Here is a 117467-nt window from a genome sequence, read left to right on the forward strand (position 1 = left end):
GGAATTGCGTTTCAAAAACAATTTCAGTTAACATCGAGTCCGGGCAGCTGTGGGTTTCTACGTACAATATGAATATGAAACGGGTGTGTACCCATTCTAAAGTTAGATTAATGTACAATTTTACCCGACGGTGCAAAAGAGAACATTTCTATTTGTAACACTTTTTTACTAACGCGTTTTCTTGACTATCTTTTTTTTTTGCTTGTTTGTTTATCTGTTTGATACATGCAATCGCTTTTACACTAACTTCCCGAATTTTAAATATAGGTTAGAACTAGATAACAACGCAACATTGACTTGCTTTCTTGGAACTTTATTTATTTGGAAAATCACTATTCTTTTGTATTGTGATTTTCCAAATAAATAAAGTTTGGTATTAGAACTAGGTACCTACCTAATGGGGTAATGATTTTTACAATATAATTCCCTTTACCGTGGAAACCATTTCATTCATTAATGATGATGTTTTAAAAGGTTTTAACGTGTTACCCCTGTACTCAGAGTCGCTAATCGTTATTTAAGATTAAGTTAAAACGAGACAGATTTATGTGAGAGATATAGCTCTGTCTGTCAATCTTAAGTAACGATTAAGCGACTCTGAGTACGGCGGTTAGTCTCCAACACCCATCGCGCTTTTTTACGCATAATTTAAGCCTTGATCAAAACTTCCTAAGAGACCACATGGCTCAAACAATTTAGAAAATGTAATTTTCCAATTAGAGTCAATAGAGGATCGAACCCGTAACCTGCTTTCAGTCTTTTCAAGGCACATCACGTACTGCTCTGCAAGAGAGGTTCATTTCTATCCTAAGAAAGATTAATGTACGTTTTGAAATATCACCATTTCCTTTTAGATGCGTCATAAAGTGGGGAATCTTAGTACTGAGAGAATTTTTTATTTCTCTATTTCCAAGATATAGCGGCGGCGGCCCGTGTGATGAGCTTTGCCGTTTGAAAGAGTGCGAATGCTCAAGAGAAACTTACAAAAAACATACGAGTAGATACAACGTTATAAATGTTTGAACGATGTAAAGAAGCCGCTAGTTTTTAACGTCAAATAAGTAGCTATTTTACGTTACGTAAAATTACTTTTCGACCCTCGACCTCCCGACGAATAGAAGCTCAACATCTTAACCACTAGGCTAACACCGCTCAAAATAATAATGGTCAGATAAGACTAATGTTATTTTGTTGCTGGAAATAGCTTCTGAAAATTTTCCTCAAAATAATTTCGGCGTAGGCGAGAGGTTTTTGATGAGGATTAATTTAGACCTTTCGCGAGATCAGCGGACTAAATTAAATTCGAACTGGGTCGCCTCGAGTGGAAATTTCTATCGGAAAAAATTAAATCAAAACCTTGACAGGTTTTTACAAGCTTTCACCACGTAAAACCCTTAAAGAAACCGGCCAAGTGCGAGTCAGGCTCGCGCAATGAGGGTTCCGTACTACAGTCTTATTTTTTCGACATTTTGCACGATAATTCAAAAACTATGATGCATAAAAATAAATAAAAATCTGTTTTAGAATGTACAGGTGAAGACCTTTCATATGATACTCCACTTGATATAGTCACTCACTTCGAAAGTTGAAAATACTAATTATTAGATTATGACCACAATTTAATTTTTTTTTGTGTGATCTAACCCTAAATTCACGGTTTTCAGATTTTTCCCCAAATGTCAGCTATAAGATGTACTTACCTGCCAAATTTCATGATTCTAGGTCCACGGGAAGTACCCTGTAGTCGAATGAAGTCGTTTACATCAGCTTGTTACTAATATTCCCCTTCCCCCTCCCCTTGTACTGACAGTGCGAATATCCGACCGACCGCGAAAAAAGACGCAAGGTGCGTGATCGGAAAAACAGGATTTATTTTCATAACGAGGTCAATATTATGTTATGTAAAATTTAAGAATTTAAGACTCTGAAATTAAGAATCGACCCTAAGAGTTGCAGTCCTTGACTGGTTAGTTAGGCTCTAAATACTTAAATCTTAAAGTAATCTATCTTCTATCTATATACATAAAAGGAAAAGGTGACTGACTGACTGACTGACTGACTGAATGACTGACTGACTGATCTATCAACGCACAGCTCAAACTACTGGACGGATCGGGCTGAAATTTGGCATGCAGATAGCTATTATGACTTAGGCATCCGCTAAGAATGGATTTTTGAAAATTCAACTCCTAAGGGGGTTAAATAGGGTTTTGAAATTTTGTAGTCCACGCGGACGAAGTCGCGAGCATAAGCTAGTAATATAATATAAAGAAATACTTACTTACCTACTTATAAAAGGCAAAACTGTACGTTCGCAGTTGCTTTTCAATCGCCTTACTCTATCAATGCATTGGTATTTCAGCTTCCCAAGTCCCAACTACTAACACAAATTTTCATTTAAAAATATGTCAAAGAAAGATCCCTATAGGTGGATATTTTAATCAATCGTGACCACACCGCCTTATCGATTGGAATCAAATGGAAGCAACTCGATTTGCGAGTTTTGTTTTAGAAGAGCCTTGTGGCAGATATGAAGGTTTCTTAGTTCATTTGTATTCTTAGGATTATTATATTTATTTTAGTTTTAATTTAATATTTTTAGTTTTAATTTAGATTTACGTTTATTTTATAGAATTGTTAATTATTAGAATACCTATTGGATTCAAGATAAATAAACTATTTTATTCTTAGGATGTTTTTGCACTACTTATTGCTTACAGAAATTAATTTTAACAAATTTAATATTGTTTTCCAAAAGCGATTTGTTTGCGTTTGTACTTGGGTTGTTAAGCTGGCTTTACGAAGTGTAATATAATGACTTAAATGTGATCGAATCAGAAATAAGGCGATCCATAAGAACCGAGTCCATAAGAATCAGAGTAACCGACATAACTCAACAGGTTGCGAAGCTGAAGTGGCAAAAGGCAGGAGCATAGTTCGAAAAAACCAATAGAAGTTGGGATCCTAAGGTTTTTGAATTGTGACGTTGCATCCGAAAACGCAGCGTAGGAAAAGGAAGTCAAAAGAGTCGCTGAGATCCGCTGTACCTATTCAGGAGGCCCAAGACCGTAGTCTCCACCAAGCCAAACCACGAAATTACATGATAGCAAGCAAGACGTTATAAATTGAATGAAGCCGCATACATCTGCGGGATGTTCTGATTTAACGTTTGTTGGACACCGACGTAACGGCTTCGACGTGATTTTAAATGTAAGTAGGTACTCGTACCTATTTTAAGCAGTAATTCAAAGTCTAAGTCACTTCAAATCATTTATTCAAATAAAGTACCAATGTATACTTTTTAATTGTAAATTGTTAGATTTATAAGATACTTAATGATGTCGTGAACTGAATTAATTACGTAAACTTAAAACTAAAGCTACGAGGATTCCAAAATGCCCGTATTAAGGTACCTCAGCAGGAGTGAATAGGCAATTCTAGGCAAGCGTACAACAGACCACTAGGTGGACGGACGACATCAAGCGAGTCGCAGTGAGCCGCTGGATTTAGGCAGCGCAAGACCGTGGCGTGTGGAAGTCCCTACAAAGGACCTATGTTCATCTATGTATATAATATATCGGTTGACCATGATGATGTTTATTTTAGTGTTCGTACAAAATTAAAAAAGTAAATATTTTATGGTTTCATCTAGACTGCGCGAGAGATTCTTATGATGAAAACTAGAATAAAACACGTTCAGTACTTTTTAAAATTATTATAGACTTACCTACTTAAATACTACCTACCTAGTGATTTCAATTCGAGTACCGATAGTTATTTAAAATATATGCATCGGTGTGCTGTGTGCATCCAATTTTGCCGGTAGACTGTAAAAGGATCTGGGGGAAGCTAGAAAATGGCTGAAAAAAATCGTTAGCAGAATGTGGGAGACAGGAAATTCTCCGAACTCAGGCGTTTGATTAACGCTGCATCTTTTGTGTTCTGGAGAATAAAAATGTGTAGGTACGTAAGTTAAATAGGTAAGAAGTATTTTCTTGGATGTAATTTTCTTTTGTTCGTTTAAAAATACTGTAGTCGCTTCCTTTGAGTTGGCTATTTTGTAAAAATGCAAGTGTTCCGTTTCCAAATGTAAAAAACTGGAAATACCTCGGTGTCTGTTTGTCTTTTGTCTGACACAGCCCTTTTATTCAGAAACTAAGTATTACAGTACAGTTAAAATTTAGAATAGTTATAAGTATGAAGATACGTACTGTCTAAAGTCACAATATAAAATAATGTGGGTAGGTATACTGTTTTGAACATTGACATAAAAACATGTTGAAAACCCTGTTTTCTGTTACCTAATGTATATCGTCGTATAAATTGTTGAAGAGGAACTTGTTTGAAATTTTAATTAAATCTTGAAATATTATGTTAAAGAATTTACCCGTTTTTCTGCAGTGCGAACGAAAATTCAGCAAAACAAGTTACGAGATTTGTCACATACTATATTTTCCCGCAATACCACTTAAAAATATAACTGACGGTGGTGTGTGTGATATGATAAAAATACCTATACAGTGCGACAAGGCTAACTTGGCGCGTGGCGAAAATCGGAACTAACGTTGCCGTCAAGTGTCCCCTTTGTACTTGTTTGAATATTCTAGCCTTTGTTCTCCAACAGCGCCCCCCTGTCAATGTCATTCAAGTGCCAAGAGAGCCTTTTCGCACTGTAATTACATGTATGCCGTGTCCGTAATTTGTGAATATCTGAGTAAATAATAAATAAATAAATAAATAAATTCTTTATTAAGGCAACAGAGACCCATATTTTGTTAGTATAGACAATGTGCAGGTAAACTGTTAGAGTCCCCGCAGACCACAAACTTTTTATCGGCCGATAGTTTGGTCGGTTTCTACATCAGTATGAAGATGTACTTAATCGTTATAATTTGAGCACTTACATACATCTTCATACTGATTAAGAAACCGACCAAACTATCGGCCGATAAAAAGTTTGTGGTCTGCGGGGACTCTTAGTTTATTAGTTTTCATTTGTTTTGTTTGAGTCAATATGGTATACCCACTAAAGGCTTCTTGCTAAAGCCTTCGAAGAGGTTTCAAGAGTCACAGGTCCACGGAACGAGGATGGGTATTGATTAAAACATTTCCAGCCGTACGCCCGAGTGCTGCAGAGTGTCGCTTCACACGTTCCTCGTTAAAAACCAAGGATGCTTGCCCCGGCGCGGCGTGCGCTCAACACGTTTATATTGAAGTGCTTTCATGGTAATGACTTTATTATGCACGGGATACTTATTAAGTAATTCACTACTCATATTATACATGCGAAAGTGTGTTTGTTTTTGTTGGTTTGTCCTTCAAAAGTCTCGTTCTCGTTGTGACTATAGTGTCCAAAGTATCGACCTTCATGTAAGTAGGTATATACCTACTTAAAAAAACTTTTATCAAATCGATTAGACGTCAGCGAATGAAGTTTGAAGCTGAATAACTTTGAAAAGCTCCATCAATATCAAACTCTGGAGAGGTTGTTCACGTTTCAGCGCATTCAATTTAACTTTTATTTATACGAAACAAAACTCTTCTATATATAATTTTCATAAAGTTTATCTATTAAATTTAATTATTTATGAACACGCTACCCCTGCATTAAAATACATCAGAAAACATTAATGATTATGATGTTAATATAATCCACGGAGAAACGATAATATAGGGCTCTCTTTGTTACGTTATGTACTCGTACGAGTAGTACGGAAAACATAGGCTCGTTTGTGATTGGTTGGTCACTCAAAATGGTTAACGCCAGTCGCCAACTGACTTTTTGTCTTTGACAATTAGCAACATGGTATTACGTAACAGAGATAGCCCTATAGTAACTAGCCTCCGTGGATTAATTCCACGGGAATTCCTTCCGAGTTACAAGCTGTGTGCCAAACATCAAAATCATCACTATCAAAGAATGACGACCTCCCTGCCGCAGTGGTAAGCGCTGTGGTCTTATTAGTGGGAGGTCTCGGGTTCGATTCCCAGCAAGGGTTTGGAATTGTATAATTTCTAAATTTCTGATCTGGTCAAGTGGGAGGCTACCATTCTACCGGCAAAGCCGTACCGCCAAGTGATTTAGCGTTCCGGTACGATGCCGTGTAGAAACCAAAGGAGTGTGGGCTTAATACAAACTGATATACCCCTTCCAGGTTAGCCCGCTTCCATCTTAGACGGCATCATCACTTACCACCAGGTGAGATTGCAGTCAAGGGCTAACTTGTACCTGAATAAAAAAATATGAGAAGGGCGGAGAACCATGATTGGTGGTGCGCTCTTGAAAAGGCCCATGTCTAGCAGTGGGTACATTAGGCTGATGGATTGGATAAGATTGAAAGGTCGAACATTTTCATGACCAAGACCATAATATGAACATATTATTATAGGTACAAATATCTCGTATCACGCAAATTAATTTTGCTGAAAGGATTTGACAATAATCTACGGTTCTATTATTATGTAAATTCGAGACAAGGATCGTCGCCGTCAAAGGCTCTGTAGCGAAAATAACTCATCCCTCTAACAACCCTGTTGGCTTGTGTTGTCTAATACAAACCCGGGTGCCAATTGGCTCGTAGTAGCTACCTATCGGTGTATCAAAGCCTTTGAGCTTCACGGACATTGAGGAAGGTTTGAGAATAGGTAATTTTTTTCGGTGAAGGAAAACATCGTGAAGAAACCTGCATGCCTGAGAGTTCTCCATAATGTTCTCAAAGGTGTGTGAAGTCTACCAATCCGCACTTGGCCAGCGTGGTAGACTATGGCCAAAACCCTTCTCACTCTGAGAGGAGACCCGTGCTCTGTAGTGAGCCGGCGATGGGTTGATCATGATGATGATGATGATGCATTTTTTTCGCAACGTAGGGTCCTAATCACTAGAGGCGGTAGACCGTGGATATAGCCGTGATAGCCTAGTGGTTAAGACGTCCGCCTCCTATTCAGGAGGTCGGAGGTTCAATCCTCTAACTTTACGGAATTGTGTGTTGTAGTGTGTAAAGATTTTTGTGAAAATCGGTCCTGTACCTTATCTTTCCCCGAGATCTGGCTCTTTAATAGTCAAAAAAAAACATCTTAAATAACCTTTAATAAGAATTAAAAATTATTTCATTACTTTTATTTTTAAACTAGCTTAGGCTCGTGACGTCATCCGCGTGCTCTACACAAATTTCAAACCCTATTTTACCTCCTTATAGGGGTTGAATTTTCAAAAGTTTTTTCTTAGCGGATGTTTACGTCATATTTAGACGACCTCCCTGGCGCAGTGGTAAGCGCTGTGGTCTTATTAGTGGGAGGTCCCGGGTTCGATTCCTGGCAGGGATTTGGAATTTTATAATTTCTAAATTTCTGGTCTGGTCTGGTGGGAGGCCTCGGCCGTGGCTAGTTACCACCCTACTGGCAAAGCCGTGCCGCCAAGCGATTTAGCATTCCGGTACGATGCCGTGTAGAAACCAAAGGTGTATGGGTTTAATGAAAATTGTCATACTCCTTCCAGGTTAGCCCGCTCCCACCTAAGACTGCATCGTCACTTACCATCAGGTGAGATTGCAGTCAAGGGCTAACTTGTATCTGAATAAATAAAAAATATATATATTAACTAACTGCATGCCAAATTTCAGCCCGATCCATGCGGTAGTTTGCGCTGTGCGTTGATAGATCAGTCAGTCAGTTAGTCAGCTTTTCCTTTTATATATTTAAGTATACAAGCAAAAGGGAGCCCTTATTAAAATTCACCGTTTGTGTTATTTATACAGATCAAGTAAAGTGCCCACTCATAATATAATTGTATTTTCTCTTTATTCCCTTTAGAGCTATACAAAGAGACTAAAATAACAAATGAATACATACATACAATTCTATAGCAGGGCGTGCTATTGTTACAATGGAATATCGTTATTAACAGACAGACAAAAGAAATACCTGCTACAAAAGGAAAAGTACGATATCTAGTAAAGTAAGAAAAATATAGTTTTGCTACTTATGTCGAATACAAAAGTTGAAACAGCAATTTTATTATACTATAAGTATGCGATAGGTCGAGATGGCAATCGGGCTGGGGACCCTTACATTCCCCGCACTAACCCGGTGCGGGATAGTGAGAGTAACGTACGGGTTTGCGGGGCATCTGCCCACCTCATACCCCGATTGCCATCTCAATCTGTCGCGTACTTATAAATACCGGAATTTTGGTAATTTCATAAGTCATCGTTTCAGCTACAGTTTTTCGTAGCATCACCTACGCTCGTAGCTCTATGGACTTAAGACATCGGACATGGCCGCAGGAACCACCATAATGCGATCGAAGCGCAGTAGCCGGCAAGAAATCTACACTAATCTACACTAATATTATAAAGAGGAAAACTTTGTTTGTTTGTTTGTTTGTTTGTTTGTTTGTTTGTTTGTTTGTTTGTTTGTTTGTTTGTTTGTACTGAATAGGCTCAAAAACTACTGGACCGATTTTAAAAATTCTTTCACCATTCGAAAGCTACATTATCCACGAGTAACATAGGCTATATTTTATTTTGGAAAAAAATAGGGTTCCGTAAGATATTTGGGTTTTTCGGACACAAGGTGTAAAAAATCAACCAGAAAAGTTACTTATTTTGCGTACGCTGCCTAAACTATAAAAGATAGAACCATAAAATGTTCTAATTAATTGTAGATCTTATAAATATCTACAAAAAAGTCCGCGACACACTATACCCATCTATGTCGAGTGAGGCACAGCAACCATTTTTTTATTTAAAAATCTTGAATTTTTTTTGGACTACATTTAAACGCGTTTATTTTACTCATGCTATTAATCCTTATCAAAATAAATGATTTCATCACTAAGAACAGTTTATGGAGATAATATTTGGTCTTTGAATGATTAAAATTGGACGTTTGGTTTTGAAGTTATGGCGAAATTAAAATATTACGATTTCTGCTGCACGGCCCGTTGTCTACACTAATATTATAAAGAGGAAAACTTTGTTTGTTTGTTTGTTTGTTTGTTTGTTTGTTTGTTTGTTTGTTTGTTTGTTTGTACTGAATAGGCTCAAAAACTACTGGACCGATTTTAAAAATTCTTTCACCATTCGAAAGCTACATTATCCACGAGTAACATAGGCTATATTTTATTTTGGAAAAAAATAGGGTTCCGTAAGATATTTGGGTTTTTCGGACACAAGGTGTAAAAAATCAACCAGAAAAGTTACTTATTTTGCGTACGCTGCCTAAACTATAAAATATTATATAAAGAGGTAATGTCGTTAAGTTTGTTTGTAGGGGGTAATCTTTAGAACTACTGAACCGATTTTAAAAATTCTTTCACCAGTAGAAAGCTACATTATTCCTGAGTGACATAGGCTATACGGGATCTTTAAAAACCTAAATCTACGCGGGCGAAGCCGCGGGGATCAGCTAGTATTGTATAAAGAGGTTTTGGCTTCGTAGAGCACTGTAGAGAGAGAGTGTCTGTGTACTTTTTTAGTTCTTAAGCTGAAAAAGCGTAATGTCAACGGAAAACTCTTCACAATCAGTAAGTATGACTATGGAATTTAACGGTGAGTCGAAGAATAATTTGATAGATTAGATAGACCGTCAGGATAACTGACGGTCTGGGCCATCGTTACCCGGGTGTTCAAGGGTCGCGGTGCACCCGGGCGCAGAGTCCTAGAGGGCGCAAGGCGACTGCCGTAAATTTCGATAGGCACCTACAGAAGCTAGCAGAAAATATTGTACATCGACCTTTAGAAAGACTATTCGGCTTCGTAGAGCGTTGTCTTTTCGTGAAAGAGTTACAAACAGACACACACACACACACATACACACAAACTTTCACCTTTATAATAACAGTGCGATATGTGTGAGGTAGTGATGTTTGTCACGGAGGAGGAAGTGGGAAGACTCTGAGATACAGGTTTTCCAAACTTATTTCCGGTTTCGATAAAATTTCATTTCAAGTTCTAAAGCTAAAAAATAGTCGTAATGTCAACAGAGAACACTTCACAATCATCAGTATGACTATGGAATTTAACGGTGAGCCGACAAATAATTTGATAGATTGGACGTCAGGATAACTGACGGTTACCTTTGTATGCCGAGTGATTTGCCACTTCGGTGCAGGCCTCGCCGGAAATGGGAGACATTAATCATTTTTGGGCACGAGACCAAATCGGAAAGGTCTTGTCTTTTCTAGAAATTACTATGAACTAGTTGATGACCGCGACTTCGTTCATGTGGATTTAGTTTTTCATAAATCCCGTGGGAACTCTTTGTTTTTCCAGTATTAAAAGTAGCCATTCCGACTGTCCAGGTTTTCCATTACCCATGTAAAAAATCAGGTCGATTCCGTTGCTCCGACGCAGCGTGATTAAAGGAAATTTGCCAAGTAGGCAGGTCTTATAGCACAAGTAAAGGAAAAATCCGAAAACTGCGAATTTGTGGTTCCATCACCAAAAAAAATTTAAAATGTGATTTTAGTATTTTCACATAACTATAATATAACTATATCAAGTGGGATGTCATATGAAAGGGCTATATATGTAGATTCTATAACAGATTTTTATTTATTTTTATTAGCCCACTTCCATCTTGGACTGCATCATCGTGAGATCACAGCTAAGGAGCTTTGTCATCAAAGAAAAGCACAAACAATGAACATAATAGGCACGATGGAATTTGTTTTCCTTATGAGCTTACTTAGCAAATAAGTACGAGAAAATAAATAGAAGAAATCGGGCTCGTTATTATTTTTTTGCACTATATTAGATACCTACTTACTTACAAAAATGAAAGGTTATGTTCTCCGAGGCCAAACGAAACAGACGGAGGAAACGAAAGGCCAAATTGCACCCAAAACCCATCCAGTTACTGACCGAGGTCAACTTTGTTTAAACAGGATGATTGTTTCAGACGCCTCCCAATTATCATTTATTAGTAAGCAATTAGTAATAAAACGGAGCTATCTAGTAAACTAAAACATATACAAAACTAGAACAGTTCCCAGCAGGAAATATTGTATGTACATCGACCTTTACAAAGAGATAGGTAGCGGTTTCGTAGAGCGTTGTCTCTGTCGTTGAGACCGACAAAACGTCATATATAGGTATGAGTGACAGAGACAACGTTCTACAAAGCCGAAATGTTATTCTAAAGGCCGATGTACATTACTTTCAGCCGCGTACTGTGAAAGAATCGTTCCCATGGTTAGATTTTAATCCCCATTCCTCGTTAAGGCATCCTTTGTTTCTGAAAGTTGAAACCCAGTGTTTCACATTACGGAATCACTTCACGGAATGGGGTTGCGAGTGAATTATTCAGTTTCAGTGGAACAATATTCTACTGGAATGCGCAACTTAGTCACTGTGACTCAGCTGAATTATATGGTTGTTACTTGTTTCATTATGTTACGAGGTGAAGGTGAAATGGACTGTCTAGTGACCTTTTTACTGTTTGCTTAAAGTTTATTGATTATCGCCAATCCTTTGTTTCAAACTACCTACCTACTGTATGAACAATATAGATAGCTACTAAGTCGGTAGATAGTATGATTGATAGTATTAGATGCATGCCTATATTATATAGGCACATACATCAAAAAATTTCCTAGTGCGGTGGTAGTCTAGTAGACTTTGGCCTTCTATTCGGGATCGAACCCCCAAGGTTCGATCACTAGTTTAACTAACCGGCTAACCCGGTACGGGATAGCGCAGGTGACGTGCGGGTGTGAGGGGCGTCCCCCCGCCTCATATCCCGATTACCATGTCGACCTGTCGTGAACAATATCTATATAAAACATGTCAAGGTTTGATATTATTTTTGCGAAAGTATTTTCATTTGAAGTCAAACCAGTTGGAATTTAATTTAGCTGCCCTGTGATCTCGGCGGCCTCCCGGCTGTAGGAGCTTATCAAAATTCTTTTGCTTCAGCTAAAATTATTTCAACAAAAATGTATGAATAAAAGAGATATTTGATAACAAGGAAAAATATATATGTATTTAATATAACTATGTTGTATTTATATGTATATTTGATAACGACTTTTATAAAGCCAGGCCAGGTATAATAAAGCCAGACCAGGCTCACTTGGTCACGTCATCCGAGAAATATACAGCTATGGTAGCGCGCCTCTTCGACGACTTTCGCGTCCGTCGTATACCAAACTAGCTGACCCACCCCGGTTACGCTTGAGTGGATTTTTGAAAATCGGTGAGGGAGAGGAATTTCCAAAAATCCTGAAACACATAAGTACTTCTTCATTTAAGCCTCGATTTTTCATTTTTAAGGTTCGATTTCGAGATTGGCTTGGAAATGACAGCGACTGGGGACGCGACAAGCATTACAGGTTCTTAACAAGTGTAGGTAAAACAATTGAATAAAATTATAAAATTACTTGTCCCTATACATTTTCTTATGACTTTGTATGAAGTTTTTTATTCCCAGTACCTATATATAGTCCGTAAAAAATGACTCCTCGCGCGGCATTATTTTTAACTCTATGGGTTACTATTATATCAAAAGTACGGTTCACCTTTAAAATAAGTACTAAAATCGTACTTTTCAAATGACATTTGGCATAAAAAGTTAAAATGGCGCGTGAGGAGTTAAATTTTACGCGTTATATGCACGGCGACACTGCTGCTGCTTCCCTGCGAGCTGCACTACTGACGCTGATGTCAGCACAACAAAACGTATCCGACATGCTTACAACATTTGAAGCTTTGTCAATATCTTATCTCACACTTTGGCTCTGGCGACATGTGCTGCTGAGTCATACCGATTACAGCGACAGGAATAATCTACCTTAATACGTCTGCGGCTTAAAACCAATATAGATATAGTAGAGTAGATACTAAACTAATAACTCTTCCCGACAAACTTTATTAATCGCAATGTAATTTTCTCTTTCGAAAGCTGCGATAAATTTTCTACCAATAAAGCGGTCTCCAAAGTTTCCAGTGGTGACAAAGCCGCGGCGGCGAAAGCCTTTATTAGCTTGATGTTGTGCACGCTGCAAGATGCGCCCGGCGCATCGATCGATGTAACCATGGCAACCCGCGTATCTGTGGAGATGCCTTTATAGAGCTACGGGACGAACACGACAATCGTTTCTGCGATCGTTCCATACCTGAATGATGGCAACAGGGCTTTATTACTAAACCTTCGCAGTCCGTCCGTCTGTCCGTCCCTCCGTGTGTCTGTCAGCGGGCGGTATCTCATAAGCCGTAATGTGTTGAAATTTTCGTAGAGAACTTAAGTACAACCCGTCGGAAATATCATCGGACATAGCTTAGTGACGTCATGCAACGCGCTTGAATTGGCACCGGTACCACAGAATATATAATTAAATAGCGGTACCTACTAGACAGGCGAAAACGGGCGAGCTGTGGGGAATCGTTAGCGTAAGTATAGTTAAGTTAGTTTTAAGTTTATGTAATTAATTCAGTTCACGACATCATTAAGTATCTTACAAATCCAACAATTGACAATCAAAAAGATTTGATAGTATTTTTTGAATTTAATACTTTAAAATCAGGTCGAATCCGTTACGTCGATGTCTAACAAACGTTAAATCAGAACATCCCGCAGATGTGATGCGGCTTTATTCAATTTATAACGTCTTGCTTGCTATCATGTAATTTCGTAGTTTGGCTTTCTTGATACTTGATACTCGACAAATCACTATCATAAGTTTGATATTACCACAGAATTCATAATAACTTAATAGAATTAGTACAGTACGCGGCATAAAGTAATGAACATCGACATTTAGACGGATATAGGTAGCGGATTTGTAAAGCACTGTCTCTGTCGTTGAGACCGACAAAACGGGAAAAAATAGGTATGAGTGACAGAGACAACGCTGCACAAGGCCGAAATGACATTCAGGGCCGATTTACATTATTTTCTGCCGCGTACTGAGATGTAAGTAGTGGGCACAAAACAAGTAGGCAAATCTGAAGTTGTAACAAACCAGTTAGCGCAGGCCGCATAACGAATCGATTGAACCTTATTCGTCAAAATCGGCCCAGTAGTTTAGGCACTACGATGTTTTGATGATTGCTACATAAATATAAACATACCTACATACACTGCTAAACTCCTAATTAAAAATTCCTTTTGGCTTGGCCATAGTCGGGTAAACGCACATCTCAGAATTAAAAAAAAATATACTTTGGTGGCAGATGTAAAATGGCGGCAAGAAAAGCGGGGGTTACCGATTTGAAACAAAAAAAATTGGAATTTATAATTATGTTTTGAAGAAGCTAATAGTTTATAAATAATGTTGAAGTTTATTAGGCATTGTATAGATGGAATAAAGTCAGTTCTTATAAGTTAGGGTTATTTTTATTATAAGTAAAGTAGTTAGGCATGGCTTTGCAGAGGTACAAAACTAAATACTTTCCTCCTGATATTGGCTAATCTGTGTAAAGCCAGAAGAGGGGAAAAAAATTAAAATACTATCCTTCAGGAGGCGAAGGGTAGGTATTAGGTAATAAACACATAACGCTTCGACGGAGACACTCTTGCCCTCCCACATTCTATGATCGATAATCATCCACTGCGCAGGATAGAGTTTCTTTTAACTGACGCCAACTGTACTTTCTAAGATACTTACATAAAAACAATAAATTAAGGAGAGAGAGAATTTTTGTGCAAGGCAAATCTAACAATTCAAATTTCGCGCCATCATCGTGATGTACACCGGAAACTGGAACGTTTGTAAAGATTGTTGCTCAATACTAAATGTGAGAGAAAGAATAGAATATTAATAATAATACGGAGAAAGTAATTCCATTTTAATCTATTTTTGATTTCTATTCATTTTATTTATAAAGCAATTTATTTAACAAGAATATGTAAATAATATTTGCAAAAGTTGGTTTCTTAGCGAATTCGTAAACTTTGTTTCTGAACGAGACCTGTGTTGCAAAAACTAAAAATAACGCCTACATTAATGGAGTCTAAACTCTTACTGGCAAAATTTTTGAAACTTCAGAATTGATATTTTGGACAGTTTATACATACTAGCTAATGCCCGCGACTTTATCCGCATGGATTTAGGTTTTTGATTTTCTGGGATAAAAAGAAGCCTATGTCATTTTCCAGGTTCTCCGTTGTGACGTGATTGAAGGACAAACGAACATACCCATACACCAACAAACAAACTTGCGCATTTATAATATCGGTACCTTACCTAGGTAGGTTTAGTAGTGATAAAGCGCATTAGTCAGCTCAAGCATAGTTTTGAACAAGTTTAAAGTAGTATAATTTTTCAATTTTGCCAATTGTACCCAAAAATAAGTTATTTAGTAGTTTGAGCCTTTTGGACTCTTAGTTACGATTATAAATTATTGTAAAACTTTTTGCTCCAAAAAATTAACAATTTAAAATAAATCTATAATCAAGGAGATTAAAAGTCCAAACGCATTTTGCGCTGTGCCTTGCTGTTGCTCCATACAAACTCATATACACTATTTATTTATTTTATTTATTTATTTACACTTTATTGCACACAACACAAAGTAAACATTGAAAAAACACTATACAGGATCTTAATCTAATAGATGTAGCATGCAAAGGCGGCCTTATCGCTAAAGCGATCTCTTCCAGGCAACTATGTTTGCCGCGCCGCATTACATCGTGTAATGCAGCGTAAGTGTCTATAATGCATCACTGTTTTAATATCCAGGATGATTGATTTGTAAGGATATGGGGAAGTTTGAATATAGATATGGCAACATTGCAATCTTGTTACGTCAATGACGTCATGACAATCAACATGGCGTAGTGTGGGTGTGCGTGCGTTCATGGATATTATCAATTATGTGTGTTTTATAGTGTTTGTATGTATTTCTGACGCCGTTGTACCTGTCATTTCTCTAATTTTGGATTTTATAACTAAAAATTTCCAAACTGTTGTCTTCAGGTACGTAAAATGGGTTAACCTTTAGCTCCTACACCCACTGAAATTCATATCATGATCTAGAGTTCAATGGTACGGCTAACCTGTCCGACAGGCGTTGTCCGATTGTCTTAAGACAGGGATCTCCCGAGTTCTTCAGAAGTTTGGTGTTTAGCGTGTTCTCAATAGAATATGTGATATCTGAAGTGTTATCTGTGCGCCGGTTATCTTGCGATTTTACGAACAAGTAAATGTTTTTATCTGGGTGCGACTATGACAATGCCGCGGCAGGGTACGGGGCGCTTCGTAGTCAAGACTGCATGTCAGTAATCAACTAACCAGTCGGCTTCTCGGTGCCGGTCGGGGTACTTGTTCGTCATTCTGTGTGCCTAATATGAAAACATGGTAGAGTTGTGTTTGTTTGTATGTTCTGTGGTGTTTGTGTAAGTGCTAAGTGGTTGTCTTGTTGCAGGCCGGCAGGATGCTAAAGTTTATACGCGGGAAGGGCCAGCAGCCCTCTGCGGAGAGGCAGAAACTGCAAAATGAACTGTTTGCTTTTCGCAAGGTAAGTCCCAAGTAATTTTAGATTAGCAACTCCTACATGATTTAGTTTTATTTTAATCACCCTAGTTATTGAACGGTCATTGTTAATTTGCTCAATAATACTTCACCAAGATGTTGAATTTCAATTTTGATGAATTCAGCATAATAATACAATGTTTGAGGAACTTAGACTATTTGTTTGTGGAACTTAGAGCTGCAAAAGTTATAGTTTTCAATGTCCTCTGCCTTGCCATGGCTCCATGAGAGTTCCATTCATTTAAGGTCTACTCTTAGGCTGAGATCTATGGAACATACTTTGACTTTGTTGGGAGTTAGAGTTAAATGAGACAGATTTATGTTAGTCACTCAATTCTGTCTCGTTTTATGTCAAAGTTAGCTCTATAGATTAGAGCCTTATGAAGAGGTAAAGTGCAAATGTATGATAATGATCTGATTCTAAAAGTTCTTTCACTGATAGTTAGCTACGTTATCCCAAAGTGCTACAGCCTAGAAATTATAATATTTATCATGTATTTTAGCTGTCAGTTTTTGTCTAGCAAGTTAGAAAAAATACTGCCTACCCTTAGACGCAGAAATGGTTGCATAAATAAGTGAAAACGATGTATTCTTCTGCTTCTTCCTTACCTTATCCCAACCTTCGTGGGGTCAGCACAACATGTCTTCTTCCACTCATTTCTATCACCCGCCAACATATTATCCACCCCTTTTCACACATATCTTTCACACAATCCATCCACCTGTAGGTACGGTAGGTCACATGGATGAAGTCGCACACAAAATCTAGTATTTGCACATTTGCTACAATGGAGGACGCAAGGATGACACGAATGTGCAGTAAAGTCAGATCCACACCACCCTAAAAGTATCATTGAATCCTACTAATATAAATGTGAAAGTGTGGATGTTTGGATGTTTGTTACTCAATCACGCATAAACGGCAGAACAGATTTGGATGAAATTTGGAATGGAAATAGATTATACCCTGGATTAACACATAGGCTACTTTTTATCCTGGAAAGTCAAAGAGTTCCTGCGGGATTTTGAAAAATATAAATCCACGCGAACAAAGTCGCTGGCATCAGCTATTGAGCAATAAATACCCTTTATGAAGTACTTATTTTATCTAAGTAATCCATAAAAGTTTCTTTGTAATCATTAACCTGAATAAGCGAGGCATTATCTTATCTTGTCAGGCCCTACAGGTATTTACTTTGAGATTAGATCACTCATTTTTACAGTTTACGCTGCAACGTTAGTTTTAAGTAAAATTGGATCATGGTCATAGCAGTTGGCATTATGAAACTCTTTTATTATATTTAGTTTAGTTACCACTGGGTTTTTATGTTTTCCTGTAGTAGTTAATTTCTGTCTAGTAAATTTCTGGTTATCGTCAACATCATGATCAATCCATCGCTGGCTCACTACTGAACATGAGTCTCCTCTTAAAATGAGAAGGGTGAGACAACATTATGGAAACTCAAGCATACAGGTTTCCTCATGATGTTTCCATTTACCATTAAAACAATTAATATTTGATCCAACCAGAAGAATCACCCGACTACAGACCTACAGTGTACTTCCCGTTGACCTAGAATCATGAAATTTGGTAGGTAGGTAGGTCTTATAAGTTATAGCAGACATTCGTGGCTACATCACACAAAAAATTTAAACGAATTAATATAATTAGTATTTTCATTTTTCGAAGTAAGATAACTATATCAAGTAGGGTATCATATGAAAGGGCTTTACCTGTATATTCTAAAACAGATTTTTATTTAATTTTATGCATGTTTTTGACTAATCGTTCAAAATGTCAAAAAAATGCTGTTCCCCCTTTTATCTCCGAAGTTTACCAATCAAAAAATCTGTAATAATTATGGTCAATAGAAGTTTATGTACATTTTACAGGAAAAATAAAACCAATACTCTAACTATTATAGTTTTTTGATATTAATTATAAACCTCTACAAAGTTAGTTTTGCAGTTTGTTAACAAAAGTGTTTCTTACCGTTTTACTTCTTGTGTGGTAGGGGGCCCTCAGGGTGTGATGCTACTTATAATTCTCTGTACAAAAATATATATAATTCAGTGTATAATAAATGGCTGACTAATTGCTTTGTAATCTATACTTATTTAATTTGAATTAAATTACTAGATTAATAAGTCAAAAGGTTCATTATTTTAATTGCAAAATATGTAGTACATATTAATTAAAACCATAATATTATGCAATAATTACTTGGTCAACATTGAGATATGGCCAATCATTTATAAATAAATAACATATTGTCATCAGTCTCCATCATCTCAACCCATTGCTGGCCCACTACTGAGGGGTCTCCTCTCAGAATGTAATATAATAATACTAGCTTATGCTTGCAACTTCGTTCGCGTGGACTTCAAAATTTTCAGACAAGTATTTTACCCCCTTAGGGATTAATTTTTAAAAATCCTTTCTTAGCAGATGTCTACATCATAATAGGTAGCTGCATGCCAAATTTCAACCTGATCCGTTCAGTAGTTTGAGCTGTGTGTTGATAGATCAGACAGTCAGTCACCTTTTCCATATATTTAGGGACAGTCGGTGCTTATGTGCTTTGTTATAAAAAATTAAAATATTTTTGTTATTTAACCTCTATGTATTTTTTTAAGTTGTCACACTTAAATTGATAAATAGTTGTTTACACTCAGTTAAATCACTCCTAAGACCTTACTTGCTATCATTTATCAAGTAGATAACTGGCCCACTCCCAAATTTTCCATAATTGTAATGTATTGATATAAAAATATAGAAAATTATAGATCAGATAGAGATAAATTTTATTCAAATAATCAGTCCAGTAGATTCGAAGGACCGATTATTTGGCAGACAGACAAAAGATCCTATAAGGGTTCCGTTTTTTATTCAGACCTACTGAAACCTAAAAATTTCTGCTCCATCTCTCTACAACTCTACTGTGGCTAATTCTGTTCTCAATCTCTATGATATATGATGTACCTGCTATATTTATATGTATAGTTTTACTGCCAGTCCCTATTTAGCAAACTAAAGTATCAAGTAAGTACCAGCTTACAGGTACGTTGCTTATTTATTGAATGTGGTAATCTTTTTTGGAGTAATAACTTCGAGGCCAGTGCAAACATTGTTCGGAGCGTTGGCGGTTATCAGCTGATAAGTGATAAACTGATAGCGATATCACGATCGATAACTCTCTGTAGGTAGTATGGAAGTTATTGTGTTTTTCAACGGTATTACCATAGAACTACAAATACCTGTTATCTTGTGTACTATTCTTTTTCCAAAAATATTCATTTACCTTTACCCCATAGGTACAGGTACCTGTAGGGTAAAGGTATAAGTCCTGTACTCGTGGTTTTGTTAGTGTAAAATCGTTTTATGTTAAAACTTGTTTTATACTGTACTACTCATTAAAATTATCATACCATTGAGCGTGATTATTTTTTAATTATTATTGTCGGTAAAATTAAGAAGCTAAGCGTCCACTAGCAATAAACTTGAAGAATTCAGTGATTATTGAAATGATTCATATGACAATTTATTTCATTTAGTTTTTTTTTCAAAACCATCCGGGGTCCTTCTTCAAAAAGCCTCTGCTCGCGACGCGGTGGTAAAGGTGCCGGATGGGTTCGAAACTAGTTGGGCTCACTACTACTAATCACGTGAGTCCAGCCGGTCTTCTTTCTTGTCTGGGGCTGTGCAGGTTTTTGCTGTGTTTCCTAACAATTACAACCCGGGTATCTTTAAAACAAAGAGTGAATAGGCATCTTCTAGGTAAATCATCACTTTCCATCAGGTGTGATTGTGGTCAAGCGTTTGCCTATAATGAATAAAAAAAGGTCCCTGTATCACATTATATCTTCTGCGTTATCACTTCGACCGTCTCCGATCCATTGTGATCGCCACTAATTTTAAAGTCTATAGTCTATATTCTATTTGTGTAAAGCCTGTTCCTGTTTGTTGTAGGATTACTATCGGCATCGGTATCTTGTCGAGCAGTAAATTGCCGCGCCCGGCCTCGCCCGTGCCATTAATTATATCATTGTCGATAACACGATGCCACATTAGATATCGAATCAATACATTCTTACACTAGCTAGTTCTTGAGATACAGTTGTAGCCTATGTCACTCTCCAGGTCTTGTACTATATATACCCTTGCAAAAAATCACGTCGATCCGTTGCTCCTTTGCGACGTGATTGACAAACCAACAAACAAACACACTTTCGCATTTATAATATGGGTAGTGAACCTTAGCCGATATCATTCAAGTTAAATGCACAAATGCAATAACTAAATAGTAGGTACTTCAATCAATGATCTATACAATTAGTTCCCAGCACTTTAAACAACCTATCGGATAAGCCAGGATTTACTTTCTCAAAATGAACCAGGCTGCATATGTGAACTAACGATTTTCTTTTGTTATCAAATTACATGAACTATCCTCATCATTGTAACTCTCACGTATCGCACAGGGAAAACCATCAGCGCAGCACAACCAGATCAACCTAACCTAACCCTACCTAGGTCGCCTCCAACCACCCCTTACAGCGACCCCTCATGTATATTTTAACTGCGAATTGGCAGATCCTTGAGAGCATTATGGAGAACTCTCAGGCATGATGATTTCCTCACGATGTTTTCTTTCACCGTTAAAGCGAGTGATATTTAATTGCTTAAAATGTTCTTGCAAACCAACATAATATCTAGAATGCTGACAAAGCTTTCGTCAGCCTTTGTTTTATCTAAGATTTCCTTTTAATCTCGTTATTTTGTCGTGGATAGACTTCATAATCTTTGCCAAAGCAGTGGATTTAAAATCACTATTCAATGAAAACAACGTAACCTTATTCAAACTGTGCTTTATCTCAACTACATTTACAGAGTATTTTATTTGCGTGCTTACTAGATATGTCAAGGTTAATGTTTGCTATTTGGCAGAGCAATGGCACAGCCCGATTTCTTAGTTCTGTTCATTCCATCAACAAAAAATTGCATTGTTGGCAATGATATGTATAAAAATCGTATTTTCATATGAATTACTTGATTGCTGAGTTTGTTGCGGGCTTCTTCTCCGAGCGCGTTCGGAACCCTCATAGTTTCAAGTTCATGTAATGAATAATCACCATTATCTTATCCATTATCTTACAAATTAAATAATTCAAAAATTGTACAATGGTAATTACCTACTTTGAACTCCTTAATTCATTCAAAGTCAAAGCCTTTGAATAAATTAAGTAGTCCTAAAAATTAATGAGTTCAAGGTTTATTTCGGCAAAATTCCGAAGTCTTGATGAAAGTTCTTGCTTAAAACTTCTCGAAGCTAAATTATTCAGTACTAGCTGACCTGCTTCGTTCGGGAGTGCGCTTGTCTAAAAATGCCTATTCACTCTTGCTTTTAAGGTAGGTATTTAAGTTATACTTGGCAGGAAACACGGAGACTCCGAAAGGGCATTCCAAACCTTAGAGGTTCGTGTCAGAAACGTTGAGTAAAAACGTTTCGTACGAGAAGATTGGACGTCGACTACATAAAGGTGCCAACGTTCACGATCTCTCGCTGTTCTGTGTTAGAACGGCGAACAAACAAAAAGGTTGTGAAGTTCCTGAGCACACTCTCTAAAGTACCTATATTTCTTTAAACAGCGAGCTAACAAACACCCGATATTCAATGATTACCGCCGCCCATGAACGTTTGCAGCACCAGAGGAACCGCCAATGCGTTGGCCGGCCTTTCAGGAATCTGTTGAGAAGCCCCGTGTTGAAATCTAGTGGGAACACCGCCGAAGAGTTCCATAGTTTGTATGTGCGTGGAAAAAAGATCTGGTACAACGAGCGGTCGAAGTGCACCAGGCACCCAGGTGGTGAGGGTGAAATTGCTTACGATGGCGTGCGGTGCGGTATCCGATAAAAGACTGATAAACAGGCGATATTCCATTCCTCAGTTCATTCCGTCAATCAGGATTCATTAGTCCAAGATTCTAGCACGATTCTATTATTAGCCAGACGTATATATTACGTGGATTGTCTATTATCAGGTAGTTCCTCAAGTCATTAGAGGCCGTACTAGGCTAGGATGCCTTAAATACCAAACCTGTTTCCTCACTCGAGCGTAGAATACCTGTGAGAATGTTTTATACTAATTTTGTTTCGTCTTTTCCATTTCTTTAAAGGTTCCCTGTTATATTTTTAAATCTGTATATATAAAATTCAAAGTCCTGACTGACTGACTGACTGATTTATATATCAACGCACAACCTAAACCGCTGGTCCTAGAGATATGAAATTTGGGTGTGTTCTTTGTAAAGAGTAGGTATCAACTAAGAAAGGATTTTTCGAAATTCCACCCCCAAGTGGGTTAAATGTAGGTTTGAAATTAATGTAGTCCGCGCGGACGAAATCGCGAGCATAAGCTAGTCAGGTATAGTCCGTACAAAATGACTCCTCACGCGCTATTTTAAATCTATCGGTAAAGTACGACCTTTAAAATAAGGACACATTACGCCGTCCGTCGTCAGATGTAGAAATTCCTTCATTTTTCTTATTTCTTATGGCACTTAAGTTATTTATGAGTCACCTTATTCTTAGTTAGGTATAGTTGAATACATAAGATACACTTAAATATTCGGCTATTTATTGTTTAGGTAGCTATTTTGAATATTTAGGATTTTGAACTTTATTCATATATTTAATTTTGTTCATAGATTTTATATATTTTATAAGTAGGCATATTGGTAGTTGGTACACTTGTTCTACAAAAAACTTGTAGTCATGAACTTTTTCGCCTGATTGGATTACAAAAACTAATGGGAAAGCAATTCAACATCACCATCGACTCGTCTCTAACTGGCTCTGTCTATTATAATCATAGACGAGACTACATTCCTCAAGCGAACATAGTTATAAGACGCCTTGCTTTTATTGTAACGTGGTCAACTTTGATACCTCTAATATCTAAATATATAAAAGGAAAAGGTGACTGCCTGACTGACTGACTGACTGACTGATCTATCAACGCACAGCTCAAACTATTGGACAGATCGGGCTGAAATTTGGCATGCAGATAGCTATTATGATGTAGGCGTCCGCTAAGAAAGGATTTTTGAAAATTCAACCCCTAAGGGGGTGAAATAGAGGTTTCAAATTAGTGTAGTCCACGCGGACGAAGTCGCGAGCATAAGCTAGTCATTTTATAATGATGGCGTGCAGCTAAATTGTTTAGATTTGTCATTATAGAGTACCTACCTAGCTGCTAGGTGATTGACTAACTCAGTGTCTAACACTGAATGATAGCCGCCGAGCAAGGTTGGTTAGTTCTACATTGCTGCTTCACTGGGTGATTACAAAATATTTTTTCGTAGAAAACCTTCAACGGATTAAAAAATGAGCTCTGTGGCTATCATTCAGTGTTAGACACTGGAGTTAGCAAATCACCACGGTAATACCTGGTATAGAATATTAGGCTCTGTTTAATATACTTAACTGATACGACTGGCTGCAGTTTTTTAGGATTCCGTACCCCGAAGGAGCCAACCAACGGGACCCCATTACTAAGGCTTCGCTGTCCGTCCGTCGGTCTGTCTGTCAGCGGCGGTGAACCGTAATCCAATCGCGGGTCCAGTTGGCGCCTTTCGGGTACGGAACCCTAAAATACCAAGATAGCGCATTTCAAAATGGCCGCCATGCAATTTTTTTAAAAGTAGGTACATAGTGCAAATTATATCTTACACGGTGGTACGGAATCCTTTGTGTGCGAGTCCGACTCGCACTGTACCTGTTTTTTAATTAGAACTTTATTGATGTTTCTCTTTCTAATAATGAACATGATGTTAGTCTAATGTTAAACATTTTTAGACTTTTTTATTCATCACAAAACTCACTTACTCAAAAAACAAACATTCTTATTCGCAATTCTTTGTAATATTTTGTCTCAAAAAGTCTATGATGAATTTTAACGATAAAAATATCACAAACAAATTGCTTTCATAACTTATTTTCAGGCGTATTAATGCTACTTTGAAAAGGTGATGTATTTTCCCCGAACCCTCTTATGGAAACCCTCGAAGGCTTTTTATAAAAAGATTCTACTCCAAATGGATGTTAGAAAATTGTTTGTAAAGAAAAATATGTTAAACGTGGTTATTGAAGAGTTTTGTTATATTCGGACTTCGAAAACTGTTCTGTAAGTTTCAATGAATAGGAAAATTCCTACCATTTTGAAGTCGGTAAGAGTTGGTACATTATTTTGCGTTTGCCCTTTGAAATAACTCGTCACTGAGATTAATTTGTGAAATGATGATCAATTATAGAAACTTTCATCTCACTCTTCATGCTACGTATTCTTCATTGCTAAAGGTCGCCTACGCTTTAGTCACATAGTTTTCTTGGGATTCTAATGCGGGATAACATAATCTTTACATATTCTTTACATAGTATAAAATAAAGTCGCTTCCCGCTGTCTGTATGTATGAACGCGTAGATCTTTTAAACTACGCAACGGATTTTAATGCGGTTTTCACCAAAGTGATTCAAGAGGAAGGTTTAAATAGCTATAGTTTAATTCTCAAAAATTAGAGATCCCTAGAGAAATTGAAATAATGTGAATGAGGTCGGAAAAAAATCCTCTCATTTGAGAGTTTCCGAGGCAATGACACCACATTAGTATCTACATTGCACCCATGCGAAGCCGGGGCGGGTCGCTAGTGAAATTATAAAATGAGATTTTGACTAAGGTTTTACAGTTGACTAATATCAACTTCATTAAGTATATCTAATTATGGATACGAAACTAACTCGAAGCTCCGATACAAGTCTGAAATTAATGGAGTTAAACCTCAGTTTAGATAGAGACGTAGAGTCTGTTGTTTAGTCATCTGTTTCATCAGCAGCCAACTCTTATACCATTTTTAAATTTAAATATACAGGGTGTAACCAGAATGCTAGCAAAAACTTAGCGTTATTGTTATATTAAGTACCTAATTACAATCCAATACCCATTTGCCTCATTTTGTAGTTTTAGTATGTTTCAACCCCGCAATGTATAGCGTGCAAAACTCGGGTCAATGCCCCGCCTACGACGTGGCATTTACTCCGAATGGCCTACTTACGCAACGTTCATTGAGCTTTAGCGTCAGTCAGATGTTTTATTTGCAATATATCGTGAACTTTTATCATCAGTAGTATCACCTGTCTTCGTTTTTGCTAGCGTTTTGGTTACACCCTTGTAGACCATGGATTTCGATAGCTGAAACAATAATAAAACCGACAGACGCTTACACTTCAGCATTTGTATAGCCGACGCTGAACAGATGCCAGAGTTCATTACGAGTTACGGGCATTAGAATTAGATGCAATAAAAATCGCGAGCACGTGTTATCATGAACTCGAGCCTTCAATTGGACGTGCTGATTCAATGAGAGAAGAATTCAACCGTTTCGTTCATTTAGATTGATCGATACGAATCGATGTTTTGATTCGAGTTCTTTGAGACTCGGGGACATCGAAGTTTAAGGAACTTTTACCTATTATAGAAGTGTTAGTATATTAAACGATCATCGTCATAATTCTGTACTGTTTTCGAGGACTACTCGCTTTCTAATGCCTTTTCGCTCACTCCATAATGTAGTGCGTGTCGTCCACTTGTTATTAAGACTTTACTATTATAGGATCATTATTGCTCAATAAAACCACCGTTATCTAGAGCTAATTGAAGCTATCGACATGTTTTGTGTATCAAACCAGGCGTAGATTTTTGCTACTCATCCAATTTGTGTAGCATAGTTGCGTCAAACAAGGCGCGAGACTCATTATGTCGGGGGCAAACATCTTAACCTCCATTAGGCCCAGCCGTTGCCTGAATAGCGAGTCTCCCACGATTTCCTCCTCAAAGACCGTCGTCAATTTAGTTATGAGCAACATTCGGGACACTCGCCTGATTCCCGAAGGTGGCATTTCCTATTTTGGCCTGTCTTATGTTGTACTGACCTCCCACTCATTCGCTGATTGTAACAATTTGTGCAATTTAGGTGATGTCTTCATATTTATTTCAGGCATCAAGATTATAGAACGTTTATTTTCGGGTTTCTGTTATGAGCGTTATTATACTAAGCAGCTTTCGCTGATACGTCTATATCGGAAGTGCTTCGAGTTTTCCAAATGTTTGTCTAATCGATTCCTGAACTGGTTAACAGAACTTCATTTACGGCAATTTATTCCATACGTGAACAACTCTGTTGGTCAGAAAGTGTTTTAATGGATTTGATGATAGCAATTGATATTGTAGCTTCATAATATCATGTTCCCTAAATCTAGGATTGCTCCTTCTCGAATGTTTGTTCTCATGTTCTCAAAATTTGGGACATTATAATAATTATTTAGTATTTTGTAAGTTCCAGTCAATATAATAAGTTTTCTGTTACATTAGATCATCACTGGAGGCACTTTAGGGATATGTTCGTATACATTTTAGGCATCAATAATATAGAATAAGTTTTCGGGTATCTATTCTTATGAGCCTCGAGTGATGTAAGTTTTTAGTCCAATAGATAGATCCCTAGAGAGCTATATATTTGCGTTAACTTGCCACAAGGGATTGTTGTGCCGCAGGATTATGATGATATTTTTATCATTGTATCAAGTTTCAAATCACCACATTCAGTGATTCAATCGTCCATACAATTTAATAGATTTACGATTACTCCTGTGGTGCATTTAAGTATATTTATCTGGATAACTTGATAAGCAAAGTATCGAAACTAAACGAATCTTACTTTTATGAAAATTCTTAAAATTCCTTTCAATATGCGTCAGTGCATCATTAATTAGACCTAATAGATAGGTACGTTTATTACTTTTGTGCTAATTACTTTAAAATTGCTTTGTCTTGATGCATCAATTACCTAATACCGAATTCCGTTACCTGGTAATCAAACCGCTTTCATTTCTACATTTTCATCATATCAACCTATCGCCGGCTCACTACACAGCACGAGTGTCCTCACAGAATAAGAAATGTTTGGCCACAGTCTACCACGCTGGCCAAGTGCATATTGGCAGACTTCACACACCTTTTAGAACACTATGGAAGAGTCTCAGATATACAGGTTTCCTCGCGATGTTTTCCTTCTCCGTTAAAGCAAGGGATATTTGAATGCTTTAAGTACACATAACAGGGTGCTGTCCGAACCCCTGATCACCCAAATAGGGAGGCGGACGTCTTAAGCTCTGGGCTATCACTATAGTTCATCATTGTGCGGTGCGGTGTATCAATATTGATACGATTTCCGCGATATCGTCCCGCGAACGATAAGCCCCGTGTCCCGAGTTCATTCACTCTATAACTCGTGTTAGATCCCGGCGTCTACTAAACCTATCTAATATTGCTATCAAGTCTTGTAGGTAACTACAAAAATGCTCTGGCACTTTTTCCGAAGCTTTTTACTCCATGATTAATAGAAGTCGAACAACGTATCCCATACTCTATAGATAGTTGGACTCCTTTGTGATCGGACACTCACCTTTCCGAAGGTCATTTGAATCGTTTACCTCTACATATTCGGGTCTGGTTTTTTCTAAAGGTCTTAGCGTTTGCTCCTTAGAAATTGAACCGAAATAGCGATCACGAAAAACAACCTGCCCTTTAAAATAAAAGATGAATATCATAAACTATAATAATATGTAAATTGTATTCTTATGCCTCTCTGGTAGCCTCCTAGTGGTTAGGACGTCCGCCTTCCAATCGGAGGTCGGGGGTTCGATCCCGGGCACGCACCTCTTAACTTTTCGGAGTTATGTGCGTTTTTAAGTAATTAAAATATCACTTGCTTTAACGGTGAAGGAAAACATCGTGAGGAAACCTGCATGCCTGAGAGTTCTCCATAATGTTCTCAAAGGTGTGTGAAGTCTACCAATCCGCACTTGGCCAGCTTGGTAGACTATGGCAAAAACCCTTCTCACTCTGAGAGGAGACCTGTGCTCTGTAGTGAGCCGGCGATGGGTTGATCATGATCCTTATGCATTGTAAATGACTGTCGTCTATTGTTATAGAAGACAAAAAATTATAATTTTATCTCAAGCAAAATTCATTCACCCGGCCTTTCTCGATTGAGTGCGGTTAGAGGGAAAGGGTGACACGCACAGATAACGTTATTTCCTTCATTGGAAACAGCACTATTGTAGGCTCTACCCACCAACGAGTTGTCGTTTCCATGAACGCCCCTCTTAAGTAATTATACTTAACGCTCCGGGTGCATTTAGTGCCCATATTACATTATGTGATCCGTATTGACACAGTTTTATTGTAATAAAGGCGGATATAAAGTGTAAATCGTCACCGAGTGCAGTTGAGCCTCATAATTGAAGCCCCATAGAGACTGCTCCATCAGAACACCGCCTGCATCCAGTGGCTTAGAAGCCGTATGCGGCAGGTTCGACGAACGCCTGTTTTATAGCGAAATGGTGATCCAATCCTGTTTATACGGTGTGAGAATGCAACAAAGTTATTGACGACCTGAAAGGCATATTATGGAAAAAAAATTGCTTCAAAATATGACTTAACTGTTGAGAAGGCTTTAGCTGTGGCTAGTTACCATCCTACCGGTTCTGGTACGATGCCGTGTAGAAACTAGAAACCAATCAGAAGTATGGGTTTAAAGAAACTGTCCTTCCACGTTAACTTAGTAGATTGACAGACTGACACTTTCATAATATTTCTAATATTAGCATGGAAGTAGGTATGGATAGGTATTTGTTTAGAGTAGGTACCTTGTCTATGGTTAGTGATTTGTTTTGCCAGCTTTGACGCAACCACAATTCGTTCCTAGGCTATGATTAGCTTCCAATTTATGCCGTGGCATTGTTTGATTGGGAAATCGGACCTGCCATTCTGCTCGTTTGGTTCGCCAAACATATCAACATCTCCACCCCAATTTAACTATTGATTCCTGAGTTTTATGATAGATTTATGATCACGGGATTGCCTGTTGCCGCACGCTCGTAAAAATCACGGGCTCGTTAAGGTTTTATGGGGCAAACGGGGAGCTGTGGTGAACAGCTGACCAGGGTGTTACAAAACAGTGTAATGTGTATCAATACACATAAGGTCAGATTGCAAGTCGCAACAAGGACCTCAATACTGTATTCAACATCATCATGATCAACGCATCGCCGGCTCACTACAGAGCACGGGTCTCCTCTCAGCGTGAGAAGGGTTTTGGTCATAGTCTACCACGCTGGCCATGTGCGGATTGGTAGACTTTACACACCTTTGAGAACATTATGGAGAACTCTCTGGCATGCAGGTTTCCTTTCGATGTTTTCCTTCACCGTTAAAGCAAGTGATATTTAATTAATTAAAACTCACATAACTCCGAAAAGTTAGAGGTGCGTGCTATGTTAATGCTATGGGAATAATGTAGCTTTCTACTGGTGAAAGATTGGTTCAGTAGTTGCAGAAGTATAGTTTGTGTACAACAGTGTTTGTACGTTGTTTGTTTGTTGGTTTATTGGTTTGTCCTTCAATCACGTCGCAACAGAACAACAGATCGACGTGGTTTTTTGCATGGGTATAGTTTAAGACCTGGATAAGTGGATAGTGAGAAGAGAAGAGTTCCCAGGGGTTTTTCGAATACCTAAATCCACGCGTACGAAGTTGGGGGCATCAGCTAGTATTAAATATTTTAAACGCCAATAGCTTTACAATCATTAAATGGCGGAGTATCACGCCTTAGGTAAGGTCGATTCGGACGTGCAGGTATGCTATCGATAACTGTTTGTCGGTCCAACTTTAGGGCCCGCATAAGTATGCGATAATCATACATGAACTAGCACCGGAATGTTCTGCCATAGTATTGTTTTTATTTTATACTTGCTTTGCTGCAAAAACATCTACTGCTTTAACGGTGAAGGAAAACTTGAGGTGGTAATGATAAACAGCTCTATTAAGTAGGATCTTGGACTGTTTTGTAATAAGTATCTCAGCCTATTGTTTACATAACTAAAATGCCCCAAAAAATATTTTATTATTTTCGAAGAAATTTATCTATTTTTTGTTAAAATATCGCAAAATATTTGTCGTTTATCGCCTTGTGAAGTCATTGATCGCCTTCCGTACAGCGATTAATTATGTTAAAAATAGACATGATTTTTATTTTTATTATTTACATTAGTAAAGAATTCTAGCCCCATAAACTACCGATATACAAAACATCACATCATTTCATTCCTACAGTCCAAGACCCCTATCCCTATAAGTTTCTTGCTGGTTCTTCTCGGTAGAAACGACATAGCGAACCAGTGGTAAATTAAACTAGTTGACTTCAAAAGCACTTGTAAAAGTATACTTGAATAAAAATATAGTCTACTAGCAGATGCCCGCGACTTCGTCCGCGTACTGGTTTCTCATGAGATCTGAAATTTTCCCGCTGCAAAAGGCCTCACTTACCTACTCACTCAGTCTCACCTTAAGACACGGAACCCAGAATACCTAAATGCCAAATTTTCATATTTCTAACTTCAAAAACATAGGATTTTCATATAACCCTTCCACCCCCATTTTACTCCCTTAGGGGGGGAATTTAGTTAGATCCTTTCTTATCTGATACCTACCCCCTAGAAATAGCCTACATTTCAAATTTCAAGTAAAAATAACAATTGTTAAAACTTTTCTATAAAAACATTGCCCCCCTATTTTACCACCCTTAAGGGGGGAATTTCCCAAATTGAATTATACAGATTTTTATTATTTAAAGCTAATAACCTAAATGTCGATTTTCACGTCTCTAACTCCAAAAACATAGGACTTTCATACAACCTTCAAAATTTTTCAAAACCATTTCTTAGCTGACACCTACGTCCTAGAAATAACCTACCTTCCAAATTTCAAGTTTGTAGTCTTTATAGTTTCTGAGATTTCGTGATTAGTCAGTCAGCCAGTCAGTGAGTGAGTGGTATTTCTCTTTTATATATTTAGATTCTATTCCCATTCATAACTTTTTTAAAGAATATTAGCCAAGGTAATAGCTGACTAATATTCCCCTTTCCCCTCCAATTAAGAGCGTAAAGCTTGTGCTAGGAGTAGGCACGACAATAGTGCAACGGGTGGGATTTGAACCGGCGACCTTTCGGTTTTCAGTCCGCTCCTTTAACCGTTGAGCTATCGAGGCTTAAACTCTACAAGGTATCAAACAAAACAATATCATAATACAATAAACAATAATTGTAACTAGACTCCGAGCAATGTTTCCGCACAAACCGATTCTCAATGACAGCCGCGAATCGTTCCGCCACTGGTGCCGAGAACGCTTGCTCCATTTCCTACAGATTGCATAATGCATAATACCCAGTAGGTACCCACTGCATGAGAGAATTGATTTTCACTTTCACATCCATTCATTGGTATTGTTTTGATGTCAACATCTCAGACTTATGATTCAGTTTAGTTCAACAGGTCTCGAGTTTATACATTCTAAATAAATTCGAGCCCTGTGGACTGTTAAACTAATGTGTGGTTGTTTGTTGGTCTGTTGGTTTATTGGTTTGTTGTTTTATCCTTAAATCACGTCGCAACGGTGCAACGGGTCGGCTTGAGTTTTGCATGGGTATAGTCAAAGACCTGGATGACATAGGCTACTTTTTATCCCGGAAAGTTAAAGAGTTGCCATGGGATTTTCAAAAACCGAAATCCACGCGGATCAAGCCATGGGCATCAACTAGTGAATTTTAAAGAAAGACAATATTCTTCTCATTCATTTACTTTTGGCAGAGTCATCATTTTTATTATCGACCGATAGACGTCCACTGCTGGACATAGGTCTCTTGTAGGAACTTCCACACACCACGGTCCTGCGCCGCCTGACTCATTTGATGTCGTATGTGCACATAGTGGAGAGTCTTCCAACGCTGCGCTTTCCGGTGCAAGGTACGTCGGTTCCGCCATTCTAGCACCTTGGGATCCCAACGTCTATCGGTTATTCGAACTTTGTGCCCTGCCCATTGCCACACCAGCTTTGCAACCCGTTGAGCTATGTCGGTTACTCTGGTTCTCCTACGCATCCGCTCATTTCTGATTTGATAAACTCCAAGCTTTCTCCATCGCACCTGGGCTACTAATGAGAGGTGTTGGTCAAGTCCCAACACCTCTGACGACCTCTCTGGCGCAGTGGTAACCGCTGTTGTCTTTTTAGTGGAAGGTCCCGGGTTCGATTCCCGACATGCGTTTAGAATTTTATAATTTCTAAAGTTCTGGTGTGGTCTGGTGGGAGGCTTCGGCCGTGGATAGTTACCATCCTCCGGCAAAGCTGTGCTGCGAAGCGATTTAGGTGCGATGCCGTGTAGAAACCAAAGGGGTGTGGGAATACTGCCATACCCCTTTCAGGTTAGCCGCTTTCATCTTAGACTGCATCATCATTTACCAACAGGTGAGATTGCAGTCGAGGGCTCACTTGTATCTGAATAAATAAATAAATAAATAACCTCTCATTATAATAAAATTTCTGATGATTATTCTATTTTCTGAAAATTGTTCAATTCAATATTATCATGCGCGTTTTAACAAAGGCACTCGTTACCGTAAAACCGCATTAATTTTGTCTGAGACGTGAGCGAGATGCAAGGCTGTTAGTTTCAAGTGCAAAGGTTGTGTATCATCGAGGTTATGATTGGATGCTTCAACGGTATCTCGTATCCGTTTACCAGACGACTTCAAGTGCTTTCGTAACAATGTTTCTTAGAAAGGTAGGTTTGAGTTAGGTAGGTTATTTATATTAAACAAAACTCTTCATACTGTTATTAAAAAAAACATGAAGAATAGTGAAGCTAAAGTGGCAATGGTCAGGGCACATAGTTCGTAAAACCGATAGACGTTGGGGTCCCAAGGTGCTGGAATGGCGACATATCCGCTATAAGAACTACCTTTCTGCCAAATTTCATAATTCTAGGTCAACGGGAAGTACCCTATAGGTTTCTTGACAGACAGACAACAAAATGATCCTACAAGGGTTTCGTTTTCGTTTTTCCTTTTGAGATACGGAACCCTAAAAAGTACTTAAAGTAATGTAAAATCATTTGTCTATTAAGTCGTTAGTTAGGACGGGAAAAACTAATAGTGGCGCTCTACTCAAACCAGGTACAATGAGTCACACAAATGCCTTCACAGTCACCTACCTCCATAACCAGGCTATTTGTGAACGTTTCTGACGTATTCGCAACCTATACATTGACGTTTTTATAGCCACCCGCTACTCCATTCACTAGTGATAACGGGACTTGTGAAGCATCCAAATCGATTTGTTTGTTTCCCTTTACGCGTATCATAATCATGTTGAGTAATTCGTAGTCTTCGTCATACTATGAAGCGACATTGTATATTCTTAAACTGGTTATCAAAACTTGAATCATCTCTTATGCTTTGATGTTAACATTATTTTTTTACTACTGTGAATTTTTTTTAACTACAAAGGTATATTTTTTAATGTTCTCAACATAAAATTTGGTTGACACAGAGCAAATATGGCTAGTCCTTTCTCAAATTTCACGCATTATACCTAGTGCTTATTTAATCTGGTTCTAGTGCATACATTTTGTGGAAGCCACGTTTTCTATGTGTCAACTGTTATATCAAAAGTACGATTTTAGTCCTTAATTTAGCCCTAATCTAAGGTACAATACGCGGCAGAAAGTTACGTACATCGGCCATTACAATGACATTTCGGCTTTATACATAGGGCGTTGTCGGGTCTGTCACTCTGCCGGTCTCAACGACAGAGACATTGCTCTACAAATCTGCTATTTCCTTCTAGGTCAATGTACATTACTTTCTGCCGCGTACTGTACTTTTTACAAGACAGTTGACACATAGAGCAAATATGGCGAGTGCGTTCTCAAAATTTATGCATACACTAAACTGCGTTCTGAATAAACGTCACTTTAAGTTTAAGGCGAAGATGTATTGGCCACTTCTAGGTCACACGTTTTTGATCTTACATTTTTATTGTACGAAGCAAGCATATTGCTAACCTACTCGTATTTCCGTAATTTTTGTTGAAATGTGATTTTAGGACGTGTTTTTATTGTAACCTTTCAATATTTTATCGTCGCCGCAAAGATCTAAACTATTATTATCACGACAGTCATCAACAAAATCGATTGTATTGTAGGTATTACGATGACTCGCCCTTATCAATATAAATTCTAGCTACGGATATGAAGTCACTTTCTATTGGAACAGTCATGACATGATAACTGATAACATGGAACCTAGGTAACTGGAATTTCTAGACTTATTGCCCTTTCCACATCACTACCCATGTTATAAATGCGAAAGTGTGATTGTTTGTTGGTATGTTGGTTTGTTCTTCAATCTCGTCACAACGGAGCACCGGATTGACGGGATTTTTTGCATGAGTATATTTAAAGACTTGGAGAGTGACATAGATGGATTTATCCCGAAAAATCAAAGAGTTCCCACGGGATTTTTAAGAAACTAATTCCACGCGAACGGACTTGCATATTTTTGATTTGATGCAATCAGTACAATAAACAATCGTATTAATTGTTAATATTGTTAATTAATAATTAATATTGTTAATTTTTCGAGAAAATCTATTGGCCATACTTCTGTAATTAGCATTTAAGAAACTTATTGTATTATTTCGCTGTTGATTTTCCTATAATAAATAAATATAAATAAATAAAATAAAAAATAAAGTATTCCTTCTACAATACTATTAGTTAAAATTCAGTTTAACAAGAACAGATACTATTACTACAATTGGTGTTAGTGGCTGAATCAATTAATCATAACCATCGCCAAGATTTTTTATTTTTTTATTAGTATACATAAACATAAAGTGACATACCCGCACAAATATTTTAAAACTATACTTAATAACTAAACCAGAAAACTCTTTACAGCTTGGCCATTTGCGTGGGTAGCGGATCTGACTCCTAACTAGATAACCTGTGCATACCTAACAGATATCTAATATACAGCAATACCAGCTCTAATATTTGAATCTATAAAAATTAATACGAATGTAAATTGCTCGCCGTTTCCTTGTTTAAAACCTGACCGGCATTTTTAAAAACCTGTTCCAGTAATGAATGGAAATTGTCACACATAATAGTCGGTTGATTTTCTTAGGTATTTACTTACTATTTATCATTGCATAAAGGAACTATCAAGATAGCAACTACTATAGTACATATAGTATAGTATAGTTATATACTTAGTAACTCGCTATAATATCTAGGTACGTAGTTAACGCCGGCGTTTGCGCTGATCGCTCTACATTTATGGTTCGACTCCACTATCGGGATTCTGTAAAATGATAAGTGATATTACGAATTGTGTGACCGTATCGTTCTAAATCTAAACAATCGTGTTTACCCGAATGTTTGGCTCGAATATAAGTTTTTTTTAATCTGGCGGGGATTCTTTGTTTTTTCGGGATAGGTATCGCATAGGTACACACCACAAGGATTTGCCAAATTTATTTAAAAATTCGCCAAATATCGTACATTCGCCGTATCTCGAATAGTGTGGCCAGTTGATTTGCCGAATGCCGAACTATCGTATTTGCCCGAACTCGAATCATTTGTCGAATCCCGATAGTGGAGCCGTACCTACCATTATAGATATTTATTTCTTTCTATATACTCTGTAATGTATTGTATAGTCTTCAGCGATCAAGTTCACGGTCCTTGTGATAATTATCAGTAAATGATTCATTATAATATAATGCTGTGTGGTAATCACTATGTGACGGACATGAAATTTAATATTTTCCTTGAATGCTTCTTTTTCAAGTGATATTAAATATTATAGAGAATTTCTTCATTGTGTTTGACGATGATTCTAAATTAAGTTCCATGTTATAAGTCCCGCAAATTGCTAATGCGCGTGGCCGCCATTTTAGTGACGTCAGCACTAGACTGAAGCATATTATATTATTCTGTGACTGAAGTTTCGAGCTGATGGTATATTTTTACTTAAATATACGTCAAATCGAAATGACGTCATTTCGATGTTAATGAAACATGGTTCCAGCGCAATAGCAATTTGCGGGACTTATAACTTTCAAGTAGTCTGGCAACTATACCTTGAAATCAAACCTTGGATTGGTTTGGCTTGGATTGATACTAGGTCAAGAAGAAATATTGCTTTTTAGGGAAAAATCTATTAAAGGAAATATTTACGGTGAAGGAAAATATCGTGCTGAAACCTGCATGTCTGAGCGTTCTCCATAATGTTCTCAAAAGTGTGTGAAGTCTGCCAATTTCAAAAGTGTGTGAAGTTTGAACCGTCGACCTTTCGGTTTTCAGTCAACTCCTTTACCGGTTGAGCTATTGAGGCTCTAAACTTGAGTTAAACGAGACAGAGCTATATCTCTCACATATAAATCTGTCTCGTTTTAACTCAAATCTTAAGTAACGATTAGCGACTCTGAGTTCGGCGGTAAGAGACGGTTGCAAAAGCTCAGATTCACTTTACGGCGATGAGCCATGAGCGTGTTCTTACTTCTTACGTATGCACCACGCGTCTATACGTGAGCAAATAGCCATGTTGGATTCGTCACAGACACAGTCCTCAATGTAGCTCGGTGACGATTATAATCACGTCGCTATGGTAAGTATACTATGATGCCCGCGATTTCGTTTGCGTGGAATTAGGCTTTTAAAAATCCCGTACGAACTCGTTGATTTCCCGGGGTAAAAGGTAAGTAGTGGTAGTAAAGGGTAGTAGTGCAAAAAATTAGATGAATTAGGTGATTGAAGGACAAACCAACAACAACAAACCCCCCCCCCCTCTCCCTGGTTACACGGCGTCAAGTTTTGTCGGATCTGCTTTTTATCGGATCCTGCAAAACTGGATAGTGTGTTCATGGAGATCTCTTCGCCCGCACCCGCCACCCGTCCGACTCACCGGTTCTGGTTTTTTGCGGGATTCTTGAACCGAGCTTCTTTGAACAAATGTACTGAGATACTGATCGGATCCTGCACTTTTTAGTACGACCGAATTGCCGGATCCTGCGATCGAATGCTTATGTGAACGCGTGCATTGGGACACTGTTGCCACTAAATTGGATCCTACAAAAACAGTTCCCGCAAAGAATCGGATGTGTCAGTGTGAACGGACCGTACCTCGATGACGATTATAATCACGTCGGGTATATGTGGTATATGGTTACAATGGACGGGTGTCGCACATTGTCCGGTCGCCGGCCGGAAGTTGTGCAGGAAGCCTGACGATAGGTGCCTCTCATGCAGAAATAATATGACGCGTTCCTATGCGTAACCTTATCACAATAATAAGTTATTACTGTTCTAATCATCTGTTTTATTATTTTGAACAGTTGATGTGATCGATGTATTAACAGTTAATGCTGTTTATTCCGGAGCACACAAAACTCGGAACTAAATACATTAGGTATAGTACGCGACAGGTCGAGATGGCAATCGGGGTACTAAATCGCTTGGCGGCCAGACCAGACCAGTGGTAACTGTGAAATTATAAAGTTTCCTAATCTCCCCTGCCAGGAATCGACCCCGGGACCTCCCATTGATAAGACCACAGCGCTCACCACTACGCCAGGGAGGTCGTCAAAACTTACCTCCACAGGTCTTTGGATGTTGTTTCGCCGTTCCTTTTTGTTGTAGTGTGAGACGGCAAAAACTAGGTGATTGTATTAATCTGTGGCGTGCTCGGTGGAGTACGAATCTAAGTAAAATGTCACTCTGAAATGGCGCGTAGAAAGAGGTGCTTGCTCTTGTGCTCTTATAAATAATAATTACTATGTGAACAGTTGAAGAAAAAGCCTTCTAAAGTATATCAAAGTGGTTTTCATTCTAATAGTAGGTATTTCGTTGTTACCTTCGTATTCTTCCCAGTCTCATTATTCTTTTGCCATGGGTCTCCATTTATCTAGTGTAGAGTTTTACAACCATCAAGGAGTATCCATAGGTAAGTAATCCGATATCGCCTAGGATAATTTAAAACTAAAACTAAAACTCCAAGGAACAAAATATAAATAAAACATTTAATCATCATCATCATCATCAACCGATAGACGTACACTGGTGGACATAGGTCTCTTGTAGGGACTTCCACATGCCACGGTCTTGCGTCGCCTGAATCTAGCGGCTCTCTGCGACTCGTCTGATGTCGTCCTTCCCCAACGTGTGGGACCCCAACGTTTATCAGTTTTACGAACTATGTGCCCTGCCCAGCCCATTGCCACTTCAGCTTCACAACCCGTTGAGCCATGTCGGTTACTCTAGTTCTCCTACGGATCTCCTCATTTCTGATTTGATCACGTAGAGAAACTCCAAGCATAGCTCTCCATTGCCCACTGAGTGACTGAGCTTTCTTATGCGGCCACGTAAGAAACATTTAATCAAAACAAAGTAATTCTACTTACGATGTACCTATATAACCTGGCCTACCTCCATCAGCATATTGAATTATTTGAATAACATTCCTGTACAAACTAAGCCAATTATATACAAAAGCAAGTCCATTATAATAAAATGTTTATCATAATTGGGTTACTACATCAAAAGGGGTGTTATATTTGTACGAGGGTGAACAATAAGCCCTCTCTCGCCCCTCTCGGTAATTTATAAGCCCCCTTGATTATATTAAATTGTGTAAGACGGCTGCTGTCGCGAAGACTACGGCTTCAGTGAATTAAAAAGGAGAATGTTTTGTCGCAAATTCATATTTCTTATTAGGCCGTTTTAATAAAAGCGAAATTCTTCACTCTCTCAATACACTAACAGTATGAAGTATTATTGCCGCAAGTTGCACAGTGCAAATTAGCAAATAGTATGGAAGTGTCAAACCAATAGGGATTGCGTTGTTATGCTGTAGCCATCAAACTATGGTTATAGGACTACCGCTGATCTGTCATATCATTTGGTCCTTCGAACCGGACTGAATAGTAAATTTTCGTGATGCTATACACACCTAAATCCATACTTCCATATTAATATTATAAATGCGAAAGTTTGTCTGTCTGTCTGTTAGCTTTTCACGGCCCAACAGTTTAACCAATTTTGATGAAATTTGGTACAGATTTAGCCTACATCCACGGAAAGGACATAGGATATTTTATCCCTGAAAATCAAAGAGTTCCCACGGAATTCACGCGGGCGGAGTCGCGGGTATCATCTAGTCTAAAATATTAGAACAATGTTTGAGAATGTATTAATTCCCATAAGGAAGTACATGTTAAATAACAATAACAGCGAATAAACCTCGCAGCAATAAGACGCTTGAGCGAGCAAATTGTGCACTCTATAAAATGATGTCATTTGGCAACGAAAGCTGTCGCACGGCACCGAGCTTCTGCGGTCTGTGACATCATGATGCCTACGCCCGTCGCACGTCCGTGCACCGTGACAATAAATAAAATTATTTAAGAATTATTATAATTTAAGGCCCAAGACACAGGTCTGCCCGCGAAATTCAAATTCAATTTAGTTTTTCACAATTTAAAACTAATGCGACAACGTAGACTTTGGCATTCAAATTTCGCCCCTAGCAGTATCATCTTCACAGGCTTATATAAAAATCTTTACTTGAAAGTGTCCAGTTTTGTCCAATTTCGCGACATGTCGTAAGAGTTAAAAAGTTACGAAGGAAGTTGGCGCCGAAACCCTTCAAACGTTTAAATGCTTAAAACGCAAAAAAACCGGTAAAATGTGAGTCGGACTCGCTTTTTTCGGGTTCCGTACATAATTATGAACATCATAATATTTTGGGCGTATGAAATATTCATTTTCCGAGCTAGAACATCGCAACAAACCGTGAAAGAAAACCCAAAAAATGTTCGTTTGTTTTGCTCACAGCTTACGAACTGTTTTATAAATCGTTGTTCTCAGTATTTGTTGTTTAAATATAGACAGTATATGGTACCTACAATTCAATTAAATTATTATAAGGGGGGCTTTCCTATACATGTAAAAGGAGCCGATTTTTTCTTACTCTAGCATGTGGTGCACCCACCACAAAGAACTCACTCGCCATTTTAGTTCTGTATCAACTGTCATGTCAAAAGTATGATTCGCCTTTAAAATAAGGACTAAAATCGTACTTTTGACATGACAGTTGACAAATAAAGTTAAAATGGCGAGTGAGATCCCATTTTGTATGCATTATACATTATGAGGATGCTAATTATTAATAGTAGTGAACTGTCAGTTTGCCGCTCTAATTGACGCGAAGTGATTAAATTCCGCGGTGTGTCATTCTCCCGGTTTATGTATGAATGAGGCATTTGCATTATCTAATTATTCCGTAATAACGCGCCCGCTAATTTAATGCTGTATGCCAAACGTTGATGAAACGTGCAGCACTTTATTTGTAATTAACTTATGAGTTATGCTCGCCACTTCGTCCGCGTGGACTACACAACCTTCGAACCCCTATTTTACCCCTTTGAAGTTTTTAAAATCCTTCCACCTCCCTCCCACCTCTTGGCTGTGCTGATTTTATTATTTACTAGATGATGCCCGCGACTTCGTCCGCGTGGATTTAGGTTTTTAAAAATCCGGTGGGAACCCTTCAATTTTCCGGGATAAAAAGTAGCCTATGTCCTTCCCCGGGATGCAAGCTATCTCTGTTCCAAATTTCGTCAAAATCGGCTGAACGGTTAAGCCGTGAAAAGCTAGCAGACAGACAGACAGACACATTTTCGCATTTATAATATTATAGTATGGATTGTTCAACAACCAAATTGATAAAAAGGTCAATAACCTCGTAGTGGTCGCATATTGCTGCTAGTGCTGCAAATGTTCATGGGCGACGGTAATCATTTAACGTCCGTCTGCTCGTTTGCTCGCAATTTCTATTCTTAAAAAAATTGCTGGCTATACACGCAAGGTCCGCACGTGCCGCACTTATCATCTTACAATGATGAATCGAAAGACTTTCATCTTACCAGAGGCACCAAAAATGCAGAAGAGGAATGTGGAAATGACCTCGCGGCTTGTCCGTATGCGATCAGCCATAAATCGAGGAAAAAAATCAATACTCTGCGAATATCCAGCACAATAAATTTCCGGTTTGAAAATAAAGGCAATCCAATTAAACCCTAATTCTGAGAACTGTTTGATACCAGAATAGTTAACCCTTTACCCAAGTTACTTCTCAAAATAGCAACCTAATCCCCAGATAGGATAACGGGATAGAACCGGTCCAAAGGCCCTTCTTACATTACGATACTTACAGACGACTAGTATCCTACGTGAGTCTCGAAGATGAGTCGCTGAGGAGTATCTCACGTACATTTTTATGGTGATTCGCACACTTCGCTACCGGTATCCTACGCGTCTACTACAGTCTCGCGATATCCACCTTGTTGTCGCCCCGCCCGCACGTCGCGTCTCCTACGAATCTCGGCAAAATGGCGGCGGATCAGCAGTTTCACATTAAAATTCAAGAAGAATTCTTTGTTTTTAGTTGCATAATGTACGAAACTCGAGTAGCGAACATGTATTCTACTGGCACGCAACTGAGGTATCGTCTCTTGCGAGTATCGCAATGTATGAGGGGCCGTGCCGAGGTTTCGGTGCACATGTACCCAGCGGTCATGAACATTGAACACTATCAATAAGCTGTTTAATCTTGAACCTATTCGACTATCGTATGATAACGATGACGCCAGGCTGCACCTTAGATTTTATGAACTCCGAGTACAATTATTGCAAGGTTATCTAATAAATAATTTGTTCTAGTTATTTATGATTTATGCCTGTAATCTATAAATTAATTATCACAACTATCTATTATATTTGATCGTACAAATCAAATCATATAAAAAAAGAAAAGTGTACGTTGTGTGTATGTGTGTTAGTATCTTTTTAGGGTTCCGTACCTCAAAAGGAAAAAGAAACCCTTATTAGGATCACTTTGTTGTCTGTCTGTCCGTCTATCGTGTCAGTCGAGAAAACCTATTAGGGTAGGTACTTCCTGTAGACCCTAGAATCATAAAATTTGGCAAGTAGGATTGGTCTTACAACACAAGTTAAGGAAAAAATCCGAAAACTGTGAATTACTGGTTACATCATTTTAAAAAATGTGTTCATGAGCAAATATTAGTATTTTTAAATTTTTAAATAAGATTACCTAATATACCAAGTGGGGTATCAAATCTTCATATACCTACCTAATACGAGTAACTATAGAAAAGGCGTTACAAATAGAGACCTAGAAAATCAGAGGTGATGACTTGGCTATCTCCAAATCTTTACATAGAAGTGGAAATATGTTAATTGGTGTAGATAAAAACCACACAATATGATAAAACAAATATTTACGGCAGACTTTGTTGATGATGGCTCAAACTTGAACGCGTTAGCCCGTGATAAGAGAATACATTAACATTCATTTGTGTTTACACATACACTACATTAAGCTTAACGCGCACGTGATATCATTTTGGCCTATTTATTAGGTACTAGATGATGCCCGGACTTCGTCCGCGTGGATTTAGTTTTTTAAAATCCCGTGGGAACTCTTTGATTTTCCGGGCTAAAAAGTAGCCTAGATGTCACTCTCCAGGTCATAAACTATACCCATGCAAAAAATCACGTCGATACGTTGCTCCGTTGCGACGTGATTGAAGGACAAACCAACAAACAAACACACTTTCGCATTTATAATATGGGTACTTAGTGATGAGAATTTTCAAATAATGATGATAATGATAACCCTCGAAATAGTTCAGTTTTTCAAAAATACCTATTTTCGATACATTTTTCAAAAACTAGCTAGTTATGTATGCGCATCAGTCTAAACGCTAATAATAATATGCTTACATAATACATTGTCCATTCATGTTTCGCGGAATGTATGACTAGCTTTTAATAACATAATATCAAAACAGCACAAAATATAGTTTTGTGTGTGAAAAATTCCCACGTAGCGCAGTTGCGAGTTGCGACATATCGCAACTCGGTTAATGTAACAATATGATATAAGATCATCAGTTTTATATAACTCGGTATACCTACCTAACCTATTGACTATTTGTATTGATCTATGTCGTCTAATTTATATTATACTAGCTGATGCCCGCGATTTCGTCCGCGTGGAATTAGGCTTTTTAAAAATCCCGTGGGAACTATTTGATTTTCCGGGATCAAAAGTAGCCTTTGTTCTTCCCCGGGATGCAAGCTATCTCTGTACCAAAATTCATCATAATCGGTTTAACAGGTGAGCTGTGAAAAGCTAGCATTTATAATATATATGTTATGTTATGTTCATGGGCGGCGGTAATCACTTAACATCAGGTGACCCGCCTGCTCGTTTGCTCGCTATATCTATTAAAAAAAAAAAAATTAGTATGGACTAGCTGATGCCCGCCACTTCGTATGCATGGGTATAGGTTTTAAAAATCCCGTGGGAACTCTTTGATTTCCTGGAATAAAGAATAGCCTATGTCACTCTCCAGGTCTACCCATGCAAAAAAATCACGTTGATCCGTTGCGACGTTAATAAAAGGACAAACCAATAAACCAACCAACCAACACATGCATATAATATGGGTACTGATGGTACTGTGGTATAGTCATGTTCTTCATTATGTATCGAAGACCATTAATAAAACCTATGTACTATCCGTTTCCCCGGACACCCCGAAGTCCACCCTGGTTGGGAGGTCCGGGATTCGATCCCGGGCATGCATGTTTTAAGTAACTACTTATATATCACTTGCTTTAACGGTGAAGGAAAGCGTCGTGAGATAACCTGCACGCCTGAGAGTTCTGCATAATGTTCTCAAATGTGTGTGAAGTCTGCCAATCTGCACTTGGCCAGCGTGACGGACTATTGCCCAAATTGGCTATAGCGAGTATATTATACAGGTTTTATTTATTATTTATTTTATTTTATACTTTATTGCACACAACACAAGTAAACAAAATAAAAACATACATGGATCTTAAACTAACAGCTGTAGCATGCAAAGACGGTCTTATCGCTAAAGCGATCTCTTCCAGGCAACCTTTGACGAAAGGAATCACGAAAGCACGGGTTGGTGCGGCAACCGAAAATAGCCCTAGGTATATTATCCATATCACCATACTCCATACTAATATTATAAATGCGAAAGCGTGTCTGTCTGTCTGTCTGTCTGCTAGCTTTTCACGGCCCAGCCGTTGAACCGATTTTAACGAAATTTGGTACAGATATAGCTTGCATCCCAAGGAAGGACATAGGCTACTTTTTATCCTGGAAAATCGAAGAGATTCCATGGGATTTTTAAAAACCTAACTCCACGCGGACGAAGTCGCGGGCATCATCTAGTATTACTATAAATTAGACTACGTACAGGTTTTCTTGATAAAAACAATAAAGAAAAGAGAATGCGTTCGGTACTTTAGCACTCTGATCGAAAATAAGCATTCTAATTTCTAATTCAAAAGTTTTTAACAGTTACAATTGGCGACCCTCCAAACCAGTATGATTCGATTGCAATTACATTTCTTCGGTTACTAACGCAAAGATCTCCAATTTATATGTTTAAACTACCTGTTGCCCGCGACTTTGTCCGCGTAGACTACACCAAACCCCTATTTTACCCCCCTTACGGCGGTTACTCACTCATCCGATCCGAGTCCGTGAAAATACGTTCCTTTTTGTTTTGTATGGAAGCTTATGACATAATCGCTGGTATTCTCACGGATGACAGATAGAACTCGGATGACGGAAGTGCAGTGCGTAATCGCTCTTAGTGATTGAATTTTCAAAAAATACTTTCTTACCGAATATCTACGTCATAGTAGCCCAGCGGCATGCCTTTCAACCCGATTCGTTCAGTAGTTTGAGCTGTGCGTTGATTAAGATCAATCAGTCAACTTTTCCTTTTATATATTTAGATAAACAATTCATTTCTCAGAAGCTTATTGGCTGACTGAAATCGTTTGACACAGCATCTGGGTATCAATTAAAAAACCGGTTAAGTGCGAGTGGAACTCTCACACAAAGGGTTCCGTGCTATCCTACAAGAAGTAACTGATGTAACCACTAATTCACGATTTTTCTGATTACTTGTGCCAAAGGCATTGCTGCGGGAAGTAACTATAGGTTTTGCTTCCCTTGACGGGTCTTGCCAGACAGACAAACAACGTGATCGTATAAGGCTTCCTTTTTTCTATGGGGATACGGAACCCTAAAAACTATTTTAGAATAAATGTTTACATCGCATATCTACTTCCTGGCATTCGCTACCACATCAACATTCAGTAGAACGTTTAGACATAAATACATGCGTATTTAAAAACGGAGACTTCAAACTACGACACTTGGGTCACAGAGCACTTGGGTCACACTTTTAGAACGCTATCTCTTCTATTATTATGCGTTTTGTATCTTCTATCTTCCTCATTAACGAGCACGAATTATAAATGCGCCATTTTTAACCTTATATGAACGTAACATGTCTAAACCTAGTTCATGATCATGATATTTCAACTATACCTATTCGGCACTTTGTCGTCATCTTGCTACACCTAAACCTAATTAGAATTCATGTACAGTGCAAGTAATACCCTGTACTGGAGTGCTGAGTCATAGCATCTGGTATTTTTGTCCATATCGTGACTCTACACACCATTGTTGTTGATACCTACTTTAATATGTAAAAATTGTTCCACTCTTTTTTAAAGTGCCCCGTAAACCGCCAAACATGTTTGTCAAACACGCCGTCAATCAAATTTGCCAAACACGTAGTTTGTTTGACAAACACAGCTGTACACCTTCAAGCATGTTTGACAAACAAATTTGCCAAACGCGTAGTTTGTTTGACAAACACGTAGTTTGTTTGACAAACGCATCAAACACGACCGCAGACGTTCAAATAATTTGACAAACATGTTTGACCGTTTACGGGGCCTTTATTAATTTCGATCGAGTAAAACATATAAGTACGTATGTACTCGTATTTAGGGTAGATTGCTACTCAAAGAAAACCTATAAGCAAACTCGTATATATAGGCGCCATCTCCACGCACGAGAAAATCGCGACGATAGTATCGCCCTGTGGAGGGAGAGTAGCTCATAGAGTTTGTATAGTACGCCGCAGAAAGTAATGTACGTTTCGGTTTTGTAGAGCGCTGTCTCTGTCATTCATACCTATATGACGTTTTGTCGGTCTCAATAACAGAGACAATGCTCTACAGATCTGCTGTCTCCTTCTAAAGGTCGATGTACATTACTTTCTGCCGCGTACTGTAACGAATTTTGTCACACGGCGAGACTATAGACCGCGATTCTCCCGCCCATGGAGATGGCGCCTTAAGTTTCTAGACCGAGCAGTTTGAACTGTACGATCGTCGATCGTCTAGTCGATGTGTCAGGTAGTTTTTCCTTTTATTTGTATAGACATAGGTGATATAATTTGTTATCCTTGTCCACAGACAGTGCAACACGGCTTTCCACACAGAGCGTCAGCGCTCGCCTGGGACCCTTTACTGAGGTTGTCGGCGCTCGGCACAGCCACTGGTGCCCTTAAAGTGTACGGCCGACCTGGCGTCGAGCTGTATGGCCAGCACACCAACCCTGACTCCGCAGTCACACAGATACATTTTATACCCGGTAAGTTTCAAGGATAAGCAAGCTGAAGTGATAGCGGGCACTGAACAGGTCATATCTGTCGCAGTACTGACGGCTGAAGGAGCAGATTTATGTTACCGCGTACCGCGTATCTTTGTGTATGGGTGCTGCTAGACCGACGCGAGCGACGGCCTGAAGGTGGCGGGAAACGGGTGGTTGAGGAAGGCTGAAGAAGTATATCTTTCTCTTTGTCCCGCTATCTGTGACCTTTTCACGGCCCACCCGTTTAACCGATTTGGAGACTTTTTGGCTACTTTTTATCTCAAAAAACAAAGGGTTACCACAAGATTTTTAAAATCCACGCTGATAAAATCACGTGTGATGCACTTTTCTTATACTTTCTTAGTTTACCCTTAGAGAAATTAATTCAAATTGTGGATAGCCAGAAACATTTATTACATTTATAACATTTTTTTTTTCATCTGTATACCTATATAAAAGGAAAAGCTGACTGACTGACTGATTTATCAACGCACAGCCCAAACTACTCGACAGATCGGACTGAAATTTGGCATGCAGATAGCTATTTTGACGTAGACGTCCGGTAAGAGAGGATTTTTGAAAATTCAATCCCTAAGAGGGTGAAAAAGGGGTTTGAAATTTGCATAATCCACGCGAGCATAAGCTAGTTCAGCAAAAAGTTTTCACATTTAGGACATTCAGTATTTCAAATAGTTGATGTATGTGCGAAAAAATTAGTAGTCTGCAGTTTACTAGACCGTGTCCGCAATCCGCGAATCAAATAGTGTAGTAACCGCACCTAACGTAGCGTACACGGTTGGTTAGAGCTGCTGAGTCTAAAGTACAATACAACGTTTATATATTAGGCCTTGGTCATCAAAATGCCGATATTTGTCTTACTCGGGTCTTTAACAATGGCAAACATACAGAACAGGAATTTCCACGGCGATCTTACGCATACCAAAAGTTTAGTTGGAATCTAACATTGTGGCTAATTCTCTTGTACACAATCTCTAAACAAAACTAAATTGACACGTCTAAATCTATTGCTATCCCTTTCATAATGTTGCTTGCGGAAAAGGATAGCACTAGATTGAGACCTGTTAATTTAGTTTAGTTTAGAGATTGTGTACAAGAGAATCGGCCCCAATGTGTATTTAAGAACACTTTTACTAATGTAGTACCCAATTATTCTTTGTATCTAGTTAAAGTATCGATATCTAATCTAATCAACAACGCCCAGCCCAAACCCTAGATGGCAAGTTGAAATTTTGTACGGAGCTACCCTATAAGAACAAAGAATAAGACCAGATTTTTCGAAATTCTCACATGATAAGAAATAAGAGGATTTATATTTTTGCCGAGCGAAGCGAGTGAATTTTTTTTCATGTAAGCTGAACTCTTGGCACTTGATATGACCGAGGTAACTGCCAGCTCTCCGATCCCCCGTGGACTTCGTGAGAGGGTATGACATGTAACAAATCATTATACTATTTTGAGGGCAGCGCCACGCGAAGCCGATTGCTTCCCTACAACATTGTTATTAAGAATTCATCATTATTGATTGCAGGCACTGGGCGGTTAATATCACTTTGCGACGACAACAGCCTACACCTGTGGGAGATAAACGAGAAGTCCCTCGTGGAGCTCAAATCCCACGCATTCGAAGGCAAAAACAAAAGGATATCCGCGCTATGCGTGGAATCTTCTGGGAAGAACCTCCTCATGGGCACCGAGGGAGGAAACCTTTACACTCTCGATTGCAACGCCTTCACGATCCACGAAGATGTTATTTACCAAGATGTTGTTATGCAAAAGTAAGTAAAAAATACTTTCGTAAAGCTGAATATATAAGGTTGAATAGCAAGATTCAGTTAATGTTTGTGTCTAATCAAAAAAAAATTCGTTTTCCTGGGTTCGATTCCTGGCAGGGATTTGGAATTTTATGATTTCAAAATTTCTGGTCTGGTCTGGTGGGAGGCTTCTGCCATGGCTTACCAGTTACCACCCAACCGGCAAAACCGTTCCGCCAAGCGATTTAGCGTTCAAGAGCTAACTTGTAAAAGTAGTAAAGTAAAATATTCGTTAATGTACACCAAAACCAAAACCATAGAAATATAACAAAGATGTTTGCAAGTACAATAGGTAATAAGTTGTATCTGAATAAATAAAAAAATTGCTAAGATATTTTATTGCTTCAACGCGGTGTGGTTGCGGTGTGTTCCCCGAATCGTACCACAGACCTACAAATAGGAAGCTGAAGTCAACCACTTAGGCTATCACAGCTTTTTAAAAGCTCTTATATCACTACTTGTTTTCCCAGTTGCCCCGAGGACTTCAAGCTAAACCCTGGTGCTGTAGAAGCGGTGTGCGAACACCCTAAGGTCCCGAGTCGAATTCTGATCGGCTACAACAGAGGACTAGTAGTGCTCTGGGACCGCGTCACGTCCACGCCCACTCATACTATTGTGTGCAACCAACAGCTGGAGAGCTTGTGCTGGAATGACGAAGGTAGACAGACAAAAAATTACTAGGAACTAAAATCTTAATGTTTTTTTTTTTTAGAAAGAATATTAGCCATGTTAAATGACAAATATTCCCCTTTTCTCTCCAAATAAGCGTAAAGCTTGTGCTAGGAGTAGGTACGACAATAGTGCAACGGGCGGGGTTTAAACCGTCGACCTTTCGGTTTTCAGTCCACTCCTTTACCCTTTGAGCTATTGAGGCTCTAATGTGCTATCTCTAATCCATTGAAACAGACAAATCTGTATAATGGTGCAACATGCGGCATGCGATATGCACCGACCTTATAATACAAAATAGAAAAATTTAGCTACCGTTCATTTCCTGAAGATGCTCTGGTGTCGGAGTGAAACGTGCGTTTAGCGTGTTGTAGTGGATCTGTGTGGTGTTGCGTGGTGGTGGTGCGTATTGCTTGTTTGGTGGGTAGCTTTTCCTGTATGTTTAGCAGTGGGAGGGTACATTGTGCACGGCGCATGTTGCATGTTACACCGTACATATTTATTGTTTCAGCGGATTGTAGCAAATTAAGCTTTTGGTTCCTTGTATAAAACAGAGCAAAATTACATAATTAAATATTTTTTTTGTCAAAAAGTGACATCAAAAGTTACTACAAAGTATGGTACCTACTACAAGCTTTGTTTAACTCAGTTTGAATTAAAATGGTTCCTTTTCTTTTGTTCATTCACTATCATAAAATCATTATTAGGTTTCTTAGACTGCTGAGTCTTCTTAAACCACCGTCTAAGAAATAATAACCGTCGTTTTTAGCAACTAGCATGCCTACGGAAGCCTACTTTATGCAAGTTTTGGCACGCACTGAGCCAGTATTTCATTTGTACCTATTTCTGTTCCAGGAGAACACTTCACATCATCACACAACGACGGCTCGTACGTCACATGGGAGGTCGCGAGTACGGCCAGCGATAGACCTCTGAAGGAACCAGTTACACCATATGGACCTTACCCCTGCAAGTCCATCACCAAGATCCTCAACAGAACTAGTGTGGACGGCGAAGAGATCACCATATACGCAGGTGAGCCAGTAAATGATATGAAGGTTCTTCTGCCAATGTTAGACCTTTAAGGTACCATTAAGGAACAGTCTCCGCTCCGCTTTGCTTCAGTTGACAGGCACCCTTAATGCATGCTTAACCTTAATTAAGTACTTAATCGGGCCGATTCTCTTGTACACAATCTCTAAACTAAACTAAGTTGTCAGGTCTAAATCTAGTGCTATCCTTTTACGCACGCAACATTATGAAAGGGATAGCAATAGATTTAGACGTGTCATTTTAGTTTAGTTTAGAGATTGTGTACAACGGAATTAGCCACATTGAACGATTAAGTGTTTAATTTGCCTTCTGGTTCGAATAGCTCGGTAAAATTTGCCATAAGGCGTTAATTTCTCAGTGAAATTTGCCTCACGACCTTGAGCCGTCCATTTATTGTATAGCTGTCCATTTTTTCAGGTGGCATGCCAAGATCGCCTTATTCAGACAAATACACAGTGACAGTACAGCAGGGAGAAAAACATGTTGCGTTCGACTTCACGAGCCGTGTAAGTATATCTGCTCTATATACAGGGTGTGACCAGAACGCTGGCAAAAACTGAGCGTTATTGTTATACTACCTAAACACCATCCAATACCAATAACCATTTGCCTCATTTTGTAGTTTTAGGGATTTAGTATTTTCAACCCCACAATGTGTAGGGTGAAAAACTCGGGTCAATGCGGCGGCTTGACGTCAAGTACATTGTTTTGTCTTGCTTGATTAAGCTTATTGACGGTCGCTGCATGCAGCTTGATGCCGCGCCCGTCAAGTAGCTTGAGTCAGCAAACGTCACTTTTCTCATAATATCTCGAACACTGTCCGAACGTCCGTCGCTTAAAGCAAAAATATAAAATGCAAGCGTCAAACACGTAAATGCAAGCATCAAGCAAACATTGTAAACGGTTAAAATGCTTGGTTTAAGCGAAAATCTATGTGGTCAAGTCGCTTGACCGTCTAGGAAGCCCATTAAAAAGGAGGATGCGTAAACTTTAATCAAAGTCTCTTCATTTTAGGTAATCGATTTGTTCACAACTACACCCGTCCCGCCCGACGGGGTGCCGTTACAAGAAGAAAGGCCGGACACGCCCGCTCAGATACAGATGCAAACCGTCAACCAAGTTGCAGCTGCTTTGGTTAGTACTATTTTCCTGTTTGATTATACATATACCCCCTGTATATGAATTAATTAAGATAATTTAAATTAATAATAACTTTAGTCTAATTAAGTTACTAACGTAGCTAATAAGGTCTACTGTTACTAACAAATTATGGATGAAATATCTGAAAATAAAATTGTTTATTATTATCCCAAGACTTCGGACATCCTGTATAATCTGTCGGAATTTTATTGAGTTATCCATTTGTTAAATATTTCAATTATTTTGTCTTACTTTAATCACTTTGGATTATAAACATTGAATAAAGATTGTGCCATTGAATTGAATTGAAAATTAAACTCGCAAAATTTTAAAACCTCGTTAGTCAGTGAGTGTTATGTGTGTGGCTGTGGATGCAGTTGAAATCCTTGAGAGTGACTTTGTAGGCGCGAAAACAAACCGCTAAAAGTCCAGTAGGTCCAGTCCAGTTCCAACGGGATTTTTAATAATCTTAACTACTCATTCATTACTATTACCACTAGGTACGTCATTATCTTACAAATTCCACAATCGAAAATCAAAAAGTGTACAATAGTACCCAATTTGAATATGACGCGTAAAATTGAACTCCTCACGCGCCATTTTAACTTTTTGTGTCAAATTTCATGTCAAAAGTACGATTTTAGTCCTTATTTTAAAGGTGAATAATACATTTTTTTTTTTTTTTTTTTTTTTTTTATTTATAACAAGCGTAGGTACACCAAATATTTACATTATTATTTTCTCGCCAAACTGGTGAGCCAGTTTGTTGGCGAGCTGGCGCTCCTTAAAAATAACTATAATCTACGTATTAAATTGTACTTATGTATGTAAACTTATATTCTAACTTATAAACTTATACTCAGATTAAGGATTGATCGCTGCAGCGAAATGAACGCTTTAGAGATCAATCCTCAATCTGAGGTAACAAACAAAATAAACTAAAATAAAAAACAAATAATGATAATAAATTAAACAGTAAGGGGGTCCCTAAGGAAGTGTTCCTTTAACTTTTTCTTAAGCACCCCCTCACTGACCTTATTCTCTTCCCTTAACCACTCTATGCCGTTGTAAATTTTAGGTACCAAATATTCACTTAACCTTTCACCGTAGTAGTTACAGACTTTGGGTAACATGAATCTTGTCTTCCTATTACTTCTAGCGTTAACCCTAAGCTTCGTGGGGTTTTTAAATTTTTTTGAAAAATAATGTTCTCTAGCTATTAGGTAATCTACTTTACTATGTACAGGCAATATTTTTAGATCTTTAAAAACACATTCATAGTTCCCTTTATACTTTTTTTTCTCTTTTTTTCCTAGAATGTGTTTTAAAAGTCTAATTTGTAATTTTTTAATTTCGTTTAGGTAGGTACTAAAAGTTCTTCCATAAATACTAAGGCCATAGTTGATAACTGAGTCAGCAAGTGCGTAGTATACAACTAGTTTTGTACGTTTACTTAGCACTCGATCGAGATGATAAAATGATGATGATATTTGACATAACAGTTGACCCATAGTTAAAATGGCGGGTGAGGAGACATTTTGTACAGACTATAAATGATTTAAGTTTGAGTTTATTCTATCCTCAGGTGGTGTTAGTAGAAGAAGAGCTCGTGGTCATTGACCTCTGCGACGACAAGTGGCGCCCTCTGCGGTTGCCGTACTTGGTGTCGGTGCACGCATGCGCAGTTACCACCGCGACACTGGTTGACAATGTTGCTGACAATGTCTACGACAATATTGTTGCTGCAGGTGTGTGAATCCTAATAATTGGGTATTTTCCTACTTTTGAATTTGATAAATATTATTAGTTTATTACTAGCTTATGCTCGCGACTTCGTCCGCGTGGACTACACAAATTTCAAATCCCTATTTCACCCCCTTAGGGGTTGAATTTCCAAAAATCCTTTCTTAGCGGATGCCTACGTCTTAATAGCTATCTGCATGCCAAATTTCAGCCCGATCCGTCCAGTAGTTTGAGCTGTGCGTTGATAGATCAGTCAGTCAGTCAGTCAGTCAGTCACCTTTTCATTTTATATTCGTTTATTATTTATTATAAACTAGGATAAAAATAATGACGTACACTGAAAAACAAAATCCAACAAAGATTTACAAATTTACAGGCATTTTAATTTTGGAGTGGGAGGGTCTTCTATCCCTTTCTCGCAAAACGAAAATTTGTATGAAACCGCACGAAGCTACTATGGCATTAGTAAGGTGTGACGTCAAAATGCTATATCGCTATCTCTGTCTATTCAGAAATATTGAAATGCTTATAACTTTTTTGTTATTTAATCGATTTAATTAGTTTTTCAGTTTACGTCATTATTTTTATCCTACTCTAAATATATAAAAGGCAAAGGTGACTGACTGACTGACTGATTGATCTATCAACGCACAACTCAAACTACTGGACGGATCGGGCTGAAATTTGGCATGCAGATAGCTATTATGATGTAGCCATCCGCTAAGAAAGGATTTTTGAAAATTCAACCCCTAGGGGGGTGAAATAAGGGTTTGAAATTTGTGTAGTCAACGTGGACGTAGTCGCGAGCAGAAGCTAGTTTATAATAAAGTAATAAAAAAATTTGGGTCAAATACCCAATTTATCACATGTATTGAACTGTATTACTCTCCTCAGGCAATAAGCAAACCGAGAACGTATACTCGGAGAGCCCGTGGCCGATCTCCGGCGGTATCGTGGAGAGTCCGGAGCCGTCGGAGCGGCAGATACTGCTGACGGGCCACGAGGACGGATCCGTGCGGTTCTGGGACGTCACCGGCGTCGTCATGACTCCGCTCTATAAATACACCACTGCTACGCTTTTCAGGTTCGAATTCTTCTTAATTACTGTGGCTATAGGTATAGAGTAATGCGGTACAATACTACCACTTAAATTACGCCGATGTACCTGCGCAGAAATGTTATTTTTGAATGGCCCGAAAAATAAGTCAACCAATAATAGCGTGCGTTCGTCCGCTATTGGTGCATACGCGCCATGTTTTGAACTCACGAATTATAAGCGAGATAGCATCTTGTTCTTGTGTTATATTACTGGTTACTATTAAGTGGTGATAGGCTACGCTGGCCATATAAGATCAAGTTTGTACAGCGGACTCGAAGCGGCGGCCAGTAAAATTGATTGTGTATGACTCTAACCCCCGTCCCGTCGCGTCGTCGTGTCTGATCGTGTAAACCCTGTATTTGTTAGAAAATTACTTATAAGTGTCGCAAATTGCTGTTGCGCTGGAACCATGTCTCATTAACATCGAAATAACGTCATTTTGACGTCAGCCAAAATAAAAACCGTCAGCTCGAAACTTCAGTCTAGTGCTGACGTCACTAAAATGGCGACCACGCGCATTATCAATTTGCGGGACTTATACTAGGATAACAAAACAAACAGAGCGATGGTGGATTTAATATTAACTTTTAGATTCTACAGAGCTTGTGATTGAGTTATGTCAAAATGCGAGCGTACCATATTTTCCAAAAAGTAATAATCATAAAATCAATTAAGAAAAAAAACCTATCTTCATGCCCATGAAGTCACACCATGTTTTCGTAGTGTTACAAAACTAGAACAGCTCCATAGACTTTTCTATTAATTTGCCAAAAATACTTGTTTTCCATACAAAAACCTTAGTATAGACCTGAGCTAGCGGTGTTAGGCTTGCATCAAGTGTAGCTAACCGTTTCATCTTTTGCTTATTGCTTACTATATTCGAAGTGGCCTGAAAAGATCGACTGCGAGGTAAAATTATTGTTTTAATTCATTACAAAGAAACCATTTTATCGGTGTGTTTAGATTAGTTGCATGGTAGGACCCATATAGAATCATATCAAGTTTTTTCCACGTCATCAACATGACATATTTGGCCATCTTCAATATAATAAACTGACAACATTCTTTAGTATAAAAGTAGATGTGATGACGTACCAAAAGTGAGTGAAAATAATTTTCAAATCTGAATATATAAATGGAAAGATTACTGACTGACCGACTGACTGACTGACCGACTGATCGACTGATCTATCAATGCACAGCTCAAACTACTGGACGAATCGGGTTGAAATTTGGCATGCAGATGCAGATAGCTATTATGACGTAGGCACCCGCTAAGAAAGGATTTTTGAAAATTCAACCCCTAAGGATATAATGAATATAGGTGTTTGAAATTTGTGTAGTCGACGCGGACGAAGTCGCGAGCATAAGCTAGTTGTAATATAAAATTGTGGTCTTCAAACTACATAAGTAAAATGTTTAAAGTATCTTTCCACACTAAAATACATATAAAAACAAACAGTTCTAATAAATATCGGTACAGTACCCGTCAGTAAATATTATATCGAGCTTTAGAAAGAGATAATCGGCATCGTAGAACGTTGTCTCTGTCGTTGAAACTGACAAGTTTGTAAATATATGTAATGTCATACAGGTATGAGTGAGTATCTCTTTCTAAAGCTCGATATGTAATATATGCTGCTGATAACTGTACTTATTATTTGAAAGATGGGTATTAAAAATGATAGAGAGCCCGCGATGACCAAACCTTCGTTATTTTATAAAAGCTGAAAGTTTCCCTGCCTATTGTCCCCAAGGGAGAAACAATTCGAACATCGACTATGAAGTTTGGATCATGGTTGCTTTGGCAGATAACAGGGAACTAAGGTGTAAAAAATATGACTTTACTCTTTTCCGAAAGATTTTATACACCATGATCTAAACTTCATATTCGCTGATTGTTCCTCCCTGTGTTGGAGACAATACGCAGAGAAACTTTCAGCTTTTATGAAATAACGAAGGTCTGGCCCTCGCGGGCTCCTCTTAGTCTATGACTTTTGTATAAGTATTAATTTTAAAAGGATTTGAGTCAGTAATAAAATGTGATTGTTATAATATTATACTTGTGTCTTGCAGTGGCGAAGAAATAGGCGAGAATAACGACAGCCAGAATGACGAAGAGGAATGGCCGCCCTTCCGCAGGATCGGCACCTTCGACCCTTACAGCGACGACCCAAGGCTCGCTGTTAAACGAGTAAGTTATATTTAGGAAGCTCTTTCAGTGATGTCACAGAATACTTGATAGTACTTTCCAGTTATAGAGGGATCACTCAACAATGACGTTTAAATAAACAGTGGCTCTTGTTAAATAAAGTGCAATTCACAGCACTGTTATAATGCCCGGCAAACAAATTGGGCCTGAAGCAGCGTGGTGGGAGAAAATTGGTCAATCCGGGAAGCAAAATCGACATATCAACCAATCGCGTGCACTCGTGCCGACTGATCAACCAATCGCGTGCACCCGCCATTCGCCAGCCAATCGCTCAAATTGTTTGCCGGGCACTGTACTAAAAAAGTTTTACTTAAACAAATCTTCCTTTATAGGTTCTGCTATGTCCCTTATCCGGTATGTTGACCATTGGCGGAGCAGCCGGCCACATCGTGATCGCAAGCTTGAAGACAACGCCCAGTACTGCCGAAGTCAAGGTAAATTGTAACTCACTCATGATTTGAACTATGTGCCCTGCCCATTGCCATTTCAGCTTCGCAACCCGTTGAGCTATGTCGGTTACTCTAGTTCTCCTACGGAGCTATGTCGGTTACTCTCTTCCTCCTACGGATCTCCTCATTTCGGATTTGATCGCGAATATAAACTCGTGAGCTTTTTTCTGAGGCTCATAGTTGGCGACCAGATCTTGGATTTATATGTCATGTCATATCATGTTGTAGTGTGCTTTTCATAGTAAATTCTGTTGTTTTTTCTTAGTGAAATTGTGTATTATTTTCAGTCAATTCCTGTAAACATCGTGTCAGATCGCGACGGGTTTGTGTGGAAGGGTCACGACCAACTGACGCTGCGTTCAGGTGCTCTCACATTCCCTGCAGGCTATCAGGTAATTCTTCTATATATTTTTATAAAGCGTTTGTTATAGTTTAATATTAAATGTTACAAAAGGTAACTTATAAAATAAAAAACCATAATTGGCCTCTTACATTTTTACAAAGTAAAATATTGTACTTTATCTTCAATAAGTAATTTACTTTGTATGGAATTCATCCTCCGTGAGTTAAAAAGCTGTCATATTGCAGGCGAGCGCGGTAGGCCAGCTGTCGCCACCAGCCGCAGTGACAGCACTCGCGGCGCAGTGGGAGTGGGGTGTGGTTTGCGTGGGCACCGCCCACGGCTTGGCGCTGCTCGACGCGCTGCGCGTGGCGCCCATCACACACAAGTGCACGCTCAACCCGCACGGTGAGATACTTACCATCTAACTTTCTACCAGCAAACTCCTCAGAGAGCCTCAATAGCTCTACCGGTAAAGGAGTGGACTGAAAACCGAAAGGTCGACGGTTCAAACCCCGCCCGTTGCACTATTGTCGTACCTACTCCTAGCACAAGCTTTACGCTTAGTTGGAGAGGAAAGGGAAATATTAGTCATTTAACATGGCTAATATTCTTTAAAAAAAAAAAACTAAATGGCGCTGCGCTTAGTTCAAACTCGTCAGAGAAGATTTCATCTACAAGCGGTAAGTATTGATATAAAAATTTGTTCGCTCACGAACTTATGTTTCATTCGACACGTGCAGTTATAGATAGTCCCGAACACAAAAGTGACCGTTGGGCTTGTTCTATGGATGGGATGAAAAAGAGTTTTGAATTGTTGACCTCTTGCTGCCCTTTCAACAAAAAAAAAACGAGTTTGTTACTTATTATGTTTACATACTTAAAAAACCTTTTTTGTTTTCATAGATCATTCCGGTGCTGGCGATACGCCGATTTCAAGAAGAAAATCCTTCAAAAAGTCCCTCAGGGAATCGTTCAGAAGACTGCGGAAGGGCAGATCACAACGGCGTCAAACCACCACTTCTGCTAGTCCCACGTCCCCGACACAAGTAAGACATCCATACGTCCATAGTCCACACTAATCTAAATATATAAAAGCTGGCTGACTGACTGACTGACTGATCTATCAACGCACAGCTCAAACTACTGGACGGATCGGGCTGAAAAGAAAAGGTTTTAGCATACAGATATTAAGTAGACATCTGCTAAGAAAGGATTTTTGAAAATTCAAGCCCTAAAAAGGTAAAAGTCGCGGTTATAAACTAGTCTTATAAATGAACAAATGTTTTTGTCTGTCACATTTTTAACGGCCCATGCATTTGACAGATTTTGATGAAATTTTTGACATAGGCTACTTTTATCCCGGAAAAGAGTTCCCACGGGATTTTTAAAAAATCTAAATCCACGCGCGAAGTCGCGGGCATCGCTAATAAGAAAGACTACTAGGAAGTAATTTGCATACATAACATGTTTTTAATTTCTTACAGCCAGCCAAAAGAGTAGTGGAGAAGATAAGTGAAGCGGACGCAGAGGTGAAGCCCATAGAACGCGCCGTGGAGGCGAGACCGACGGACGACGCGTTCGGCTCGATGGTGCGGTGCCTTTACTTCGCTAGAACCTTCCTTATCAGCAGTAAGTGCATGTCACTATTGTATATTGTAAAGCCGGCAAGAAATATTGTACATCGACCTTTAGAATGAGATCTCGGCTTTGTATAGCGTTGTCTTTGTCCTATGTGACGTTTTTTCAGTCTCAACGACAGAGACAACGCTTTGCCAAACCGTTATCTCTTTCTAAAGGTTGAACTATATTTCCTGCCGGCTACTGTACAGTACGCGGCAGAAAGTAATGTACATCGTAGACATGTGTCAAAACTTAAGCTACGCTAATAAATGTTTTATAAGCTGTGATAGCCTAGTGGTTAGGTCGTTCGCCTTCTAATAGGAGGTCGGGGGTTCGATCCCGGGCACGCACCTCTAACTTTTCGGAGTTATGTGCGTTTTAATTAATTAAATATCATTTGCTTTAACGGTGAAGGAAAACATCGTGAGGAAACCTGCATGCCTGAGAATTCTCCTTAATGTTCTCAAAGGTGTGTGAAGTCTACCAATCCGCACATGGCCAGCGTGGTAGACTATGGCCAAAAACCCTCTTCACTCTGAGAGGAGACCCGCGCTCTGTATCGTATCTCATGGGTTGATCATGATGATGATGATGATGAAATGTTTTATTGTTGCAGCACAAACATCAACGCCGACGTTATGGGCGGGCACCAACAACGGAACCGTATTCGCCTTCACGATAAACGTTCCCAACACCAACAAACGGAAAGAAGATCCGGTGAGTGTATTTTGTCTCTACCTTTTAAACTATCGTGAGTGATTTCCATTATATATAATACTAGCTTATGCTCGAGACTTCGTCCGCGTGGACTACACAAATTCCAAACCCCTATTTCACCCCCTTAGGGGTTGAATTTTCAAAAATCCTTTCTTAGCGGATGCCGACGTCATAATAGCTATCTGCATGCCAAGGTTCCGCCCTATCCGTCCAGTAGTTTGACTTGTGCGTTGATAGATCAGTTAGTCAGTTAGTCGGTCACCTTTTTATTTTATATATTTAGACTAGCTGACGCCTGCGACTTCATCCACGTCGATTTCGATTAAATATCCGGTGGGAACTCTTCGATTTTCTGGTATATGATATCTGATTCTCTGTAATAAATCGGTTAAACGAAAACGTAACAGACGTACAGACACACTTTCGCATTTATAAAACAACAGATAACTGATGCTTTGCTTGCAGGTGACGTGTCAACTAGCGAAGGAAATCCAACTAAAACACCGGGCGCCAGTAATAGGCATCACAGTACTGGACGGCGCCGCCGTTCCCCTACCCGACCCATTGGAGGTAATTTGACTAAAAACTTCATTATAATATTTAATTTTTCTTATAAAAACCTGTTTTTTAATACACTTGTTTTTAATGGCTATCTTTTATTTTACCAGACCTCATATTATAATATTTAAACATGATTGACGACTCTAATGAGACACAAACTTACTAGGGTTTCTTGTTATTTTCGTAAACAAAATTCAATATCGAGTAGCACCGTACATAGCCTACACAGCTTAATTAACATATTCCTCAGGTGGAACGCGGCGTGTCTCCACTGCCAGAGAGCGGCACGCACCGCGTAGTGATCACATCGGAGGAGCAGTTCAAAGTGTTCACTTTGCCGGCGCTCAAGCCGCACCACAAGTACAAGCTGACTGCGCACGAGGGTGCTAGGGTATGTGTCTTATGTACGAGTATCTATATTGTATTCGGTTGAACCCTTTGATGAACAATCACAAGATGAGTTTACGGAAAAAGTATCGCCGGAAATATCCATGCTTTGCCACGAGTTGACGTGGCTACGAACGCGCCGTTGCTGTCGGGTCCATTCTCAACACTGTAGGTCGATTTCGTAAAACCTTCATCAATCATTATTACAATCTCAATTGTTGTGATTCTTGTTGCAATCCAATCAGAAGTGATTGCGATCGTGGCTTTGTAGCTGTCATTCTACCGCAATCGAGCAGCTGTTAAAGTGTTTGGCATCGGCTGTACACAACATGGGGCGAACGAAAGAGACGAATTATCGCTTGAAGAAAATAAAAAGCCTTATTCCTTGCCTACATTGTAAAAGAACCTCTGTGCAAAATTTCAAATTTCAACCACCTTAGTTTGATGGCTGCAGTGTGACGATCGCATTACTTCTGATTGGTCGACACTCTTTCGCTACTGGCCAAAATATATTGCTGCAGCAAAAATGCTATAAATTCAGCCAATCACAACAAATGAAATCGTAAGCTTTCCAGTTATAGACTAGCTGGAATATCTCCTTTTTCAACATGTAACAATTAAACATTGTTCAGGTGCGACGCACAGCATTCGCATGGTTTGAATGCGGCGGAAACGGGACGGAAAGACATCGGGAATGGTGCTTGCTCTGTCTCACGAATCTGGGAGACTGCCTCGTGCTGTCACCCGACTTGCGTCGCCAGCTCAACGCGGCTGCCGTGCGCAAGGAGGACATCAAGTGAGTATTCCAGTTTAATATACGGTCGCTGAAAAACAAGCTATAATCTTTGTTAATAGCTTCTATATATAAAAGGAAGAGCTGACTGACTGATCTATCAACGCACAGCTCAAACTACTGGATGGATCGGACTGTTTGGCATGCAGATAGCTATTATGATGTACTATATCCGCTAAGAAAGGGTTTTTGGAAATTCAAGCCCTAAGGGGGTAAAATATTGGTTTGAAATTTGTGTAGTCCACGCGGAATTTGCGAGCAATTAGCTAGTGTATAAATGCGAAAGTGTGTTTGTTTGTTGGTTTGTCCTTCAATCACGCTGCAACAAAACTACGGGTTGACGTAATTTTTTGCATGGGTACAGTTGAGAACCTGGAAAGTGACATCGACTTCTATTTATACCGGAAAATTAAAGAGTTCCCGCGGGATTTTAAATACTAAATCCACGCGGACGAAGTCGTGGGAATCAACTGGTAGATAGTTTTCGGTGCAAATCTTGTTGTGAATTGTAAATATACTACCTGCTAGACAAGCACACGTAATGTAACGTTTTTGGCCGAAGCCGAAGGTTCGGTCAGATACTACATAAAGTGTTGCTTGCGGAAAGGTTTAGTTTGGTTTGATTTGGAGATTGTGTGCAGAAGAATCGGCCCCATTATTAGTTGTTTTAAATTTTTGTATAGTCTTAAGTCTAGTCTAAGTGTTTATATTAGACTAGCTTATGCTCGCGACTTCGTCCGCGTGGACTACAAATTTTCAAATCCCTATTTCACCCCCTTAGGAGTTGAATTTTCAAAAATCCTTTCTTAGCGGATGCTTACGTCATAATAGCTATCTGCATGCCAAATTTCAGCCCGATCCATCCAGTAGTTTGAGCTGTACGTTGATAGATCAGTCAGTCAGTCAGTCAGTCACCTTTTCCTTTTATATATATAGATTGATTAGAGTAGTTTGTTCATATTGTGTCGCCCTAGTTGTTAATACTAAGCTGTGGATTACATATTTGCCAATTTAGTTTGTTACATTTAAGTCGTAGTTTTAACTTTTAATATCTGCAATGCAATCTTGAATTAAAAACGCTTTACTCATTAGGAAATTTTGTTTATTGCAGTGGCATTTCAAGCCTGTGCTTCTCGAAACGTGGCGAAGCTCTCTACTTACACTCTTCTTCAGAACTGCAGAGGATTACACTTTCTGCTACCAAGGTTGGTACATTTTTGAACTCGCCCGTCTTTTTTCGCACTGTACATTCAGGGTTGTTTCATTCTTGAAAGTCCATAGCGGCCACTTGAACAATACTTATTTTCGAAAACGATCTGAGCTTTTTTTATTGTGTGTTAAGCTTGCGTTTGACGACCATCTTCCTTGAAAAAACAATGATGAAGTCTAGGTTACAGTGCGCTTGCTAGAAGATGCCTATTCTGAAGTTCTAGCTTTGAATGTATTTAGTTTATACATGGCAACTACTGTCAAGTCGCGCCTATAATGCATCAATGTCGAGAAATGACTCGCCATATTTGCTTTATGTATCAACTGTTATGTCAAAACTCAAAAGTCACCCTTTAATCGTTCTTTTGAGATGAAAGTTGACACATAGAGCGAAATATATGGCGAATGAGTTCTCAAAGTATATGCACTATACAGAAGCTTTAAATGAATAATATTTGTTGTTCCAGGTGACCATTGCTCAGTGCCACGTGCTGCTGTCGCCGTGGGCGGCGGCGCTGCGCGGCGCGCGCGACGACGCGCCGCTCACCAACGGAGAACACAGAGTGGGTAAACATTTGTATACACGTATGATGGGTAATCTCACGCGGTTCTCAAGGTACTCTAGGTAGAGCTCACTCGTAGTTGTTGTAGCCAGTATAAGACATATTATAGGGTACAGGGTGTAACCAGCACGCTAGCAAAAATGATGACATGTGATAGTACTGATAAGATACCACAAAAAACGCAATTTAAAAAAATGTATTTAAAAAAGTTCACAATATAATACTAATAATAACGGAGAAAAAACGCAAGTATCTCGATCTGGCTCACGAGGTTTCTGACATTTGGCATGTAGAGTCACTGAAACCATCCCAATCGTCGTCCGAATCGTTGACCCTAGTCAGCCTCGCTCACCATATGAGGCGACTGGGGTTCCGTGGCAGTTCGCTCGCAGCCAGGATGCAAGAAGCGGTCTTGCTGGACTCGGCTCGGATAGTCCGCCGATATCTCAACCTGTCGACCCCCGGCTGTTTGGTCTCCCGGGGTGTAATCCTCCGCCCGGTACAAATATCTATTTATGTAACGTGTATGTAAGTTTTTCTATTTTTATGTATGTAAGTGTATTAGATTTCTTTTGGCTTTTATGTATATTTATATTGTACACGGGTTTGAAAATAGGAATATACGAATAATAATAATAATAATAATTTCTTTAGGTAAAAACGCTAAGTTTTTGTTAGCATTCTGATTACACCCTGTATAATACACTAGTCTAGCGTAAGATTTTCTTTAAAACTTGTAAGACAAAAACGCTTGTCTTTTTAGTCTTCATGTAGCTCCTTCCTTGGGCAGACGTACCTACCTACATAATCACGCAGATCAGATTCCCGTGTGCCTCGGAGTTCAGATGCTCTCATCACCTGTTGGTTCATAAGCAAGGTGCCAAACTGGTGCACCAGTCGCACAGGAGTTCGTACCTAGTAGTACATTGAACCTTTCTTACGAACTACCCCGTCCAACGGGACGCACCGATTCTCATACAGCTGACACTCCCACTGGACCTGGTGGAGATCTTCCTCACACCACTTTTCACAAGGCACCTATTATAATGCAAGAACCCTTGTCATGTACAGGAAGAGCCGGTGGTAGCGGAAGCCGTGCATGATGTGACGGCGGCGTCGGGCGACATCACCGTGGACTCCGTGCGAGACCACGCGGCCGAGGCGGCCGAACTGAACATTAACCTACAGGTATAGCGCATTCAAAATAAACTGGCGTGTTTCCACTTGCTGCCGTCATTAGAAATAACAATAGGATTACATTCAACATGTCACGTAAACAATAGGGGTAGTAAACCAAACACTCTTAGAGTCCATTCATTTTTAAAGGAGCCGTGTTCAACCTTCTTCGCTCTGAGCTGGCTTCCGCACTTAAATGTTTCCGTCTGTTGTGCGTGTTCCTTGTTTCACTAAAGAACCCTAAAAATGAGTTATTTCCTCTGCTTTCAGAACTCGCAAGTAAACACAAGTTCGATGGTGGTGAAGACGACGACGCGGACGACGGTGAACGAGACCAGCGCGGACGGTGGCACCACCACTACCACCACCACCACAACCAACAATGTCGCCTCGGACAACAGTGAGTCATGACCACTCCTCGCCACAAACCATTCTTAACACTCATCGTCGTCATTTAATCACGTCAAGTTTTAGGCCACTTTTTATCCCCTCTTTCTCCCTCACAACGTGTATATTCTATTGAAAAATATCTTTAGGCTTTGGGTCGTGGGACTTCGGCGTGGCGCTGTGCGCGGCCAACGAACGCTTATTATGGAAATACACTATAGTGGCCTCTTTCACACCCGTAGTGTGCGTCAGGTGTGAGAGAGACCGTTATAATGCATTTCCATAAAGACATTCGTCGTCCGCCTACAGCGTGGCCTTTGACCATCCGTATTCGGTTCGTATCCGTGATTCTTTGAAGTGGCGGTCATACAAATACGTACATTCGATTCGTATTTTTTTTCACGGATCCGTTAAATCACGGATGAGTGCACAAATACCCTCATGCCGGACGTGACCTACAGCATTTATAAATCGCAGCCTAAAGTTTTAGTGATTTTTTTTCATTAAATGCCAACTTGATCATCTTGAAGTGCATCTCAAACATTTATTAATACTTACCCTGGCCACTCACTTCACTCAGAAACGTAATTTCTTTAAAAACAAAACTGATATAAAACAGATATTTCTTAATTATAGTAAAATAAATATATCGTGAATGAAACAAGTAGATTTAATTATAAATTACCTGCATACAAAAAGAGTTCCTAATAATCTCCATATAGAAATGCTTGTATGCATTTTTCATTGAAGTAGCTTACATGCATGCATACATGCAAGTATTTTATGCGTGAGTGAGATTTGAGCTTCCATGCTTTATGCAAAAATCTCACTTATGCTTTATTTTTGAATATTATTGTTTTATAGATCGATTACGGCCGAAATTAATAATAATTAATTGATTATTACATCTGTAATCTGTTGGTAAACAACTATGCATTGTTTGTTATTTAACAAAAGTTGTAATTGGAACCGCTATCGGCAGGATATTGAATGCCCTTTGTTATAGTTACCTTCAAGTCAAAAGTGAATAGGCATCTTCTAGACAAGCCAGCTCCACCGTATGCTCTCTCATCAGTTATCAATTGCCAGCAGGTCTGTTTGCAGCCAAGCGCTAGTCTCTAAAATAAAATTAACTTATCAACAGATCACAGATACATTGATTATTCATTTGATTTCGCCATAAATGAGCTTTTTATAGATATATTTTTATAACATTGCCATCAAAATATAATTGTTAAATTGGCAAATTAGGGCTTAAACCTGTTTTTAAAACCTAACATAAATTCAGAAAACAAAAAATTGTAATGTAACCTTTTTACAAACAATCTAAAGGATATTAAAAATTGCATTAAAATTGGTTATTATATAGTCACTTAATTTCCATGACCGTCATAAAAAATCCTATTCTATTTTTAATGCTTTTATAATGTTTTCTAAGTAAATAAAAATGTTCGCCTACCCTAACTTGCTTGCACCTGCAGCACCGTATGATGGCACTCTTGCGCACGCTCGAGAAGTTTCGTAAATATTGACATTGAAATAATATTCGTAAGTATATGAAATGTAAAGAATCATTGATTCCCATACTTTATATTGTTCGAAAAACTAACAAATTACTAGTATGTTAAAGTATAATATAATTACTAAGTTTTCTGAAGATTACCTATTATTATATGTTAAGTATACCATAACTAATATAACATATGGCTTTATAATCAAAATCATGTCAAAGTTAATTTTGTACTCTCCTATAGTCCGCGACAGGTCGACAGTCGACAGGCGCGCATGTCACTCGCGTTCACCCGCACTGGGTTATTGCGTGGGCTGTGCGGGTGCACGGGACGTTCCCTCCCCGATTGCCATCTCGAATTGTCGCGTACTATACATTGGCTCTTTTACACTATACATTTTCATACTTTTTGTAACAGTTTACAAGTATATATTATGCAATCTTGTCCCTTACCTACCCAGTTGTCGTCTGTCAATACAACAGGGTCTAGCCATCATACAGTGGCGCTGGTTTAATACATTATATACCATATTATATTATGTTTTCGTTACATGTCCGTACGTTCTGTATGTTTGACGGGCGCTTTGTGTTTTGTTCGTAGTTATAGAGCACAGTCGCGAGGAGGGAGTCATCACTCGCATCGAGGTACCTCACACTTTGCTTTAATATCTATATGTACAGTCTGTGACAGGTTGAGGTGACAATTGGGGTTTGACGCGGGGGCACGCTCCGCACACCCACACGTCGTCCGCACCGGGTTAGCGGGGGGGCTGTGTGGTTGTGCGGGGCATTCCCTCCCCGATTGCAATTTTAACCTGTCACGTACACACTGCCACCAACTTATTTATTCAGGCGACAGAGTCGCCAGTGGGGAAATTGGTATTGCTAATTTAAGAAATTCACGAAGAATAAGGGATTAAAATTCTTTCAAACATAGCGTAGATTCAATATAGCTCAATTAAATAGCAATATTAGCTGATACCCGCGCCTTCATCCGCGTGGATTTTGAAATGGCGGCTGACGCGGCCCTAGTTCCAATCTTGGCCATCTGAACAGATAAGTTGGTGGTACTGTACCCGTCCCATTGTACTATGTTCTATTTGACGTTTGCACGTTCTTTCAGTAAATCATCACATTGCGACAATCGCAATCGTTAAAAGTTTTCTTATTACAACTTTACAATATAGCCAATAGTAAGGGTGAGATCTATAGAGCGCACACTGACTTTGCTTAGACTTAAGACAGAGTTAAAGCGAGACAGAGCTATATCTCTCTCATAAATCTGTCTCGTTTTAACTCAATCTTAAGTCTGAGCAATGTCAAAGTGCGCGCTATAGATCTCAGCCTAAGAGTGAATCGATATCTAGGCAAGCACGCTCCAACCTAGAGCTCATCATTGCAACATTGATAACACACAGACACACACCATTGTTCCTTCTTAGGATATCAGACGCTACCATTTTAGCGTCTTATAAATAGAAAAGAGAATAATATCTGTCCCGGCTGTACTCACGTGTTTAGTCGACGTTAGCCCGACTAGTTTCGAACCCATCCGGGGTTCTATTATGTATAATTACACAGATATTATTTAGAATGGAAATCACTCACGGTAGTTTAAACGCTAGAAAAGAGAATGCTTATACTATATTAACATTTGAAGAAGTAAAGTAATACGAATCACATTCAACCAAAGTGTCCAATAGAATTAGTACAATGGACGAAGTATATAAGGCGTAAAGTCCTTACGCATGCTATCTCCTTTATTTATTTTTATTCCCAAGCTTTCTACAGCATTTTATATTTGTAAAAAATAATTGAACAATGCATTTCGTCACGGTACACCACTTCCAAGTTTCCTTCTAAACTTTCTAAGAGAAAAAGAATTTTATTGGAAGATTAAATACTTAAAATTAATTTCACGTTTCTGGCGGCAGAATATCTACTACTAAAGCCGAATATTATAACTGACTGAAAAGTTGTTAAGACTTCGACTGAGGTTGAGATCTATAGAGCGCACTTTGACTTTGCTCAGACTTAATACACTGTTAAAACAGGACAGCGTTATATCGCTGGCATATATCTGTCTCGTTTTAACTGTAACTTTAGTCTGAGCAAAGTTAAAGTAGGTACGTTCTATAGGTCTCAGCCTAAGTGATGGGTGCTGTGACGATTCGCGTTATGTTTAACTAACTTTAACTATTGTGACTATTTTTCTTGAAAACTAACTAATACTAATGTGTGCTCTACATAATAAAACTTCGCCGTGTTGTGACGTCCGCTCGTGTCCTCGTCAGAAAAATCATGTAAGGGTTAGTAAAAAAATACGATATGATCAGTGCTTGAGTGTTACAATCCGGATGTACGTTAATATCTGCCTTGGCCTGGCCATACTACGTCAACTTGAAAAGTTACACTTCGCCCTGAGTCTTAGTCTGAGATTTATAGATCGTAATTTGACTTTGCTCAGACTTAAGTTTCAGTTAAAATGAGATAGACTTATGCCAGTGATGAAACGCTGTCTCGTTTTAACAGTGTCTTAAGGCTGAGCAAAGTCAAAGTGTGCTCTATAGATCTCAGAGTCAGTTTGATATCTATAGAGCGCACTTTGACTTTACTCAGACTGAATACATTGTTAAAACGAGACAGCGTAATATCGCTGGCATAAATCTGTCTCGTTTTAATTAAAACTTAAGTCCGAGCAAAGTCAAAGTACACTCTATGGATCTCAGTATAAGTGGATCTTTTCAACTTGCGTCAATCGTACGGCGATTACGTAAATTGTCGTTATTTAAAATACAAAGGCAGATCTACGTATAGTGCGTACATTTTGAGAACTCACTCGCCATATTTGCTTTAAGTGTCAACTGTCATGTCAAAATACGATTTTAGTACCGTAAAACAGTGCTTTTGACATTACAAATTTGAAATGGCGAGTGAATACTTAAATTTTATGCATTATAACTCCGGTGTTAATTTGGAAGTTTAGTTTCAAGCTGGTTTCGCTTTTAAATGTCATAGCGGATGAACCAATAGAGACCCAACTGAAACACAAGCGAGCGTTACGCGCGGCGGAGAAGAGCGTGCGCTGGTACTCATAGCGCGGTCTGCCACAGACGGGCACCGTGACCGTCCCGGCCGGGACCGACCCCAAGCTGATCCTCGAGATGTTTGACCGCCAGCGGTCACCGCTCGCCGTGCCGGTGCCACCCGCCGAGTCCTAGCCACACCCCACCCACCACATCGCGGCGATGTCGCACGTATTACCCGTAGCATAACTCGCGTAATGATAGTTGAAGCGAAAACGCTACACGCACATGCGTATTGTCTTAACAGGGTGCCGCAACTTTTCTTAATGACGTAGCTGGTAGACTATTATAATTTTAATCATCGAGAGTCGATTTTATCACGTCCACTAATAGAAATGGTTACGTGGAAAGGTTACTATAATTGCCCAACTACACATTTTATTCTGATAATAGAGTGTCTTTAGCTTTGTCTTGGCGTCTCGAGTGTTATAGGCGTCATGTATAACGTCATGAAAAATCTAATATGGTGGATAGGAGAAAAATATGAGACAGCAATATGAGTGTGATGGAGTTTTTGGAAAGAGTAGTCGGGTTTTCGTTTAGGTTATTTTTTAATACTAGGTTTCTGTATATTTGCTCGTTTGTGCTGGGTTTCAAATTTAATTTTGATATTAAAAAAATTGATATAAACATGCAAGACAGATCGAGAATTTCAGTTCTGCATGCGTGCGCGCACGTTTAATTACACGAATTAAATATATGTACGGCAACCTTACGCGTGTCTTGTTCGACTCAACTTTCATTGTGACAGTTATATAGGTATTTATATCTTTTATATGTACTTCACACCAATATGACATTATTGTAAACTTTAGTGACCCACATATTTTAGATGTAACGTCGTTTTTCTACGCTCCACGAAGCTAGCTCTAGATTTTGTACAGTATCTGAATTGTATAATCACATGCATCAATTTAATGTTTCTGAATATTCATGTAAGTTGTCTGAAAAGTGTCATGACTTTAAATTTAGAATGGTCACAAAACAAGTAGTCTATCCTGAAGTTGCAACAATCAATATAATGTTTCTACACTGTAAAATTTCTGAAAAGTGTCATGACTTCAATTTACAATGATTGCAAAACAAGTGTAGTACGCGCACAGCCCAGCGCTAACCCGTTGCGGGATTGCTGACCCTGATTGCCATCTCAACCTATCGCAAATACATATTCCAATCTGAAGTTGCAACATCTATAGAGCGCACTTTGACTTTGCTCAGACTTAAGATTGAGTTAAAACGAGACAGATTTATGTGAGAGATATGAATATCTGTCTCGTTTCAACTCAAAGTGCGCTCTATAGATCTCATCCTAAGCCCGGTTAAGATCTGTTCTGTACAATGCCTCGTGTTCAGATTGAACTACTCGTTTTACGTGCACTACAGTATTATAATGTTCATATTATATTCCATTGTGAAAAATGAGCTTCATCCGAGATTTATAGAGCGTACTTTGATCTTACTCAGACTTCGTTTCAACAGTGTCTTAAGTCTGAGCAAAGTCAAAGCTCGCTCTAAATATGTCAGCCTAAGGGTAATATACCATTTTGACGAATTTGTTTACTGTGTTCAATATAAGTGCCCTGTGAAACTTTGTAAGTCACGCGCATTTTGTTTTCGTTACTTTTGCTTTGTAAGGTCCATGACAGAGAAAAAGCAAATGGATCGTAAAGTCTGTATGCATACCTCCATAAGGTCAAAAATAAAATTTTCGTCCATACTTATTTTCCCTTTACTGACGGTCAAATTTTAAACGTAACCGCAACGTAACTTTTACCGCCTGTCGTGCAACTGGACTTAAACTCATTTCATAGTACAGGATATAAATTAGGTATATTATAGTCCAATCAAAATAGACATTCAAAGTTACAATAACTCGCATAGGGCTAAAAATTGGTAAGAAAGTTGGGAATGCCAATATTGACCGGACTATTTATTTATTTTAACTAGATGATTAATAATAAATTTAAATACAAATAAAGGTACAAGAAAAAAGACATAAAATACAAAACGATAAAAGATCAAAGGATTTTGAATATGTACACTGTGAACATTGAATGACATATTCACGTAATGCTCTCAGCGTAATTCAGTAACTCCCGAACCAGTATTATAGACCCACGATGCTAATGAACGGGGTATAGGTGACATAGATCTAGCAACAGTGCGATGATGTGGGACCACGAAAAGTTTATTTTTTCGTGGACGAAGATTACAATTGGATTCAGGGACACGTATGCGACACAGTTGGTCATGAAGTTCTGGAGCATTAACATCTCGCAAAATTTGACACTATAATATAATGTATATCCCGTAGTTTGAAATAAGCTTAAAATGAAAGATGCACTTCAGTTAACTTACACAGTTACACAGTATGCTTAGTATGAGACTAAGGCTGAGATCTATAGAGCGCACTTTGACTTTGCTCAGACTTAAGATTGAGTTAATACGAGACAGATTTCTGTGGGAGATATAACTCTGTCTCGTTTTAACTCTGTCTTAAGTCTAAGCTAATTCAGAGTGCGCTCTATAGATTTCACCCTACATCTTTTTGCCTTTTCATTTTTCTTTGATGTTTTAACAATTTCTTATATTAACACTGCATCGTCATTTCTAGCTGTATATGAAAATATATCAACAACAAGCAATTTAATATTTGTATATTTAATCCGTATTGCTAAGCCTACTATTTAAGAAATAAATAAATGCATTTTATATTGACTAGGTTAACTTTTAGCTCAGTGGAGTATTTAGCGTTTTTTATATAAAATACACTTCGAATGTATGCTGGTGTCTTTTCTTATTTAAATAATTCTTAAAAAAAATATTTTGGTACTTAAAACTCTTTTGTTGATAATGTGAGTATTAATCAGCCAGTTTTAATTTAGTACAAAAAAACAGGAGCCATAACAGTTTTTAGCTAGCAATACTGCAATCAGATTGTAGATTGTTTTTTTTTTTTAATTAAAGGTTAAAAAATTATTGTAACAACTTAGTTTAAGTTGGAATTCTTTCAAACATTCAGCGCGAATGTGATGTGCCTATTTATTTTTTTTATAAAGAGAATTTTATTTAGGTAATTTAGTATTATATAAATTGACAAGTAATTCAGACTAGAATATAATAATGATAATAATAAAATATAGTTGTTAGGTTTCAAAATTACCAATTTTCTAGCATGATTTTTTCGCATGAGAGACCAAACAAAAGTTTTTTTTCACCTCTCTTGCAACTTTTAACAGGCCAGGGTTTTTGTACGCGACAGGTTAAGATGGCAATCGGGGAGGGTAAGCCCTGCACACCCGCACAACCCCCTGCGCTAACCCGGTGTGGGCGAGCGTGAGTGACGTGCGGGGCGTCCTACAGCCTCATACCCGATCGTCATCTCGACCTGTCACGGACTATACATACTATGGCACATTTTCGTCCATTCTCTATTCATTTTGGCCGCCGTGGCCTAAATTCTGTTTAACTAAGTTCCCGAAGAATCTGCCCGGTGCGGGAGAGGTAACGCCGTTAATGCAACTTAGCTGTTACGTCAATCGTTATAGCGGAAATAAACTATGGGACGCGTCCGTAAACAGCGACTGAGGTGTGCGCAGTCGTTTGGGACGCGCCCTTCGAGATATCTCTCGGACGTCCGAGTTGTCAAGGTTACGTCCGATAGTGTTTGCACAGATCAGTGTACTGTGTATTATCCAGATACCTTAAGTCGCAGCTGTCAACCGCGTCCGATAAATTGTTTCCGCCTTTAATATAACGCTGGTGACCTACTAATATCTAAAAAGTTGTTAGTAACTATAAAAAATCGTTTAGGAGTTATCACCCAAAAATGGGATTTTTGAAAACCTGATATTTCTTAAAAGTTTGATACATAGGATTAAATTAAACCCCTATGTAGCATTTTTTTAGAAACATTAGTTTCTGAAAATTCTCATGTTTTTTGGCGACAGCTAGTGATTTCACTGTGCGAGAGGGAACAACGCTAGAAGATCATTACGTTGAATAAAATACCAAGCAATAGGTATAACTTTTTTCTTCGTTTGTAAATCGGTAATGATATTGCTAATTTTAATAAATGCTTAATACAAGATTTTTACCCCTACTTTATTTATAATTTCTTTCTAATTGAATTGTATATTCAGTAAATAATTTAGGAATAAAATAATGTGTGTTTGAATGTACGCAATTTTAGCACTGTGCCATTTTTTTTTCTTCTAAAAAGCGGCTAAATAGGAAGAGTATAATAGGGAGTTATCGTCAGAAACTATGAAAAGTTTAGCGATTTTTTGTTACCTTGTACACGGCATCGTTAGATAGAGATAGTTGTATGATATTACCGGTATGACTAGTGTTACTTATACCGGTATTAATAATGGTATCTAGATAACGATAATGGGAATCGTTATTTTTAACGTTAACATAACGGTACTTTGGTAATGTGGGTATAATGCTACGAAAAAATACGAGATCGGTCGCTCCCAAAAACTTTGGCATACTTTTTTTAAATATCAGTTTTTCGAAAATACGAGTACCTACGTTTTTGATGGTAACTGAAATTTGTTGGCAATTTATTAACCGCTTTTTAGAAATAGAACGGCAGCACTGTTGTTTTTATTTTATTTTATTTAATAATAAATATTGTCCGTATTCTGAATTTAAGGTGGTTTATGCATTTGAATTATTTTAATCATATTCTAGACACGATGGCAGCTGTATTATTACTTTAATAATGAATTTGCCGTAATTTCAGACTAAAAAATGTATGTACATATTAATATCTTAACAGTATTCGATAAAAACGTTGCTTGCATATGCAGGCAACAAGACATCACAATTTCGTTGATACGAGGGGATTGATTAAGTTTTAGTAATAATGATTTTATTTTAGCTATAAGTTGAATGTGCCTGCCTATTTTTTTAAGAAATGCTTTTTTTTAAATTTTAGTCCCAATCGTAATGAAAACGTGTGGAGGTCAAACGTCCAGATTTCTTTGTTCACTGTACACTTTTCTCCGTGCTATTGTGGTCTTTTTAAAATTTGATACGAGAACATTTGCGATTTGTATCCAGTATTCTTACATGAAAATAAATGCTATAAATAATATTGGCCTCTTATTTATAATCTTAACTTGGAATTTATAGGACCTTAGCTTTCCGTCGAAGAAAAATAATAGCGGACCGCTGTGTGGGAAAGAGATAGATGCATAGGCAGTAAAACTATTTCCAATCCTTATATACTTAGTCCCAAGTCAATGGTCAAATTGGTTGCGTCACAGAACTAAGCTAAGGTGTACATATCATCATTATGAACCGATAGACGTCCACAGCTGGGCATAGGTCTCTAGTAGGGACTTTCACACACCACGATCTTGCGCCGCCTGAATCCAGGGGCTCCCTGAAACTCGCTTGATGTCGTCTGCCTACCTAGTGGGGGCCGGGGGTCTTCCAACTGCGCCTTCGGGTTGTCGTGTGGAGGTCGCCAGTCCAGCACCTATCGCTTTTCGAACTATGTGCCCTGCCTATTCCCACTTTAGCTTCGCAACCTTGGATGAATGTATACTATCTCTATGTTTGCAACCTTGTGCTATGTCGGTTACGTGACATGATATAAGGTCCTACTGATTTTAAAAATCCTACCCCTATTGGTGGGAACCACAGGAATTGCACAAAAGAGCTAGAGGCTAGATCCATCTGAGATGAATAAATCCAGAAATAAAACCTTGTCTTTGGTTTGATGACGTAGGACGTGCTTCATTACGGAATACGGACCGTAATGGTATGCTAAATAGGTACATGTAAGTACCATTAACATTGTGACGATCGCAACCACCTCTGATTGTTTGATGCTCACTCACCATTGGCTACAATTGCTACAATACATTGTTGCAACAAGAATACCATAAATTCAGCCAATCACAACAATTGCGATTGTAATAATGTGATGCAAGTCTTCCAATGATCGACATCACCCGTACCGTATTAGTATAATATTATCTATGGACATCACTACGTTTTTTGACACATAAACAAAAGTGGCAGAAGTCTAGAAGTTTAAAATTACGAAGAAATCTTCATAAAATTAGTATTATTTCAATAAAAATGGCAAAAATAGACGTTTGTCGAATATGTTTAACCGAGGCAGTCGAAAGGGACATCACACAACTATCAGAAGAACTGAAAGGGGACAAGAAAAGTTATTGGGACATAATGTTGTTTTGCTTGAATATTCAGGTAAATAACCATCTAAACTGCTGAAACTTTATGTAAACAATTGCAAATAAGTATTTTAACAAGATCGTTGGGTCTTAGTTAACGTAATTTTAAGGTGGGTATGTTATTTAATCACATTTTATATGTGACTGAAAAAGGTTATTAGTGTATTGTTAATCAATGTTTAACTAAAGTCAGAGTGATATATATGCCTAACAAATTATGCAAGCAATATATTATTTAATAAGTACAGTTTTATGTTTATTTTCATCCACAAGTTTTGTACTATGATAAAATTGAGGTGTATTTGTTACTCTTGCCTTCAGCCCTTTATATCAAACTTTGATAGCAAACAATACAATGAAGAACACCAATAAATCGATCCATACTAAAATTATAATGCAAAATTAATCATGTCACGTTATCACTGCCCACTTGCTTAACCAATTTAGATGAAATTTGTTACAAAGATAGCTTGCATGCTGGAGATAGATGATACAGGTTACTTTTTATCCTGGAAAATCAATGAGTTTTAAAAGACCCAAATTCATACTGATTAAACAGTGTGCCGTTCATGTTAAAAATAAATTAAAATCATGATTTTTTTTTAATTATTCTTTTTAATAATGAATTCTAGCCCCATAAACTGCCGCTATACAAAAAGTCACGTAATTTTCTTACTACAGTCCAAGACCCTATTATGCTCTCAATCTTGGCATGTTTAAGGTTGCACCAGATTCAAAAGTAACAACAAAGTTGTGCGATAAATGCTTTATAAAAATAATATCATTCCACGAATTTAAGACACTGGCATTAAAAAACGATTCATATTTGCGACGTCTCCAAAACGAAGAGGATACTAAAATTGAGGTGATTGATATGGACAACATAAAATGTGAGGAAATGAGCAACGGATATTCTGATGATGGGTGTGACATGGACTCGCTTACCAAGATAGAGTTTAATATTAAACATGAAAATAATATAGATGATGTGCCGTCGGATGAAGAACTGCTTAGTGTTATAAAGAAAATAAAGTATGAATATAGCACTGAAGAATGTAAAGAAAATAGTAAGTATTTGCATTATTAATTAAAATTATGTTTGTTAAATTAAAATTACCTGACACATATAACTTGAGGAACACTGCCTAGCTGATTAGCAATTGATGAAAGTCGGCAACTGGATGGGTGACCGACTTTGGAGATCCCAATTTTGTTTTAAAATACGAATGTATGAGCATTGATTAACCAAAGGCATTATAAAACTTCAGATATGAAGTTTTATAATGCCTTTGGTCAATCAATTGCGATTGTTAAGCAACTTTGACTCAAGTCGGTAACTAGATGGTTGATCGACTTTGGAAGTCCCGTTTTGGCTTATTTGAAGTTTAATAATATGTTTGGTTAGTTTGTATCATCAAATTCCAGAAGAATCCCGTCCCAAAAAGAAATGTAAAGGTAGAAAAAAAGTGAAAGTTAAAAAAAAGCGTTGTAAAGAACCAGAACAACGAGAGAAAATATGTGAAGAATGCGGTAAAACTGTGGTGAACCTGGCTGAACATATGCAGTTACATCGACCCAAGGGAGAACGGACGAGGATTAAGTGCAAAGTCTGTGATAAAACATTTGCGTCATACAGTGCTCGGTACAGACACAACAAAGTTAAACATTTGGGTATTAAGGAACATTGCAATGAGTGTGGTAAAAGTAAGCTAAACATTTCATTTTTTATAGCTTTTTTCTATTTAATTGTTAAGCTAGTGTCATAATAATACCAATAGCACTCCAGTAGTGTTGGTTTTCCGACCCATCAGCATGATGCGAGTCAGGAAATAGAGAGTGCTGTGTTTGTGCACTATGATATTTCCTGTGGTAATGACTGATCTTTACTGAGATTGGCCATTGTGACCGATATGCAGTTAGGAAGAAATCGTTATTAATACCACCAATAGCTACTTCAACATATTATTTATGTTCTCAAATACAATCAAGTATTTCATCATCATCATGATCAACCCATCGCACGGGTCTCCTCTCAGAGAGAGGGGTTTTGGCCATAGTCTACCATGCTGGCCATGTGCGGATTGGTAGACATCACACACCTTTGATTACATTATGGAGAACTCTCAGGCCTGCAGGTCTCCTCACGATGTTTTCCTTCACCGCTAAAGCAAGTGATATTTAATTATTACTTAAAACGCACATAACTCGGAAAGTTAGAGGTGCGTGCCCGAGATCGAAGCCCCGACCTCCGATTAGAAAGCGGACATCCTAACCACTAGGCTATCACATCTAGTGTCGACTAAACTATGAAGTATTTGAGAGTGTACAATACATGTTTACACGGACAATAGCGTATATGCGACTTATAAAAGTGGTAAAACCATATGTGTATTAATTCTGTCCACGTTTAGATGTTGTAAATCTACGTAGCCACAAACTCACTATGCACCACACTGACAACTTACCGTTTGTTTGTGTGCTGTGTGGTCAAGGCTTCATCTCGAAGGCAAAGAGAGATCTGCACATGCTTCGACACACGAAGGCTCGCCCGTTCGTGTGCGATATGTGCGACAAGGACTTCAAACACAACATTGCCTTGTTGTCACACAAGTAAGTCTTACATCACACCGTCTAGTGATGTGCAGTAGGTAATATGTGCCGTGTGGGCGACACTTCATCTTGAAGGCGAAGGTAGACATGTACATGCTCCGACACACAAAGGCTCACCCGTTCGCATGCGAGGAATTCAAACACAACATTGCCTGGTTGTCACACTGTATTAGAAATTACGTCATGCATTGCCAGACACTTAGTACCTATCGTGGCAACCGCCTACCAGACACCCAGGACATTAAAGTTTAAGTGTGTCTGGCAGAGGGTTGCCACAAGACTAAGTGTCTGGCAATGCATGACGTGATTTCTAATACTATTCCGAAGAAAATAAAATTAGACTTTATACATTGACGAAAGATTCTATACGTCTTAGTTACCTACCTGTTATCTCCCAAAGCAACCATGATCCAAACTTCATAGTCGCTGATCGTTCCTCCCTATGTTGGGGACAATACGCATAGAAATTTTTAGCTTTTATAAAATAACGAAGGTCTGGCCCTCACTGGCTCTAAGGTTCATGTAGAGCTAATACTTAGTCTATAATTTCAGACGGCAAGTACACGATAAAGAAAAGACGCATATGTGTCAAGTTTGCTCAAAAAGGTTCTTTAAGAAATATCATTTACAAATTCATTTAAGGTAAGTAACATTACCATGTACCTTACTATATTATAGTCTGGTCAATATTGGCGTTCCCAACATTCATACCAATTTGTACGATCACCAATATTGACCAGACTATAATATAATTTATATCCTGCAGTGTGAAATAAGCTTTACGCTATATGTATAATATGTTAATTTTATTTTTATTTTTGATAGAATAATTTCATTGATTATTCTATTTTATGCTGTTCTGGATTTCAGACTTAGCCAGACAACAATTTTTTTCCCATTATCTAAGCCTGACAATAATAAATATAGTAAAACCAGCTTATGCTCGCGACTTCGTACGCATGGACTACGTAAATTTCAAACCTCTATTTTACCCCCTTTGGGGTTGATTTTTAAAAATCCTTTCTTAGAGAACATGTACGTTCCAAATTTCAATTTTCGGCCTGCCAAATTTCAGCCCGATCCGTCCAGTAGTTTCAGCTGTGCGGTGATAGATCAGTCAGTCAGTCACCTTTTCCTCGTCGTCGTCTCTGTTACTCACACGTATGTGACGTTTTGTCGCTAACTCGCCAGTCATGACGACAGGGACGACGCTCTACGCTGCGGCTTGAAGCTGCCGATCATCTCTTTCTAAAGCTCGATGTGTAATATTGACTGTTGGGAACTGTAAAGACATTGGTTTCCAGGAGTCACACTAAAGAGAAACCGTGCATATGCCCGGACTGCAACAAGTGCTTCAGCTCCACCACCATACTGAAGAACCATCGCCTCATCCACAGCGACACGAGAGACTTCCGCTGCGACCTGTGCGACATGGCCTTCAAGAAACCTGGGTAAGCAAGCTCAACTAAACTATGGCTATTTTGAAATAGGTAACCCTCAGCAGACTGCATGATGCCAGTGTCAAATGAAACTAGTCCGCAGTCCGGCCGGCCGGACTGAAAAAAAAACCGGCCAAGTGCGAGTTAGGCTCGCGCAATGAGGGTTCCGTACTACAGTCGTATTTTTTTACACGATAATTCAAAAACTATGATGCATAAAAATAAATAAAAATCTGTTTTAGAATGTACAGGTGCCTTTCATATGATACCCCACTTGATATAGTTATCTCACTTCGAAAGTTGAAAATACTAATTATTAGTTCATGACCACAATTTAATTTTTTTTGTACCCTGTAGGTTTCTTGACAGACAGACGGACAGACAGACAGACAGACAACAAAGTGATCCTATAAGGGTTCCGTTTTTCCTTTTGAGGTACGGAACCCTAAAAATAGGTCTAGGAATTCGATTTTTAAATATCCCTAGGGAACTAATGATTTTAAACTTATTTCGTGGTTTAACGCGATCGTGGAGCATATTCTACAGCCAGGCACAAAACATTGGATTGAACTCCACGATCCTCGAGTTCTCTCCACAGACCGCCACTATATGCCTAGACAAGTGCGCGAAGCGATTGAAATTCGCAAACACCGGAATTTCAATCGTGAGGATGGTTTTAAACTAGCAAGTATGTGGAATCCAGTGGTAGGATTATGCAAACCAAGACAGCATCGAACGACATCGAAAGTTAATAGTGACGCTGTGAGTGTATTTTGCCGGACAGCTCGTGAAGTTCCAGCGAAAAGAACAAGAAAGAGGGTAGTTCGCTACTGCCCTTGACAGCTCGAACTTCATCTCTCGCAGCACCGCATTCCCCTCGTGACCACGACCCGTGCAATTAGGTTGAAATATCGACAAATAAATAAAAAAATTAACCGTGGTATGTACCCGTTATCTACATTAAAATATCCCTAGGGAAATCTTTGATTTTCCGGGATAAAAAGTAGCCTAGTCCATCTCCAGAATGCTAGCTATTTCTGTACCAAATGTCAAAATCAGTTAAAACGGATGGATCGAAAAGAGATGGACACACTTTCGCATTTACAATATTAGCATGAACAGGAGTTAATAAATCCTTTGGTCAAACAAGACCATACAATTTTTGACAATTAACAACGTTGCAATAACAACCGATCGACATAACAGAGATTAATTTAGGTACTTTGAGCGTAAATCTGAACCCCATTGAACCCTATGTTTAATGACTTATTAATTTAACTTTAACAGGTACCTCCGTATCCACATGATAAGTCATACAAAGGAAAAGCGCTACCCGTGCGGATACTGCGCTGTGGCCTTCGGCCGCTCCGACCACCGCAAGCGGCACGAGCGCACCGCGCACCAGCGCCCCTTCCTCAACGAGCTGACAAATCCGCAAAAGCATGAAAGCGCACCGCTCACCAGCGATGACTTCTCGACGCCCAGAGCAATATGCGAGCAGCCAACACAACCAAACTGACTGGAACCTCCGCAAACGCAACCAAACAGTAAAGTCGAAGAGCGCACCGCGCACTATCGATGTCTTCTCAACGTGAAAAGCAATATGCGAGCAAACAACGCAACCAAATTAACTGCAAAATCCGCAAACAAACATCATCGCAACTAAACGAGCTGTCCAATCTGCAAACCAAACTAACAGTGAAATCCGCAAACGCAATCAAATTAGTTGTGAAATCCGAGGGCACACCGCGCACTAGCGATCTTTGCTCAACGCGCCGAGCAATACGCTAACAGGGAACGCAACTGCAAACCAACCAAGCTAGCAATAAAATCCGCAAACACCAACTAACAGTAAAGTCGAAGAGCGCACCGCACACCACAGCGACTCTTCCGCAAATCCGCAAACGCAAACAAACAGTCAAATCTGCTTTTGTTACCAAACTGACGAGTATGTACTTAGTAAAATCCGCAAATTACGTTTTACTTTCAAATATCAAAACACTAAAAAATATTTTAACTGAACACCATATATAGGTCGACATGGCAATCGGGGTATGAGGCGGGGGGACGCCCCGCACACTCGCATGTCACCCGCGTTATCCCGCGCCGCTGGGGGCGAGGGGGCTGTGCAGGTGTGCGGGGCGTCCCCATCCCGATTGCTATCTCAACCTGTTGCGTTGTACTGTAGAAATGGGGTGCTAATTATAAAGATCGTGAGCTTTTTATTAAAATAGGTAGAGGTATCATCATTTTAACAATAATTGTTACAATAATACAATTATTGTATAGGTAGGTATTCTTCAATCCGGATAGCACAAAGTTACATAATTATATTAAAACATCGATGTATAAAATTAATTTCATGGATTATGGACCAAATACTTTTAAATACAAAACTACATATTTAGAAAATTGTAAATATAATTATGTTATAATGTTAAGAGTTTTTATTAAGTTTTCTAATTAAAAATGTTTAAGTTTTTAATATATTTTGTTTTATTTTAACACGACACTGCAAAGCACATAGGTATGACGAATTAATTACATATTAGGATAGAATTGCAACATGGACGCATTAGCGGTACGGCGCGGCGCCGGTAAGGCTTGCGATTCTTCTTAACTTACAGTACTTACAGAACTTACAGTCCAGAGCCAATGCGGTTCCGTCTTCATGTATAGGAAATTAGGAAGCTTTAGGGTGCCTGTCCACTGAAGCGGAGCGGAGATGTGTATAGTTGACCAATCAGAATTTCATCAGATGACGGAATAAAAATATCACGTTATTTACCGACAATCTGATTGGTCTGCTCAACACATCGCTCCGCTCCGCACCATTGGACAGGCAGCCTTAGAGTTGTTATCAAGAAAGACTCCCGCGCCTCAGCTCCACTACCAGTGTGGTAGTGCGCCTCATAAGTGTCTCACTCATTCAGGTTGGTCATCATGAACAACTTCGAGTTTCTCCGGAACGTTATCTTGACGACATGTACTCGTACATTCTCCTACACATCCGCATGGCTTTTTTGGTTCTTCACACACGCAATCATCCTCGAATAATCTCGGCGACCCTGTCGGGGAGTGTATGTTCAAGGTGTTCGATATAGTTTCCAGCTTGTCACTCAAGTGAGGGTATTCATTCATCAGCTTTTGTACTATGTAGTTGAGTCGCTCGTTGAGCGCGAGCGCTTGGTTGTATTCTGCAAGCACGGTGGTCTTCGACTTCTTCACTCGTACGGACTGGCGCTTAATCGATGTGGCTAGTTCGGTACCCAGGCGCTGGCTGCGGACCACTCGTTCAAGGAGCTGCCAAAGGAAATTTTTATTTTTTAAATTTAGCTTTGTGCGTCGCGATCCGCGCTCTGGAGTCTACCTGGTCCATAGGTTGTACTTCGACATTCAGCGTGGCTATGGACCTAGGAATCATCTTATTGTGAGCGTTGCAATGCTGCCAGCTTGATGGGCACCTTTGGCCCAGGGGCAGACTTTTCGATTGACGACGTTGTTTCAGAAATATCGTTACAGTACGGACAAGTCGAGATGGCAAACGGGGTATGAGGCGGGGGGGACGCCTCGCATACCCGCACGGGGTTAGCGCGGGGGCTGTACCTATGTATTTTTAAATAATTTAATGACATGTTATAATCTGAATAAAATCAATGCATAATATATTAAAGTTCTTCAGAATTTTAAGGCCAGTTTTTTTTTGTTTTTTAAGGGGTTATTCCCGTTGAGTCACACCCCCGTGTGTAACACTGACACAAGGTGCCAAAAATTTCAAAACATTCCCGTTGAGTAACACTGTTACACAATGGGAATTTTTTGAACTTGTTGGCACCTTGTGTCACACCTACATAAATACATATTATTGCGCGTGTATCAAGTATTAACTGGTTGTGCACTTTTCCGGGATGTTATTTATTTATAAATCCAAGATGGCGGACATGAATGTAGAGCCACCTCTGGCTATCGCAGCCTTGGAATGTCTTTACTCTTTAATGCATTTAGACCACGGACGGTCTCTTCCCCGCCAATAGTTTTTAGATGCCAGGCCTGCCAGTCTATTAATTATTCCCATATATAACAGACTTTACTTTCTAGAATTATTAAAATGTTCCGTTACCCATTTCTTGTGCTTCTCCGCTTCACGACACTCCCGCAGCAGAGTCGCAACGTTTTCTTCAAGCTGCGCGTTGGCGGCGCCCGTGTTTGATACATCGTGGTCCAGTCTCTCTTGCTCTTTCTGCAATTGCTCCAAATGGGCTTTGGCTTCTGCTAAATCCTGGACAGACAAACAATCTTATTTCATAAGATCTATATCAATCTAAGATTCTATCGTGCTGCAAGGTCAAGGTCTGCACCCGTACGTACCCACCAATTCCACGGACACGAGCTAGCGCGCACCACGGCGCGGCGAGATGCTGTGCGTTTTAAAATCCATAAATTTAAATCTATCAAAATCCGATGCGGAATTAATTCCGCAGTACGCGTGCTTCTATGTAGTTTTATAAGTTCACAGATTTTGCGGGAAAAAAACGTACGGAAATTTACCGTGGTGCGCGCTAGCTCTTACGAAGGAAGGCGATCGACTTGCCTTCTCGTTTCTAGTTCGAACCGCTAGACGAACTCCCTTTTGGTAGCAGTTTTACCCCCACTTACGAGTATAATATAGTTAATTTTAAGAGGCATCTAAACAACCGCGCACTCACCTTAGGCTGCATCATCACTTGCCAGCAGGTCTGATTGTAGCCGAGCGCTACTCTATTTTAAAAAAGTAAAGTATTTACTACCAAAAAATAATTACTACCTCACCATGATCAACCCATCGCCGGCCTAGTACTGAGCACGGGTCTCCTCTCAGATCAGATGTGGCTTACGCCATAGTCGGCCACAGGGTGGATTGGCGTACTTCACACAATTGTGTGAATAATTTGGAGAACTCTCAGGATACTTTATACTGGATGATAGGATTAAACTTAAGTAATCCTTATAAGACAAATAGACGTAAAAATAAACCTTAGAAACATTACTGTAGTAACTCTAGCAACATCTCGCTTTAGCAAGCCTCAGTTTAAAATGATGGATGAGGTTGTTCGCCGTGTAGATAGTACGATTCAATTTCAAACGTAAATGCGTCCCTGACGTTTGTGCACGACGTTGCGCAGAACACACATTTTGGGTCTCCGAGGTAGCGGGGAGGGTAACAGCGCACGTGTCGCAACTTCACGCAGACGCATTTAAGTTTGAATCGTGCTGTACCTGACCTGTCATCACGTCAGCCATTGCAAGTCATCCGTATAAAATAAAGTGACGTAAAATAAACCTTTGAAACATTAGGTACCTTAGTAACTCTAGCGACATCAGCTTTAGCAAGCCTCAGTTTGTGATGGTAAGTGGACTGCGAGGTTGTCTGCGAGGGCCCGTGCGCCATCTGCACCGCAGCGGCTGCGCGGTTCTTTTCCATGGCCGTCTCCCTGCGCGTCACGTACAAAGCCAGATCCTCAGCTAACTTCTCCCCAGTTTTGCGAAGTTGTTCTCGACGAACCTGAGGGAATACTTAAATGATAGTGAAACAAAAGAATTAGTAACGCTGTGTGCTGTGTCGTTACTTCCTTGGAAAATAGTCCTTGAGTCGGGAGGAGCACCCTTATGTTTCTGGTGCGTCTCTGACGGCGTGTAGGGATACCTCATTGATCTTGGAGGAGGATTTACTTCGGCAGACACTGCTAGTTGGGTCGCGTAAGCGCGTCCAGTCCCTAATCTAGCTACCAGGCGATGCGTGGAGCACCGCGTGAGGTTTTTAAGTTCCGACATAACCTCCGTGCCTCATTAATGACGGATTTCCCCACAAACAAAAAAGGCTTTCTACCCGTGTTCATCATCACTTGTCACAAGAATCGGACCGGATAAGTAAGTAGAAAAGGTAGTGTGGCGGTTGCCACAGTACAAACTAGATGGCGCTGTTCAATCGATGACGTAGTCCCGAACAAATATACCGCCGTCAGTACTCGCACTAACAGAGTGTTCGGCAATCTGGACTATATATAGAAGTTTCAAGATACAACCGTCGGCCCAGCTGGCGCTACCGAGCACAGCCAACCGCTCGGTGGGAGATCTCCCCTTTGGTACGGTCGAGCCTGCACACCGCTCCCGTACAGTAGGATAAGACTTGTACAGATTTTGATAATCTTGTTGGGCTCTGGTGAATCACGTGGAAAGTCTGCGCCATACAGTTTAATTTCAAGATTCCTTATGTGCCTACTGCCTATTAAGTACACGAATCATTGATACCACTAGGTAATTAATTAGGACATGTTAAAAAAACATTTACTTCCATCCTATGAATTTCCGCTCGCATCTGCCCGATTTCACCAGCTGCGGACTTGGCGTTCTGGATGTTCCTCTTGAGATCCACCGCCAAGATGCCCTTCCGTTGCCAGATGAGCGCTTCCCGTTGAGCTTTCTCCAAGTCTTGAGTAAGATTAATCTTTTCCTTTTCGAAAGCTTCAATGTCTTCTTCCAACTGAATTATGTCACTTTCGGCATCCTGGAAACAAACCACACCTATCAGGTTACCCGAAGGGTGCCAATCGTCCGTCCGTCTGTCTGCCTCTATGTCAATGGGCTACGTCTCATGAACTGTAATAGGTAGAGACTATAGAGAGTGGAAATTGACAGTTTGTTTTTCTATTACTTGCCGCTATAACAACTAAATTATCTACCTCATAAAAATGGCCGCCATACAAAAAAAAAGTACATAAGCTTGGTACGATGGTACGAAACCCTTCATGTACAAGTCCGACTCTTGACCGGTTTTGGCTTCGACTAGCGACAGGTTCGTAATATCTACTAAGTAGTGCCACTAAAATGTTTTTTCCAGGCAGCTTACCTTCAGGTTAGCGGTATACTCGTGTGTGACAGCCAGGTTGGCTCTCTGCGCGAACTGGTTGCGCTCGGCGGCTTCTTTGCGCGTGCGCTCCAGCACTTCGAGCCGGCCGCGCAAGTCTCGCAGACTGCGATCCACGCGCGCTCGCTCTTGGTCAATACGCTCGGTTTCCGCTTGAATACGCATTGTCTTCTGCTCACAGATCTGTATTTCTGAGGATATTTGGCAATAATTTAGAAATTACCTACTTAACTAACCCAGGAACTTAGGTAGGTATAGTAGGTACCTTTATATAGGTAGGTATGTGGAACTCGCCAGCCGAGAGGCGACCAGAATACCCACTAAACCCCAACGGCGCTTCTGCGCGGCGCTGGCGACTAGGACTGGGTCACGGGAACACCAAAGCATTTCTACCGCACCCAGCCAGCGACGTGCACCGAGGCGGACCCTCCCCCAGGGATCTTTACGTCAGGTCACTGCACGTCCAAAGCGCACCAGGTAGTAGGTACCTATATCTTTTAAATAAAACAAGAATAAAGTGTCTGTGTTCTCGTTCGTTCGTTACCTGTGCGGTCGCGCATCGTTGATTTGAACCTTGAACATTAGTGTCCGCGGTTCAATCCCGGCCACTCACCGCTAACCTTTCGGAGTTATGTGCATTTTAAGCAATTACTTAAGTAGATATCACTTGGTTTATCGGTGAAGGAAAACATCGTGAGGAAACCTGCATGCCTGCGAATTCTCAATAATGTTCTCAAAAGTGTGTGAAGTTTGCCAATCTGCACTCGGCCGGCGGCGTGGTGAACTGTGGTCACAACCTCATTCTATGCTCAATAGTCGGCTGGCGATGGGTTGATGATGATAACAATAGAAGGAAGGAATTAATACACAGACCACCACCTATAGACGCCTAATAGCCGGACATCCCCGATCACCAAGCTTAGGCAGTTGCTTAGCATCAAAGTCGGCCCACGCCTGTTCGGTACCCTCATTCTGCACATTGTCTTGATTACACCTTTTTTGACTTTTTTCTCACCTGTCCCCCGCCAACATGCAAAACCTAGTATATGCGTACTCTTGAGGTTGTATTCTCTTCGAATTAATAGGAAGAACTCACGTTTGTTAATAAGATTGATATCCGCGACGATCCTATGATGCTGCGCGGTCAGCTTCACCACGTGGCCCTGCAGCCGCAGCCACTCCGCCTGCATGCCCTCCGCACGCTCGCGCAAACCCTTGATCTGCTGCTCTAACTCCTCGATGTTGCGCTCTTGAGGGGACTTCAACTGTTCAAAAACATTTTATACTTAAGTAATAGTGGGACACAGCCAGGATGGAACCAAATATACTGCACTTGTTTCAAAAATTGAATTACTTAAACGATGAGGTACTTCGATAATTAAAACAAAATTGATTTAGCATCAAACGAAGTAAAACATTTTACTAACGTCAAATATCTCCTTCAGCGCAGTATACTTCTTGACAATGATGTCTAACTCCCGCTGCTTTCTCATGATGACCAGCATCTTATGTTCATACTCCTCTTGGAGGGCCTCGATCTCTTTCTCTCTTGACCTCACTTTAGCTAGATTCTCCTCGAGTAAAGCATTGTTTCTCGCTTCTCTATTGCGGTGAACTTCTAAGTCTAGCATCAATTTCGCGTGCTGGTTCTCCATTGCCATAAGGGCTATTTCCTAAAAATATATCAAACTCGTTCAGAAAATCCTGTTCTAAGTATAAGGATCAAAATACTCTTTGAAAGTGGTTAAGTGTGAGTATGTACAAGAATTGTGTCAGGAATTGCACTTATTGTTGTAAGCCAAGAGTTAATTTTGCATTTTTTCTGCCAAAAGTTTTAAAAAGTCTGAAGAAGTAAAAACTTCTGTTTATAGGTAAGTTGAGTTTGTTGTGGGCTCTTCTCAGACTTTATGGTTTAATTTAGACATTTTTTGATGATTTCAGTAACTATAGTCTTACTGACCAATTTGCAATAAGTACATAAACTTTGGTGATCTTTAAAAAAATACTGCCTAAAATAATTAACTGCAACATGTTACCTGTTTTCTAGACATCTCCCTCATCTTCTTAATTCCGTTGGCCATAGCCTCGACAGCTTTATCGTTGAGTAGACATTCCTGAATGTTATTTAAGATTTCGTTTTCCAACTTCAGTTTTTGCTCCGTACGATGTTGTAGTTCATTTTCGGTGGTTTTTAAAATGTTCCTCATTGCTTGATTTTCCTGGAGAATGTGAATGCAAAAAAATAGTTTCAGTTGATAATTTTCTAATAGCCATTTAAATACCTACAAATAATACCTATTTCTGTGTATCGATTACTTTACTGTTTATATAATATTTTGTTCTGCAAGTTTGTCATATTCACAATATACCTACCTATAGTGGCCTTAAAAGTTTAGGAAAATATATTAAGTAAGATGAAAACTTAAATACAAATTATCGTGATAAGTTTCGTTATAAATAAATCTCGATGAAACGGCGGCATACTTAAGTTTGTATTCTAAGTAAAAATAGAAGTTAAGAATGGTGCAAAAAGACCTACTTATTTACTTAGTTTGTTGCGAGATATTTCCACTTCAAAGTTGAAAACGAGATGAGATGGTAAATTGATCTTCCAAATCAGATACAGTCAGTGCATTGCCGGCAAAAATTAGCTAAGTAAAAACTAGCTTAACTTAAAAAGCACTTATTTTCATCCTTACCTTCATGTGGTACCTAGATGCATTTGAAATTCAAAAGTACTTGTAAAAGTTTAATTAAATAAAAAATATTTTTAATTTTATTTTATTTTACCGATTTGATAAGCTCCTCGTCTCGCTCGGTCATCTCTATAGCTTCCGACAGTTCATTTATTTGTGCCTCCAGTGATAAACGTTTCGCATCCTCGGCTTCGACTAGGAACAACATAATATTATTTTTATTATTTTAAATGTCCGTATTTTCATCGAGAAAATTCATCATACAAATAATTACATTGAAGTCAAGTGTGGTTCTGAAATACCTAGGTAGTTACTCAATTGTTTTTTAATTTCATGATTTGGATATAAGGATATAAGTATATTGGTATGTGCAATTAATAAAAACAGTTTTTTTTAAATTCCGGTCTGTATGTTTGTCCAGAATCATTTTTGGAACACCCTATTTTTGGAACTTCACAGGCAGGAGACTGCACCCAGGCAGAGAATCTTATCAAATGTTCCAAAAGAGCAACCTCTGAGTTTCTTGATGGTTGTTCTATGTAGGAAGGGCATTCCGATTTCGGAACCAGGGTTACATTCAATTTCTATTCCTCGTCGGTACCTAGGTACTTACCTAAATAAATATTCTTTTTATTTGGGACCATAGCGCGAACACAGTAGGTACACAGAACAAAACACAGAAACATACAGAAAAAATAACACAAATACTTAGTATTTAAATACGGCTTTATATATATTATACATAAAGATATTTTTATATAGGTATACTTAACATATACTTTATACATACGAGATCGCTTTCAACTTTAATTTTCATTTTCAACTATTATGTGTAGTTAGCACAGAACAAACTTAGTTTTTAGTGCGATAATAAAACAAATTGCTTACACAGCTTAGTAGCATTATTGATGTCATACGTAAGTTTGTCCTTGGTCATAGCTATCTCCTTCCCTTTATTCATCTCTTCCATTATCAGCTTCTTAGTTATCTCCAAGTTGCTCAACAGCGTGAGGTAGTTTTCTTGTAAAGATCTAAGTAATCAAAATTTAGATCAATATTAAACTAACGACTGTTTATTTATAATCTATCTGTAAGCAGTAGATAACTTAGGCAATGATTTTTATTTGTTAAAAAGTTGTATGGACTTTTTTGATCTTCCAGGAATAAATCTGAGAAATTAATATATTAAATAAAAATGTGTCTGTCTGTCTACTACCTTTTATCGGCCCAACCGTTTAACCAATTTTCATGAAATTTGGTAAAGAGGCATTCCTGGATGCAACATAGGCTTCAGGATAAAAAGTAGCCTATGTCTGTATCTGTAAAAAACGAGAAAATCATTTAAAAAGATGGCCCGTGAAAGACAGAAAGACAGTTTGCATTTATAATGTTAGTATGGAGCATAGATTTATATAGTCATAGAAAACGTGGTTTTAGATAGACTATTTTTATTAACCTGTAATCATCTCGCACGGAATCATAAGCTTTGTCCCGTTGTTGAATATTTACTAGCACGGAGTTCCAAAGACTTACAAGACGCTTTTTTTCCAACTCCAAGTCTTCTAATTCTGCTGCATACGCTGTCACCTAATCATAAATTATATTATTAAGTAATTAAGTAGTAACTAGGTATGTTTCTAATTTATAATAGTCCTTTTGTTAAGGACTATTGCTTTAATGCAATAGTCTAAAAAAAATTACCAAGTCTCCAAATTATAGCCATCAGTAAAAGTTTAGACGAAAATTCTTACCTTATCATTGACTTTTTCCATTTCAACATTTTTGATTTCCAATTGCTTTTGGAACATTTCCAGTTTCGATTCTAGTTTCCAGACTTCATTACTTAGACTGTAGATAATTGTATCCTGTAATCAAACAATGTAAATACATTCTTTAACTGGATTATTTATTTGCTTGAAAACTCATCACTCGGAAACAAGTAGGTAAACCTAAACCTGTACGAACAATTTATTAACAGCGCCTTTGGAGTCTGGACTTTACAAAAACTTTTTGCCATACAAGTTGACAGATTTACGCTGAATTTTAGTGATAAGTAGATAAGTTTAATAATAGGTACATTATTGCTATTGTTTACATATAAAAAATATTGTTTGTTATATCCGTCACACATACCACCAGTCACCACCCATAGGCGCCTAATAGCCGGACATCCCCGATCGCCAAGCTTAGGCAGTGGCTTAGCATAAAAGTCGACCTAGCCACGCCCGTTCGGTACCCTCATTCCGCGCATTGTCTTGATTACGTGACTTTTGACGTGACGTGAGTCCACCAATCACAACAAAGCATTCTCCCCTATCCCCCGCCAACATTTTAAGATTTCGTTTTCATGCAAAAGCATGTAGGTGTATATATGCGTACTCTTGAGGTTGAATTCTCTGTGATCCGTCATATTGGATCTTCCATGACGCCTTCAGCTATATGACTCTCGGAAGTAAAAGGTAGTTTTGCAACTACGAGAGAACCGATTACCCGTCAAGCATACACTTACACGTACCCTCACACACACACACACACACAACTACAGCTCAGCTCGACACTAACTTTCCGCTGTAGTAAAAAAAGCGAAATAGAGGGTACAACATACCAGCTGCCTCTTTTCATCGGCCAACGTCTTCTTCTCGACTCGCATCTTGTCGGACATGCGCTGGTTGACGGTGAGGTCCGACTCCGTCTCCTCGCGCCACGCCTCCAGCTGCCGACAGAGCGTGGTCAACGCTTCTAGCTCTTCCGATGCTTCCCGTTCTAGAACAAGCGTCTTCAAGTACCTACCTACTAAGGTGTCGAGATGTAATGTGTAATCTTCTACAAAGGATATGTGGGCTAGTTGACCGATTGTCAACTAGGCCTCATTAGGCCTTTTTCGTATCCTCCGTGCCTTGGAGAGCACCACCGCTTATTATGACTAACTAATATCTGCAAATTAAGCAATTTATAATGCAATTTACAAAGCAAGTGTTATTACAAAATAATATCACTTGCTTTGCTTTAACGGTAAAAGAAAACGTCTTGTGTTTTTCCTAAGAGTTCTCCATAATGTTCTGAAAGGTTTATTCTTTTTAGCGTTAAACCTATCATGAGGTTTATTCACGTTCTTTTAGTAGAATTGTATGCGGAAGGATTTGGGAACGAACCGCATTACTATCCTAAGAAGAATTAAAAATTTGACTAATGGAAAGAAGTCACGACCCTCAGCAATGAGGATCACGACGCAGAGAGAGAGAGGGAGAGAGAGAAAGTGACAGAGTAATCTTGTATTAAGAGTAGGTAGATACTGATCTTCATGAAAGCATAAAAATCGATTAGTCGTATCCACATAAAACTTGGAGAGCAAATCACTACTCTGATGATGCAAACCCTTGAAGTAGACTTTTTTAAAGGTAGTTACCAGTTACAGTATTTTGTTCCAACCTATCTTTGGCTTGTTTATACTTCTCGTTGGATTCCTTAGCTCGCTGCTCCGCCTGCTGGCGCTCCTCCGTCCTTTTCGCCAATGACGCTTCATAATCCTCGATCATTACCTTAAAAACACTAGGTTGTTAACCATCGCATATTCTGTTAGGCACACCGTAGAGACGAACGAGCCGCGACGTGATCCGCGTGGACTACTCAAATTTCAAACTCCTATTTTACCCATTTGAAGGTTGAATTTTCAAAAATCCTTTCTTAGCGAATGTCTACGTCATACAGCTATCTACATGCCAAATTCTACCCGATCCGTCCAGTAGTTTGAGCTGTATTGTGCGTTGATAGATCAGTCAATCAGTTCGTAAGTCAGCTTTTCCTTTATATAATATTTAGATTAAAAGTTTATTGTATTAGTAAGTATAGATTTAACGAATTTAAGTATAGGAAAATAATATAGTTCTCTCTACAGTCATCATTCCGCTGTGATTGCGTTTCAGAAGTGCCCGACGCCTGTGGCTCGTGCTTGTGTAGGTAAGTCGTATCACTGTAAGTACCTACTTATCTAGTTATCTACTATACCTATCAAGGGATGGAAACAAAACTTACTCTTTGAGCATTAGTGTCGTGATCATTCCGATAAATAGTTTCAAGATCTTTTTCATACTGCTGCTTGCTGAGCCGGAGTTCGTCACGCTGAAAAGTTTCAATTAAGTACCTGCATTTTTTTTCAACTCATATACTCAGGACTCAATTACAGGTTCTTTTTAATGTTAGAGCTATCTATTTGTATTGACTTTAGTCTCAACCACCAGTTCAGCAATGGTCAGCTGAAGTGGCAATGGGCGGAGCATATAGTTCGAAAAACCGATAGACGTTGGCGTGCCAAGGTTTTGGAATGGCGACCTCGCACCGGAAAACGCAGTGCTGGAAGACCCCCCCTTAGGTGGACGGATGACATCAAATGAGTTCCAGGGAAATAGATTGCTAGAGATGGCATCAAGTGACTTGCAAGGAGCCGCTAGATTAAGGCGGCGGTGGAAGACCGTGGCGTGTGTGAGTTCCTACATGAGATCTATGTCCAGCAGTGGACTCTATCGGTTGTCAATGATGATGATGATACTCTACCGATCTTTCCATCAGAGTGCGCCTCCAGCCACCACACATAATCCTCCGCCTTGCTCATCCTTCTACTTTCCGCCACTTTTTTAAGGTCGTCGGTCCTCGAGGTTGCCCCACACTGCGCTTACCGATAGGTACAAGATGGTACCGGTAACATGGAACTTGGTAAGTATAAAATACTACCTGATGCCCGCGACTTTGTACACGTGGATTTAGGTTTTTGAAAAATCCCGTGGGAACTCATTGATTTCCCGGGATAAAATGTAGCCTATTCTCCAGGTCTTTAACTAAGTATACCTACCTTACCCATGCAAAAAATCACGGCGATCCGTTGCTCCGTTGCGATGTGACTGAAGGACAAACCAACAAACAAACATAGGTACTTTCACATTTATAATAGGGGTAGTGATAATAGTACCAAAATATACCAATCTAATAATTTCGTCTTCCGCAAGTGCATTTTCTTTTTCCAGGAACCGTGTGAGCGTCTCCTGGAACCGCTTCATCAGGGGATGGGTAGAGTCCAAAACAGCCGGCATCGCCCCAATGTCTCTCTTGCTGCGCCACCTATAAGATGCTAGTCTGACAGTCTGTGATGTGGTGTGTCTGGCATGTAACACAGAATAAGTCCAAAATCAAACTTATGAGCATTTGATTACTTAAAAAAGTTAATTAATAAATGTTAATTCTGGCTTGTAGATATGGACTGTCATCACTGGCAATACGCACTTACGTTCAAAACTTGGGTTTTCAAACACTAAGGAATTTTGGACGGGAATACATCTCGAAGCTTTTCGAACACTGCGGTTATCCTCTTTCTCGAATTGGACCTATCTAACTGGATTAGTGTGTCCCAGGTAATACCTACTTGTCTACAATTTCGAGTGCAGTAATTCTCAAAGATTAAGTATTGGGTGGGACGAGACATGAACATTGGGTAAGTGCGTTTCTAACATATTTTTATTTACTTAAGTATTACTTTGAATTAAAATTCAAGATTTAAAAACACCATTTATTTCACCTAGGCTCATAAATATTTCAAGAAAGAATATTTTAAGTAGTATTATATACTAAGTAGGTACTTTTCCGGTTCCATTCAACACAGAATATTTGATGGTACCTACCTAATATGTGCCGGTTCGAAAAGTAGATTCAACTGAGAAGATCCGGCAAGAATCGAAACTTACTCATCAAAAGCTTCTCTGCCAGCTCTGTTGCACTTGCACTGGTCGAGAGGACACGCACAACATCTACACACACCGTCTTCGTCTCCAGGGATCACACAATCGCACGCATCCTCCTGTCAAATTGTAAGAATGTGGCCATCTTCTGCTGGATAGCAGCAAGCGATACTTTGCGGAGTCCCATGATATACAAGGAACTATACAAGCTTAATTTGCTATAATCCGCAAAAAAAGACAAATCTGTAAGGTACACCGTATCTATAAGGCACATGCGATATGCACCGCCCGCCCTCCCACTACTAAAGAAGCAGGAAAAGCAAGCAATGCTCACCACTAACACACTACTACTGTACAAAGATTCATTGCCATTGTAGACATTATGGGGTCAAGATACATGTCTCGAGATGGTTCCTTGAACATCATGGACTTCCGCAAAATAACGCCCGCTTCTATCCAACAGTCAAAAATTGGTCATTGAATTTAAAAAGAACTCATTCTTACTCGCTCATAGATCATAGTCTCGTTCCTGTAAAAGAGGCAGGTTTCTTCGTGGATGACGATCTCGTGATCATCCCTCGGGCAAACGCAGTGAAGAATCAGCGGTTCACTTGACTCCTCTTCCTTCGTACAAGGACATTCCATGTCCGCCATTCCCAATAAAAACCGTTTCTTTTAACCAGAACCTAGTAATGCTACGGATTTTTGAAAAATAGATATAAGAAATAAATCGATTTATCAAATAAAAGTTTTGGTGATTATTACTGGATGCTTGACAACCATATTTTGACAACAATTGGACAAAAACTTGTTTTTTAAGTTGCTATGGTTACCAAAAGCGTGGTTTGCACTGACCTCTACAAACACAAATAGGTAAGCTGGACCTCCCGTTTGTCCCGATTGCCTACCCGTTTTTGAAGCAACTTGATCTATCAGCGCCAATCGGGACAAAAATAACTGTTTTATACGCTTTCCAGGCTCCAGCGTACTTGTGTAATATTTTGTTCATTTCAGTGACTAAATTGGTAATTGTTTCCGTTTCCATGACAACTTATGACGAATTCATGTAGTCATGGTAACGTTGTGGACAACATTCAAAAGTCAAGTTAAATCAAATAAGTTGCTTCAACTTACGTTAACAAAACTACATTTGTTTAAAATAAATCGCGTGTGTCCATTTTAAACATGGTAAGTTTGCAGATACTTACTAGACGGTAAGGTGGTATCCACCATCCATGCGTGGTACCCGGGGTACGTAATAACACCTCAGGTACCCCTGAGGTGTGGTGTATTATGTCCAAATCCATGGCCAGAGGCGGCCGGTACTTATCATGAACTTTTCAAATGAATCTGCTAAATTATGTTAGTTATTCTGTTCATAGATTCTCAGTCGATCCAAGCCAGCGGGCGATAGTCGAGGAAGTGGCAGTAGTTCTGCAAAGAAAACGTTCCCTGAACTCGAAGACTTCATCCTCAAGAGGGATTATGTTGGAGCTATCACTATGCTTGAGGTTTCTGTTTTATAACTTTTATTCTTACCAATAATACTAATTATGAAATCTGAAAACTGTAAGTTTTTTTAGCCTTTGACTGCAATCGCCTAATGGTAAGTGATGGTGGTAGTGGAAAGCGGACTAACTTGGAAGGGCTATGGCAGTTAAATTAAACCCATGACTGAAATGGCTCAAGCGGCAATCCCAAAACTGACAAGAATTGTTGATTTAATTTTTTCTACCCAGTTCCTCAAACACGAAGGCAACGTAGACGGCTGTCGGTGTGGACAACCTGCAGGTGCTAGTTTCACTTGGGGGAGTACAAGCGAGCACTGCACGAATATCTTGTTAATCTTCTTCTACCCTGTTTGGTTAATAGCACTAACTGAAATGGCTCAAGCCTGGCGTTACTTTGCGGAAAGCCATGATATATCTGATAATCTGCTGTTTCACCGGATTATAGCAAATTAAGCTATTGATATACCTTCTATAAAAATTCTTATAAATTTTTCCATGTTCAGTTCCTCAAACACGAAGGCAACGTCGATGTGTGGGTGTCCGTTTGGACAGCCTGGTGCTGGTTCCACTTGGGCGAGTACAAGCGAGCTCTGGACGAATACCTTGAAGTGAAGACGAGGGATAAACTCGACGCGCGTGTTGCTGACAATATTTCGCTGGATCTTGCTGTGTGTTACTTCTATTTAGGTGAGCGATTCATCTTTAAAAGTAATTCTTGAATGAAAGAAGGAGCAATATTTATATGGAAAAATATAATCGGCTTATTTCTTGTAGGTACATATTTAAAAACTTGGTTTTACTAATTCATTAAATGATTTGTAAGGCTAAGCACAAAGATAACACAAAGAATTAATTCTTTATTGGGTTTACCAACAGCAGAAAGAAGCAAGAAGAAGCAGAAAGTTATATATTCTGTGTACCTACTTAAAATGATTTTACTAAGTAAAAAGTGTTACTATTTCAGGCATGTACAAAGAATCTCAGGATACCGTGGAAGAAGCGCCCAACTGTCCTCTTAAGGTAGGTCTTTTCACTTAAGGTTTTTTTTTGTTAGAAAGGATATTAGCCATGTTAAATGACTAATATTCCCCTTTCTTCTCCAACTAAGCGTAAAGCTTGTGCTAGGAGTAGGTACGACAATAGTGCAACGGGCGGGGTTTGAATAGTCGACCTTTCGGTTTTCAGTCCACTCCTTTACCTGTTGAGCTATTGAGGCTCAGGTTGCGTGATGTGCCGGGAGACCAGTTCAATCTGACCTCCGTGTAGGTGCTATCTGCACTTCTATATCATCAACATCATTCTGTAACAGACGCCTATAATTCCAGTGCCGCCTGCAGTTCCACCTGGCACATAAGCTAGGCGACGAGGAGGCTCTGATGCTCGCACATGCGACTTTGCGCGACGTGCCGGAAGACCAGCTCAGCCTGGCCTCCGTGCACTATCTGCGCGCACATTATCAGGAGGCCATTGACGTTTATAAGAAGCTGCTTTTGGAGAGACGGTAATTATTCTGCCACTACCCCTTTCCGAATACGGTACGGTAGATTTTTACTACTAAAAAGCTCTCCTCAAAAGATCCCTTTACAAATAGTCGGGTTTTGTCAGTTTTTCGCAGTTTTTTGACGTTTATGGTATTACCTCTTTATGGTATTAACTCTTTGATTTTTCGGGATAAAAAGTAGCCTATGTCACTCTCCAGGTCTTTATATATACCCATGCAAATCACGTCAATCCGTTGCACCGTTGCGACGTCATTGAAGGACAAACAAACACACTTTCGCATTTATAGGTATGTATATTTATAGGTAGGCATTCGGGTAGGTACTGATATCACTTCAGGATGCCGCGATCTGATAATATAACTTTTAAAGAAAATTATTTTTTTACAGTTACAAGAGATATGAAAACGATGATATGGATTGGGTGAAAGTTTTGTCGCACATTCCTAGGTGCAACAAAATTTACTTACTTATTTTTTGTAGCTGTCTTAGTAGATATAGTTACGGGAAGATATTATTTACATTACTTATAGTTATGTGTACTTATTAGTAATTTTAAAATTCAGACATTACATATTTTTAGATAGCTGGTCCACCTACCTATTGACTTAGTTTTTGAACCCAATTTAGATTGCGTCAGTAACTTTAGACTTCTAATTTTAATACTTGTGTAGTACTATGCTTAAGTACATATTATTATATTAATTAGAATTCTCTTATTCAGAGCTTACCTACTTCTCTTCTAGCACATTCATGGCTTTAAATGTCTACGTAGCACTATGCTACTACAAACTGGACTACTACGATGTCTCTCAAGAAGTCCTAGGTGTATATCTTGCACAGCACCCAACTTCGACAGTTGCTGAGAACTTGAAAGCATGCAATCTCTTTAGGTGAGAAAATACTTAACCAAATTACGACGTTGTTTTCTCCACTGAATTAACATTGGCGGACTTATTGCGGACTACAAAACCGCAGTACAAAGAGCAATAGAAAAGAAAAGAAGAAGAAGAAGAGACAATACTTTTGTCAGTACCGTAACCACCGTTAGGGTGGATCGAGCGCTCCGCTACCATTTAGTCTACTCGATCCGCTCGATCGAGAGGTTGGACACCAAAATATTGTGTCCGACCTCTTGCTCTAAGACAGTAGTAGTCGAAATGAGATAGAGATCAGTAGACTATTTGCTTCAAGTAGGTATTAAGAAGCGCTCGATCCACTTTTATCTATAGGTACATCCGCAACCATAACTGATTGACAGAGAACGCACAGCCTATACCAGTGAAACTTTTCTTTGTTCTGTATTCTGAGTCTAATGGAAAGCAATGAAGTTCCATCGTCAATTTTGAAAAAGTATGATGATTTCAGATTATATAACGGGAAAGCGGCTGAAAGTGAACTGAAACAAATATCTTCAGACCAACATACGTTTGGGCAGGACTTGGTGAAGCATAATCTAGTCGTTTTCAGAAATGGGGAAGGAGCTTTGAAAGTAAATACCTCACAAAAACTTAGCATTTTAAAATAATTTTACTAATCATTTTAAAACTCTTTAAATTTCATAAACCTTAAATTAAATTAGAAACCATATTTCTGTGAGTCGACTTTCTTTATCCCACTATAAAACCACAGATCGGCATATCGGTTCGTTTAAAAACTTTTAGCATAGGTACTTACTTACTTATCAAAAACTTTACCTAAACAACAAAGTACAAGTGCTTCAGAGTTTAATTCGTCCAAGAGTCCGTACTCCATACCGAAACGTCAAATCACTAGGCACGTTTTTGCCGGTAGGGTTGTAATTATTAGCCCCAGCTAAAGTCCAATCTAAGACTAGAGCAGAGTCAATTTAGAAATTATAAATACCCGAATTGCCATGCCGTAAACAAACCTCACATATAAGACCACTGCAGCGCTCATAATTGCGTGAGATGTGGTGCAGAAGATGGAAAAAGGAGCGGGAAAGTCAAATAATAACTGCGGAAAAAACCTGTTCACCAGTTTTCACCTAAAGTTTTTTGTTAGGTGCTTCCAGAATTAGTCGACGTGGTGCCAGAAGCCCGCTTAAACCTGGCTGGCTATAGACTCAGGCATCGTGAACCTTTAGAAGCTCGTGAGTTGCTGGAACCTCTTCAGCCCACGTCACCGTTGCACTATATACTCAGGGCGGTGGTAGCGGTGCGCCTTTATAATGAAACTGGAGATGTAAGTAAATTTTAATTTTCTTTAAGTGAAATGGATTAAATGCAAGAAAGTACTATATATCGTCAATTTTTCCAAGGCCAGTCCAATTTGACCCAGTTCTCGTAAGACAAATCTCTCTATCATTTGTAAATCGTAATAGATTTTTGTGGGATTATTCTCGGTATAGAATTTACATTCATGATTCATCGCTGTATTTTCGTTGGTAGGGTCACTTATGTTACCAGAAATGGTGAAGACGCACAGACCACTTGAACAGCCTGTAAACAACAAATTTCATTATTGGCAATTAACTACTACTTACCTTCCTTAACAGGCACATATACCTACTTAGCAACCATGTTTCGGATCCGTATGCCATCACATCACTGTTCGAAGACTTTGCTTACTCTGAGGAATTTTAGTGTCCTCCTATTTCTTCGATATTACTTGAGAGTATTTTCCAGGAGGAACAAATGAAGCTGGCTCAGCAGAGTTTCCACCTGGTCGGCAGTTCGGCTTCAGAGTGCGACACCATCCCGGGGCGACAGTGCATGGCCTCCTCCTACTTCCTCGCTGGGCAGTTCGAAGAAGTGTTGGTCTACCTCAACTCGATCAAGAGCTTCTTTGTCAACGATGACACTTTCAACTTTAATTACGCTCAGGTGAGCCATCAGCCACGGTTCTACTATTTTTTACTACATTTGCTTTACTGCTTTAATTCTATTGGACTGTAAGAGTAAAGGAATAGAGAGTGCAGATATCATTGTTTGCGCGCATGCTTGAGCGCTATAACATCTTCTACTTAATTGACTCTAGTCTCTGTTGATATGAGATCGGCTGCCATGGCGCGAAACTGGCCTATGAGAACTTTATTATTCTTTTTCGAAATTATGCTAAAAGAAGAAGAAGAAGTTCACCTAATATGAGATCTTATTTGCTCAGGCAAAGGTAGCAACAGGCTTCTACCGCGAGGCCGAGGAGTGCCTCCTGAGCATCCAGGATGAGGACATGCGCTCCTGTTTCACGTATCTGGCCTGCCTCTGCCGCTGTCATGTTATGAACAAGGAGGCTCACCACGCTTGGGAGATTTGCGTCAAGGTAATCTTACAGATTCTCTTATCTCTTAGATACACAGGTAGTGGCAATACCACTACCTGTGTCTGAGAAGTTGTCTGCCACTGTGGCAAGCTTCTACAGCGAGGCTGAGAAGAATCCACTGTGAGGACATGCGGTCCTGTCTCACGTACCTGGCCTGCCTGTATTGATGTCACGTCATGAATAAGGAAGCTTGCCACGCTTAGGAGATTTATGTCAAAGTAATCTTCATAGAACGTCAATGAATGTTCTGCCGCGAACGTAGACTAATGAGTTTGAGCAAGGAATAGAAGATTTGAAGGTTTTACGACAGTAGATAGATAATATTACAAGAGAATGTTAAAGATATTTTTTTATAGTCCGCAGGAACCCCTGACAGCTTCGCGCTGTTACAGCTGGTGGCCAACGACAGTTATCGTATGGGACAATTCCTTGTGGCTGCCAAAGCCTTCCACATGCTTGACAGGTAGGTGGGTAAGGTGTAATTTTTTTAATTCAGACATCATGACTACGATCTGACTTAGTGGCAAAGTGATGATTCAGTGTAAGATGGAAGCGGACTATAACCTGGACGACGCTATATATTTAAACTCATACCCCTAATTGGTTGCGCCTGACCTACAATTAATATCGTTTCAGCATTCAGCTATTATATAATGTACCTACCGTTATTGTATTGTAATAAGATTTAAATAATAACCTAACCTAAAGGCACGCCGCGACGCGCGACGCTAGATCTGAGAGTGAGGCCACACGATGCGTTACGTAGGCGGTGCGCTGCGTCATCCTACATAGAAGTCGCTGTATCATGCCACACGATGCGTTGCGACTTACGACGTCCTGCGGCGCCGTACCGCACGCGCAACTGACTGGAGAGTGGAGACCAGAGAGACGAGGCGGGGAGAACTGATGCGTTGCAACGCGATAACTCTCTGCTGGAGTGGCAATGCCGTGTGGCACCCAATTCTGAAATCCACAACGGTGCGGCGGCGCCTCAACACACCGCAAACAGTGGTAATTACTTATTAGAATAGAGTCATCATCATCATCATCAACAACTGACAGACGTCCACTACTGAACATAGGTCTCTTGTAGGGACTTCCACACACCACGGTCTTGCGCCGCCTGAATCCAGTGGCTCCCTGCGACTCGTCTGATGTCGTAGTGGGGTGGTCTTCCAAATACAAATCCAGTTATGTAACCTTTATACTCAGACTCGACGGCGGTCCTGAGATGTGGGAAGGCCTACGCGGGGCAGTATGTGGTTGCGCCCAGCTGGCGGCCGCGAACGTTCCCAACGCTGCGGTGCAGTTGCGCGACGCGCTGGGCTTGCTGCGCGGGCCGGGGGCGCACCCGCGCGCTGAGCATATAGCGCGACCCATCGCGCGGTGGGCGCAGCAGAATAGGATACAAGTGTAAACATCGTCATCTTCTTTAACCGTAAACTAATTAGAAATAAGTAATAAAGTGAGTTGTGCAACGACTTTCTTCTGTCGCTAGTATCGATAATGCGTTTGTCTACTAAATAGGTAGAAACTATTTAAGGAGGTAGGTACTTATTGTAAAAAAAAAAAATTTGTAAATCTACTATCGGTTTTATTTTAAAGTTTCCTGTAGTTTTCCCACATTTAACGCCTTTAGTTCACCGACGTATGCGGACACGATAGCGCAACAATTAACATCAACGGAGGCTTAGTAATAAAGTCGCGTTTGCACCCTTCTGGTACGGAACCCTAAGAATGCGGACGGCCTTAAGCAGGGTACTCACCTTGCCGTGTAGCATGTAACGTATCTAATACTGTATCAAGTGAGTACGCATGCACGAGCCCGCTGCGAACCGCTCGCGCGTGTAGCGCAGTAAGTTCGCAGTGACCCCCCGAGTGGCGGGGCGGTATCACTGCGAACACAAAGGCGGCTCGCAGTGTACGCGTGGACGGCAACACGTAGCTCGTAGCTCGTAGCTGGAAACGTAGTGACCGTGGACGAGCCGATACCCACTTGCAGGTTGATACAGGATCAGATACGTTACATGCTACAGCGCTAGTGAGTACCCTGCTTTACAGCATGCAAAGTCAAAGTTAAATGATTTATTCAAAATAGTTACTTAATAAATTGCTCTTTTCTATTGTCAGTTGTTTGATTTGTAAGATATAGTGGTGATAATTATTACGCAAACTTAAAACTACGAGGGTTCCAAACGCGCCCGGGTCTGAGAAGAGCCCACAACAAATGCAGGAGATAATATAGGTACCTACATAAGCTAACCCAATGAATGATTAATGTGGGGACCTACTTAGATCCTAAGATATATCGTGTTCAAAACGGAAACAAGCTAGAATTCCTTACTTATTCCGTACAAAAATTTCGCACCGGATCGACAGGTTTCTACCGATTGATGTATGTACTTAGATTCCGATTGCGGGCTCCTTTTAGAGTAAACATTTACATATACGTTCGTTGCCCAATGATAGGTTTTTATTTATTCAGATACAAGTTAGCTCTTGACTGCAATCTCACCTGGTGGTAAGTGATGATGCAGTCTAATACGGTATTTTACACCAAGCGAGAAAAATCTAAAAATGAATAAGCAAGATATGCAATTAAGCAATCGAAAAATGATAATTTCAGTTTATAAAATATACCTACTTAATGTTTTTTTTTTAACTGTTTTACAAAATATTTAAAACGCACAAAGCTGATGTGGCCATGATGAATTCTGACTGTGACGTCACATGGATTGAAGTTGTATTGAGAGTTGTAATGTTATTTATCAATGCGCGTGACGTCATGACACCTCATGAACCTTAAAAGATGGCGGGTAGCGATTTCACGGCGAAATTATTTTTTATAATGATATATATTTTATCGATCGAATCATTTTTTTGGTAGTTAATTATCACTTTAGGATCAAATTAAGACACTATTCAAAAAAGGGTAAAATACCCTATTGAGTAGGGTACTCACTTAATATTTTGAAATACTTAAGTACCTACAGTAAAATTGGGCCCTTACTTTAAAATACTTTAATTCGCACACTCATTTACCGGAGTCGTTTCCATTTGATACCAGTCAGTTTAAGGCGTTTGGAAATACCGCAAGAAAAAATGTTCACTTCGTTGAAAAACAGTGCAATTATGGCACGATTTAACCGGTTGACCAAGTCACCTATGTCCTAGTTCTTTGGCTATCACCATTTAAGGTCACATATCGAATGTCTAGCTAGTTTTTATCACATGGTAGTTGGTACCAATATTATCATGGTATCGACACGTAAAGTATCATGTAGTTATTTCTACAATTTATATATTAGATCAATGCAAGTTTGTATTGCTCAACATAAAAATACTTGCATACTTATTTATTTATTTTTAAAGTTGGTAAATCGTAACCTAATTCTTTATAAGTATAAATATCTACTTAGCTTAGTTTTGTGACGTATAGATTTTTCCTTTTTAAGATCCTTTGAACGTAGCCAATAGATAAGATATTACACAATTATGTGACTAGAGAATGCCCACGACTTCGTCCGCGTGGATTTAGGTTTTTTAAAATTCCATGGAAACTCTTTAATTTTCCGGGATGCAAGCTATCTCTGTACCAAATTTCGTCAAAATCGGTTGAACGGTTGAGCCGTGAAAAGCTAGCAGACAGACAGACAGACACACTTTCGCATTTATAATATTAAGTATGGATTACTTAAATGTAATCTATGCCACTCATACCTAAGTAGTTTGACCGATTTACCAGTAAGTTGCTAGCTAATCCTTTTGTTTATTGGACTTGAAACTAGGTTGACAAAATTTTAGCCCAATTGTGCATTTCATGTGATTTGAATCCCACTTCTGATGTCAACAAAATATTCTATCTGTGTAAAATAGTTACGTACTTGTAATTTTCTATAGTGATAAAATAGTTAACATGCCTGTTAGTTTATGTTAAAACAATAATTCACATCATTATAAAATAATCATCATCATCTCAACCATTAGTGGTTTAGGACATAGTCCACCACGCTGGCCCAATGGTGGATTGACAGATTTCACACACCTTGGAGAACATTATGGAGAACTCTCGGGCATGCAGGTTTTCTCACGACGTGTTCCTTGCTTGGAAGCAGGAATTGCTTAAAACGCACATAGCTCAAAAAGTTAGATGTGCGTGCCCCGTACCTCCCAAATTGGAAATGGACGCCTATCACATTTCAAAATAAAACAATACTAAGTTATCGTTAAAAAATGGCGTTTTTATTTTAAACCTAAGTACACATTATATTTACATGTATGCAATACAACGCGTCAAGATCAGCCGTAGCAACAGTCAAAGCAGAACTAAATAAATAAACAATAGGACATTATACATTAGCGCACGGGCGAGGTCATCGACCCTGCTGCATCGCTGACTGGACAAACTCACAACCACAACACTATGATCCGGACACCATCTAAACAAATAACATCGCTTCTAATCCAAAGAAAAATAACGTCGTCTTTCCAACCTTTTCTACACAGCAGAAAACGGTTACAGAAACTAATACATGCATTCCTATAGCTTTCCCTCCTCAAATAGGCTGACAAAACATCCCCCTCAATACAATAACTCTTCATTCAGTAACATAAATTAATAATACTAGGAGCAACGCTTGTTGTAAGCCTTCAACCCTATAATACTCTCGGGGGTCTTATCAGCCCATGTGCTTTTGCTTCGCTGCAATGAAGTCCATTGCCAGAAGTCGCCAACAATTGATATGGTGTGAATCGTTTGCTAACCCAACTAGCATTGTCCAAAGTTTGCGAAGTCAAGAGTCCTTTCCAGCCGTTTCTCCGTCAGCGGTGCATCAAGTGAAGTGTGTTAGAGGGAGTGACTAGCGCCAGCCGTGACCGAGGGAGATGGGCGCGTGGGCGGCGATGGCGATGGGCGCGGGGGCGGCCACCACGTGGGCGGGCGCCGCTATCGCCACGGGCGCCTAAAAAAGAACATTTGGTTGGAAGGTACTCCACTTAAGAGAGCCAGAAGAATAAGTAACTTTTGTGCGGGTGCTGAAAGATTATTAAAAACATATATTTAGCATATTTTGCAAATATGCGGCCTGTAACATTAATACTGAAATTCATAGTAGATACAAGGGCTTTTTTAGAGGACGATTCAAACGACATGCGTCATTTTCAACCTTTGTGTAATGCATTAAGGGTGTATAAGACCCATGTCATCTGCATCGTCTTCTAAAGAAGCCTCTATCTTGACTATGAATTACGGTATTTTCCAAACTTTATCCTCTATCTTTAGACGGCTTTTATTTTGAGCTAGGTGACTATAGCCTAGCTCAATAGCAGTCATAAATTAGTGGACTGATTGAATAACTGAAAAATGGGCTACTTATAAGTCAAATGTCGGTTTACAATTTAGTGTCGGGAACCCTGAAGTAAGTTTAATAAACCTGTGTCTCAGGGTCACCAAAGGTTTACGCTAACTAAAAATAATATACTTATCTTCTCGTGACTTGAGCAACATAGTCAGTTTTTACATGTTAAAAATGGACTATTTAAGTCACGGATAAGCGTGACGCACAGGCTTAAGTCACACCACATATCGATATCTAAATACCGCATTTTTCCACTTACCGCGTGAGAGCCACCGGTCCTTTCGACGACGGCGTTGAAGCCGTTGATCTTGTCAGCGGTGTAGGTGACCTTCCTCAGGTGGCCGTCCGGCTCCACCAGGCTGTAGGAGCCGTGGACGACTCCGTTCTGTAGCGTCTCCTGCGCGTCCTTGTGGTCGCCGGTGTGGGGGTCTTGCACGCCGTACGCGTAGCTGTACGCAGGGTTGGGGTCGATAGGTTCAGCGCGTACTACCTGTGAACAAAAAATTTAAGGTTCCAATGACGAGTTAGAAAAATTGCAAGGGTGTTAACAAGTACTATTGAAGTAAACATTTTAGTCGGCTTCATAAATGTACTTAACCATAATCCAAGAGACAGTGCATATAAAATGTCGTGTATGAGGTAACGATGGGCGATTGTTGCACAAAAAACAATCGAAAGAGTCGAACAATTGAACAATCGATTTTCAATTTATTCGTCTTCACAAACAATAATCGAATTAAAATTGACAATAAATTGTTACGTCTACGAATGCGGAGCGCGCGATCTGGTACGAATAACACGAAAACCTAAATCACAATTAAACAATCGATTGTTTTTCGATTGTTATCGAATAATAACAAAAATAGAATAGTTCGATTGTCATTTGAGCGAATCGCCCATTGCTAGTACGAGGCACTCACGGGAGCAGCGACGGCCTTCACGACGGGCGCCGCGTAGGTGTTGTACACCGGCGCGGCCACAGCCACCGGCGCGGACACCACTGAGTGCGAGAGTGCGGGCGCCCCGTACCCGTAGTCCAGGAGACCGGGCGCCGCCGCCGCCACGGCGCACGCGCAGCACACGATTAATAACTGACAGGTATAAAATATAAACGAAATTTATCTACTAATTCGGTTGTACACAATCTCTAAACAAAATTAAAAAATCAATCAAGTCGAATTCTAATGCTATACTTAGTTTTCTGCGAAGAGCGTTTTTAATAAAAAGCATACTTAGCTCCCATATTAGATCTCTCAATTTAGTTTAGAGCTCAGATTTTTAATACCTAAATATCTGTTTATCTACATAACAATGATGCAAAGTTATTCAAAATGAATTCGTGATTAAGAGAATTCGTCTTTTCACTTAATTATTATCAAGCTAATAAAAGCCATCTATTTCAAAGTTTTCCTAAAAGAACACATTTTAATATCGTTATTAATAAACTTCGCAAAATTAAGTACAATTTATTTCGCAAAATAAAAATAAGAAATAGGAAAAATAAAATTGATTTCAGTAGATTAAAAAAAAAAATCAATCGAATTATTATTAATAAACAAAATTTGCTACAATAAAAAAATTGGGTACCTTAGCGTACATGTCTGTCGCGTGCGGTGGTGTGATCTAAAACACTATGGCACCTTGGGCCCTCCGCAGGTATATATCTGCGCGGGAGTGGACACTTGATACACTTTCGCAACCAAGGATACGCGGGCCCTGCGTACGGCCCTCGCATGAAAGTATAATATATGGATTAGGGGTGCATTTTGTAACATTGTACCAGTTCTAGTCTTAACATATATAGGAGACAGTCGAGAAAACCTCTGGGCTTAGTATTGAGACAAATTCCTAGACCACTTGAGAAATATAAAAGGAGAAACTCACTAATTGGCTTATCCACGAACAGTTCAAACCGTTGCTGAGTTATAAGACTGTATAAAGTATAATATAAATAAATACTTGGTATGAAAATTAGTATGATATTTTGTTTTAAAACTGAGCCCATGGCACTCAACCTCAACCTATTTGACATAGAATAGACCGCAGTATTTTACGAACCTATACCTACACCACATGAATTATAGCACTATCAAGATAAAAAAATTACCACAGCTGCGTGCGCGTTGAAGTCTAATATAGGGCTCAGTCGCTTGTTGTTGACTAATCAAGGTAGAGACACCATGCAATCGACCGAAACGATCTCTTGAAATCTTTCTTACTTACATATCTTTATAAAAACTGACCAAGTGTGAGTCAGACTGTGAGAGTGACCGAAGGTTCGTACTACAGTTGTATTTTTTCGACATTATGCACGATAAATCAAAAACTATAATGCCTAAAATAAATAGAAATCTGTTAAGAATCTACAGGTAAAGCCCTTTCATAATATTATTATAACCCACTTGGTGGAATAATCCTACTTTGAAAGTTGAAAATACAGCTAATTATTTAAGTTCATGAACATATTTTAATTTTTTTTGTGATGTAACTACAAATTCATGGTTTTCAGATTTTTTCCTTTACTTGTGCTATAAGGCCTACTTGCCTGCCATATTTTATGAGTCTAAGTGAACGGGAAGTACCATATAGGTTTTCTTGACAGACACGACAGATAGACGGACAGATCCTATAAAGGTTCCTTTTTCCTTTTGAGGTACGGAACCCTAAAAAAAGTTTAAAAAATGACATATATTCTTTTATATCTTTAAGTACCAACATGGCTGCTATCTAAAAGCCTCACCGAGGAGAAATCCAATGTGGATGGATACTGGATAGTTTCTGAAAATCCTTCTATCGCAATCGATCTAATCGCAGCGATCTACGTTTTACAACTTTAGACTTGCCTTTACACAAGTTTAAAAAAATGTGTTAAAAGTATGCTCCTAATAAAAGCATATTATACAGTCGCAGACTATGTAAACGATAAAAAAGCTTGGATTTGACTCGCTCCAGCAATGCACGGGGCTGCAATGGCTTGTATAGTACGGTATAATAACATTGTAAATTGAAAAATTAAAAAGAGCAACCGCCGGGTTTCTTGCTGGTTCTTCTCGGTAGGAACGGCATTCCGAACCAGTGGTAAATTAAAACTACCTGACTATTCATAAGCACTTTTAAAAAGTTTACATGAATAAAAAAACATTCAACAGGCAGAAATCGGAACTCTACTTATTTGTTATGTTATTCTCGCACCACTGCTGAAATTTCGCGAGCCGAAAAACCGAAAATAATTTCCGCGATTTTCCGCTAAATTGAAAAAAACACTGGCCTAAATCTATTTATTTATATTATTATAGATACTTTTATTACATACTAGGTAATACCCGGTATACATTGCAATTAATTAATTAATCTTACTAGGTATGTCAGGAACCTTGATGAAACAATATTTACAAAGTTTTAACCCAACCATATGAACTGATTAAATTTTTATCACAATTAGAAATAATACAAAAAAGACGCATAGGTACGCAAATTGAATTATAAATACACACAAATGAATAAAATTTTATAGGTATCCTAAATAAGTAAACTAATTTATAGGCAATCCAGATAAATGAAACGGATATTAACTAATCCAACACTAGTCCAAGGTGACGAATGTTTGACAGGCCAATTAGGCCTTATAAAATCACCACCACAGCGATTTAGCAATCATACAGTTGATCACGGGTGGCTACGTCCTAATATGAACCACTGTGATTATACCTACCGTTCAAAGTATCACACTATTATTATGCTAACAAAATGACTACTCGCCATTTTAACTTTGTGTCAATTGTCTATAAGCCAAAGTTCGGTTGTCTTTCGTTTCAGCAAACTCTAAAACTCATCTCGGGTAGAGTTCCCATTATTAGGTATCTCTCCTGTATTTCCTATGAAAAAATGCAGTAGGCACTAAATCCAACAGAAATAAGTACAGTCCTATAAAATCTACGAAGCACAACTACGAGTGTGTAGTGGGGCTGGAGCGCACCTACCTGCCATAGTCGCTTCCACAAAAGCTGCTTCAATCATTATTACAGTCTCAATTATTGTTGTGATTGGTTGAATTTATGGCATTCTTATTGCAACAATATGCTTTGTAGCCTATTGGCTACAAAGTGAGCGAGTATCTGCCAATCAGAGGTGATTGCGATCATCATACTATAGCTGTCAAATTGCCACGATAGTGGCCCTGTTACTAAACTGTACAGGTGATTGTTAAACTTGTACTAGTAATATGTAACTTTTTAGGTAGTACGAAGAGAGGCGAGCCAAATAAACACGTATCCGTTAGACTTAACTAGAAGGTGTTACAACTGACATAGTGTCCTGTTTCGTGTAATATATTGATAGTTTTTTAAGAAGTAGGTACTCAGTCCAATCTCAATATTGCATCGAATTACGATAACTTACTTAGTCGGGTTCAAGTCTTTGGATGGCACAGAAAACTATCTGGAATTACGATAAACTAGGTTCCCGATTTTTTTTTCGATACAATGAAATGATCCTTAAACGTAATGAAACTGAGCCGATCGACATTAAATTTTTTTTTAGTAAATTTCATTGATTTTTATGAACAGCTCACGCTTGAACAAAAAATTCATTGAGTATGCCAAAATTATTTTCACAAAAAAGACCTAAAGGTTCCTAAGACAGTTTTCCTATATCTCCTATGGTTTTGGATTTCCCCATACTGTCTCAGTTAAAAAAATACACTGTATGTACCCATTTACAGTGAGACAAGGCTCTCTTGGCACTTGAATGACATTGACAGGGGGGCGCTGTTGGAGAACAAAGGCTTAGAATATTTAAACAAGAACAAAGGGGACACTTGACGGCAACGTTAGTTCCGATTTTCGCCACGCGCCAAGATCGCCTTGTCGCACTGTAACTAGATACCTAGATAGTTACTTAAGTTAATAACGTAACAATGAACGGAAGTCACTGTCAGCTTTCTAGCAGTATTTCATGCAGGCGAAAGGTCCAAGTCGTATTTCACTTAGCAACTTCAATCAGATAGGAGGGTACCATGTTATTACCTATAACTTCTTAAGTACCCATATATTATTATTAACAATGTACTGAAACAGATACTTTCCTCAGAGCCTGAAGGTCTTCGAACAGTGAGTGAGCTAACTTTGGGCCTTTGGAGTCACTCAGCGGGTGATGGAGAGAGCTATGCTCGGAGTTTCTCCACATGATCAAGTCAGAATCAGAGGAAATCCGTAGAAAGTCTGTTATTTTTCAAATTTCATTCATGAAAATTGTTTCTTTCGCATTCGGTTAAAATGATAAAAACTGTTAGAAAATTCACCATCAAAACAGTTAAATACGCGATGAAAGTTTGTATGCAAATCCATCGTTTTTCAAGTTGTATCCATTATACCAATTTCGAGTTACGGTTAAAAATACCTAAGGTACCTACGTGTTTCAGCATTTTTGGAAATTACACCCCTTACTAATTTTGCAGATTCGATGCTCGAGCGAAGCCAAGGCGGGTCAACTGTCCAAGTAAGTGTACAGTACCCGGCCGAAAGTAATGTAGATCGGCCTTTAGAATGACATTTCGGCTATGCAGAGCGTTCTCTGTCACCCATACTTATATGACGTTTTGTCGGTCTCAGCGACCGAGACAGTGCTCTACAAATTTGCTATCTCTAAAGGTCGATATACATCACTTTCGGCAGCATACTATAAGTAAGTATTTTTCAAAGATCAAATAAAAAACATTAGGTACATAATTCTACTTATAAATAAAACTTTGAATTGGTACTTAGTTACTGCGATCGTTCTAATTAAGCGTAAGTAGGTATAGGTACACAACACTAAAACACTAGTTCAGGTCGCATGCGTCGAGTTTAGACAGAAGGAACATTTCCAAGTAATGTAGGACACATTCATAGGTTGCCTAGGTAAGGGTGCCTTCACACATGTCCGGGAGTTTTTTCTTTATTTAGGGCATGTCAGTTTATATTGTCAATTTGGCTGTTCCTATGTTATTTATTTCCTGAACTAGCCTGAAGCCCCATGATGTCAATCGCGTAAGTATTGTCCTATTGTGCTGACAGTAGGTACACGTCGCGTCGCCTTGTGATGCTGATGCCTAATATTTTACTAGCACACTATTAGTTTTCGCACGCGTAGAAGAAGTTGCTTTGATTTGATAACTTCAGATAGGATCGTCGATATATATACCGGAGGTCTTTGAGATACAAATAAATAGATCTTTTAGGCATATATATTCCAGCAAGCAAGGCTTTTCAATCAATGTGTCAATTTATGCACCCAGCAGGTCGATTTCGTTAAACCTGCATCAATTATTATTACAATCTTAATTGATCTGATTGGCTGAATTTGTGCGATTCTTGTTGCAACAATGCATTGTAGTTAAATAGTGAGCGAGCGAGTGTCAACCAATAAGTGATTGCAATCGTAACATTGTAGCTGTTATTCTACCGCAATCGAGCAGCTGGTTTCACCGCACCGTACAAATGTGAAGGCACCCTTACATACGCTAGATACAGAGCATGTGTGCGAACTAGTTTAAATTTCATATCGGCCGCGCCCGTCTATGTGTCGAGTGTATAATTTGAGCAAATGAAGTTCCATTCGTTATGTGGTAATCACGATACCTATGTAGGTACTATAGGTAGATACCTATAAGGAGCACCTAATTTAGTTTGCCTATTGAACTTGTACAACCGCAACAGTAAAAAATTGCTTGATTTTATTACTGTTTTAAAGAAAACTACCAAAATATTATTAACAAGAATTACGAAAATTATCTAGATGCTAGCTGTTCGTCTAACTTCGTCCATATCCCGCGGGAACTGTCTTTTCCCGAGGATTATCCAAAAAAATCTTTCATAGAAATCTTGTCCTGACAATGACAAACGCAACAAAAATAGAAAGAATCACAACAAGAGAAAGAAATCTAACTTACACCTACCTTTTTCGGTTCCCGAGATACAGCCCGCTGACAGATAGACGGACGAACAGATAGCGCAGGCTTAGCAATAAGGTCTCTTTGGCACCCTTTGGTACGGAACCTTATAAATGGACTAAAGAGACATCTTGAACTGGGTCTTGAGATTGAATTTCCTCTTGCGAGGTTTATATCGCACCTCTGGATCTGTTACAAACTCAGCAGGTACCTATAACCTACTTAGATGAGGACAAGTTTCGATATTACCTCGCAATTTGAGATTAGCGTATGAGATAGATATTCTTATTAGGTACCTAATGCAAATCCGAAACTATATCTGGTTCTTTAGTCTTTCGAATTCATAACCAAGTACATAGTATATCTATACCTACTTATCTATATACTAATAAATAAAATTGAAGTGTCTGTCTGTAATTTCGAAATAACTACCTCAAATTAAGGTCATATGGTTTTTTGAACTGTACTAAAACTGAATCACACGTTTTTAAAATTTTTGCCTGTCAATTTGACTGTATGATTTTTTGTATATTTGTTACGCGATTTCTTCTCCAAATATGGACCGATTTTGATGATTAAAATCATTGATTCTTTTTTGTTAGGTACGTCATACTTCAGAGGTGGTCCCATTTTAAAATTTTTGAAGTAAGGTTTGTAATTTGTGAAGTCCACGCGGATAAAGTCACGAGCATAAGCTAGTTACAAATTTGATTATAAAATAATATATGATAACTAAGTAATATTTACAAAATTACACTCGTCGTCAGCTCTATTGGAATTTGGAAGTGATTTTTACTTTTACAAAATGAAACAAAATCATTCTTTCTTAAAATACTTTAATTACAAAAAAAACTTCTATACAGTAACCTACCAAAAGAACTAATATTCTTTACAACTTACTATGTACTACAACTGGAATGACTAAAAATCATATTAATTGTTATGTTATCAGCTTTTATATTCAATTATACAAATATATTTTTTCTGCTGTTTAAATTGCATTGCGTATAAAAATCGTATATAACTAAGCAAAACCAAACCTGAGATTTTTACATAGAATTCAAGATTGTTGTTTTTATAACTAAATACTTACATTAAAAAATACTTATCAGAATGCATTGAACCAATAATACTTTAAATTAAGTATTAAATTAAGGTCCAAATGCACAATACGCTGCGTTGCGCGATGCGACGCGACGCGGCAACGCTTTGTTCCATACAAAGCAAAGATAATATATACTTGTTTAATATATTATCTTTGATACAAAGTCATTAATATGAACTATACTTGCCGCCGCGCCGCGTCGCTCAAGTGCGCTTTGCTCCATACAAACTCATTTAAACTATATTTGACGTACCGCGTCGCGTCGCACAGCGCCGAGTATACGTGCGTTTGTATCATTAATTTCGGTAGACTTAAATTGTGGCCTATTTTTATTGTAAAAGGAGAAAGCATGTTAGCCGGTCTTTATCATAATATGATATATTAATCTTGGTAATTAGATTCATAATATTCATTATTATAGTGCTTATGAATTCTTTTTGGCACTGCAATAAAATAATAATCTGAAATTTGTAATAACATGTATTCTTTACAGTACATAATATCTTATAATTACTATAACTTATAATATAATATCTCTATTTACTTAATTATTATGTCCAAACTTACCACATTAAATTAAAGAATGATCAAATAAAATCTTTGTTCGTAAATATCACAAGTAAAATATACAGTAGAATTAATAGGTACGTAACATTATACCACAGTAGATACAACATTATAATAATTCATAGCTCACTTCATGGTAGAGGGCGAACGGATTTTTTTTAGATATTTCTAAAAGGAGCATCCACACCAGAGTTTGTATATGGTTCAAATTGAAATAGCCAGTCGGTTGACGAGCCATTCAATTTAGCTCGCAGGTGTGGGTCCTTAAAGAAGCTGAGTTTGTTGTGGGCTCTTCTCAGACCTGGGCGCGTTTGGAACCCTCGTAGATTTAAAACCAGAGTATACTCCTTGGTATAATCTTAAAATTAAATAATAATAACTAACATTAATATAAAGTTGATGTGTGATATTATATTGTAAAAGGAACGTGCTCTATGACTAAGAAATCCTTATATTTTAAGCATATTTATTATGTTTTAGATTTTGATTGGCATATTTTATGCAAATTGATCATGTTATAATTTTTCAATAAAAACATCATTGGAATGTATTTTGAATGCCTTTCGTTAAAAATATAAAATTATATATATTTAAGTAAGTACCTATGTCTTTCATTTGAAGAATTAGAATTGATAAATATATCTAACAATTTCTATACTTACATCGATAAGGTTAACGATTCGCGACTCAAAAATGAAATAAAAATTTTAGAAAATAAATAATCTTTACCATTATCGTTTTTTTACAATTAAAAGAAAAATGGGTGCTTTTTACAAATGAAAATAGAGAATGTATTTAAGTAAAATTGTGACCAAGTCAATACTATAGGACCCCAGTTGATTGAACACTAGACCGCAATGCATTTTTAGTCAGTACTAAAAGTTAGAATAACAGAAAGAAGAAAGAAAGGCCGCAATTACACCTGAAAGTTTTACTCGCGTAAGTAGCTTACATGATTAACTTACGATAAATTTACTAGTGTAATTTAGCTTAATTTTACTGTCAATAGGGATGATGACTACTAGTCGAATCAGCGACTTTTTATCAAACGTCAAAACGCGCTCGTATGAAACCAGAAATACACAGATATGACGTCATAAGCGTTTGACGTACTTTTTTAGTTAGATCGATAATTTAAAATGGTTAACAAACTAAAAACTAAGATCGGACTTGAATTTTATGAATTTTGGAAGAGCCTCTATTTAATAATCAATGAGAATTAACTTATTTTTGATGTAGCCAAATATCGAATTGCATTTTGCGGCAGTTGCGGCTCTAGTGTCCGATCCACTGTTTAGTCAATTGTTCAAACATTATAATTAATCCAAGTGAAGTACATCTTCACGTCTTTGGTAACGATGTGTTTGTACTTTTGATTATGCAATTATAATAAATTCATTTTTAGAACTAATATATCATTATTATTGCTTTATAAACACAATGTAATATAAAATTAAAACGAATTAGAACTATACTAATATTCACTTACGCTTCTTACATTTATACATCTACCTACATAATTTTATTATGCCCTATTGGTATTATGGAATGACTATAGAGGTTCCGAGACGGTCAAGTGACTTGACGTCAAGCACGTGGATTTTTGGTCGAGTCAAGCATTTACGTGCTTGACGCGTGATTGATGCGATTTTATATTTTTTGCTTGACGCGACGTTCGCATCCGCGTCGGCTTGATCAAGCATAGCTCATTCGCGCGTCAACTGTCAGACATGGCGGACGACGACACTTTGTTATGCGACAACAGTGAAAGTTATGGTAGCAAACAATGGAGCGGAAAAGAGTTATTATTATTACATAGAGGCGCTCCAGAACCCTGGAAACTAAAATCGCCGTTGTATTTTGATAAAACATCACTTTGTTTGACCGCCTCTGGACTACCTACTCGTATAAGTACGACGATAACGTACGAAATGAGAAGAGTGCCTCTTGCTGCTTGATGGGCGCATCACGCCGCTTGACGGGCTCATCAAGCCGCTTGACGGACGCAT

At 38.9% G+C, this 117467-nt stretch overlaps 5 protein-coding genes across 10 annotated transcripts; 3 read left to right on the forward strand and 2 right to left on the reverse strand.

The window, feature by feature from the left end:
- The first annotated feature begins 15777 nt into the window (after positions 1-15777).
- On the forward strand, positions 15778-74723 carry l(2)gl (LLGL domain-containing protein l(2)gl). Of its 6 annotated transcripts, none has more exons than XM_069502468.1 (27): positions 15778-15916; positions 16365-16457; positions 46893-47070; positions 48620-48866; positions 49373-49560; positions 50427-50606; positions 51042-51130; positions 51639-51758; positions 53350-53512; positions 54402-54591; positions 55492-55515; positions 56683-56800; positions 57151-57252; positions 57555-57659; positions 57856-58015; positions 58514-58656; positions 59095-59239; positions 59847-59947; positions 60413-60517; positions 60759-60899; positions 61528-61691; positions 62800-62893; positions 63365-63460; positions 64532-64648; positions 64907-65036; positions 67135-67178; positions 69647-74723. In XM_069502468.1, exons 2-27 carry the CDS (start codon positions 16374-16376, stop codon positions 69752-69754), a joined length of 3336 nt encoding a protein of 1111 aa, XP_069358569.1. In that variant the 5' UTR covers positions 15778-15916; positions 16365-16373; the 3' UTR covers positions 69755-74723. The 6 variants fall into 6 exon arrangements, 5 of the variants coding, with proteins under 5 accessions (XP_069358569.1, XP_069358570.1, XP_069358571.1 ...); XM_069502467.1 differs by lacking the exon at positions 15778-15916 and adding an exon at positions 16016-16297; XM_069502469.1 differs by lacking the exons at positions 15778-15916; positions 67135-67178 and adding an exon at positions 16014-16297 and having other exon boundaries at positions 69552-74723.
- An 899-nt stretch (positions 74724-75622) lies between these two features.
- On the forward strand, positions 75623-82355 carry LOC117987838 (zinc finger protein 493-like). The gene is made up of 7 exons (XM_034974904.2): positions 75623-75850; positions 76556-76901; positions 77260-77538; positions 78246-78444; positions 78997-79086; positions 79749-79895; positions 81171-82355. Exons 1-7 carry the CDS (start codon positions 75719-75721, stop codon positions 81400-81402), a joined length of 1425 nt encoding a protein of 474 aa, XP_034830795.1. The 5' UTR covers positions 75623-75718; the 3' UTR covers positions 81403-82355.
- A 44-nt stretch (positions 82356-82399) lies between these two features.
- l(2)41Ab (lethal (2) 41Ab) lies at positions 82400-95863 on the reverse strand. Its single transcript, XM_034974619.2, has 18 exons — positions 95714-95863; positions 95216-95328; positions 94457-94595; positions 93516-93602; positions 92890-93022; positions 92089-92246; positions 91235-91348; positions 90940-91070; positions 90372-90514; positions 89578-89678; positions 88824-89006; positions 88215-88460; positions 87884-88052; positions 86770-86978; positions 86212-86427; positions 85222-85425; positions 84004-84162; positions 82400-83186 (listed from the first exon to the last, which is right to left on the reverse strand). Exons 1-18 carry the CDS (start codon positions 95861-95863, stop codon positions 82809-82811), a joined length of 3033 nt encoding a protein of 1010 aa, XP_034830510.1. The 3' UTR covers positions 82400-82808.
- A 171-nt stretch (positions 95864-96034) lies between these two features.
- On the forward strand, positions 96035-103068 carry Ttc26 (tetratricopeptide repeat domain 26). Its single transcript, XM_069502733.1, has 13 exons — positions 96035-96052; positions 96592-96720; positions 97224-97407; positions 97685-97740; positions 98046-98221; positions 98610-98669; positions 98966-99112; positions 99588-99711; positions 100245-100424; positions 100868-101065; positions 101346-101501; positions 101858-101964; positions 102714-103068. The coding sequence occupies exons 1-13, from the start codon at positions 96035-96037 to the stop codon at positions 102916-102918; spliced, it is 1740 nt and encodes a 579-aa protein (XP_069358834.1). The 3' UTR covers positions 102919-103068.
- A 2667-nt stretch (positions 103069-105735) lies between these two features.
- Positions 105736-108500, reverse strand: LOC117987839 (cuticle protein 7-like). The gene is made up of 4 exons (XM_034974905.2): positions 108446-108500; positions 107779-107949; positions 107118-107348; positions 105736-106462 (listed from the first exon to the last, which is right to left on the reverse strand). Exons 1-4 carry the CDS (start codon positions 108455-108457, stop codon positions 106361-106363), a joined length of 516 nt encoding a protein of 171 aa, XP_034830796.1. The 5' UTR covers positions 108458-108500; the 3' UTR covers positions 105736-106360.
- Between the last annotated feature and the right edge of the window lie 8967 nt (positions 108501-117467).

This window comes from Maniola hyperantus, chromosome 13, assembly GCF_902806685.2.
Source record: "Maniola hyperantus chromosome 13, iAphHyp1.2, whole genome shotgun sequence".
In the NCBI taxonomy this organism is placed as follows: Eukaryota; Metazoa; Arthropoda; class Insecta; order Lepidoptera; family Nymphalidae; genus Maniola; species Maniola hyperantus.

Coding starts and splice junctions, on each gene's coding strand:
- Ttc26 (XM_069502733.1), top strand. Junction 97,741..98,045: donor CGCCCAACTGTCCTCTTAAG/GTAGGTCTTTTC, acceptor CTATAATTCCAG/TGCCGCCTGCAGTTCCACCT. Junction 101,066..101,345: donor TCAACTTTAATTACGCTCAG/GTGAGCCATCAG, acceptor TTATTTGCTCAG/GCAAAGGTAGCAACAGGCTT.
- LOC117987838 (XM_034974904.2), top strand. CDS start 75,719: ATGGCAAAAATAGACGTTTGTCGAATATGTTTAACCGAGGCAGTCGAA. Junction 77,539..78,245: donor TTGCAATGAGTGTGGTAAAA/GTAAGCTAAACA, acceptor GTCCACGTTTAG/ATGTTGTAAATCTACGTAGC. Junction 78,445..78,996: donor ATTGCCTTGTTGTCACACAA/GTAAGTCTTACA, acceptor CTATAATTTCAG/ACGGCAAGTACACGATAAAG.
- LOC117987839 (XM_034974905.2), bottom strand. Junction 107,349..107,778: donor TGAAGGCCGTCGCTGCTCCC/GTGAGTGCCTCG, acceptor TTTTGTTCACAG/GTAGTACGCGCTGAACCTAT. Junction 106,463..107,117: donor GGACCGGTGGCTCTCACGCG/GTAAGTGGAAAA, acceptor GTTCTTTTTTAG/GCGCCCGTGGCGATAGCGGC.